The sequence below is a fragment of the Stigmatopora nigra genome, chromosome 3 (genome assembly GCF_051989575.1).
Source record: "Stigmatopora nigra isolate UIUO_SnigA chromosome 3, RoL_Snig_1.1, whole genome shotgun sequence".
Lineage (NCBI taxonomy): Eukaryota > Metazoa > Chordata > Actinopteri > Syngnathiformes > Syngnathidae > Stigmatopora > Stigmatopora nigra.
The window spans coordinates 14831464-14957615 of NC_135510.1; the positions used below are offsets into that span (position 1 = coordinate 14831464).

The following is a 126152-nucleotide window of genomic DNA, read 5'->3' on the forward strand; positions in this document are numbered from 1 at the left end:
TACTGCTCAATGAATTCAAGAAGTTTATATATAGGACACAATAATTATGATGCCAGATTCTTGCAGAAAAACATTATTATCACCTCATTTATATTTGTAATTCATTGTAAAAACACAACTGCAAACTAGTATTCATGTTGTTTAGTCTGGATAAATCACATTTCTCACAGTTTCAGTTAGATGCTAAAAAGTGCTAAGCAAATTGTATACTTTGATGCTTTGCTTCTGTTTATCTGAAGATTCAAAGACTGTAATGTAAAATGATTGTCACTAAAACCAAAACTTTTGAGTTTTTTGTTGTTGTAGTAGTTGTTGTTTCTCTTTTCTATCTCAGTCTCTGCTCTTAGCCTTTCAGTTAATTTGTCATTAATATATTACTACTGGTCCTTTCTGAGGGGAAATATATTAAATGAATTTAGACCAATGAATGATTAGAAATGGTATTTTATAGAATTTCCCTAAATTAGGTTATTCCAAATCTTCCAAAATGCAAAACTTTATGATACTAAAAAAGAACACAACAATTTTATTACATCTGATGTATTAACGTTTTAGCCAGTAAGTCATTTTCTCAAGTTCTCACAAAGCAGTCCAGTATGCAGATGTTTGACTGCGTGTGTGTGTGTTTGAAAAGAAAAGTACAACATGAGTGTGTATGTGTGTGTAGGTTGCATGCTAACCACAGCTTTGCTCTATGCTGTAATTTAGTCTTCCACGAAAACCACAGTGACTTCTGTAGCGGAGGGAAGCTTCCCTGGCTGTCTTCACTGTCAGTGCCTGACTTGAAGTCGTAGACAGAGGTTACGCTAACTCGATGACTGTTTGTTTGTCTTGCAGCTGAACCGACCATTAAAAGCGGGCCCTCAGTCAAAAGTAGAAAAACAGACGGTTGTCATGTTCGAGGGCTATAATTGTAGGCCTTGCGTGATGTTTTTATTTTCTCTCTGACCTCACTGGATAAACTCAAGAAGCCACTTAACATGGAGCTGCTCCTGCCAGAATCCAGAAAGTGAATAAGACAACAGTGGCTCCAAGAAAACTTGTTTTTAGGCCCAACTTTTTTTTTTTAAATTTCCTCCATAAGAAGCCCCAATTGTTGTTACATTTATACATTAGCCTTTTTTTAATGGTCTACACAATTTTCAGAAATAACTTCTTCAGAGATATAAATGGCTAAAGTATTAAAGATATTTATTTATTTGCTCCATAAAAAGTTCCAATTGTTGTTACATTTATACATTAGCCTTTTTTTAAATGGTCTACACAATTTTCAGAAATAACTTCTTCAGAGATATAAATGGCTAAAGTATTAAAGATATTTATTTATTTGCTCCATAAAAAGTTCCAATTGTTGTTACATTTATAGATTAGCCATATTTTTAATGGTCTACACAATTTTCAGAAATAACTTCTTCAGAGATATAAATGGCTAAAGTATTAAAGATATTTATTTATGTATTTATTTATTTGCTCCATAAAAAGTTCCAATTGTTGTTACATTTATACATTAGCCATATTTTTAATGGTCTACACAATTTTCAGAAATAACTTCTTCAGAGCTATAAGTGGCTAAAGTATTAAAGATATTTAATGTTGAATCTTTTTTAACACATTAAAGCACTTCACAATATGTATACTTGTTAGATGTAATTGTGGACAAACATTGAACTGTATATTTAATATGACAACATAAATGTTACATAAATGTGGAAATATGTGGCAGCCTCATAACATTATTCCAGTGTAAAACCACATCTATGATTTAAGTTTTTAACAAGGGCTTTGAGGGACATTTAATATGTGCAAAAGTGTCATCTAAGGATATAGTTATGCTCCCCAGACAAAATATGTTCATCTCTTAGAAGATTGAATGCCATAAAGCCTAGATTTCTGCTGACAGTGATTATAATGCTTAGTTTGATCGTTGGAAATTCATCAAAATATCTTTTCCACCCAAAAAATTAAATTGTTGCGGCAGAGAAGAGACAAATTTGCCATCCTTTTCCTGTTCTGGCATTTAATCTCCCCATATTTGCTTTTCCTTTCTCTGAAAACTCTAATTTCTTCATGTATTCCAAAACCATGCAGTCTAGGTTAAGTGTGCAATTTGTATGTCCACGTGAATATGAATAACGATTTAAATGTTTATCCATCCATTAGTCCAGGGTCGCACGAACTCCTTCTCTTTGTTGGACATTAAGAGTTCATACACCGAAAACGAAAAGCAATATAAAGGAAAACAAGAGGCCATCTTTGCCCTATTGAAGCAGCAAATAAATGACGGGTCTTCATGGTGTCCCACAATCACCACATCTGACCGAGCCTTCCTCAAATCTCCATCCACTGCTGTGTGGGATTAGATCACTGGACCATCCCACCCACTGACTGAGAACTGAGGCCAGGCCAACCCACTTAGGCGGAATGCTTGTCTGAATGAGACCGCAGGACGTCTTTGCCTTCTTGGTAGACCTTCACAAAAGGCTCATTACAGACTTTAGAGCCAAACACCAGACCACACTGTGTGCATGCATGTGTGTATTGCCAGCCATTTTTTTAGTCATGTCTGTGAGTTAGTGCACTCATAGTTGCTTTGGTGAGTCTTAATTTCTCTGCGTGCATCTGTTTCCTCAGATTACATGTTTAATGTGGACCTTTGTGTGTTTTGGTTTGGTCTGAGCACGTTTCCCCACATTAAAAGGAAAATTACTCGAAGAAAAAAAAAGTCACAAGACTGCTAAGTCCCCACAACTGAAAAACACCAGAGTCTTTCAGATGGACGCAAGGTTTCAAAATAGAAGTCATCTTTATGTAACCATGAGCTGGGGACTGACCCACGTCTTTCATGAAGTAAAAAAAAAAGACTCAACTCTTTTCGAGCTGTGTCCTTGTTCAATGGCCTCTCTGAAACTATCACAAAACTAAAGGTAGCAAAAATGTGTGTGAATATACAGGGTGTCTCAAAAAAATGTATCCACTTTTAGAATGACCTGAAAAAAGAAGTCAGTCCATTTTTTGAGACACCCTGTATACATATTAATATATTAATATATTAATATATATATATATATATATATATATATATATATATATATATATATATATATATATATATATATATATATATATATATATATATATATATATATATATATATATATATATATATATATATATATATATATATATATATGTATATGTATATGTATATGTATATGTATATATGTATATATGTATATATGTATATATGTATATGTATATGTATATGTATATGTATATGTATATGTATATATATATATATATATATATATATATATATATATATATATATATATATATATATATATATATATATATATATATATATATATATATATATATATATATATATATATATATATATATATATATATATATATATATATATATATATATATATATATATATATATATATATATATATATATATATATATATATATATATATATATATATATATATATATATATATATATATATATATATATAAAATATATATATATAAAAAAGTTTTAAAAAAAAGTACATTTTGGCTCTAATCCGGATTGTCTCGATCTCTAGTAGCAGACAAAAATGTCATAGTCGATTGTTACTGTTGTCATTCTCTGAGCATGATATGCGCACAGTCACTTCCATCCTTTTCATAATAAAGCATGTCAGCAAGCAATGTACACAGATAGTCAACTGTCAACACCATACAGCGATATCTCCAGAACCTTGAATTTATTGCATATAAAAGACTGATTGGGCACCCCATTCACTATGGGGAACATTTTTTTACTTTTAAGTACACCCTATCTGAGTATGTGCCGCATTGCATTTGTACATTTTATTATCATTTAAGGGGAATTGCAACCATTAATAAGGGGAGCGATTGGCCGAGGTTGACAGGTATGCAGAGACCATGTCAACGTTTCATCAAAATATGATGTAAATTACTAATGCCCACTTAATGAAATCTGTCATAAGCAATAACTCTTGCGTCGATTAATAAGATTGTCACGTCATTTCACACCAGTCTAATGAAACTGTCACAAGAAGCATTGAAATCAATGGTAACAGGTTTGTCAATGTGCAAGCAAGGCTCCAAAACGTCTTTCTTTTCTTTTGAATCCACATTTTTAAATTCATTTTTATTCATTCATCTTCCATACCACACATCCTTGTAAGGACTGACTTTGGGTGAAAGGCCAACTACACCCTAGATTGGTCACCAGTCAGCCATCAACCACACATAGAGACAGACAACCATTCACACTCACTATCATACCGCCAACATTGGGAATCGAGCCCGCGCCCGCCCTCACATAAGTCAGTCGAGCGAACCCCTACACTATCAGGCAGTCCACATGACAGACAAGTATCAATTGATCCATTTAGATACCATTAACACCTGGAAATAGGTCTGCCTATTTTGCTCACTGTTATGTTGGCCATGTTTTAATGCCAAAACCAAATCTTATTCAGACTTTTTTTTTGTACATTTGCTCATAGACCCATGCACACAACAGTGGTCTAAGTTTATGGAAACAAACTTCTATGCATCACCACAAAAGAACTGTCAAACAGGTCAGCCACAATATCCTGTGTAGCTCTGAGCCAATGGAGTATACAACAACCCACAACTGCATGTGGCGTTAAGAACTATTGCGTCAGACTCCCGGAAATACACCATCTCTTTAACATAGCAGAAAAAAACAGATAAAACACATGATTTAACATGACAATAAAATGTGATATGGCGGGTGCAGATTGCCATCTTTAAGCTTTCTTCTTTTTGGGTCTGTGTTTAAAGAATGAATGGGTTTAGTGCGCAAGTGGGGGAGCTCTGGGTTGTACTTGTGGTTTGGGGTTTGTGGGATTTAGCATAAGATGTAACGGTTCAGTTTCCTTGTCAGCATACATATTTACGTCGTGTGAGACACCACTCGAGTGTGAGACTTTGGCACAGAGAAGAGAAAAAGGCATTTTCAAATAGTGTGGTTGTCTAGTTTCGCAGCCTATGACAAATGAGTCGGTGAAATGAAACCAAACTGAATTTTAAGTGAGCATTTAAAGAACATTCATTCACTCATTTACTCAAACCGCATGTCCTCACAAGGATAGCGGGGGGTGCTGGAGCTTATCTCAGGTGACAAGGCGGGGCACGCCCGGTATTGGTGGGCAGACAATAGCATTTAAAGCACACTAATGGAAAAAAAAGGCAAAAGAGCATGAAAAAGTAGAACTTCCTGGTAAATAGGTATAAAAAAAAAAATTTGACTAAGGAAATGTGACCTAAAGTTTGAGTTATACCAGGTATTGAGTAGATACGATCACCAGAAGGTTATCAAAGGGACAGAATCCTATCCATTATAGTCAATGTGTGTGGCTACAAAGCACACCTTGGTATTGTGTCACTCTTCACCAGGTCCATAAAAATATGCAGAGCTTCTATTTTTGCCTTCTGTTGGTGTAAAGTAACTACATCAACTTGAAGCCTTGACTTGCTAAATTTCAGAATTCTGCTTAGCCCAAGTTTACAACCTTGGGTCGATAACTAAGCTACATTTTTTGGGTCGTATTTTTCTGAAAAGCTTAGGCCACCAAATGTTTTATGCATATCTTGTAATGATAACATATATGCATGGAATAAGGACAACAAAATACAGGTTGCTGCAAAGACTATGAGTAGTATTTGGGCGGAATAGGCTTTTTTTTGAAACCCTTTCCATTTAGTTATGTATGTCGGTGCCTTATATTTTCAAAAGTTGCCATGGCATTGAAACTACAAATGTGTTTAACTAATGAGTGACCAAAGACAATCGATTGTGTCACTAATGTATACGGTATGGCTTTGCCACATATTACTTTGAGCGTTGGACTACATTTGAAATGGAAGGTTCTGTGTACAACAGCAGTAGAGTTGACTTATTAGTAGAGAACAGATGACCCCTTTCGATGATACTTTTGCATTCCAAATTTGAAATGACTCCAGTTGCAGAGTTCAACTAGCATTGAAGTGTGTAACATGGGCTCTGCAGAATAAGAGTGGCCTGATACCCAGTAGACTGCCTCTGGTATGAAGAGAGTTGTGCAAATTAAAACGTAAAGCTGCTCAGAGCGCCATTTTAATGAAATCCGACATTAAGGTGAGCAGGGAGTCAATGTGCACTGGAGGGAAGGAGGGTGAAGGCAAGCCAACAGGGAGTTCTGCCTCCTGTCTCATCCCTTTTCGGTGCTATTATTACCTTGCTTATCTCTTCCCACACAATTTCCTCCCTGATATTTCTCTTTTCTTACTGGCTGTCTGTAAAAAGCATTTCTTACTCACTTGGTGCGTCCTTTATTCACCACCCCTCTCCTTTCCCCCCGTATTTTGCTGTCAAAGATTCCTCCTCCCCCTTCCGCTCTTGTTTTGGTTTCTTCTTCCCATCTTTGGGTGTCACATCTGGCAGCTCCAGACTAGGCCTGCCTGGCTGGAAGAGGGAAAAGCAGAGATAATCGGCCTAATCCCTCCGTCATCCCGGAGGCTATCACGCTACTCTATAACCCCCTAATCCCTCTAATTCCCTCACACTCGGCAGTCAACCTTGCTGTCAGACACATCGGGATCCTTATCGCCAGGCAAAAGCTGTAGGCGATGTATTTGTGTGTGTGTCTCTGTGGCTTCCCTTTAGTCAGTCTGTAGACTGAATGACCTGAGAAATCTATGGGGGAACTCAACTAAATGGATAAACAATTGGCGGTCTAAGCAGGGGATACATTCCTGGGGAAATAACTGTAAGTCTTCCTCTCACTTTTGATTTGGGAGATAGTGTTATTCAACCATTTCCTCCTCTGTCTCGTACTCTTTTGTTTGAGTGCCAATGGAGAGGCAGGCAATTTTCTGCAAGTAGTACACAATCAATAAATACATTTTGGTTGCTGCTTTCTTCAAGATTACAGGAAACTTTTGGACAGACACAAACATTCTAATTTTCAAATAGATTGGCAACAGTCCTGGATATTCTCAATGATGATGATTTCCAAGTGGATTTCTGTAGTAACTTTTCTAAACTCAAATTAGAAACAACTTGTAGATGTTGAGGTAGAGCTAGCTATTTAGCGTTAAAACATGCAGGGCTTTAAAATGTTTTTTTTAACATTTCATGTAGGGGGTTGCGGACTGACTTGCATTTTCCATGGTGGTTCATCCCAATTGTGTGTGATGTGGTCAGGGTTTTCAGTTCCTCCCACACCAAGGCTTTTCAACGCCAGAAAGGAAAAGATCCTTCCCCTAACTGTTACCATGACATTGAAAGCATAAAACTGTCCAATGGGGGATATTCGGCTCTTTTGTCCATAGCGTCTCCTTCCAAGGGAGCTGAAAATAATGCATGCTCTCACACTGTCCTTTTATTCTCGTGTCACCAGTGAAATGTGGCATCTGATGACACTTCCTCCCACTGCCATGATGTCTCAGTGGGGCTGTGGCAGTGATGTGAGCGCTGGCATTGTGGCCATTGCGAGAGATTTAGGCGAGGGAGACAGCTCATCAAGCTGGGGAGCCAGCCAAGTGAAGTGTGACAAATCTCCATTTACCATCAGCACACAGGGGCCAGAGTAAAATTAGAAACTCTGCTGCCTGTAACTCCCCGCTGCTAATTCCATTTCGTGCAAATTAATAAATGTTTTGTCCCCCTCCTTCCCCGAGTCCACCCCCGTGCTCATGCCCCTCCCTCGTCTGCTCTCCTTGACGAATTGCATTATCTCAAGTAAAGGAAGATGCTCATACACAAGTAATGAGACATTGTTAGGCAAATCCCAAGTTGGTTCCAGCATTGTTCATGGAATAATCGCCTGATTATCAGCTTGGGATGTGTGATGGCGAGAAGCAAGCGGGAGAGAAAGATAGAAATACTACTATTGGCCTCAGGGAAGCATAGGAGTTGTTTTATGTTGTTTCTTTGAGGACAACAAAATACTCCTGGTAATTTGGCAATCCATTATATAGTGTGACCCAATTGCAGGGAAACAAGCAGTATATTAATTGCCAATTGTATGTTTTTTTTTACTCTGCAAAATGTTAGGCATTTGTCTCATTTTCTTCCCCCTGAGAGAACACTGTGATCCGTAGTAAATAGATATTGTGGATAAGCAGATAAAGTTAGACTAACATTGTCAGTAGTGGATTTAAAATGTGTAGAGTCTTGTAGCACATGAAACTATTACAGTTTGAGCCAGATGACCCAATTGCTGGGAAGCCAAGCAGGTGAGTGGATAACTGCAAGTGTTTTAATATTGGAGATGGGTAGTGGAATGCCAGTGTATTGCCAGGTGAAATCTTGTTTTGTTGCACGTACCGTTTTGAGCAAAAGTCACATGACTGATAGCAAAGCTGGCTATAAAACTATCCTGAGAATATAAGAAGGCACATCTGTCAGACAAAAATGGTATGGATCGTATAAAATCTACAACTTCTGAAGCCAAATCCCACTCACTGAGCCAATGCAAAGGAGAGCCTGGTCTTGAAAAGAAGAATAAACAAGCCACTCTGCATATGGGATCATTTTGCCCTTATTAGATTAGATTAGATAACTTTATTCATCCCTTATTCGTGAAACATTAGCAAGAGGCTGAGAATACAGACACAGGAAAAGACATTTTAGACATAAATAAATAGGTATGTATTATATTATATATTATCTATTATATCGGCTGAAAAGGAAATGCTTTTTCATCCTTTTCCTGCAAATTTCTGTAAGACCTATTAGCATTAAAATGTTTTTAAATTAGACTTTTAAAAATGTGCAAACAAAGTCTGTACAAATGCCCATCCTTTTATTTTTATCCAACAACTAAAACACAGTTTGATAAAACAATTTAACATTTGAGAAATGTGTTTTGTGTGTGTGTCAGGGGGGAGGGGGGGGGTTAAGATGTAAAATTTCATATTTCATCTGGGGGTGATAAAGGTGTCGTTACTTTTTTCTGGGTGGCAAGAATTCAATTTTACGTTCTTAAAATAAATGATTGGCTCAGCAGGAACTGGCAATCACTCTTCCAACCGTTGCTTGGAATCCACCAAATACATTTTCTGCATTTGAGCCTCGTGAGAGGTGTCCATTTCATCTGTGCTGATTATTTGAATTCGACCTCGGGCTCCCAAAAAGGTGTCGGTAGAGCCAATCACCAGAGAGGAGATACACCAGTCTGGTGGGTGCCTTAATAATTCAGTAGCAGTAATATTCAAATATCAGTGCTCCCTGTGCCATTTGTAGACCATCCCTTGGGCCACAATAGTTATTAAAGACAAAAATTATATATTTATAACACAGGATATTGCTCTTTGTTTATTTATAGCTCGGTCCCATATTTTTAGTTATGTTTTGTCATTGAACTCTCAAACTGTTCCCTCTGGAGATTCACTGTATATTTATGAGTATCTACGGATAACCTTGCAAGAAATGGGAGAACGGAATGTACCATCGACTAAATTGAAACTGCGCTTTTTATTGCCCAAATTGATTTAAAGTTTAACAGGGCAAGACGTAATATTTTTGGCCCAAAATGATACTCGAACCACAATCAACACATTGAAGCGCACTATAGCCTCTTCTCCTTTCGGCTAATAGATTTGCATTATCATACCACTGTTGAATTTTAATCAAAAACTAAAATAGCATATCTAGAGGAATTTAGTGGGAAGCTTTGCTGTGCTGGTAAATGTAATACTACAAGTACACATTCTTAAACTACAAGTAAATGCACATGGATGTGTTCGTAGCACTAGTATGCATACCTTTAGTACTAGTACTTGTAGTATAATTAGACTTACTTAAAGTAGCATAGTATAGGTAGATTTACATGTACTTCTAATATAAGTAGACCTATTTATACTACTACATTTACTTCTAGTATAAGTAGACCTATTTATACTACTACATGTACTTGTAGTAAAGGAGACTTACTTAAAGTAGCATATTATAGGTAGACTTACTTGTACTATATGTACTTCTAGTATAAGTAGACCTATTTATACCACTACATGTACTTGTAGTAAAAGTAGACTTACTTAAAGTAGCATAGTATAGGTAGACTTACTTGTACTACATGTACTTCTAGTATAAGTAGACCTATTTATACTACTACATGTACTTCAAGTATAAGTTGACCTATTTATACTACTACATGTACTTGTAGTATAAGTAGACTTACTTAAAGTAGCATAGTATAGGTAGACTCACTTGTACTACATGTTCTTCTAGTATAAGTAGACCTATTTATACTACTGCATGTACTTCTAGTATAAGTAGACCTATTTATACTACTACATGTACTTGTAGTATAAGTAGACCTATTTATACTACTACATGTACTTGTAGTATAAGTACACTTGCCTATACTACAGGTACTTGTATAGTATGGTACAGTATAAGTAGACTTACTTATACTACAACTACAAGATAGTACATGTGCTTAGTTGTTTTAGCACACACAAAAACACATAGTTATAATGCACATGTAGTACAAGTGATGAAAGTTGAGTGCAATCAAGTGCATGTTATTTTAGTAAATAAATGTACGTGTAGTAAAGGCTGATCCTTATTTTCTCAAACCGTAAAGGAGGAAGCCTACTGAGCTCTGGCAATATGAACAAAGATAAAGAACTTATCTCATTCCTGGTTGATTGGTGGAGGTCTGGGCATCTGTTGTTAAAAAGGTCAAAACAACACACAGCCTCTAAAACCTAACAATCAATTTTTAAATCTCAGCTTAACCAGTTCAACACTAGTGTTAGAAGTATTTCCGCAAAACATGTTTCATTAATAAATTATTAGTGCCGTTTAATGAACAATTAAAGTTTTTGAAGCTGATCTTTTGCTAATGCTTGAATAGATAGTTGGAATTTAAAAAGCCTTCAGTTGATTTAGTATTGCACACCCAATCCTCAAAGGTCAGAAGGTTTATGAAAAGTGGGATGCCTGAGGAGAACTTAATCTCATTCGTCCTTTAAGTGAAAGATTTTGGGATGAATAAACAGGTGGAGGAAAGCTATTAACGACCACCTCCCTGACTTTGTCATACACCAAGGGCAGAATGTGAAGCATTACCAGCTGCACACACTAACATATACATGATAGGCATATTGACGCATGGGATTTTAGCTCCTTGACTTCTTCTGTGCTTACCTTCTGCTGTCTTACATTAACAAATCAAAGTAATAGTAAGAGGTGTAACTTGGGAAATTAAACTAGTCTTTTCTTCTTTTTTTTAACATGAGGTTGCAGTACTTCATCTACAAAACAACGTTGTTTAGCATGTGACCTGTCATCAAATTAACTGATTGGACACAAAGTCATCTCATTTTCTGAACCACTTTATCCTCACTAGTGTCACAGGGGGTGCTGGAGAATGTCCCAGCTGACTTTGGGCCAGAGGCGCAGGACACCCTGAATTAATGGCCAGCCAATCGCAAGGCACTATGAGACAAACAACCATTCACACTGATACTTAGGGGCAATTTAGAGTGTCCAATCAGCCTACCATGCTCTACTTATTAATGAGATTTACTGTACAAATTGAACTCCCACCATGCCAGACACACATTTAACATGTCTAAATGAATGTGTATGTTCATTATCCAATTGCCCTTTATTTCTTATACATATCCATGGTCAATTCATGACATCGTACAAACCTTATGGCACAAAAGGAGAGTTTAACTGAAGGTGCGATTGTACCTTGAAAATGAAATATCAAAAATATAGACCCCTCATACCCATCCCTACAAGGCCATTACGCACAACTCACACTGTAATCAGGCATCTAATCCTTTGAAGAATACTTTAATAACCTGTAATTTATGCGGGTTTGTGGTGTACCACAGCTGGCCTACTTTGCATTAATAGCAAAATAAGAGGATGTGAATAAATAGCTACTTGAGTCAATAGATTAATAATTTAAAGTTAAAGAGCATACTTCCATTAACGACCTCAATAAAACACATACATTATACACATGTTTCTGTTGAGCGACTCTGAAATCCTGGGAGTGAGCATATTCTTTGTAAAATGTATTGAAAAATTGTTAACATAAAAGGACAATTTTCCTGAATAGTATGAACTGTAAAATCCCTGCAGCACTGCCTAATTGGTCCCTGTATTACTTTCTCTAACACATCCCTTGAACATCTGTTGGTATAAATACACGCCATTATGAGGGGAAGCTTGCAGAATAGCCAATGTTAGCAAATTAATGAGCTGAAATGAGGTTGCCCAAGGTAGTACTTGTTGATAGTGTACTGCAATTGTGTATAATTTGGGAATACTTACAGTCCTGTTATCCTGGGGGCAGTTTATTGACCATTTGCTCTTTATTTATTTATTTTTTTAAGGAGTGCTGAATGCCATTTCAAATCTAAATCTTAGTCTTTAGTCATCCCCATATCACCAACTCAAACATTATCGGCCTAATTCCACCACACGGTCATACAGTACAAAATGGCTAACGATGTACATACTGTGTCTTAAGGATGAGTCATTTTCATTTGTATGAATGAAACATTTAACATTAACTAGAAAGTACCCTGAGACTGAGTGACCTTTTCTAGGGATGATCTTTCCAAGAAGGCAGGACACAAGTCTTGTCATAACAATGCAATGTATTAAAAAAACGTTCATTGTCATTGGCGGCGATAGACATCCAATCCATTTCTACTAAAAAGACATAAACAATTTTAACAACAAAACAAACAGGGTCATTCCAGGGCTAGAATTCAATTTGGACACCACTTGAAAAGCAGTAGTGATGGCCTATATCATAGGTTCAAAGAATTCTGAATCATCAGGAAATTAACGCTTATTAAAAATCCCTACACAAATTATTAAAGTGGCATACCTGTCAACCTCTGCCGATAACTGCCCTTATAAATGATTATGATTCCCCATACAAACCCCCCAAAAAACGTACAAACACCGTACGACGCATGTTTACTCGCGATAACTCGTTTCTTACTAAGTGGCTCCTCCATGCTTGCTTCCACAATATTTACTCTATCGATATTGCTGTAAGCACCGCTAAAAAAATATATACGATTGAGGATAATTTTTGCTGATATACCGTGACAATAGTAACGATCGATGACAGTAGCGTCGTTGGCTGCCAGCCTACGAGACTATCTGAATTTTAGCCAAAACGGTCTTGTTGAGATCGGTTTTCATAAATATTGGCGATTTAAAAATTTTTAAAAAATTCCCCGTACTAAAGTTGGTGTACGCCGGCGTACATGATTTGAAATGGCAAAAAAACGTATAAAATACGTGTAAAAGGTACAAGTTGAAGTGGAAACCAGTATGCGGTATTTATCTTCTATTTTTCATTTAAATAGTTACTGCATTTTTCAGACTCTAAGCCCTATCTGCCAAACAATGCAGATGAAAAAGAAAGTGTATATAAGTCGCATTTTAGGGAAGGCATTTTTTAAAAATTTGATATCTATGAAAACAAGTGTGATTTATAGTCCGTAAAATATGGCCATAGCTTAACCTGCATTCATTCTTAATTTAAAACATTTGCAATAAATGCTATTTTTTGGATCTATTATATTTAGTTAGTGCCATAATGATTACAATTGTTGCCAGTGATAAATTTGAGTTCAATCTGTGGGATGGTGGAATGGAATCATTCCGCTGAGAAAGGGAATGGCAACTCTGGGGGCATAGAAAGTATAAACACAGGAAATTATTCATAGCCTCAAAGCTGTGTTCTTTTCACAGGCTTGGCACTAACACGGAACAAGTGTGAAGGAAAACACTCACGTAGGCTTGCACACTTGCCCGTCCGTCTTTGTGTGGCAAAGCTTGGGAGCAATGTCTCTGGAGTGCAGCTCAGTCTTCCACTCTGCTCAATATTTCATGAGTCTCTGCCACTGTTGAACCCAGCCTTTTGTTTTAGTTAAGCAGCAAAATAAATAGAGCATAGCCACAGCATCATAGACACAATTAAATAAACTGCAGAAAGAAGCTTTATCACACATTGTCGGGCTAATCACGCTTTTAGCGTATGAATAACAATACAGTGACTTCAGAGCTGTTTATTAGCTGTAAACTAAAAGATGTAATAACATTTATCTTCAGTTAATGAGTGTCGCAAGCTCCTCTATGTGCTGAAAATGAGTAGCTGTTGTTTGGTTACTCTGCCAAATCTGCATGAAGATATCTATGAGCTGCAAAAATCAACTCAGGTGAAATAGTTCTTTATTACTTTGCGAGTGACAGCACTCCACAACAGTTTGTCATCCATTAGCAGCTACATATTTCATCGCCAGCAATTAATTGCATTTGCACCAAAGCAGATGCAACAAGTGCATAATTATGGCTGTAATTAAGCTGCAAAAATACAATCCCTGCCACACGAGCACCTTTGAAACTCACTCTTCGCTTCATTAGCATCTGCTGTAAGCTTATTAATCATCGAGCAGGCAGTTAGTAAGCTGTTAACATTGGCAGCTGGTACATAAATATATTCCCTCCTTAATATTCTCCTCAGATAATAAAGGGAAAATTATGAAAATGAGCTTTGGTACCATGTGAGTGATCTATGCTGTTAATTGCGCTTCACAGTTGAAAGTGTTGGGACGGGTCGATTGCAGCGCGGCAGGCTGGCAGCGATTTTATATGCCAGGCTGTCGGGGGGGAATGAAACTAGCAGGCAGCCTGCATGACAATTTATGGTCTGTTCAAATGCTCCCTATCCCTCTTGAGCTTAATAGAGGCGAACTCGGGTGTGAACATCCCACGATGACCACATAGGCAGTAGACTGAAAATAGCAGCACAATGAGATTGTTGTCCACTACACACATCTACATGTCCTAACAGAAAGGAGCACAGCTTTCCCTTTTTCTTTTCTTTTTGGAAATCTACGACCCAATTCACTGCATGACGTTGCTAATGACACTTGGGCTTCTCATCCATCACAGCGACGCTCATAGAGCCTTAGCCAACATGTAGCTTCCCTTTTGGTCTTTGGTGGTAATCTATGCAGTGCAGGCGCACAGAAGCCATAACATCTCTGAATACATGATGAGGCTCACAGCTAATTCTCCTCTCGACACCAAGGGAAGCTTAGAGGACAAGAAACACCATAATTGAAGCCAGGAGGCAGATTCTGATCTATTTACATGTGTTTGAGGCTATAAATCAGTCACTTGTCCCTTTACATTTGACAGAGAGCAGTTTGGGAAGCCATAACCTTCTACTATGGATGCATAGTCACAGACATGTAAAGGAAAACTCAGACATATCTGTTTTAAATGTATGTATCCAGGATGCTATTTACGACAATAAACAGATGCATGTTTTACTCCACATAAGACACCTTTGTTTGTTTATGTTTAATAAAAGTCTCATTTGGTCTACTTTGTTCTCTCCAGTGCCCTTCTTGTCCTATTTTTATGTCTTAAGGAGCTCATTTTTTGTTTGTTTGTCAAAACAAATGGGCCTTAATTAGAGTCACAACCTAAGAGCAGAAACAATCAGCGGAAACACAAATGTGGATTTCAATCTGTAATCAAAAATGTAGTACTTAAAAGTAGATTAACTATGCTGAAGAAAAAAAAAAAATATATATATATATATATATATATATATATATATATATATATATATATATATATATATATATATATATATATATATATATATATATATATATATATATATATATATATATATATATATATATATATATATATATATATATATATATATATATATATATATATATATATATATATATATATATATATATATATATATATATATATATATATATATATATATATATATATATATATATATATATATATATATATATATATATATATATATATATATATATATATATATATATATATATATATATATATATATATATATATTTATATATATATATATATATATATATTGTGAGATGTTGCACAACAGACGGCATCTCACTGTTCAATAGTACTTGTCAAACAAACAACAGTCTAAAAAAATTAGGCATACAAGTTACCACCAATACTGAAAGTCAGGATGTTCCTTTAACGGCGACACAGTGGACAAGTGGTGAATGTGTGGGTCTCAAAGATCTGACATCGAGGGTACTATCCCAGGTCTGGAATTTCCTGTGTGGAGTTTGCATGTTCTCCCTGGTCTTGTGTTTTTTTTTCCTGAGTACTCTGGTTTCCTCCCACATCTCAAAAACATGCAGTATGCCAGTACCCCATGTGACCCTTGTGAGGATAGCCAAGATGGAAACTGAATTGGGGAATATAGCAATTTTCAGGACACTGATGGGCACTGTACATTACATTATTAATTCACAACATGCTACGAGGTTAAGATACTTTTATTACAAATGGGAAGATTGACCACTGTGAGGCTACCGATTTCCATTAAAAGAGCTTTTGACCATCACCAAGCCCTCTTTTTTTGCACATGGGAAAATTAGGAGAAATGTCTTGACCAAGGACACAACGGCAATGTGCTCAAGCAACAGCCGAGATTCAAACCCATTCAAAGAAAGGATGCCAAGATCAAGCAACTTTAGAACAATTATGATTTAAAATGCAAAATACTCAACTGTCTCTCTACTGCAGCTATGAATTGTGTGTGTTCCCGTTTTTTTAGAGGTTTTATGACTTGAGCTTTTCTATATTTAAAGAGGTATGTCCAGAGGAAATGTTATCGACCCATGTTCAGTTGTCTGATTGCAGCGCACAGTAATTTATTGGCACTTGCTGAAATAGGATGCCAATTGCAGATAGCGTAGCGGGAATCCGGTGCACCACAAGTGATGGGAAAACCAACCCAGCCAATGAAATAATTTGAACTGGCCCTGCTAAAGCGGCACTGATTTCAACAACATACTTAAGGTTGGAAATCAAACGTAGTCACGTCACACTAGAATGAAAGACATGCAATGTGTGATGCATGGGCGAACAAACCGCTGAACCTTGCTGTTGATCAATTCCAATAGTCCGAGATTTAAAATTGCAATATCGAGCTTCACACTGCCAAATCCTTTGGCCTTCTTCACAGCAGGGTTGAATGTTCTTTAGCTTGGACAAGTGGCTTAAACTACTAGGTTGGACCAATCGAGATAAAAATCAGTCAATCAAAAACTAGGCGCTTTTGTGACAACCACATTCAAACACTCCTTTTAAAATCCACTACTGTGCAATCAATGTGGTGTTTGAGTAATGCACAGCCCATTAGAGCCAACCAAATTGCAGCGGAAGGCAGGGAAAGTGGATCATCCATTGTGGGAAATGACTGCTTAATATAGCAGCTGAGGCTTGAATGAATGCTTCGCTGAGCACAATCTAATAAAATCAATAGCAACAGTGAAGTTATATTGTTTTAAATGAGGAAAAATTGGGGCAACTATTTGGAGGAAAAACAATTAAACACTTAATACTGGCGTCTATGATGAATATGACAATGTGTCATGAGTAGGGAGTAAATTATAAATAAATGATTGAGAGAACAGTGATAGGAGTATGCTACTCAATAGGCAAAAAGCATTTGATTTTAATATCAGATTTCACCGGCCATAGATTCCCTCCTCTATTCAAATAGAATCAAATGAAGGAGTGATTACATATCATACAGAGAAGAATCAAACATCTTCTCATTACATCATATTGATCCCTCCCTACTACCTTCCAGTTTTGTAGTATTGTACATTACATTCAAAATGTCTATCTGAACAATTTTGGTTCCCAAATTCCCAAACATTTTCAGCATGTTAGCAATCTTTTTTTTCAGCTGAGACCAACAACTTTTAACTGGTATTATCTGTTTTCTAGAGTACTCGCTTATCTATTTTGTGTACTACAAAAGGTTTAAAACTCTGGATCCCAAATAAATAACTGAGGCTGTGTCACAGTAATAATACAGCGTATTGAATGTTCGGACAATAAAGTCATGTTGGGAATTAGTTTTTTCTCTAAAATGTCTTTTTCTGTGTCTGTATTCTCACCATCTTGCTACTGTAACAGTGAACTTTCCCGAATACGGGATGAATAAAGTCATCTAATCTAATTTAAATGGTTTATATGAGCTGTTATGTAACTTCTTCAATGTTGTCCTGTTAACAGTTATTTACTTTACAGTTGTACAAGCGGTGGGGTAAGTTACAAATACATGGACATGTTTATACGTATTTTAGCTAATAGCCAAACATCCTGCATTCGGTCAGCCTACTTTATGTGTTGTGACTGTAAGAGAAGAGCTCAAGCCCAACTTTCCTCATCAGTATGGATGTGCCTACTTCATCCCCAACAACAACAGAGAGAGGAAGATGAAAAGAAGAAGGGGATCCCTTAATAAAACAGGACTGGGATGAAGCCACATTCCCTTCATTCTGGACCTGATATTTGTCGAGCGCACACAGCCAAGGCTTCAAAGGCAGAGAACATTCCCGCAGGCCTCTTCAGATCTCAGACTGGGCTGGCCTCACTGAACCCGCCGCCATACATGCTCATGTACGCGCCTACGGTGCTGTGAAAAAGTATTTGCCCCCTTATCAAATTCTTACTTGTATGGATAGAGCGCATCCAGAAAGTATGCTTCGTCTTTTACTTTTTCCACATTGTCTTAGTTATACAACCTTATCCACCAATGGAATAAAATCATGGTCTCCTCAACATTTGAAACACTACTAGCTGTAATTAAAACATAAAATGTGCACATATAGTTGGTGTTCACAGCCTTTGCTGAATAGTGAATACTCAGCTGAAGCACCTGGATTTGCTTGGAACCTTTAAAGTAGGATTTTTTTTTCTGTTACAATCCCGAGATTTGTACCAAAAGACAATCTTCTCTTAGAGCTCTATAGACAATTGCTTTTACTTCATGCTTGGATTGTACTTTGACATATACTGTCATCATTTGAACTGCATATAGACTTTATAGCGACTTATATATGGAATCTTTCAACAATGATTGTTAGAAACATAACAAAAAAACTCATCATATCGTCATAGGGAGTTGTCTGCCAAGTTTTCAGGAGGAAATTCAATTCAATTCATTTTGAAATGAAGGCCATGACACAGAAAAATAGGAACAGTGAAAGTTTTTCAAAAATGCTTTTGTTTAAATACATTACTGTTTAAGATTGTCAAACAAAAAATGTCATAATTTAAATATCAATAAAACATTTATATATTCAGACATTTAAGTGATTTAAAGCTAACAGGGCTTACTGAAAAAGTAATTTCCTGCCCCCTTTTTAAATCCTAAATTATCTGTGGTTAATTTATTATTACTTTTTCAGGAAAACAGATCATTTCTAATCATGAACTAAAATCTGATTGCCTCCAGAAATGTTTTCTCATTAAAAGAGAATCAAACATTCAACCTGATATGTTGGCTATACGAATTAAAAGATAAAATAAATGCAAGAATATGCCATATTTTATAGGGAATTGGTATGCTAATATAATTATTAAAGTAGTTAGGGGACACTATTCAAAATTGTGGAAAGAATTAGGCTGATTTAATGTAAAATAGGTCTCTACTTAAGATAAATCCAAGTTACAAAACCAGTTTTGGATGAATTACTTTTCCAAGTAGAGGCAGTACTACAGTAACGTCTTTACTTAGGAAATTCACAATACTTATGTCTCAATGAGCACTTGAATTTCATTGACATGATTTCAACAGAATATCTTAAGAAAGAATGGCAGTGCCGTTTTCAGTTGATTTTAGAGAGTAATTGAAATGTCTACTGTTTTTTAAGAAGGATTTTTTTCTCTACGTCAATAAATGAAAAAGAAAAATGCTAATATCACAATGGGCCTCTTTGTACTCCTCACCAAAATGATTTGAAAACTTGGAAACATGTTGAGTGAATGACGCTTATCAGAAGCTTATGTTGTTGAACCTTTAAAGTAACAGAAACGTAAATATTACAAGTTTAAACTGTGCTTACCTTCATGGCTTTGAAATGATAGTATTTTGGTGTAATTTTAAGGTCGTTTTTGTAAATTACAAGTAGTAGTATGTGGCACATAATGTGCAATGTGCAGAATGCCTCATTTCCTGTCAGTTGTCATTGGTTTGGCATGTCCAGTTAATCTTTAACCATGTTCAGATCAGACGAAAATCTCTCAAACTTAACACTCTTCATTCAAAAAAAATCCATGTGTTTGGCTCCACCTAGGTCTACAATGTCTTGTGTGTCTGTCTTGCTACTTCAACCAAGGACATTTCCCGAATACGGGATAAAATAAAATTCTAATCTAAAATCATATTCGGTGAAGATAGACCTGGGAGTTTCAAAAATGATGAGGCCTTTAGTGAATTTGGTCAGAGGGGAAATGAATAAGCACCAAATACTTTCTACTTTCAGTGAATGTGGGAGAGGCGTGTCAACACTGGGATACAAAAGCTGTTACTGAGAGAACCGACCTTATTAGAAGAATAAAACCTGAGGGTGGGTGACTACTCAATGGAAACAGATGAGAATGAGATGTGCTGGTGCATTGAGATGGTACTGACAACATTTTTTTTTATCCTGTGGCTTAGCCCATCATCAGTTACATCTTTTTCAGAGAAGATGACATTAGCATGAAGACACAAAACAAGTCAACCCTGCCAGCTACATGTCAGAAGCAGATTAACATCTTGTAGTCACGATAAATATTTAAACCTGGATAATTAGCATTGTTAAACTGAGATGGCCTACTCAGAACGCTCCTAAACGATGCAGGAAAATCAGCATTTTCTAATCAGTCATTGACTCATTATGCACTGTGCACATTGCCAATGTTTGATGAGTCTGAGTCTTGACAGAAAGCTTAACTCCGTAGTTGTTTGTTATTGTTTTTTTTTTTTCAGGAAACGTGTTAAAATGACTAAACCTAAAGAGATACAATAAGTGTGCCAATGGAAAGGAGTCATGCTTGATCCCTTTTTGTTTTGCTTCTCCCTTTTCATGAATACATTGGCATCCTTACAGGCGTGTAAATCCCTGGTTGGGCTAGTAAATCAAAGCTCCTCATATTTGAGAAATATCTGAGTAATGTGTGGGATGTGGCCATAGCTTGTATCTGTAAAAAAAAAAAAAAAAAGATGGAAGCAAGATCTATTTGTCTTGATTAATTCATTCAATTGTGGGAATCATAGAGTTTTTTAAAATGACAACCATATATTTACATTTGGAGGTGGTGATTAGGACGAGTGCAACCAACAATCTGAATGTATCAGAAGATTATATTTAAAGTACATGAAGTAGATTGACGGTGCACAATATAATCTGTCATTGATTGCAGTAGTTGTACATAAATAAATACAAATGGATAAAAACCAGTCACTCTGAAACTAAAGCAAAATATTGTTTTCAAGTCAACATTTTGCATGTGATTCCAGAATTGAGGAGGATTTCTATCTTACCCTTCAGATGCGTTTTAATAATCCAAAATAAAATGCAAATAAAACATACAGTTATGAAGTACACATACTTCTCAGCTCAAATCTAAAACATCAAAAGTCTAGTGTTGTTCAAGCTTCCCAATGCGTCTGTCTCAAAGTTCTGAGGACCTGGGTTCGAATCCAGATCAGTCCACCTGTGTGGAATTCCCCAGGCCTGCGTGGGTTTTCTCCAGGTACTACAATTTCCTCCCACATTCCAAAAGCATGCATAATAGGCGGATTGGACCCTCTCAATTGCCCCTAGTTATGAATGTGCACATGAATGGTTGTCTGACTTCTCGTACCCTGAGATTGGCTGGGATAGGCTCCAGCACCCCCTGTGAAACTTGAGGATGAAGCAGTTCAGATAATGAATTGATGAATAGCTAGTTATATAACTAAATTTGTCCTTCTGGTCATCAGAAATAGCAAGATAACTATGTTTCTGTGATTAACCCATTTAGTTCATGTCAGTGAACACATTCAAAATGCATAATTCGCTTAACTCATTGACAGCAGGTCAAAAATCACAGAGTATGTGTTGTGGTAGTTAGTAAAAGAGTGAAATTGATATGCAAAAGGTGTAGAATCTATTTCAAATAGGAGGGGCTACAAGCATTTTCATTCTATTGCCTATGGTAAAATACGTGTGGGCAACACTTACAACTGGAAATCAAATAGGGGGCCGCATAATATTGGCCCCACGGCCGCAAGTTTGAGACCCACGTCTTATATGAATGTAATGAAACATCCATCCATCCATCCATTCATCTCCCTCAGGCTTTATGGTTGAAAGTAGCAAAAATCAGTAAACCTTTCTATTTGTAATTGCTTTTGAAAGCAAAGAGAGGATTGAGCCCAGACAATTCGGCGGTTCAGAGAAGGAAAACGTGTGCGTGTAAGCAGTCCAAGCTGTGGATGTGAAGTGGCATTGTTTTGTCCACACAGCGTGCACACCAACATTCCCAATGCATTTCAATCTTGTCTGCAGGCATAACAAAATCTCTTCGTGATACATGCTGCCGTTGAGGTAATGTGAGAGAAGCAGAAAAGGGCTCTTGATAACCTCTCCCCTCTGCTGTTTATCCCAAAATCCCCCACTGTGATCAGGGAGCGAGTCCTGGGGGGATAACGCACCGGCAACAGCAGAACAGGTAATTCAAACCAGGCGGCGTCCCCAAAGAACTGACCCCGATTCAAACCCGACACCCCCGCCCAGTTCCATCCTGGACGGGAAGACACGCTTTATTATTGAATTGCACTGCTCGGAGCAGGAAATGCTGTGTCGGACTAGACAGGAGATGAGGATTTGATCTTAGTTGTGGTATGGATATCATTTACAAGTGAATTTTATGTTTCTGTTTTTAATTTGCTACTTAATAATTGACTTCCACTGCCATGTTACAGTTCCCCTGAGAAGCTTCTGTGGTTAATTCACAAGATGTTTCTGTCACCTGGACAGCAAATTAGTTTTTTTTTAAAGCCACTTCAGGCAATTTTTTATATTTTATTTTAATTTTTGTTGCTCATCTCCCCCAAAGCTACCTACGTCTGTCTACCAGTAATATCCTTTACCTAACCTTTAAAATGCCTGAATAATTTAAATGCTATTTTCATATCAATAGAGGAGTCAAGGCGGGCAATTATCTTTTATCTGTGTACTTTGCTGTCGGAGCAAATCATAATAAAGTCCTCTCTGGGGACAGAAATGAGGTACATGCAGTGTGGAAAAGCCACGGGCGGGCTAGCGAGCCTCAAAGCGGGAGGGAAGACAACAACACAGGCAGTTTGCGTGTCTGTGATGATTTCTGGGACATTCTAATGAAAAGAATGAATAATTCACAGATCAGTCGTGGCGTGAAAGTTAGATATGTGCTAGTTTCCACAAAGCTGCCGAGGTGTTGTTTGCTGCTGTACTAACAGATAATCCAAATGCCATTCTACCTATTAAATCCATGTTGTGCAAAGTCACACTGCAATACAAGCTTTCAAAAAAAAAAAAACTTGTAGCAGACAGCAGTACATCTGCAGGAGGGAAAAGGAGCAAGATGGGAAATTGTGAGAAAGAAATTCCCCACGGTACTCATTAAAATTCAGCAGTGCAGTAGCACCCTTCCCTTCTGTACTCCTTTGCCTTCCCACTCTTATTTTCATGGTGTCTGTCTATTCCGTAAACCATTATCTCACCTTCCTGGATATGTAGACTGGTCATGATCATATATTAAAGTTGTCACATTAATGGATTAAGATGAAAGTCAAGAAGCAAGTTTATAAACTAAAGTTTAAACCAGATGCAAATAAGATCTATATATTTTAATTGATTCATTTTCAAGACCAAATAGGCTTGTCAAGGTGGTGGGTGATGGAACCAATTCCATCTTATTTTGGGGGAGTGTAGCCTTGTTTAATGATATTCATTTATTCATTTTCTGAACCACTTTATCCTCAAAAGGGTCGCGGGGGTGCTGGAGCCTATCTCAGCTGGGCCAAAGGCGGGTGACACCAGAGACCATGCAAACTCCACACAGTTGGACCGACCTGGATTCGAATCCAGGACTCCAGATCTCAGGCTGATGCACTAATCACTCCGATGCTGGGCCACATGAAAATATAATAACGTATACAATGCTACTTGCATTATTGTTGATAAATCAATTTAAATGATTGATTGAAAATAGGCCACCTGGTGGTGCAGGATTTCACTCGCCTGGGATCGATTCCCGCTAGGTGGTGGTATGATTGGGGATGCGAGTAGTTGTCTGTCTTTTTGTGTCTTTTTGACTGGCGACCTGTCTATGATGCAGTCTGCCTATCGCCCAAAGTTTGCTGGGATAGGCTCCAGCAACCCATGCAACCCTTACGAGTATGTGTGATACGGCAGATGAATGAATGAATGAATGATTGAAAATATGAAACCTGAATTTATTCCAAGGTTTGAAGTATCTACATTGTTTTATGCAGTAGTCTGTTGGGGATGCGGGAGCACGGAGAGGGACAGGGACAGGTTGAAAAAGCCTGTCAAAAGGGCCAGCTCTGTTCTGGGCTGTCCTTTGTCCTGTTCTGGGTGAAAGTGGGAGAGTGGATGCTGACCAGGATGATGTCCATCATGGACAGCACCTACCATCCCCTGCTTGAGTCTGTAGAGTCCCTCCGAAGCTCTTTCAGCAAAAGAGTACGCCACCCTCAATGCAGGAAGGAGTGCTTCCGCAGATCCTTCCTCCCATCAGCTGTCAGGCTCTTTAACAAAAAAAATGGCTGTGTGATAAGACCTACCGTATGCATGCATGTATATCTATGTGTATCTATGTATGTTTAACCCTTTCGTTCTCAAATGATAGGTTTTTTTTCTTGAGATGTCCTGGGATTTCGAATTAACAATTGTTTGTATATTAACATCGTGGTAACTTATAAATCCCTATAATCATATAAGACTAATATAAGAGATGCACTAATTATTTCGAATGAAAAATGACCATTGTCCCTGAAAAGGTTAAGGGACAAGTTCAATTGAATGCTTTTATAGTATCACAACATCAAAGCTCTAGGCCGGAAGCTACTAATGTCATATTGTTTATTTTTTTTGGGTTGTAGCTACAATAGCGTACAGCTGTACTACACCAAAACATTGGCAGTGAGTCTAAATATTTGCCACCATATATTGATCCCGACGCACCTCTAAACAATTTTACCAAGGATTTGTACTTCCTTGGCTTTCAAAACAATTTAGCAGCATTGCAAATTTACAAGTAAATTGTTCTTGATTTAGACAAATTCCATACCGCTTATTCCACAAGTAGATCACTGGTGTGCTGAATCTTGTCGATACTGGACAGGAGGCCGGGTTCACTCTGAGATAGGTTGTTAGCCAATCTCCAAGGTGAAATATCAACTATAAAAGCCAGTAGAAACATTCTGCAATCAACCTTGGTGAAGGTGGTGTGTTTCTTTTTCTCCAAAACAAAGTCTTTGCCTCCAGAGATGCAGCAGCTGGAGGGGGAGAGAAAAAAAAACAGGCCGTTAAGCATAATCATAACAGAAGCCACACTAATGATGTGAAAAATACCGAAAATATGGAGTGTAATAAGATGCAACACTTTCTTCATAATTAACCCGTACAAGCAAGTTGTCTTCTCAAACACACTGAATACATTTCTTTAGGAAAGCACAATTAGACAACGACACAATAAAGCATACATATCATTAAGACATATTTCAAGCTCATTAATTTGCTTGTGTGAGGAAAAGAGACGGGGAAATAGAGAAGCAAAGAATGTTGCATTGATTTTTATCATTTGTTAATTTGCACACTTCCCTCTGGGAGAGGTAAAATAACCCCCATTTAGATTTTTCTTTTATGCTGATAATCATAATAGGGTTGCTTATTCAAGCAAGGCAAATAGGGTGTGATTTGCATAGTTGAGAATGTACTGGCAGCAGGCAAACGTGTCCCTAAAACTAGAGCAGCTTCTGTACAGTACAGAACTGTTTTGTTCTGTTTTTTTTTCTTCCATGAATATGAAAGACCTTTTTTTTTTTTGTTTTATTTTATTTTTGCGGTTCCTTTGACAACATACACTTTCTCCCGAGGGGTTGACTTCACTCCTGATATATCTGCTCATTGCATATCTTCAAGGTGACGCTCTGTTTCAGTCCTCTTTGCCCTAAAGCACACCCCAGGATAAAAAACATTCAACACAAGGCCCGCATCTACCAAACATCAGAAACCATCTGATTCCGCTATGGTCTTTCAAACAGAAAATGGGAACCACGTAAAAAAGAAGCACTTGACGAGCTTTTGGCTATTTTTAGGTGTGCTATGTATGCAGATCCAACCCTTACAGTGTTGAATTTACCCAAAAAAAGGCAAATGCTGGGAACAAAATAAGTTGGAATTCAAGTTCAGCTAATACAAATAACCATTGAGTGTTAAGGATCTATTCCTTCTCCTAATGCTCATTGGGTTCTCAGATGAGCTGTAGTTTATCCAAGCTGTATCCAAATCCCATTCTAAGTCATATTTTTATAACTGTGAGGCAAATGTTCCATCTTGCTGCTATTTTTAGAACTTCTTGACCTACAAATACACTTGGGGCATTTTTGCTTCAACCTCCGAACCTGGATATGGCATATCTCCACACAAAAGGATAACCAACAAGTGGATTTTACCCGCTCTTGGTCTTTCCGACAAAAAAAGGCTTGAAAGATTTAAACCACAGTCGATAAATTGCTTCCACCAAATCTAGTGGATTAATTCACATCAAATACCACCCTTGCAATGACCCAATATTGAAAAAAATACTTTTGTCCATCTTCATAGGAGAAGTTTAAAGAGATATGTCAATCTGTGAGTATAAATAGAACCGTTCATGGTCCATTTAGTTAGGAAGGGTTACCAAAAGAGACATTTAATTCACCACACAGAATCCATCCTCGTCTTATGCATCTAATCCAATAAAGGTGAGGAGGACATGTCAGAATGGACTTTTTTTCCTTCCGCCTACCTTCTTTTTTTAATTTTTTTTTATCCGCAGCTCGTCAGAGCAAATTTGTGCCTCAGCCCAGTGTGTCCATAATTCATTTGGCAAAGATTTGCAATGGCCCATGTATTATTCAACACAATGGCCTCCTTCTGCAAACAGACAAATACAGATCTATTAGAGCGGCGCTAAGGCTAACAGCAAACAATTAAGACTGCATTGATTGCTTCAGTGAGAGACTAAATGAAGTGAGCTGGACAAGGAGAAAGCCACAAATTGTCATCTGCTTATTATATATGGTTAACAATGCATTGTGAATACAAAATGCAACACTTTTTTTTTTTTGAGTGAATCGCGTCGCTAAAGATGCATAATGACAAACAAAAAACATATATATGTAGCAGACTTTACATTGGATTTTTAGAGGAAAACAAATGCCGTTCACCTTTGATCACATAAACCAAGGGTGGGCAAACTTTTCTGCCCGGGGGCCACATTGACTTTAAAAATTCGACAGATGGGCCGTATCAGCACAAGATATGATACATATAAAAAAACTGCATCCGTTAACAGTTCATGAAACATAAACAGAAAAAAGGACTAAAGTCTTAACATACTCATCATTCATCATTAAAGTAAAAAGGATAAAGTACAAGTAAAGTAAAAATGAATGTATGAAGAAATATTAAAATGTAATTTAAAAAAAGATAGAGGGCCTGTAAAACATGAAAAACAAATAAGAGTAGACAGAGCTACTGCCACTGGCTTCCGCGTGACGGCGCCATCTTGGGGGAAAAAAAAACAAACTATTTGGACAACGTCGGCGGGCCGGATTAAAAGGCCTAGCGGGCCGAGTGTGGCCCGCGGGCCGAAGTTTGCCCATGTCTAACATAAACAGTCATTCTTATCATTTTGAAATTGAAAGAGAAGGTTAAAAAAAATGGAATTACAGCAGACCTTCTTGATACAAATATACGTCTTTTTACGAGTTCTTCCCAATATGAACATTGCCACGAGAAAAAATGAGTCTCTTTATGGGAGCAAAGGTTCACCTTACGAGCGATGAGCGAAATCCAGGAAAATATTCGTCCTGTTTGGTGTATCCGAGTACCTGGGCCCCCCTCTGAGTGGAATGCAAACTCTCTCTTTTCGCTTTGTCTACTAAAGTGTCTGGGTGTCCGGCTACAGAGAAAATTTACAACAATTTAAAAAGATTTCTTTACATAAACCTTAATCCTTTCCAGAGCCTGGTGTGAGTAATAAAATTTGTTCACAAATTAATCGTAGAACATTATTTCAATTCCTCTAACTCAATACTACTTATGATTAAGCCCATACATGTAGCCTACAACTGACTGGAGACCAGTCTAGATAAAGATAGGCTCCAGCACCCCTTGGAAATTTGCATTAAATTGGACAAAAAACAAGAAAAGAATTAAAAAACATCAAAGAATGAGCAACTTCTGTCAAAGAATTCAGCCACATTGATTGAAAACCTTATAAAGAGGTTAATTACAGTACATAGTCTCAATTTACATGGACTCACATCTCATTAGTAGAATTCATTCTTTCATTTTCTGAACCGCTTATCCTCACAACGGTCATAGGGGCTGCTGATCCTATCCCAGCTGAATTCGGACTAGAATCGGTGGCCAGCCAATCAGAGGGCACAAGGAGACAGACAACCATTCACACACATTTATACGTAGGGGCAACTTAGAGTCCATTCAGCCTAAAATGCATGTTTTTGAAATGTGGGAGGAAACCAGAGTACCAGGAGCAAACCCACACATGCAAAATCCACACAGGTGGACCGACGTGGATTTGAACCCAGGACCCTAGAGCCGTGAGGCCGATGTTCTAACCACTGGCCGCCTAATACGCAGAATTTAAAACCAATATCAACTTGGAGCAGAGGTCAAACTGGAGATGACCATTAAATGGCAATGGCAATGACTTTAGCCAACCATAACATTCTTTTAGCATTAAAAAGCTGGATGATGTAGCAGGAGGATTTGTAGGATTAGTATGCTACACCTACTAAAAGGGGTACAATTACCATTATGGGAGCAGTTGTTCCTTTGTTTCTCAGCAGAGGACAGCCTCCAGGTGGCCGCTCAGCCTTGTCGACTGATGTCATGTCACAACATGGTGGCACGTTAGAGCCTCTTTGCAAACATGCACGCACACTGCTGCTTTTACTATGGCCGCTATTGCAGTTGGTAAACATGCATGGATGAGCATACGTGTGCATGCCACAAAATGGAAGCCAATCTGGGGAGACATTTGTTCTTAAAAGACATACGATTTATATTCTAAAGTGCTTCATGAGATTTATATTCTAAAGTGCTGCTGCATGAATGCCATAATGTAAAAAAAATAAATTTAAAAAGCATGTTATTACTAATAAATGACTATACAATTTGGGGGGGGGGGTTCTATTTCAAATTGACGCTGTGGCGTGAATCTTTAATGCAAATGGAATTTCAAATGAAGAGGAGCTATCTACAGAGGCTTTGACTGTTTTTCCACAGCCCTCTTTTAAAATTGATGCCCCTGCTGATTTATGTTATTAATAACATGCTGGTGAGAAATGGAAGCAAAAGCGATGAAACAGCTTCGCTCATCTTTCTCTACTTGTGTCTCTCTCCTTCTCAATGCTCATCCTGTGGGTCCTTTCCATGCCCGCAATGTCTCACGGTGATTTGATAATTGGCCCCTAGCTCATTGTTATTCAAAACGCTGTCTGAACAATTATTGGCAGACCTCCCAAGCTATACCTCTATAATAGTGGCAACTAAAGACTAAAAGGGGCAGGTAGGCACAAAGGTCTGAGCTGTTTTTATGCTGATTTGAAGATACTAGGGGAGTTTTCTTTCACTTGAAATGGCTTATTCATCTTTAAACATGTCAACTAGATGTTTATATAAAAGGAAAGGAGGTAACAAGTATAGCCAAAGTTTGGACACCAGAAACACAAGAAAAGCCGTTGTTGGTTTTGAAAAAGTTATGACGTATTATTCTCAAAGCATCACAGTTACAGTTAATGGTCACTGATGAATGGTTACCATTGAACACAAAGTTCTAAGAAGTTAGAATTAACACGGTTTCATTGGGACACCCTACGGGCCCTTATAACATTTGGGGAGACCTTATTTTCGACCATTTGATGTGATATGAACCTGTATTGTTTCCTTACTTTGATTTCTATTTTTTTCCCATGCTTTAAAAACATAATTAAAATACAATGCTTTCTAAGATATTGAGTTTGGAATGCATTGTATACAATACGCTGCTGACATAAATGCAGTGCATTGTACATTACTTCAATAATCCTATCCTTCAAGGCATATGTGTCAAAGTGGCGCCCCGGGGGCAAAATCTGGCCCGCCGCATCAATTTGTGCGGCCCGGTAAAGTCAATCATGAGTGCTGACTTTCAGTTTTAGGATCAAATTCAAATGAAGAGTATGGATGTATATTAAATTTCCTGATTTTACCCCGATTAAATCAATAATTGTCATTATTTATTATAAACATATCTAAAATGGTCCGGCACACGTGAAATCAAGTTGACTTTAATGCGGCCCGCAAACCCACCCGAGTCTGACAACCTTGCTATAAGGACAGACATCTGAATGAAACAAATCTGATGTCAATGAATGAAAAGACAAAACTAAACCAAAAATCTTCCAAGCAACCAATGCACTGAATGTGCCGGCATGGTAATCCTACTACAATTAATATTTTATCATGGAATAAGGAATACAGAGAATAAACCAAAAAAAGTGAGGTGGGCGCACTATGTGGCGTTTGAAGTTGGTAAAGCACAAAGAATACAAAGTGGTTAGGAATTTGAAATATAGCTGATGAATTCATACTCTTACGAGAGATTAACAAAACAAGAGGAATAGCAGCACACATAAGCGGATTTTTTTTAAAAAATGTCAGAGGCAATGTTTTAACAGTAGTTCATAGAATACGTAGTTTTTTACATTTAGATAAACCACAGCTGTCATTCATTGAGGGTGCGCCTTATAATGCGGTGCGCCTTATAGTCGTGAAAATACGGTGTTTCTGGAATTTTATGCATACAATAGCTCAAATTGAATGCAATCTGGACGAAGTAAATCATCTTTGTTATTATATTGCAATTGCTATCATCAGTCACACCGCTCTGAAAAATTTCATATGGGTGACAATGTGATCGTAATGTTCAAGTATACTTACGTACCTCCCCATTTTATGCTTCCTATTTGCTCACTCTCCATTGGCTTTGCCAGGTCTAAATATAATCACTTAGCCATCAACACACCCACTTGCCAAAGGCCAATCAGAGCAGAATTTAAATGTACACATGAAATATTCAAATTCAACCCAGTCAACTACATATTAATGAGAATCTGACTGTTTCCAGAGGGAAGCAAAGCAAAGGTCCACCAAAAATAGAATGAAAAGAATCATTCTGAGCATATTTAATGCAAATTGTCTTGCAAATCTTGATAAAATGCCCTTAATTATCAGAGATATGAGAAAAAAAATGAGAGGTCACCTTTAAAATTGCACTGTTTTTGATGAATTATAACTGAATGAATGAGCAATTTTGAAATATTAGTAGCTATAAATGTTTTCAACTATAACTTTCCTGGCGTCCATGAAGAAAGACAAAAAATAAAATAACAATAAGCACAGCCGGCAACTTAGATCATTCTAAAACATTTAGTTGTTTTTTTTCGGGAAGCGCAGGGAATCCTTCATCTTAAATAATTACATAGGTTATATAAGAGGGAAACAAAATGTTAATATTAAAATTTGTGCGGTGAAAAACACAGTTTCAGATCTCATTACTGAATTTTTCTTCAACCCAAGATTTCCAATCAGAGAATATCACAAATGTTAGTCACACAGCAATAAACAAACACAAAATAAAAGGCATTCTGGTGGAATTCGGCTCCAAGTCAACTATTTCCAGCACAAAAATACAGAAAAGATCAAACATTGCAGAGTTTATTAGGACCCAGAGTATCTCTGCTAACAACCACAGCATAAATAATTTAAAGCTTTTATCAGTCTGCAGCCTTGCCAAAACTCAAAACAAGTTGACTGGGATTTGTTTGTCTATGAAACAGAGTTTACACACTCTGGTAGGCTGTCTCCGATTGTCTAATGCACATGTGTCAAAGTGGCAGCCCGGGGGCCAAATCTGGCCCATCATATTATGTGGCCGACTTTCTGTTTTAGGTTTAAATTCAAATGAAGAGTTTAGATGTATATTATATTTCTTGATTTTCCCCCATTTAAATCAATAATTGTAATTTTTTCATCCATTTTTTCTGTGTTTTTAGTTCAAAAATAATTTTGTAAAATCCAAAAATATTTAAAAAAGCTCAAATAAACTAATTAAATGATTAAAACTATTAATTGACATGGAAGTGAGCATGCTGGTCAAAAAGAGGATATTTACATTAACTTTTTATGCAGGCACTCACACAGTCCTCTCCTCCTGATGGTAAAAAGTAAGAGGTTTTTGCTTTCCAAACATAGTCAGATGATAGAGCTCCACAACAGGGTAGTCCTCAGCAATAACCATCAGCAATTCTGGGTAGCGGGATAAACGAGTACCCAGAGAAAACCCACACAGGCTTCGGTAGAACATGTAAACTGCAGACAGGTGGACATGACATTTGAACCCAGGACCCCAGAGCTGTGAGACTAATGTGCGAACCACTCGCTTCACCGGGCCGTTTGGGTAATTAATTTTTAAAAAAGCACAAATAAAAATACATTTAAAAAACAGTTACTGAAAGGCCTCTTTTCCTTCAACACCACAAACCTGCCCATTTAGATTGTGAATGTAAATGTAGCTAATTGGTGTTGGAATTTTCTAAATGAAAATAAAGACGTTGCTTTGAAATACAAACTACTTTGCGAATACGTACTTCAATTGATGACTCCAGGATGTAGTGGGTGATCAAGAGAGGTTGTTCACTGATACTGATCATAGTTTCAGGTTTTCAATTTTGCACTCTGAACATGAAGAGCCCAGTATATAAGAGATAAAAGATGTGTGGGTGGGGGGGGACTAATCTAATTAAGATCTGAGTACTCAATTAGGCTTGAGCAGGTGAAACAAATTGCAAATAAATGATTTAATTACAACAACCGGCTTAACAGCTGTAAGATGGAGCTGCATGTGTGTGTGTGTGTGTGTGTGTGTGTGTGTGTGTGTGTGTGTGTGTGTGTGTGTGTGTGTGTGTGTGTGTTGTTGGGGGGGATTTGGAAGAGTAACAGTGAAGGATTGGAGGGGCAGGAGTTCAGTGATGAGGGTCCCTGCACTGAGCCTTGACTCTGTTTATGAGCGTGAAAGTGCTTGAGTGCAATGGAGCAGCAAGCTGCTTTATCCAGCCACAAGGCCCCCACAAGTTAAGGGCTGGAATGCTTATTTTTTTCGTGAGAGCCATGTTCAAAATGAGGTCTTTTTTCTTTCTTAGAAGTAGAGGAAGCCTTTTCGGTTGGTTGCCAATTTAGCAGCCTGGGATCCACTCGGAGGGATTCCTAGAGAGTCCAGTGTGGAATTAGTAAAAGTGCACTTTCTGGTGCTGTCTGACCTGAGATTTTCGGATAAACAGACACAAAAGGGTAAGTGTTCTTGACTTGTCAGCATTGGGTTTTGTGATTTGTATCAAGATGCTGGGGCAAGATAGTTAAGTCACACTGCATTGATGAAAGAATCTTGGATAGGTCTTGATTTACAACTGAACTAAAACAATTAAGTACAATGGTGGTGCGAGTGGTTAGCACGTCGGCCTTACTACTCTAGGGTCCTGGGTTCAAATCCAGGTCGGTCCACCTGTGTGGAGTTTGGATCTTCTCCCTGCGTGGGTTTCCTCTGGGTACTCTGGTTTCCTCCCACATTCCAAAAACATGCATGAAAGGCTGATTGGACACTGTAAATTGCCCCTTCGTTAGTGTGAGCGTGAACAGTTGTCCGTCTCCTTGTGATTGGGTGGCCACCAATTCAGGATGTCCCCCGCCTCTGGCCTGAAGTCAACTGGAATGGGTTCTAGCACCCCCTGCCACCCATGAAAAGGTTCAGAAAATGAATGAATGAATAGTTCAGTTGGAAAGATAAGCTAGTTGGTGCTGCAACTATTGCTAGTAGTGATGCACTAATATTTGAAACTAGTATATTTGTATTATTCAGAATATCAACTATTCCAAATATCCAATATTTGGCACCCCTGTAACTTAAATTGCTGAACTTTTGTGCAGAAATTTCTTATGCGTACAGTAGTGTTGGAAGAGAGAAAATAGGGAAAGAACATAAATAGGTAGCACCGTTTTCCCCCTGCTGCTCTTTTTTGGATGAGCAGATGCTTCCATCTGCTGGCAAGAATTGAATATAATGTATGTATCCATCTTTTTTTATCAGTTGCAATTTTTTTCAAAATTATTATTAATGACAATTAACTGACTAAGAAAAGAGGATGAAAAACTGAAAAACATTGATATTTAACCTTTTTTTTCAAAAAACAAATAACATAATGACATTTGTCTCCTAATTCACAATATCACGAAATAACAACCCCAAATATTCTCTATTATTGACTTCAAATTTTGTGTCTAAATGCACAAACTATATGTATACCCCGGGGTGTCTAAACTTATCTCAAGTCCCCCTATGCAACCCAAAAATCATTAACAACACATACAAAATATAACAGGGAGTAACGTACTCACAAGCCTTAAACTCAGCAAGGCATCAAGGGTAAGAGTGAACTGACAACTGAAAAGGGTTTAAATAAGGGCAGGAAGTCAATCTTGATTGAAGGAGGGATGATTGGGGAATTAATTACAGCTGTGTTGGGCTGGGCAGGGCTCTGTCACAGGGGTGGAGCCACAGCTGCAGATACCTGGAAAGAAAAGAAAGCACACACCTCCTACATAGTGTGCATCCAAATCTGGCCCGCTGCATCATTTTGTGTGGCCTGGGAAAATAAATCATGAGTGCGGACTTTCTGTTTTAGGATCAAATTAAAATGAAGAGTATACATAGATGTATCTTAAATTTCCTGATTTTCCCCTTTTTAAATCAATAATTGTCATTTTTTAATCTATTTTTCTGTTTTTAGTTCAAAAATCATTTTGTCAAATCTAAAAATATATTTTAAAAAAAGCTAAAATAAACATTGATTTAGATCTATAAAAAAACTGAATATTCAGGTTTTATAATCCAGTTATTCTAATCAATTTCAAAAAAAAAATCCAAATATCATATCTAAAATGGTCTGGCCCACATGAAATCAAGTTGACGTTAAAGCGGACCTTTTTTTTTTTAGTTCATCCGTGTGCATTAATATTGTCAAATTGAACTTTTTTTAGACTGAAGGCTACAGTGGGAAAATATCTAGTATATTTGCTGTAAATTGGGAATTCTTCTTTGCAATGGAACCAAACTTTACATTTTTGTGGCAGGATTCCTGAGTGCACAATAAAGCCTTGAAATTATCTTATTGACTGCACCCAGTGATGGGCAGTAACTGAACAAAAATTGGCATCTTTGCTCTTCTAACATTATACCATTTAACAATTCCTATTCTGTGATATAACTTAATACACACAAATAACCAAATAAGGTATCTGGTATCTACGATTGGAACCATGCTGAAGGTTTTTTTTTTTTTATTACACTCTCCTGACACGCACCCTAACAAAGCAAATTTCAGGTCAAAGTAATCAGTTAGAGCATCAGTGCGTCGGGAATGACAACAGATGACGGTGGATGAAGATTTCAAAAACATGGTGAGGAAGTGGGGAAAGAAAACGGAACCAGATGAGCTTAGAAGTCGCAGAGATGAAGAGAAGCCAAGGAAGCTGATTGTGAAAATGGGAACCATGTTGAAGACATTCTCTTCAAATCAGCACCATGTGTGCTCGAGAACCTTATGATCCTTTCAATGAACTTTATTGAGGCAACCAGGTACTTCAGATCCTTGCAAAAACATTAACCGGGCCACACTTGGGGTCTAATGAAAACAAAGGGGGGCCCTGGCCTGGTTCCTATTCGACCCATATACTGTTGGAGTAATTATATTAATGGAAAAATATTTGCAATTACTGTAATTTCCACACTAAGTTGCACGACCAAAATTTTACAAAATACTAAAAAAAAAAAAAAATAGCACCTGACTATAAGCCCTACGTCTCCATGTGTATTAATGTGGAATATTTATCACATTTTATACAGAAACATTTGATTAATCAGAAATATGTTAAAACCAAATTAACATTAACTACATTAACTACTAGTGTGTATATTTTCACCAATGTACACCAATGTACGGTTAAGAAAATGAGATGAAATGAGTGTTCTTGAGAGCCAAAAGGAATGAACTGCCTTTGACAGAAAAGCACATTGTTTTCAGGGAGCAACTATGAGGAAAAAAGACAAGCAGTGTCATTACATGCCAGCTCAGCGTATGAGGACAAATGTTCTTGGCAGTTTTGACAGACTATTATCTTCAAGGGGATGTTCATCTGATGTGTCAAGGACCATCTGCTTATTTGTGCTCATGACACATTACACATATGGTGTGGATATATATGGGTATGGATATAAGTGATATATGCAGCAGACTAACACAGGTTAACAAAGTAACAATACATCATCACAGGACAAAGTAGATAAGTTGGGGATTATTGGAGAGACTCATCGGCCCAAGACATAAAAGTGTCCCAAATTTGAACTTTGCTCTCCATTGGTGTATTTTAATTTAAATTTTTATCTAAGATCTTAAAGTTAAGAGGAAGATCAGACTAAGCTTCAAGTACAGTCACATTTGCTGAAGTGCATTCGGCTGTTTATTGAATAGGAAAAATAGTCAAACACAAATTAAAAAATTAAAAAATGTGCAAACAACTAATATTCAAATGAAGAATAATGCATTTAAATTTTGAAGATTGATTTAAAATACAAGTACATTAAGTTACTATGTTGGTAATGCACTTTATTAATATCCTACCTAAAGGAACCGTAGTGCAGTATTTACCTCTATTAAGTAGAGCTTGCTCGCTAAATAAGCGAAAAAATAAATGTAATAATTCTTTGGATGTTCAAGATTTTTTTTTAACTACAAGCAAGGACAAGCACAGAAATTGACCGTATTAAGCGTACAATAATAATAACAATAATATAATAATCGGACATAGGCTTTGTCATCATCATTGACTCAGCAAAAAAGCCAATTGTCATCATACCCAGCTGCTTATGACGAAATTAGTAGTGCTTCTCCATAAAAATTCTCACTTTAAGTGAAACGAAATTGTCAGAAATATCGTATTGAACAATCAATATTGTTGGTTTACAATAATATATAATGATTGAACATTTCACCCCAGAATTGAAGATAGTGTATGGAGTAGTGCGTACAGCAATAAAAACAGAGCAAACCAAATATATTTTCTATGTTAGGCACTTTTATTGATTTAGCCATAATGACTCACAGTAATAATTGTATTAACAGATTAACCAGTCTTGATTGACGGCCAAAGGGGTAAAAGTTCATTGTAAAAAAATCTGAAGATATTTTGCCAAAGTACATAGAGAAAGACTGATAAGGAAAAGATAGGAGGAGTGCTTTAAATAACCCTTTCTAGAGGGTGACCTAATTACGAAGTTTGCTAGATAGTGTTATTCTTCTATGACTTCAGCCTATACAGTAAAGTAAGTATTCAACATTTGTGTTGTGCCTTTCTACTTCCAGACCTGCTGAACGTTTCAAATGTCATACTTTAGAATCAGTCATCCAAGTAGTACAAAGTAATGAAAAGGCACAAGAGACTCACTCAAAGATCATAACACACAACACTCTGGCGTGGGCAGGCACATACGAGCACTTTGAAAGACATTTGGCATAGCCATTGTCCCGTGGTACTGCAATAGTTCTCATTTTAGGTTTCTTATTCCAGATGATCGATCATTTTAACTTCCAAAGACAAAAGTAAACCCCAAACCCAGCAGCCCTAACACACAGAAATTATGGTTCTATTAACTTGGCCTGCCAAGTTTTACCACTAGAGGGAACTCGGGTTAGAAAGAGAGATGACCAGCCACCGCAAAAAACGTAATGACACCGAAGGAGAGCTTCTTTCTCCCACACTCGCCAACATGACGCAAATTACCCACAGAAACAACCCACTGCAATTAGGTGAACCCAGTAGTTAAACTACAAATAATACTACCTTTTTTGTATTACGAATAATAAGGTGAATGACGTCTATGGTGTTATTACGCCTAAAAGGAATATAATAACGAGCCAAATCAAATCCGTTTTTTCTAGCAAAGGGTTTATGACATAAGTATTTCCCTGCTCTCTCTGTTAAAATTGGATACTTTCTGTCTACAAAAAATATATTTTACACCACAGGGCACAAAATCATCAATCTTAACACCTACATAGTTATTATCATGCAGACTATTAAGGTAGGAAGCAGCCCGAAGCTCGTGTCGATGACTGACACAAAATAGGAGCGACTTCTTGTGTTGAGTGCTTCATTAGGTGTCTCAAGGCCATCCAACTTAACAATTATTTATAGATAATATTGCTATCGTGACGCCACAGAGCATTATGCTGCCTCTTTGTCTTGATACTGCAACAATCCCCTAGGGATGAGATTTATGTTTGTGCCTTCATATTGAATAAAGCAGACACTGTAAAAGCAGTAAGCACACAAATGTTTCCTTAACATAGGTCAAGTCGTACTTAAAATCTTTTGAGACGCAAAAAAGTTGCTACGCATATACCTATGGTTTCCAGTTTGGTAGACGGGCACTTATTCAGATGCAAAGTTCACATTTAGTGTATCTGGGAGCCAATGCATAGCTATACTATGATTAAATCAGGGGACATTTTGAGAATCCTTATTTAGAGGACATAGGTAATGCTGTGGGGAGGCATGGTGGGTGCGAGAATGATCAATTTGAATCTGCAGGCAGTAGAATGCCATTGTGAAAGTTCTAACACACAAACTCTTGTCTCATGCGGATGATTTGTAGCAAAGCAGCTTGGACGTCCTCATCCATGTGGCCCTACAAAGATAGAAAAACAAGTGTAATTTCGAATGAAAAATAAAAAACATTTTGAAAATGATTCCATATTGCACCCATACATTATTACTTAGTTGTTAGCTTAGGATTGTATGCATTTGATTTTTTTGTCAAATTCTTTTGTTTATAAGGGTCATTGTAATGTTTGTCTTCGCTTTGTTATATAAGTTCAGAATTGACCATATTATTTGATGAACTATTAACAAGTTATATGACTGGTTATAGATCTGCCTGAAAGTTTACCCGTTCTGGGTTCAAAATTTAGAATTTCTTCTTTTGTTTAAAAACGTGACTGGAACAAACCCAACAATATTCTACATATGGATTAGATGTCTTTTGGTATAGTGGCACTCCAAAAAAAGCAGCACTTAAATCAAAACCAGTGAATATTGAAGACAATTTTGATTAAAAACATTTCCCATCATATAGTATTGGTTTGTTTTTTCACCAAATACGTTCAGTACGGTTTATGTAAGGAAATAAATGGCAATAACTTACTTGTGCTGCGCTGAGAAGGTGTGTTCTATAAATGGAAACCACTTCCCTGTGCTGCCTCTCAGCATCCTTAGTTAAGAGAAGACAGAAAGAAAGAAAACACGATGATTGCCTCAAAATATATTGGCCCATATTGTGCACACACCTCAAAATATAAAGGCCTTATTGTGCACACACCACAAAATCTTCAGCCAAACACATCCAGTTAATTACACACTATTACCGAGAGATCCTATGAAGCCTCTATGTAAAAGGTGAGAGCATCTTTTGTGCGTAAAGTGTATCCACTCACAGCCAGCTGTTGCTGTAGGTTATTGATCTGGGCTTGGAGAGTGTCGATGTGCTGTGTCTGCCTTTTATTTGGGCTACTGCTTGTGTAGGCCAGCTGGGACAAACCATTCAGGGCTTGCTTCAGTCGCTCCACGTCAGTCAGCAAGTCGGTGATCTAACCCAAGCAAAAAGATTAAGTCAGGCAAAAGTAAAATGGAAAAATCTGGGGTTTTTTTTGTGTCAAATCCATCTTTCTGTGTGACCGTTCTCACTTTCTATACATAACCACTCTAAATTGATATATGGATGTGCAGAAGAATGATTGAAAAGGTCGCATCTGCTCTATACACTATTCAACTGATTGTAAAACAAATAAAACAGCCATCTCCAACTCGTTGTGTGACTGGAGTCTTTCACCTCCTTAAATTTAGCTCAAACCATCTTTATTTTATTCAGACATTGGAGCCTTTTAGCTTTTTGTCTCTACACGCATACCTCAGGGCAAAATATTTTCAAGCACCCATCAGTTACAGGGAAGTCACATTTGATTATTTTTTTCACCCCAAAAATACTTTTTAGATATAGCACTTTGCTGTGCCTTTACTTCACACATCTACATCACCCTTTATGTTTGTTCATGATTCTCTTGCTGTTCCACCAGCTGTTGAGTAATAAAAACTGACGTGATCTAAGTTTGCATTCATATTAGAGCCCACTGGACTTTTCAAACCGCAAAACCATAACTCAAAAGCACATACAAAGAGGACCTACACCTGAATGAAAGAATTAGTTTAGACCGTCATGAAAGAATATCATGCAGGTTAAAAAAAAAAGCAATTTGGGTCAATTTAAACAGAAGTCGAAATGTAGCCCAAGAAACCATATTAAACTCTGGCAAACACACACCAGATGATAAAACGTATGCAAAACAAATGCAGTACTTTTGGCAATGGCTTTGATTCATTAGCTTTGAGTAGCACCTTTTATAGTAATGTTTGCATGTTTTAATCACACAACAGTTACCTTCTTATCTTTGGATTCAGTCAGTTGAGATGACGTTGAAATCCTCCTCTGAAGTCCACCAATGGTGCTGAGTGACTCATCGTAGCGTTCTTTCAACTCTTTTATTTCTCTTTCAATGACGAGTCCCTTCTCCCGAACTGCATCCATCTCCTTTCTTGCCCTGCTTTCACCCTCCTTTGCCTGATTTACTTCATGGCGAACCGCTTTACATTCTTCTGTTACATTCAACAGCTTATTACTCATGTTGGTAACTTCTTCCTCAAGATTATCATTCTGCTTCTTCATTTGACTTTCTTTAAAACGAAGCTCTTCCAGAGCTCGTGTGGCTTGAAGAAGTTCTGACTGTAAGGCCGAAACATCCTCCGCCCTCTGGCCGCTGTTCTCTTCCTTTTCTCGGAGCGTTATTCGAAGCCCGGCTATTTCAGCCTCCAGGGCTGTGGTGGCGTTGGTGTGCTGCTGCAACAGAGAAGTCTGTTCTTTATGGAGTTCCTGATTCTCTTTCTGAAGAACACAAACTCTTTGGGCTTCCTCCTGCTGCGCATCCCGTGCTTTCTTGCAATCCAACTGGGCTTGCTGCATAACGTCATGAAGGGTCTTGAGCTCTGTGTCATAAGTGGCAATCCGAGTCAACTCTGATTTTAGACGGTCCTGGAGATTCTGAATTTGGGTGTTGTACAGGGCATTCTGGCCTTCAAGCTCATTGTTTTTAAGATTCACCTCATTGTGCTTCTCCTCCAGACTGGTTAACTTGTGAGACATTGCCTCGTGCTGATCCTTGAACTCCTCCTCATAACCCTTGCGTTTTTCATCAGTGACAAGAGCAGAGTTAAGTCTTTGTTGGACAGATTCAATCTCAACTTTCAATTTATCTTTCTCCACTTTGTAATTCTCTCTATCAGACTTCTCTTTCTCATACATCTCCTTCATTTCCAAAAGTTTTACTTTCAACTCTTTTACTTGGGTTGCATAGGAGTTTTCTTTTTCCTCAACGACCGTCAGTGGGACAAATTTGGTGTGAACAGCTTCCATTAATGTATCGAGTTCTTTCTTTTGAGCTTCCAGTTCTTGCGTCAGCTTGACATTTTCTTCCTGGACGGACGTGTGCAACGCTGAATGTTGGTTTGCCTGATTCTCTGCCTGTACCACAGCCGCACCCATTCTTTCTGTGATACGTTTGTGATCCTTCACGCTCATGTAGTCCTCTTTCATCTCTAATCGAACCTTTTCCAACTTTTCTTTTAACTTGACATTTCCTTCTTCCACATTCTTTAATTCTTCCTTATATTCTTTATTGGTGGACTCCAAATTTAAGTTCTCAGCCTTGATGCTCTCTAAGCTAGAAGTTAACTCTATCCTCAGTTGCTCGTACTGTTGCTTCGACACATAGTCTCCCTCTAGACTCTGTTTCAAAGTATGACTCTGTGCCGTCAGTTGAACACACTGCTTATCTTTGTCATCACACCTCGTCTGCAAAAGCTCCAATTTCTTTTGCGCTTCGGTATTCTGAATCTTCAGGGCTTCTATTTCACCTTTCTGTTTCTCTCTATCACCTTGCAATTGAGAAACATTCTCCTGGAGCTTCACTCTCTCTTCATGAAGCAGTTGGACTTGTGCCTCAGCTTTGCCAAAACGTTCGCTGGCTTCCACCAGTTGGTCCTCAAGCTCCTCAACAGCTGACACCATATTTATACGGGTTTCCTCGTGTTCCTTGATTGGTATGAAGCCTGACTCCAGCCTGCAATTGAGCTCCTCCAGCTTCTCTTGAAATATCTCTCTTTCTTCCTCGCTCTCCTCCATTTCACGAATAAGCGCTTGACTTCTTGCAGTGACATCTTGAAGTTTTCTCTTCAGCGAGAGGTTCTGCTCTTCAAGAGCAGACTGTATCCTCTGCTGCTCCTCTGAGTGTCCCGCTCCTGCACCCCCCTGGGTTGGATGATCTAACCTACGATGGAGCTCCGCCACCTCCTCGAGAACACGGTCGTAGTCGTCTCTCAGCTCAGCAAGCTGTCGTTCCTTTTCGTCGACTGCATTGGTCAGTAGGTTTTTCATGTTGTCAAACTTCTCAGCCGGCACTATGTTGCTTTGCTTGGCTTGCACTCCCTTCAACTGGGTTTCCATTTCAAGGACAGTTTGTGAAAGTTCATCTCTTTCAGCCGTCACAGCACCAAGCTCTTCATTTAACCGTTCGGCTTCAGTGGCCAGCTGGCTTTCACTGTTCTTGTATTCTTCCAAAGCCTTCTCACTCTGTTTAAGGCGGTTCCGAACCCGACCCACCTCAGCTGAAGCCCCTTCATACTTGGCTTTAATATCCTGGAGCTGAGCACGAAGCTCTTCAGCAGCCTGAGCTCCCAAGTGTTCCTTTACTGCAACTACATGGGCTTGCAACTGCTTCACCTTGCATTCAGAATCTATCATCCTCTTCTGAACATCTCCCAAAGCATCCTCAAGATCTTGAACTTGCTGGTCAGCTTGTTTCTGGATGAGATCTCTGTTCTGGACCAGTTCTTGGCACTCCCGGTTTCTACGGCTAAGAGATGACTGAAGTCTCGACCTTTCCTCCTCAGTTGCCTGTTGTCTTCTTCTGAGAGTCTCAAGCTCATGTCGGAGAACATCAAGCTCACTAGAAAGACCCTTCTCCAACGGTCTAGAGAGTGAACGTGACATAGCTGGATTCTGGAGTTTCTACCAGAAGTAGGAAAAATAGTTGGTGTTTTTCCTCAAATCATATTTTTGAATAAAAAAATAATTGACATTCATCTTTCAAATGGCATCTATATATAAAATGGGATGACACAACTCAGAATCTGATTTCAGCACTGTTTGAATAATAAATAGTAGCTTACTTGATCCGAATCCAGGCTATAGGCTTGTTTGACCAAAATGTTCTCTTTGCCTAGAAAACAGAGCAAATTTCAAATAAACAAGCCAAATTCCTTAAGTGAGATAGAATTATTACATTAGATTATTTTGTTGTTAGTGTAATGGTATCTTAAGTTTATGAGGGATGAGGGCCAACCTTTTATCACTGACTGTCCAGAGTAGTCTCCCTGCAAATACAATGAACAATCCATTTTGAATTTGTGAACAATTTTATAATAATTACACTACAATAACAACATCTCATCATATAAAAAATTCAAGAGTTTCCAATTTGCAAATATACGTATATCAAATGATCTGTATGCATTCACAGACCATAGTGCATTTGAGTTGGACCTTGACAGTCTCCGAGCCTCGTGAACCTTCTTGTTCGTTGGCATTAAGTAACACCTTTAATTTCTCCCTCTGATACAACGAAAAGAACAACAAGAAGGACAAATAAGTTTAAAGGGAACCATTTCCGCCTCTACACTGATTTGTTCATGGCTTAATGTAAATGAATCTATCATTAATGTGATTTAATAATCCTAACAAAGCAGCTACAATGATACCAATAGAACTAGCTATAGTTTTATTAGAAATGTGCGTGTAGGGAGTAAAAGAAGGGGAAATAATGGTAGGAAATAGAAAGAACGCTTAGATTATTTCTCAACGGGTATGGAACAAGAACTTTATGCTCAGGCATAAGTCTCAGGCCCCAAGACCAGGACTGTGATCAAACTTTGTGTACAACTAAAGTTTTTAACTATCATTTAGTAGGTGCCTGTTCTTCATAAACTATTCCAAACTGCTCTTCATTAAAACTGAATGAATATAAAGGCCTCAGATAAAGGATTGGATCATAACTTATAAGGTCACTACATTGAGTCTTTTTTTTTAATTTACTCCAAAGTTTCTAACATTCATTTCACACACATTTTTTAAAATCTATATGGCACTTTATGCTAGGTCGGCACAAATTTACTTTGCAATTTGTTTAAGCCTGAAATATGACATATGAAGACTATCGCTTTGGACTCTGCATACTTTGTGATAAGTTAATGATAGCGTCAGTAGGGGGGGAAAACTGATCATTAGACCGCAAAAGTACTCAGTGTTTTTGTGTGAATTTTACCTCTATTTAAAGGCATTGCGGTATTAAGTAACAGCTCATTCAGACAAAAAATAGTAGTCTGCCCAATTATAAAGAAGTATTTGTTTTTGTTCAAATCGAGTTAATTTACATTTTGACAAAATACCTGTTTAAGCAGTGCACATTCCATACAAAAATGCTGCAGGTTTCAAACTCCAAATGTAAGAAGTGGCAATGATTGATTGGATCAAAATCACACTTTGGAGGGAAAAAGTAGTCAAGCTAATTGTGTTAACTTGTCTCCTACAACACAGGATCTGCAAAAGTCTACATTTCACACACAAACTGAGCTTTCAATGTCTACCGTAAAAAAAAGTACTGGAAATAGATGTATATTCTACTATTCTCTTTTGGCAGAAAGGTTTGGGTAATTGTTAACAAATATTAATGTCCACTGCAGTGCATGATTTAAATTAGATGCCTTTATGCGGAACAAAAAACATTTCTGCGCTGAATTTTGAAATTCCATTTAATGAAATATGATTCTGCCATGTTCAACCTGTTAAACAAAAGCCTTAATATTTATTCTACAGGGCATGTTTGTTTAATACTCTACCTCTTTGTGATTGTCTTCATTTGTCTTCTTTTCCTATGAATAGTAAAACAAATATTAGCCAAACCTAAATAAAGGCTTGATAAATAATAATATTTAGAATTATAATTTTAAGTTTTCATCCCCCAATCATACTCTGATCTAAAAATGACAGCGTTATGAGCAAAATTGTCATAATAAAATTTCTAAACTCTTACTATAGGCATTATATGCTTGCTGTCTTCTAACATTTCTCTTCTAGCTCCTTCACAGATGATACAGGGCTCAAAATTTAACTTTTTTATTGTGATGTAAATCGAATCGCAAAATAAATACACAACATCCAACTCACACAACAATTACTTCAAGCATGTATTTGTGCATTATGACCAACATTTGTGTATAAATGTGGAGCAGATGTTTGTCAGCAACAATACCAAAACATGTCCTCGTTTAGGACAGTATGGAGCCCGCTTATGTCAGACTCATTTAGTTCCCCGTGTGTGGGCAACATGACAAAAAAAGGTTTAAAAAAAATAAAAAATAAATAAACATCACATCACCTACAAAACTATTTTTGACTAATTTCATTGTTGTAACTAGTCGGACAATCACAGCAGCACCAATGCAGTGCAGTGTACACGCCTTAGAATGAGAAAATCCTTGTGCCTGAAATTTTTTTTTACTTTTCAGGGAAAAGGGGAGAGCCCGAGAGACCTTTTATTATCATTATTAAGCTTTTCTGCTCGACAAGAGATAAAAGGGTACCTATAATAAAGCAGCGCACATGCACTGTGGGTTGGGGGGGGGGGGGGGGGGGGGATCTTAATGTAGTTGAAGCAAGAAAACCTGCACAGCCACTTTCTCTCCCTGCACACCACATGCCTTTTTATCTTTAATGACAAGATTGTTTATCAGCATTTCCAATTAATTCCACTCGGAAGTACTTTCAACCATTAGTATACAATATGTATATATTCTGAAAATATAAAGTAAGCATACATAGTCAAACACGTTGTAACATTTGTTTTGAGATTTAAAAGTGCCACAAAACAACAAGCATTTACCTGTGTGAGATGTTGTTGTAACAGGTTGATCTTATCTAACAGGGTCCTCTGCTCTATGTGGTATTTCCGGAGACTTTCCTGCAAGGACTCATTCTGCCTTTCCAAGTCCTGAAATGCAGAAGCCAGTTGACACAAAACAAGATAATGAAGAAAGATCCTTAATTGCCAAGCAATCTGTTGCTCCAACAATATAAATAGGAAGTCCTTACATGTATAATATGTTCCCTTCGGTTTGCCTCCATAGTTTCCGAGTGCTCCGACTAGTGAAAAAAGGGAAACAGTTTAATAAAATATCTATATTAAATCTACCTATTTAAATCAGCAAGACTATGATCTTCACAAAACATCAAAAAGACAACCTAAATGATTTAATAGCAGAAAAAGTCAGGTGCAAAAATTGATTTTACTGTTTTTCCATGCAGAAAGACTAAAATACTATTGGTATTGAGATACCAAAATAAGAAGCAGATTAATATAATTACAACAGGAGATATGTGAGGGAGCAATTAGAAAATACTGGTTGCCATCATCTTGATAATGCTTGCACAAATGAACGTACTCCAAAATACGAGTGTCCATTAGGTGTAGGCATCACTTAGATGAGGGCAAAATCTATTAAAAAACCCACCCATTGTGCAAGTTCTCTTTAATGGGAAAACAAGAGAGGCCAGTAGTTTTCATCAAAAGTATACCTCAACTAAGAGAGGTAAAATGAGAAGGGGGTAAAAATAAGAAGAAATTCAAGATTCTTTTCCATCTTATTTCATTTACTCATAGTTTAGTTATATTTATGACAAAAAAAGTATTTTCATCTTTTTAATTGGGACAATTTGCACAATTGGTGGCTGTCAAATATCTTTTTGCTCTGCTGTTAGTAGTAGTATAAGAGAAACATGAATGAGCTGTGCAATGTACTTGAATGGTTTGAGCCAGTCCTTAAATGTTACATTACCTGTCTCCTCCATTGTTCCACTTTTGTTGCCTCTTTTTCTGTAAAGCAAACATATGAGAATTGATTTTGTTAAACAAAGAGGAAAATTAATGTTCTCCCATAACATCAAAACATTCAATGTCCCCCTCCATCAACTTCTTTGGCTTACAGTAAAGGAAATAATTGAATACAAAATCATCATCATTTTCAAAGCTATTCACGGCCCACCTCCTTTGCAGTCGCGCTCCTCCCCAGCCCCTTTGCCCCTCTTTTACCCTCCATTTTATTATCCACCATGACTGTCTTTTTACTTTTGAACTCAGAGCCTTTAGTCACTCTGCCCCCCGCCAACCCTGCTCAGGAACACTGTACCCTGATATTCACCATACGCTCTCTTTCCCACATTTCAAATCCAAACTCAAAGCATATCTGTTGAAATTTTCATATACAGCTCGATCCTCTCCTATTTGGTTTATGTACTTTGCTTTAGGACTTCTCTCCTGTGACTTTAATCTTGCTCTAAACTGTGATTTTTGGCTCCTGATTTTAAAGTGTTCAAGTGTCCTGAAAGATATTTTGACATCAAATATACTCTTATTATTGTAAAGTGGGGGAAAAAAACAGGGAATCCAGGGATTTCTTTCAAATCACGTGTTTATCAACATTAACCGCTAAGCAAAGGAGGAGTTATTTCTATCCAGCAATTAGCTGTACAAGAGCTGTACATAATAAGTGTTGTTATTGAAGTTAAATCATTTATGTTCTTTGATCACTTTTCCGCGCATGGTCATATGCCAAATGGAGTTAGCACTGACTTGTACAAAACTCTACAGAAGTGTGTAAACATTTCTATTCACACCAGTGCCTCTAATGTTCTTACCTCTGATGGCTTTCTCTAAGTAGCCTTTGATTAATGAAATGAGCTCTGAGTTCTTGCTGAGGCGAGCATAGTGGAAAGCGTCATGGCTCAAGCTGTCCACATCCTTCACATCAGCACCACTCCTTAACAATACCTCCACAGCATCTTTGCAGCCATACTCACAACCTAGAATGAGTGCTGTTCTAAGATTGAGAAAAAAATAACAACTTAATAACAAATAAACCAACAAGGAATTTACTCAATGACAAAATATGTTGAAAAATGTCTTGATAGGTCATCTCACGTCTTGTTTGAACTCAAACAATCTGCAGCAGCAATAATAAAAATATTTGGGTTGCTATTTTATTGCACAAATCATTATTTAAGACCTGCTTGCCTGTTCTCCTGGAGAAACCCCAAAAATATTATAATTCAATGCACACCACTTTGACTCTTACTTTTTTTGTTTGTCCCGTACAGATATATCAGCTCCTCGCTCTACAAGCAGCTGACAAATGCGTGGGTGACACATTTGGGTTGCAAGCACCAGAGGAGTCCTGCCATCCTACAAAAAAAAAATGGACATGACCTACATTAGGACGCAGGTAAAACTTATCAGACAAAGACACCAATTAGAATGTGTAATTTCTATTGTGGAATAGTGGAAAGTTTAATTAATAATCATAAATGTATAAATCAAGTACGGGAACTTTTTAAATGATTTTATTTTTTAATATTATTTTTTAAACATTATATATGTTTAACAAAATAGATAAAGGCAGTTAACTCAAAGAAAAGGAACATTTGTTAGATTAATAATATTCATTAATGATCAGAAATTTTAAGCAAGCTTAATAGCATTTTAAGACTTCAAACAATTCAAAAGAACTAGGATTAATTTAGATATTTTTAAATTTAGAATTATGTACCATGGCCAAAATAAGAACAGCAGAAATAATGCTGTCCGGGTTTTGTTTTTTTTAATCTTTTTGCTGGACGTTAGTTATATTGAATTAGAATTACTGGATTTTAATAAGTGTCAAGCGCTTTTATTGACAATTTCATTAAGTTTATGCAAAGATTCAATATTTGCAGTGGTGACCCTTTTTATTCAAGAGTTGCAATTCAAAATGGCATTCTGCCATTTCACTTCTAAGTCCAACCCTTCCATAATCAATGCTTGATATTTGTTAAAATTTGTAGGGTTTTGTTTGGCCACCGGCCTCTTGGGGACAGTCTACATGTTATAGGTGCTGCCTTGCCAAAGGCATTGATGGAGACCCAACTGTTTTTGGATGGTCCAATCAGAGAAGTTGATTTGTGGGAATATTTTGGTACCAATCTTCATTCATAGTAGTTCTCTTAAGCAAAAATGTGAGTGAGGCGGGTCCCTTATACATGTATATATATATCATACATGGATTTGAAGCCAGGACCCCAGACCGATTCAGGGTGTCCCCCGCCTCTAGCCCGGAGTAAGCTGGGATAGGCTCCAGCACCCCCGTGACCCTAATGAGGATAAAGCGGTTCAGAAATGGAAATGAGATGAGAAAAATGCACTACACTGTGGCACATTTATCATGCTACATGTCCAATGTTGCGATGGGTTTTTCCATTTTTGCCCAGCACTATTGATGGTAAATTTTTAAGGGTGGAAATCAGGGTGGAGCATGCATTTGAAAGACTGTCAAATGAAGTGAAAGTCTTACAAAATCACTGGCGTTGACAGAAGCACCACTGTCGCAGAGAAGTTTCACACTAGATGAACAGCCTGCCATGACTGAAGAAGAAAAGGGCATAGAGTCACTCATTTTACAACAATTGTATTAAAATAAGACCAATCAGTAACTGCATACAAAACTCATTAAAAATGCAATCTTTTGTGTAGCCATTTAGAAACTAGTATAAGCTGTTGTGTACGTATAATAATGTTGATACTTAGGTTGTATTCATAGAACCTTGAACTACAACTGCCAGTGTTCAACAACAGAGAGCATTGTCAAAAGCACTCTTATCATTGTTGAAGTTATATCAATCCTGAGGGTAAGAAAGTGACTAATTTCCCGAGAGCGGGTTAGATATTATTTTTTAAAAACTGCTATTGAAGATTTGCAACTACAAATTAACCACTCTTTAAGTTCCATGGTGATAAAGACTAGAGGTAGACTTTTATTTTAGACTCTCTCTAAGGCCATGTGCATATGAATGAGAAGCCCCCAGCTGAGTGGGTTGATGTTAAATTTGGTTATTAGAAATTTTTGATTAGCGTCTTTGTTGGACTATAAGGCTCACTCTAAATGAAAGGTTTCTTTCATTCATAAAGGCGTACCTCATTATATTGTACATTAGTGGAAAAATGTACAGGCTCTAACATTTGTTCTTCATATTGTTATTATTTAATTATTGTTTTATTCATAAATGTCTGGCTTTTCAGCTTATCCCCACAGGGGGTGCCATATAAATCTATTGTTTTATTCACAGGTTGGATGAACGATGAGATTGTCGTGAGCACTTACTGGAGTATTATAATACAGTGATGTTCCAACAATAATGTCAATGTCATTAAGCGCAACTAAAATTCATAACTAAGGAACATTTGATTATAAAGCCCAATTAATTTGGGGAAATAAAGAAGTTACTGTGTGCCTTATAATGCAGAAAATAGAAATAATCAAATATTCTTCTTTATAAATATCCCAATTGAAGACTAGTGATGTCCCAATGCTGATCTGATTTATCTTACTGATATTACTTACATTGTGGTTTGATTTACAGCAAATGAAAAGCACCATGGTACTCATCAGATCCGATCTTTTTGCCCAAATGTGATACTCCAAAAATAGCAATTAGAGGCCTTATCACTAATGAGAACAAGAAAGGGCAGTTCTTGGTGGAATGATTCTTGTTCATTGGAATCGTACTGGGCTTTAACATGGTGAAAACTACTCTTCCTGGAGTCCCAACTGCAACCTATAAATGGGAAAATACTGTTTTCTTTTGGTGAATGTGGCTGATATGCTAGTTTGGATGATATGTACCGATTCTAAATTTGCCCTGTGGTAAGACGTACCATTCATTTTGCACAGTAAGCCTTGCCAACTAGGGTAGAGCTGGGCTCAATTTGCAGGGATAATTTGCACATTCACTTACCAGCGTCATGTAGAGCTGTTCTTCCTTGTAGATCAACATTTCCAACTGGCCATTTGTGCTATAAAAAAAAAAACAGTCTTACTCAAGTAAAAAATTCAATACTATAGCAGTATAACACCTTGCCGGTAGCAAGTACATTGTATTTTCAACCCCCCAAAAAATCTTTGTAGTTTAATTGCTTTTTTTCATCATTATTCATGCTTAATTTTAGTGTCAAAATACTTCACAATGATCAAAAATTAGGGATTTTATGGACGGATTTGAGCATAGAAATATCTAACATGGATTAATGGATTTTAAATTATAACCACATCTTTGACTCAAACTGCTGTATGTAAATCCAGGGAACCACTTTATTGAACAAGGTTAAACAAGTTAGATTTTTAGGGTATAAGAAATTCACATATGAAATAAAGTGCAGAAATAATGATGATCTTATCTTAACTTAAAATATTTTCATAACTGTGATATATTGGCCTGATTAAACACACAACTGATAGCGCTCAAATGAAGCTTATTTTGTTATATGAATGGCAACTGATGGATTTTTATAACTGGTCCATTATATCTGTAGTGTTCTCCTGAAATTAGTGCTTTAGGATTTTCAGAAAAATTAAGTGTATTCCAATAATGTCTTGTACACACAAGCAAGCGATGACGCCCTACAGAGGAATGCCATAAACAAAGCAGAATAGACTTATAATGTATAATTGTAAATCAATGCTTAACAAAACGCACCACGCCTAAAACCTTCCGGCAGCTAACTGTTTTCAAGTGAGGACTAGTAGGGCTGACACTATGACGACATGCAAGTCAGCAATTTAGGTCACCATAATAAGACATACGTTCCACTGACATGAAGACCTGCAACAGCCTTTAGGTCATAAGGAACTGCAATGTTGCTGGGTTGTTTACCAGTGACAACAGACACCTCCCCTGCTCATACGCACTATAAAAATCCACTTCTCTCTAGCAACAAGAGCCAAAAATGAGCATCGTGCTCAAATAACCAGTGGACTGACGTGAGGAGGGGATATCCTATACGACAATGATCAAGTTAGACTGTGGTGGCTGAGACTGAGATCGTTGGCATCGGTCTGGTATGTATAGAGTGAAGACAGTATACCCAGAAAGGACGGCAGGGCAAAAGGGCTTGTCACCACTTTGGAAATCAACAGCTATGACCTGTGTTCAATCTTTACCACACGAGAAAGGGAGAAATAAATGCTATAGCATCTTTGTTAACACACACATGTTTCAATGGAATGAACCAAAAGTAACAGTGGTTGCATAGTTTGTTTTTGAAAGAAATATTTAATAATCATTATAAAATAATAGTTGTATTTAGTCCAACTTCTTTTCATGCTTTTTGAAAGATTTGTATCTGTAAATCTGTTATTGAAGGCTACACAAGGGTGAGCCTGTACTTGTATGAAATGATTTCTAAATAGCTCAAAGCAATGTTAAACATAATCATTAGGCTTGTGTGAGAAGATTTTGTATTGTGTGTACCCACTTAAGTTTCTTGAATGTGAACAAGTACAAAGAAATTGATTATGCAAAACAGTCATTGAATGAGGAAAAGGAATGTCCAGTATTTTAATAAAGCATTTTTTTTCTAATAGAACATATATATGAGGATCCTAGAGGAACAACAAGATTTCTTTACCTGGAGAAGTTTTTGCACGCACAGTGAATGTCCATTCCTTGAAGCCAGATGAAGAGCATTTTTACCTAGAAGTATTGTATCAGAAATCAGAAAAAGAAATGTCACCAAGACATGTTTTGAAATACCCTACATTTATTGTACCGTATTTTGCTGTTTAATATACCCCTATTTAATATACCTGGGTATATTAAACGGCAGGGGTATATTAAATGGTGCTCAAACGGGAAGGTACCATCCACTCACTACGCACTCTTTATGCCGTGACAGGGTGCATCAATGTTTTGCAGACTAAAACTACTTACTGCGCAGGTAAAAATTACTTAAAAAAAAAAAAAAAGCTAAGCTGCCGTTTAATATACACGGGTAGATTAAACAGCAGGGGTAAATTAAATGGCGCACAAAAGGGATGCTCAAAAAAGCAAAAATCATTTAATATACCCGGGTATATTAAACGGCAAAATACGGTAGTTACTTAAAAAAGTGTTTAAATAGACAGTAGATTTTCATTTAAATTACACCTATCTATCATCTAAGATTCTGACTCTCAAATACTTGTTAGTACACCTTTAACCTCCTATGACCTGGCGTCCATGTGTGGACATCAAATTTTTGGTTGCCAAAGACTACAATGTTAAATTTTGGACTACAAGGGCCTGGTGTTCACTAATGATGTGGACATAATTTTTCTCAGAAACTACAACACGTAAAAAGATAATTCTTTGTTTTTAAATTCATCAGGTCCCAATTAGCCTTAATATCAAAGAGAGAATAAAAATGCATGCCTTGAATTTCAGACTTCTTTATGATTTCTAAGCGGGAGAACTTGCAATATAGTAATGTCAAATACTTAAAATAACTATTTATGGATCTATACAAACATCCACAATATATATAATAATTATAAAAATAAAGACAGTTGTTTTTAGTCCAACTTTTTATATATAGTTGGATAAAAAGTTGGAATAAAACCAACCATTATAAATTACTGCAGAAAGACGTTAAAAAGGTAATGAATGTATTGTTGTCACTGCAACGAAACTTACCAGTGGCATCAGATGCAGTAATGTCTGGATTGTGTGACAGGATGAGATTCAGACAGTCCAAGTGCCCGCGTGTCGCAGCCAAATGAAATCTTCAAGATACAAGAACACACATCATGTGAGGAAGTCAAGGCAACAAAGAATGGATGTGCAGAACACCAGGTACAATCTCTGTTGTATTATGACTGTCTCCCGCCCATTTCTTTTACACTTTGTGGTAGAATAGATTATTTTTGAGGAATAGTTATAAGTATTCCAAACAGATTAGATAATTTTTCTCAGACTTACAAATGGGCTTACATGTATTTGATTACCACTTCAAGATTTAAGGACTTGTGAGCCTCTGCAATGTTTTAACCCAGAGCAGGAAAGTAACCACTGACGACTCTGCAAAGCATTTGGGGCGTGTAAACTGACCTCAGTACCTCATCAAATCACATGATTCTGTTTACCCACTAACCCCAATGTATCAACCAAGGCGACAGCATGACTGTCACCTCAACACTCATATGAGTATTAAAAGCAGTGTCGAAGACCCAGTGGTGAATATTTCTTAGGAAAGAGAATAGGGTCCCTACCGCATAGAGTAAACACCTCAGAAGCAAAAACTAATTGAGGAATGAATATGTCATATGACTCCACACGAAGAATGTTAAGACGCCCCACCACTGCCGAGAATGTTAATAATGAACATAAAGTTGTGCATAAAATTTTAAATAGATGCATGCTGCAACCCAACAAACCTGCTACACAGAAAGATAAAAATAATTCTGGGTTTTAAGACCGCGCATTTAGTGAAGTCATTTAATCATCCCACATGCTCTTTGGACAGATTTAAGGCTGGCAGTCTACATCATAAGGTCGCTATTTTTAGAATGTGGACAGAGAAGAGTTAGCCAGAGTTAATAGTATAGTATATGGTTTCACCACGTTGGTGGACAAAAAGACTGCAAAGATTGCCTAAAAGTTATCTTCTTACTTTAATTTACAACTAGGACTGTGTTACCTTCCCATGACCCTTGCAAGCATTTGATTAATGCAGAGGAAATAAACTGTTGTAATTATATTACAGTAGAAAAATAGAGTAAAAGCATAAAGGGTATGCTCTGATTGATTGGCTATCTAACATTACCAGCCATTTTTCTTGGACAATTTTTTGTGTCGATGCAGTCCATTCATCGCAGTTGCCCAAAAAATCGTAATTTGTGGCTTATCTGCAAGCTTACATCCAGCAATGTCCTTTCCTCATTCTCTTTTTACCACACTGCAGACCTCACCTCTCAGGCCATCCAAGGAGACCCAAACAACCACACTGCCATTGTTGAATTTGTGAAAGGGATGTTAAAATTGGACCTAACAACACATGCGGTCAAAATATACTTCAACGCACAATAATGCTGAAGCATTAAGTATGCCTTTCACTGAACCAGTATCTTTGAAAATGTCATGCTCCTAACTGGGGCCAGGTGGTTTTAAGGTCTAGATTGTAGTTAGATTAAAAAAAATAGCTCTCTACAAGTTTTGTGTCATTAAATAATATTATACTTGATTCACAGCATATCTATACTGTACAGCAACATCCCAGGACCTTTTAATCCGGTCTAATGTGTACGCTTACATCATGGTGACGATGCTTGTAGAGTTTATGACAGGGCTAAATATTTGACACTGATGTCAATGTTCTTTGGGGTGTCACTGCTAAATTTGTCCTGAGCTAATTAATTTACACCAGTTATCGCAGATAAATGTGTTGTGAGACCAGGACCAGGTGTTAAACGGCTCAAAACGAACTCAAACTGCAAACTATTTTAATAAACGAGCAGACATTTATTTTTGTTTTGAAAGTGTTGGTTGTTGCTAAAATGTAATGAAAGTGCCAATGTTAATTTCCCTTTGTAATGTACAACTTTGAAATAAGTTATTCATTAGGTGGTTTATTTAAGACTGATGAGTACATTGGAATGTCAGGCTTGTTAAAAGAAAACAACCAGTGCCTTACTTAACAACTGCTAATCCTCACTAACAAGGACACTACAGTGGAAGGATTGAAAGGAATGCTATCCAATTTATTCTAACAGCTGACTCCTTGTTAGCATGCAATCACATCTGCACTTTTATCTTCAGGTCTGTCAAATTGGCAAGCATTAGCTGTGCTTACGCAGATGGACACCTAAGTCCATTACTACTACTACTACAAAATACGAATCCAGCCATAGATAATGTAATTGAATGCTTTGCAATCTGTAATTAGTTTCCCCAGTGGGGAACAGTTAAATAAAAACAAGTCCCCCGTTTTATTTCTCGCTCTGCTTTTGCAGCCACAAGAATGCCTTAGACATGTTGCTCTGTTGTGCAGTAGAAAGCAGTAAATATAGACGCGCCACGGGTAGAGCACATCATTATAGGTAAAAAAATATACAGCAATTTTAGTGGCTAAAGTTATTTGACATGGATGACAAATGAGTTGAGGTGTAAAACTTATTTTGTCTCAGTGGGCATGCATGGTAGCAGCTGCAAAGTGTGTGTAAAATTGTCTGAATTATGAGCTATGCACCATGAGTGCTGTATGACATTGGTCCCTAAAATGTCAGTCATCCCACACCAGTAAAGAAAATGGATGAAGATAGTAGCTGGCAAAGACAGAGATTGCTACAGTTGCGTCTCAAGCGTGAAGGCATTTATTTTTCATTGTTGCACGCAAAAGCCGCAGATAAGCTACAAATTTTATTATTTCAAAGAGTGAGTTTTCAACAAATACAAGCTGTGTGTAGAACGTAGCGGAGAGCAACATTTAAGTTGTACTAAAGTTTGGGAAACCTCATGCAAGCGCATATATGGAACAGTCCAGCATTCACAACAAGTTGTACCCCAAGGGGCACACTGCTATTGCTAGTCTGAAGCCATGCACACTGGAGGCACAACTGGCATTGCATCATCCGCACAATGTGCTCCGGAGGGCCAATGGCGCTGTCTACCACACACTAAGCGCTGTCAACTTTGGCAAAGCTACAAAAACAAAGTTCTGAGGAAGTACTTGGGTTTTTCCATGAATTTGGGTGGCAGAGAAATATTTTGGGCTATTCATCTTGTATTGTAAAATGAAGGTCTTTATATGATTTTCACATCTATATTATTGAGATACAGAGGTACCTCTACTTCCAAAAATAATTTGTTCCACCAGGGGCTATTAACTTGAATTTTTTAGCAGTCTCATTTTATACTTGTATGCCATAATTTGTTCCAGTAGTACCCCCTAAACCGGGGGTCGGCAACCTGAGGATCTGGAGCCGCATGCGCCTCTTTATCGCTGCCTTAGTATTTTTCCCATGTGGAGTCTAAAGTGACAAGCCATTTCATTTAGCTTTGTACACAACAAACTGCTTTCTTGTGTGAAACATTAAGTTCGTCTATGCGAAAAACAAATACGTAACAATGAAAAATGTGAACATTCACATGTTAACTGATCCCCTAAATAGATTTCTAATCCAAAACATCTGGCTTACTATAGTGAACACCACAGTGGATCTAAGATGAATTTTCAGGCAGTCATTTCCTGCTAGAACAATCCAAACAACCCATGGTCAGTGTGGTCAAGCCTCAAGAGGCCACAAACATTCTTCAAACCAACTCCCACAATGACCTCCAGAGGCATATGGTCATTTAAAAGGGACATATTGGATATATAAAGCGCTCTACTAGTGTTCCACTGTGATGCAAAAATGTATGGCAGGTTTGAGTATGAAATGTGAAACGTCCTCCATAACTCCTAAGATTTTATTGCAAGTTTTAGAGGGTTAAAATATTTCGGAGCAAGCTGTTAAGAACTACACAACAGTTAAAAAGGTCCAATCTACTTTAGGAGCCATGAAACTAGAAAAAAATGCTTGCTGTATTTGTTAAATGTTTTATATACCATACCCTAAATGCTGTAGCAGCCTCTGACGGAGTTTAAGCGCGACCGTCCGACAAAAAGCTCCTTTTTTGTGCACTTTGTCATCTTTTTCCGGGACCATGGCGAAGAACCTCCAGCCGGCGGTGAGCTATCAATTCGTGTGCGCCTTTAACCTTTACTCGTCACACAGTTTCTTGAGTTTTTGACAATCATCAAGTTGTGAGGTTGTGTGTTGAGTGTACATACAAATGTCTACGCAACTGCCACTTGCAAATCCACCTCATTGGAAAATGTCTATGCATTTTTCATTCATTTTAATAGCTTAATGATTTTGGTTATTTTTTCCATACACATACGTCTATAATACAAAATTCATACAAAGTGTGTGCAAAATATTCTTCTACTTGTGAAAAATCCATGTTACGAAACAACTTCTGAATTAATTTTTGAAGTAAGGGTAACACTGTACATGTAAAAAACATACCTAAATACAAACCTATTCATATGTCCATATGTATGCCACCGTATATTGAAGTGGTTCACTCGCCTGTGCAGTCAAACGCAGTTTGATTCCCGCTGGTGGCGGTATGATTGTGAGTGTGAATGGTGGTCTGTCGCTTTGTGTTCTGTACGACTAATTGGTGATCGTTCTTGGATGCAGTCTGCCTTTCGCCCGAAGTCAGCTGGGATAGGCTCCAGCAACTGCCACAACCCTTACGGGGTGTTGAAAATGAACTCATGAATGTTCATACGCGGTGGCTTTATAAATCGATAATATTGCTACTTCAATGTAAAATATATCTCTATTTACAAAACATCTAAGTCACTAAACCACTTCTGGGAGGAATTAATTTCCTAAGTAGAGGTACCACTATATATATATTAAGTGTCTATTTCTGTATGTAAACACACTGATTGGGCGGGAGCATGTCTGAGCATGTAATGTGTCTGTTTACTTACGCAGAGCGCCCCTCCACATCAAGCTTTGTTGGGACTATACCCTTCTTGCTTAGAACAGCAGCCGCCTTGTCCACTTCCCCACGTTCCACTGCCTTCATCAGCCGATCATCGTACTTGTTCCAGTCTGTGTTCTGACAACGTCAATAAAAATGCAGTGGCAACGTTAACATATTTTACCAATTTAAACATGCAGTTTGTTTATTGGGATTTACAAATTTACATGTAAAAGGGATGTCTATAAACCGGACATTGCAGTAGTCTTGGTTAAGTTAGAGAATAGGACATCAACAAGCAAAAAAGGGAAATCATAGTGTAACAAACTTTCAATGTATTCTGAACGATTGCTGAATTCAATCGGGAAAGTCAAAAATACTAAACCAACTGTTGATTAATATAATATCATATAACATTAAAACAGTTCAAACATGCTTAGGCTAAAACAATCACATTTTTTTTTAACAAAGATGAAACAAGTTCTACATCAGCATTTCTTTTGGAGTGTGGGCTTTTTGCAAGGAGTACATACAAAGTGCATGGAGGTGCATTTCAGCCAGCGGCTCATCTTGGGTGAGTGGAGCTGGTCCTTGCACCGTGCTACTGAAAAGGTTGCCAGCGTTGCGGTTTTTAAAAACAACAAAAATGGATCGGAAAAGTATCAAAAATCTCCTCAATGCACTCAACCAGTGAGTACCACCCCTAAAAAAAAAGCAAGGATCAGAATTTCAACGGAGGTCCTATTACAAAAGGCTTGTCCACTGGACTGTTCTTCATTTGATGAAAAAAAAAAAAGAGTATTTGTTTGTTCTGTTACAGGCTCTACCTGTAACTTCAGTACTGCACAGCAGTCGGTTCTTCAATGGAGGATAAGGAAGGGTGAAAGAGGAGGAAAAAAAAGATAGAGGTGGAGAAGCAGTCGGGCCAGCCCCTGCCAGCCTTGGGACCTGCCCTGGCCGGCAACTGCAACTCCTCCTCGGGGGTGAAAGTCAGCTCAGCTTGGCTACCTCTCAACTCCTCCAAATGTCTATCGCCTGTCTAAATCTTAAACGAGTAGCCGTACTCAGTTTACTTTTTGACAGTCTACCTCCTACTCTTTGAACTGCCTTCAGACTGACTGCAAACCCTGGACGCAAGCCGCTTATTAAGAGCGCCTCTCTTTCCCAGCTTCTTTTCACGGTCCGTGGTCTCATGTGCCTTAACCCCCAACAAATGGTAAGGTCAGTCAAACTCAATGAGGTAAATATGTGAGCTCTCCGGTTTAAAATATCACCCCCTCCCTGGTAAATAGCAGTGGTGCAGACAGTCTGCAGTCTGGCTACCTCTTTTTTTGACTTGCAAACCTTTCTATAGTGACTGATTGGAAGACAGGAGCCAAGAATACATAGTACACATTACTGCTCCATGAGTAATAGCTATAGAGTCTCCACTCCCAGCAGGAAGGAAGGCTATCCTAAAGACAGTACTTACATTACCAACCCCACCAGAGCCCTTACATTTCTCCATCTGAAAATATTAATGCCAGGGAAGAATTCAGGGTTGTATATTTAAAGAGGTCCAAGTATTAACACTTGAAGCACATTAGTTGGGTAAAGGCGGCTGGTCACCTGTCTGTCTCGAGACAGTGATCTTTTTTTTACAAAGCTCCATGGTCAGGGTTCCACAGTAGCAAGGTTAAAAGTCAGAATTTTTACAAACAGTTTTCCAAGATTGCAGTTAGCTAAATCATGAACTAATACCACTACGTGCAGAGTTCAACGTTCACTTGATTGAAAGGTCACACAGAAAATAAGAGTGAAAGAGCTGAATTATTGTTAACATAATTGTTATTATTTAACTGACACATTTACAGGTCAAAGGGGACTTATGTTACTGGCCTATGCTCTAACCCTGTAAACAAAGTGCCCCTGAGATCCAAAATCATCCACCACACGACACATCATATGAAGAACTGGGTGTCAATTTTCGAAAGCTGCACACCCTCCGTTGGGGATAAAGGTGCCAAATGGCAGTTAGCCAGAACTCTACAGTGCAACTCATCATATAAATATTTCACAGGGGCTTGCTTGTGCGTGTGTATTTGTTTGTCAGTCTGTTTATGAACCAGTTAATAATAGGGCTGTTAGCAGGCAAAAACACATTTGAGCAGAAACTGTTAAATAGATGCTCTCTCCCTGACAGAGAAAGATCTTGATACACCAGTTAGACATCTCAAATTCGACTATGTTAAATCGGGCCGACGACATAATTTAGAGGTTTTGGTTATAAAAAATAAAGAAATAAGAAAACAATCAGGTTTTTAAGCCATAATTATCTTTTAAGTATTGACACATTGGATGCCATTGACGGCAGTAGACGCCTAATCCGTTTTGACTGGGGGCTGGCAATACCACTCAAAAGGGATTGGACATTTATTGCCGTCAATGACAGCGAAATATCACTGACAACCTTAAATTTGAAATTATTTTGCTGCACATGACCGCCATTGGCAGAGGAAGAGTTCAAATTAAACCTTTATATTTGCCTTGTTTGCATGAATCTACAAAGATAGCATGTCACCATGTCAAGTTGCTATTTAAACAGTGACCTTGGCAGCATAACGTCACCTGGCACATGCAAGGTGTTTAACTATTCACACATTCTTGTAGCCTGGAAATATTTCAGTGTGAGATATCTGTCATCTTTAACTCAGGCTTTAAACCCTTCAGTACAAGTCATAACTCTTCACAACACTTAGGTTTCCTACCTCTCCCTCCTGGACTAACACATCTCTAATGTCCTAATGGATGAAATCACAAGCAGCAAATAGAAAGCCAGTCATCTAATAATAGTTTACTGCCAGCACATAAGTATAAAAATGTAGGGTAATATGTAAATCGATCCTGCCAAACTACTGATGCTACAGATGTGGTTTCACAAAGCAATGACGGTATCAGTGAAAATGATCACAGTCGACCATGATATAGTACTATATTATATTTATTATGTGACAATTTGTTATGTCAAAGTCTGACTTTGTAAACTTGCAAGCTTTTTAAATGTCTATTACAGCTTTTTGATACTTTCTATTTCAATAAATAGCAAATGCATTTCATTTATTTAGATGAAGGGATTCATGTGCTTATTATGTTTTCAACAGACTAACATGGTAATTTCAACACTGATAATGGAAGCTGTCCTGTTTTCATACAAAATGTATGTACTTTTATAAAGGGGTTTAAAAGGTATTATAAAATAAATGTTGGTGTGTGTTGCCATTACGAATGGCTACGCAATAAAATCACATAATGGCAGTGGGGTGTAAGTACTTACAGTAAATATTAAGCATACATTGCTATTTTAGAAAATGCAGGAGATTCCTGCACGTTACCATTCCTGACACCACATGAAGATCAGTTAAGAACGAGCATGTATAAACCTGCCCCAAATCATAATAAAAAAAACTGACAAACAAAAAACGTTTAAGTAAAAAGTCTTGACCTTACTTTACAAAATGTCGTACACATACTATATGGTTGGAGAATTTGGCGAAATAACTTAAATGCATTTTTTTTCTTTCAGGTATCATGATTATGATTGTGTTTTAAATGCATACATTTTAAATGCATAAAATTGAAATGCGGTAATACGGTCTAGAACAAAGTCTTACAGAAGTGAGGTGCATAAGAATAACGTTTATTTTTAAACTGTTTCAGTTTCCATCACCTTCTTCTGCCTTTTGTCTCCTGTTAGACCAGAGAAAGCTAAGCAGTAATGAAGGTAATTTGATTGTTTGTGATTATGATATGCTTTGATTGTCTTTGCACAAAACAGTAATATAAAATTTTACTTGAGAAAATGAATAATCATTTTACGACCAATTTAAAAATCCCTGTATTAGAAGTAGTAACCTCTCTAAATTAAGAAATTCAATTATAAACAACAACAATTGCTTCTCTGTTACACGTGAAGGCTTCTCTTCTGTAAAATAAAGTGCAGTAAAAATAAATAAATAAAATCCAATTAGAATCCAGTAAAACATTTTTTTAATTCCCTACCTGGTACAGGTGACCACAAACAAATTAATCTACAATTGTTGTTTGTTTGAAAATTAAAAAGACAATAGTCAACGGTTATTCAAACAAAAATAATTGTCTAATGAGTTAGAGTTGATCAGATTAGTGGGAAGTCAAGAGTTGATATTAGCTGCAGCCTTCATTAAGATGGGCAATAATAAATCACAGTAAAGGTCTCTAAAATTCGCACCTTTGTAAGAACTGGTGGATTCCTCAAGTCTCCATTCCTGCGTACAAACGCGCACATATCACAAAACATGATGAAGTAGTGTAAGAAAAAGCTTCAAATAGGCCACTCCTGGCCTGCCCAGCATGTGCGAGTAAGGCCGGAGATGACATCATGGTTGACCCCCTATTGAGCCAGACAATAATCCTGAAAACACAGACTGTCACGCTACCACACATTCTATAGTAAACAAGGCCTCCCAGAAAGAAACCTCTGCCCGGATGTTGTTTGAGTTTATCATATACACTATTTAAATGTAGATTAAGACCCGCATGCTCTATCACTAGTGTATATTATTAGCGGCAAGTTATCTAATAAAATAACGTGCGTGTGTGTGTGTGTGTGTGGGGGGGGGGGGGGGGGTTGAAATGATTATAACCACCATACGGATTTTAATTTGACTGAATTTTGAGCAGTTCACTTAAAACACTAGGATTTAAAGATTATTTACTTAAGGACAGAAGACATTTTTTTAGGCAAGTCCTATTATCTATTAAATACAGCCATAATACACATGAATTAACAAATATATGTTAATGGACATAAATATGTAATTATCCAAAATTATAGCTAAAGGCTAATTTCCACTTGTCACTTGTGAAGGTTGAGTCATAAAATCAATAGGTTAATAGAAGATAAAAGACTAGAAAACATATTAGAAACAATGAGACACACACAAGCAGCACAGTTCTAGGCAGTGTTGTGATCACAATGTTGTTCATCCAGCAGCCAGGCTTTAAAATGATTGGCAAAGAGATCCTGAGACATGAGTTCACATATGTTAATTGGTATTGATTTTCAGCTATGTGAGGTAATTACCGGCTACTACAGACTAGGCTTGTCAAGATCAGGACCAGAAATAGCGTTCAGTGAAGATTTGCCACCAATAGCCATATTTATTACATCTTACCAGTCAACTTAAAAGCCCTTACTGTATTTTATACATTTTTTGATCAATCCAATTTGTGTATGCTGTCTAAAAACTTTGTTACGAGATTTTTTTTTTGTAAAACCGATCACGTTTGCCCATTTTGACTCTAATCCGGATTGTCTCGGTCACTGGCAGCAGACGAAAAAATCATCGTCGACTGCTAATAGTCATACTTTAAGCATGATATGCACAAGCGTTTACCCCATTTCATACGTATGTCTTTTCACCATCAGCAAGGAACGTACTCAAACAGTGAAGCTGTCAGCATCATACCGCGATAGCTACAGAATTGTATTGAGCGCATTCTGATCTGTTACCCTGTCTACTTTGGAGAATATTTTAGACTTTTAAGTGCGCCCTATGTGAGCACATATGTGCAGCGTTGCTTACATTTGTACGTTTTTTTTTGTTATTTTTGTTACTTAATAAGGAGGATCGCAATCATTAATAAGGGGAGCAATTGGCCGAGATTGACAGGTATGTTAAAATAAAAATAATACATGTGTACTGGTAGAGTTTGGGTCCCATCACATGATAATATTATATCACAAACATTTTTTCTTTTTGCTCACAAACGTACTAAATAAATCATGACTTAAGTAACCTGCTACACCCATACCTTTCAAAGATAAAAATGGAATTATGTCTCTTTGAGACCTTATAGCAAATTTGTAAGAAGAGCTTTCTTATTATTGATAGAAATACATGAACACAGCAGGGCGAAAACCGATTTTGCCGGGAAAGTTACATCAGAATCCCGAGAGAAAAAAAGTCAATTCAAACTTCAATTAATAACACTTTTTTTTTTTTTTTTTAACTTATGAAAGGCTTTTTGGTTCTTAAAAAGAGACTGGCTTCTCACAGACAACCTGTGGCTTTGTGCCCTTTGTCATTGTAAGTGATGGCAGTTGAAGAAAAAAAACCTCCTTAAACTGCACACAATGGCAAAGACTGTTTATTAGTATGCACAATAGAGCATGGCTGAATTAATTTGACACATTCATTTAACCAAAGTGCCTTTGATGCGGCCTCTATTTGTAAATAAATAAAACATACATCAAAAAGCATTAATCCTAGTAATTATAACATTTTTTTCTGTTCTTGCTAATACTCGTTGGGTAACCGTATATGCATAGATGAGAAAAGTACAAGAATAAACTAATTCATTATTATGTGCAAAGCCATGTTGTTAAAAGAATTTGGAGACCATACTTTAAAAGGTCAATTTATATCGTTTCTTTTTGTCTAAATAGTCAGCTTGATGATGCTTGCAGTTTTTTAAATTTTTTATTGCTTTCATACTGCACAGCAACTTTTGGTTTAAATGCAAATTTTAAAAAAACACTTCCAAAGTTTTATTATTCATTACTATAGTGGGAGGAGGGAGTTGTCTTATTTATTGCACAACAGAATAACAAAAATACTTCCATCATGTTATACTCTCTTTTCTTTTAAATTAAGGTAACGTAGTTACTTTCATAATTAAATAACAAAGATGGTATTTATTTTACTTTACTTATTTACAGAAATTTCCAATGTGAAAGGCAAAGTAATAGTTACCGTGGTAATTATGAATAGGCATGTTTTTTATTGTGATAATATCTGTCATATTGCAATTAAATATGAAAAAATAAAATGAAAAATAATTGTTCTTTTTAAAAGCCTGCACTTTTATGACCCAATTGTGATCCTAAGAAAATACTGTGCTCAGTTCCCCATCATCATCACCGTCATCACATGGGAGCCATCCCTAATGTATGTATACACAAAAACAGTCACACTCAATAGTGAGAAATCTAATAGGGACATATTTTAGGGTCCAGGATCTAATGCACCGGTTCCCAACCTTTTTCTCACCTCGTACCAGTAAAGCTCTTTCCCCAATCCCCTATTGACTCAATGTTAAATAATAGTCATTAAATCCCAATTCACCTAATGTTAAAATCTATCAATTGCCAATAACACATCAAATTTCAATAAGATTGGTTGAATTGTTTAGAAAATCCCCATTCACTCAATGTTAAATAATAGTCATTAAATATATTCACTTGATGTTAAAATCTATCAATTGCATGCTATTTGGGTGAACAGGAAAAAATGTAACTGTCCTTCTGATCTTTATCAAATTTGTAGGGAAGTTTACCACTTATAAAATAAATAATAACTGCCAAACATTGTGAGTATTTGTTAAGATTTTTGGAAATTATTGCCAAATTTCAATTCCCAAAATGGATTGACTTTGCTTATAGCTGTTTCTACTCACACTGTACTAACACTTGTGTTACTTTCATATAGACTAATTGCGTCTACACACATGAAGGTGTTAATGACTATTATTCAGGCAGTGGCTCCGTAGTTTCTTACTATTTGCCCCACACTTAATTCTTACCGGCTAAATAGGCCCTGGGACTATTTGACCGATTACCGGCTAAGGAGCCACTGCCAATGTTTTTTTACTGTGACGGACCGGCACTAGGTAGCTCGCGAACCAGCATCGGCCCACGGACCGGTGGTTGGGGACCCCTGATCTAATGCATGTTTTCTGTCGACTTTTATGAGTGTTACACAGACGCACCCGACTGTGTGATCGGGCCTGAACTGCAGGACACTAGAGATCAAATGAGGGGCTTCGGAACACGCATATAAAACAAGCACTTCACCGTGAGATTCACTCAAGAAAGATAGAAGAAGCACCAGTAAAGCAACAGGTTATTTGCATACAGGCAATTGTGGAACGTCCAAAGCACCTCGAAACAACAGCAGGTGCCCCACGTTTCCAAGTTCCTACGGTGAGAACACAGAAGAAACTAAAGGGATCGATGAGCGGCAAAACTACAAGTAAGTGATGAAAACGCAATCTTGGAAAGATCGCTGACGATCATCCAGCTAAAGCTAATTCAGCTATCACATAGTCGCAATCGTCAGCAACAATAAAAGTGCACTTACAGTGATGTTAACTTCGTGCTTTTTCAATCTGTACTTCAGACTCTTCATTCTGTAATGCTGTCACGTCCACCACCCTTTGTGATCAAGATCTCCAGAAGATGGGAGGGAAAAAAAACAAGTTTACGGGAACTAAAACGAAGTTTTATCCCGTTCTCCCACGGGGTGAGTTCCACCTGACGCCAAACCGCAAAGCCTGCCTTAGAGTCCAGGCCGTTTAGCCAATTAGAAACGAGTATTAGCGATCTGCTTCAGTTTTCAACCAATTGGGTGCGTGAAAGGGCGGGACTTCCGCGGTTAGGATCAATGGGACAAGTTGGAGACGTCCTGGGACAAGACGGGGATGACGTCAGGCTTACCTGAAACCGAATCACCTGGGTGAAAAACACCTATTGTAATGTTTAAAAATCATTTTAATTTCAGCATTTCAGTTCAAAGTGGATATAATAATGTTACATTCGTCACAGTTTAGATATCCTGCGATGCAGAAGTGGGTGGTTTCTGAAGGGTAGACTTACTTTATACAAGCAGGGTTGTTTAGAACCAAAAGACAATTGTTGTGCTATTTAAAAAAAATTCTCTTTTGAAAAATTTCTCTTTTGAAAAATGGGTTAGATGAGAAAGGAAAATTTTAGTTACACGCATACGGGCCGGGCCCTACAGCTGATATTGCCCCTGCTGAGTCAATACTCTCAGTAATAGGCATCTGAGCATGGTCGGGTCTATGTAACCATGATATAGATGCTGAATCATGAGTTCCCGCCGAGGTGGAAGCCTCGCCACCACTTTGGAATGCAGAAGATTGTGCTGCTAGCTTAGTGCGCTTCAATTGTTTACGCCTTTCCCAACGTTATAATAATTAGAGAATAGATAAAGCGTGATTTATGGATGGGTGGATGTTTTATAACTCCCGTCACAACAGAAAAAAAATCAGTGTTCTGGGAAGCACCGAGAAACGAGCTGGCGGACCAATCAGCCATGTGGTGCGTTTATGGCACATCGTGTAAAAACAACGATTCATACATCAACTCTGCTTTCAGCTTGAACAAAAAAAGTTGACTTTACACACTTACAGAAGATGAAGAAATTCAATCGTCTATTAGGATCCCACAGCCGTTTCTGGCCACCATAAAACATTTCAACTCTCTACGTTGCATGGTTTGGACAAAGATAGCGAGAGAATCTTAACATACCCACACACTCACACACCCATAAATCACGATATATAAGGATTATAGACTAAAATCACTAATCAAGTCGAATGAGGAATCACCCAACATCATTCCTTGACCAAACCTTTATATTTAAATGCATTCATTCATTTTCCCTACTGCTGAATGAAATTACAAATATTCGTGTGTGGAATTTGTGTGTTCAGGCTTTCAGGGATACTCCAGTTTCCCCCCATATTTAAAAAAAAACATGTATGGCAGGCTGGTTATACCCTTTAAAATGCCCCAAGGTGTGAGTGTGGGCATGAATAGCTGTCCGTCACCCTTGTGCGCTGTGATTGGCTGGCCACCAATTCCGGATGTTGAGATTAGCTCTACCATCCCCACGACCCTTGTGGGGATTAAGCGGTTCAGAAAATAAATGAATGAATGAATAGTATTACTTAAAATAGTCACTTGTTTTATTGAGGCTTTTTAAATAAAAAATATTGCACAAGTAATAATACCAGTGAGAACAAACACAAAAATAGTCTGAGATGAATTTAGTTTAAAAGAAAGGATTAAAAAACACTCTTAGACTTATATAAAATAATTGTAATAAAAAAAACATTGAATAAAGTTATCCAATCCAAAAAAAACATTGAATAAAGTTATCCAATCCAATGCACCAACTTCACTTTGAAAAGTTCCCATTGAAATTCAACCTCAAATCACCTGACCATGTCACTGCTTTTGTCAACACTATTAATGATCATTTTATGCTAGTAAATGTGCACTCCCAAGCTCCGTATTTAACAAAAACAAAAATGCGCAAAGTAATTTGCATGTACATTGATGTCAGCATCATTGATGTCATCAGCTGAATTTGGAGCCGTAAAATCAGCAACAATGTGCTGTCGGCTGTAAATGAGGTCACCTAGCGAGTCCATGGCAACAATGTTACCAAGGAAACAAAGCCAAATTAGATACACAATAACCAAAATCTGATAATCACACACTCAAAAGCCTAACATTGTTAATCCCATTTGTTATCCCATGGCTAACATATTACCCCCCAAAAAATCAATGTTAAGAAATTGAGTCTATAAGAAGGTTTAATTTAGTTTGAGAATAACAACACCAACATGTTTTCTTCAAAAAAATAAATAAAATTCCATCCATATGGCAATTAATATGACCATGTAGACAAAATAAATATGCACCCACAAAAGCACAAAGTGCACAACAAATTGACTTCAATACATTCAAGGGCATCTGAAAAAAATCTAATTTTTCTTGTTTTTATGAAAAACCAGATGAAGGAAAAGCATTCTCGCTATAAAGTGTTCCACCATGTCGTGTCTTTTAGTAGCAATTTAAGCGTTAGTACAAAGTGAAAATGTCAAGTTTGCCCTCTGGAGCACCAGTGGTAAAATGCTTGTTATTGTGGAGACCTGAGAATCCTCCTTGCAAGCACTCAAGTACCTATGCGTTGCTACTGTGGGGGCGCCGCATCCTAGTTGTTACCACTACGTCTATGATTAGATACATACAGATAGCCGCGGGTGAGACATGAAAGGACATGGCGAAAAATCTAAACACAATTGTAACCAATTCTGTTTGGCTAAGAAATATCTTGAAATGTTTTTCCGAGTGCCTCATCACTTTATGAGCAGTGAATATAAAAAGTTGTTCAAAAGCCCTTTTTATGGTGATCTAAAAAGATACAACCACAGTCCAAGACTTATAATTTGAAAACGGTCTTTCTCCACTGTAATGGTAACCTTTAGTTTAGAATTTAGATGATATAAAAATGTATAAACGTAGAATTATTTACCAAAAAGCCCATGTTGCGTATCCTCATTTGTCATGTAATGATTCCACCTCTGGGTTTTTTTTTTTTTTTGAGTGAGCCATCCAATTTTGGAAACTCTGATTCCTTCCTGCGCATAAAGACCAATACACTCATGCCTGATCCCTTAGGCAGTATCGATTTAACATCCTCAAGTCGTCCAACCTGCTCTTGGTTTGTGTCAAACGGTTTAAAAAGCCAGGAGCTACAGACATGATGTCATCATCTGAAAGAAACAATCAATTATATACAATGGCAATGTGCCAAGTGGTTCATGTAGCTAGTTCCTCCCAAGAAAAATAGGTCTCAATTGTCTCTTCCCAAGATCGATAGATTACTTTCCTAATGGGAACTAATTTTGCCACATACGTAGTAGTCAAAGAAATTGAAAAGTCAGCTCTCCAATTTGCCAAAAAGCTTGCACACATGAAGGAAGCATTGGCTTTTGTACCAAAAAAAAAAGTGTCTGTCTTTATACAAGACATTTAAAGTACAGTCATTTAAAGCAAGAATACCTGTATGACTCTTATCAGCAGTTGTTTTTAAATTTCCATTTGAATTCTTTTATTAATGTGATTTTCTTCTTTGGTTTAATCATTCAAGTTTTTAGATCAGAGGTGTCCAAACTTAGATGTCCTCTGTGGACCAGTTCGGACAAATCAAAGGATGCAAGGGCTAATTTCAAATCTTTCAACCTTCATTTATTAAACACGGCATATGTATATTTTGTCATATTGCACTGTACCAATATGTACCTATGTGAACATAGACCAAAACACAGTGATCTTTCATTTTGCTTTGAATCCTCTAAAAGGCATATATTTCTGTCATTTTCTTCAACTTAAAAAGCTCCAATGAAACATCCAATATGTATTTAAGCAGGAAGTTATACCTTGTATGATTCATTTTTTTGTTTTTAGTCTGAACAGCCATAATTTAGATTTGAAACGATAGCATTCAACGGGGGATCCATTCCAATTTCTGCATGTCTAGTCGATTGCTCAAAATCAATCTAGAGAGCCTGCGTTTGAAGGATGGGCAACTTGAATGGCTGCACAAATGTACTTTTGAATGCGACATGACAGCACAAAATCCCCTAACTATTACATCGTCTCTGCTGGAGTGGTAGGAGTCAAAAACCTTTTCGAGGAAGTCCTCAGAGTAACCAAACAGACATTTCCCACCCTAAGGAGTACCTGACATTATGGCACCATTTAGACTTGTCGTAGACAAAGTACATATAAATTATTTTTAATTCAACATATCCAAGCATGCAGTAAGTTCTCACTTTGTCAGTTTAAAGTTATTTTTTTGGGGGAATCGGTTGGGTACGAATTTGCATGGAGAATACGAGATTCATAATTGGGTTCCATTCTGCGCTCTGTGTTGGCCAAACTATCAGTGAAAACAACCATACTCAATCATTCTTACACTTTACGCACCACTTATCCTCACAAGGATCGCATGGAGTGCTGGAACCTGGGAATGTGGGAGGAAAACAGAGTACCCGGAAAAAAGCCACGCAAACCCAGACACACAGTGAGGACTGTCCTGGCATCAAACCCTCAACCCCAAAACTGTAAGGTTGATGCCCTAAATAATCCAGCACCAGGCCCCCATATAACAAAAACTTGTTCACTAAAAAGAAACCTTCACAAAAAAAATCTGCTAAATGTAACAGGGTTAATTACATGAGGAGAACATAATTTAAAAATAAACAAAAGAAAGGAAGAAAGACTTCCACAATTGATTTAAAGGGCATGTTTCAAGGTTTTCAATGACTATGACTAAAATATTTGTTTCTATCCCCGATTAATTTGACTGGATTTTTAATGGTTCCCTATCATTTAGGGACACAGATATTTTAGTCTACTTTTGAGGTCTATTTTACAAAAGCAATTGGGTCAGTTGAACAATGTATTGATGGCCATGTTGTAAAAGTAATTCTAATAATAATTGAAAGTTAGTAATAAGCCTTCTGGACCTATTGTTGTTTCACAAGGCTGCTGTCCGTTTATTTGACAACTGTGAAAACTGTCAGAAAACCATTCATCTCAGAGAGACCAATTGTACACGTTGGAACAATCACTCTGACACCCAGACAAATAAGCTCCCCCCCCCACCCCCCCCTGCATCTATTGAAATGAATAACAAAACCAAACTGTGCTTCAGATACTGTGGTTGATTTGCTTTTTATTGATTTTGTACCACAGCAAAAGAACACACAAAATATCTTGTCACACTTTTTAATGCAAAGACATGATTTACTACCAATAGCACTTAGGACATCGATTAATCTGATCTCTGCTCTTCCTGCCTAAGAAAAAATTATGTATTTTATGACAAAACGTTTGGCCTCAGTGAGGGATGCCTAGCAAAAGATGAAAGTCTCTTACTTTCCTTTGCAAACTGTTCAAATTCTCTTAATTATGTCTCATGGCTATCCATCCATATTGGCTAAACATTTTCTCGATCTATGATAACGTTTAAAAAATAAATATAGTTGATTTTTGACACAAATCATGCATTATAGAACATGTTATTTCAGTTAACACTCAAAATAGCATACATATATTACATTGTTGGCATCTTAGGCAGTTCAGGTATTAATTTATCTCATCCCATTTTCTGAACCGTTTTATCCTCACTAGGGTCGCCAGGGGTGCTGGAGCCTATCCCAACTGCCTTCTGGCCAGGGGTGGGGGACACCCTGAGTTGGTGTCCAGCCAATCGCAGGGCACAAGGAGAAAAACAACCATATTCAGGCTCACACTTGTACCGAGGAGCAATTTAGTGTGTCCAATGAGCCTATCATGCATGTCTTAGGAATGTGGGAGGAAACCAGAGTACCTGGAGAAAACCCATGCAGGCCTGGGGAGAACAGGTGGATCGACCTGGATTCTAACCCAGGTCCCCCACTGTGAGCCCGACGTGCTAACCACTCAGTCGCAGGTCCCCCCAGTAATAATTTATTTCTTGTATATTACCTTTTTCATGGTATAATATTGTTTGATGTGCAATTGTTTACCTTAACGCCTGCCCTATGAAAATGGAGAATATGCAAACTCCCCACAGTTAAACCGACCTGGATTTATAGGAAAATTTGTGAATTTCTAAATGGTTTTACACCAAACAAAAGAAAACCCTTGGTTATGCCCCTTTCAACACCTAAAGTACAAAAAGTCCCAGAATTCATCTAACAACACCAAGCAGTATTAATGAGAGTATGCATGCACAGGGGAGTCGAATGAAAAAATATATACTACGTATTTTTACATTGGCGCTAGATGTAGATTTCAGCTTACAGGTTAGCACCCGTCAGGAGAGTCACGTATGGCTCACGAGCCATAGGTTCCCTAGTACAGAGGGTAGACGACCCCAAGTTACGCACCGTTGTGCGCACCGAATTGCAGCCACCACCAGACAAAGTGTAAAAAAATAATAGTATTAATAAAATGAAACATTATGCTAAGCTTGTGAGACGTTTCCCCAATGAACGAGGAGCTTCAGCTTCCTCCTGTAGTCAGCCCTCATAAGGCAGTAGATGAGGGGGTTGAGGCAGCTGTTGGCGTGGGCCAAGCACACGGTGAGGGGAAAAACGTAGGTGTGCGCCAGGTAATAGGTTCTGTCCCACTTGGCCGCGTTGAGCTTGACTAGAACGCTCCACAGGGTGACAGCGTGGTTGGGCATCCAGCAGAGGAAGAAGGAGAGTACGACGATGGTGACGGACTTGGTGACCCGCGACGTCCTTCTGGGGTTGGTGCTTTTCATGCTCCTGTTGCGGATCAAGCGCAAAAGCTTGACGTAGCTGACCGACACCACGGAAATGGGCACCACAAAGCCCACCAGGATCTTGTGGATATGGTAGACCGCCAGCCAAGCTTGTCCGCCGGGGAATTTGAGAAGGCACAGGCTTTCTCCGCTCACGTGGCTGACGGTGGAGAAGATGGATGTAGGTAAAGTGGCCGCACTGGCCATGATCCAAATGAAAGCGCAGGTGCACTTGTCCGAGCTGGAGCCGCGGTGGGAGTCGCTGGGTTTGAGAGCCGAGGCCAGACACGAGTACCTGGTGACGCTCATGGCTGTGAGGAAGAAGACGCTGGCGTACATGTTCATCACGGTGACGGACAGGACGGCTTTGCACATGGCGTCCCCGAAGGGCCAGCTGAAGTCCAGCGCCGTGTCCACGGCCCAGAAGGGCAGCGTCAACACGAACTGAAAGTCGGTCACGGCCAAGTTCAACACGAAAAAGTTCACCCGGGACGTCTTACGCTCCCGTTTGGATCCTAGGAGGCAGAAGACCAGGAGGTTGCCCACCAGACCCACGGCACACACCAGGGAATAAACCGAACAGATCAGGACTCGGAGGACCGGGCTCCCGTCCGCCGATACGTCGATGTCCTCCAGGGTGAAAAAAGTAGAGTTGTCGGACCAAAATCTGTCGGTGTTGTTCTCGTGTCCGCTCATGGCTGGCTGCGCTCCGCTAGGCGCACACAGCACGAGCCGCCGCTCTGATGGATGGATGGATTGGAGCTCAGTGCGTAATGCCGTGCGACTCTTGAGGCTTTATTCCACTAGCGCGTAGCCCTCCCTTCTCTCTCACAAAAAAGGCAGAGCAACTTACATATTGACAGTCTTTCATTTCATCTTCCACTCTCCTTGAAAGGCTTGTGGGGGTAGATGGAGCCAAACCCAGCTGACTTCAGGCAAAAGGCAGAGTAGTATACCTTAGACTAGTGACCATTCACACTCACAATCATGCGACCACCAGCAGAAATCGAGCCCACGCCTGCCCACGCTAAAGTAAAGCGATCAAACCTCTACACCACAAGGCGCCATTGACAGGGGGTATGAGTTCAAATATATACTTTCAATACTCTATAAAAGGGGTTGGGAACCTTTTTGATGGAAAGAGCCATAAACAATTCATATTTTTTTAAATGTTAATCCTTGAGAGCCATGCTCCGAATTTAAAAGTCAACATACATGAAAATGTGTGCTTTCTTTAGTCACTTCACCACTTTTAAAGTACAAAAAGTCTCAGAATTCTTTTGACAACATTGTTATGTAGTTGCTAATCTATGAGTATCAATGAGAAAAGTCAGTCAGTCCCGAACGCACCGATAGCCAGAGCATCACGCCAGCACTGTGACTTTGACACTACCTCGAACCATTTTTCCCATTAGACTCTTCTGCATGCACACTTTCATTGATACTCATTGATTAGCGACAGTGTAACAGTTTTTTGTAACGTATTTTCACGACTATAAGGTGCACCCTCAATGAATGACACATTTTATTTTTTCCATATATAAGGCGCACTGGATTATAAGGCGCCCTGTCTATTTTGAAGAAAAATATAAGACTGAAGTGCACCTTATAGTCGTGAAAATACAGTACTTTTTTTAAATTGTTTTTTAATTCTGCGTGGAGGCCACTATTGGTTGAAGTACTATTGTTTATTCAATATATTTTTTTTGCATTTATCAGTGTCAGTACAGATTTTGTTGTTTTCCAGCCTTATTATATTTCAGACTTGACTGTAGAAGCTAAATACCATATTTTCCATATATAAGACGCACCCTCAATGAATGGCACATTTTATCTTTTTCCATATATAAGGCGCACTGGATTATAAGGCGCCCTGTCTATTTTGGAGAAACAGTACTTTAAAAGTGGTGAAATAGCTAAAAAGGGCACAGCTTTTCATGTATTTGTACTTTTGATTTCTGAGTATGGATCTCAATGAATAACATTTGAAAATGTGAATTATTCTCTCTGTCAAAAAGGTTCCTGACCCCTGTTCTAAACTGAAACATGCCCGCCTAATATTCAAATTAACGCCTACTTTCTGCCTTCTGGAAATAAAATATATATGGTTGTCAAATGTCGAATCATATGTGGTTCTCTCATTAAAGGCATGCAGTGTGTTTGAACGCACCGAGCCTCATTTGTTTTGTTGCTTCCTTTATCCTCTAATGCCCTAAAACAGAAAACGAATGTGTGGTCTTGTATGATGTCAGGCCATAACGCTGACAATGGCCACAGCCGACAGTGAGAACAAAAATGTACCTTGTCTTACGTAACTTTTCTGGGGTAACAACAGTGGACCAATAACTTAACTGCTAAGTGTAAGAATATATACACATATGTATATATATACACATCAATAATAACCTGGGCGGCCCTCCGGCCGAGTGGTTAGCACATTGGCCTCACAGTGGTGGATCTGGGTTCAAATCCAGCTTGGTCCAATTGTGTGAAGCTTGCATGTTCTTCCGAGGCCTGCGTGGGTTTCCTCCAGGTGCTCCGGTTCCCTGCCACATTCCAAAGATATGCATGGTTATCTGATTGGACACTCTAAATTGCCGCTAGGTATGAGTGTGAGCATGAATGGTGGTCTGCTGTTTTTGTGGACTATGTGGTGAAAGCTTTAAATCTCATTATACTTGTATAATGACAATAAAAGCATTCAATTCAGTTCAATTCAATTAAAAACTGTCTCCTTGTGTCCCGCGATCGGCTGACCACCAATTCAGGGTGTCCCACGACTCTGGCCCGAAGTCAGCTGAGATAGGCTCCAGCACCCCCACAACCCTAGTGATGATGAAGCAGTTCAGAAAATGAGACGAGACAATGAAGCATTTTCCATGTTTCAAATGTTAAACTTTGAATGGACTAAGATGGCCTGGAATAAAGGTGAGTTGATGTGAAATACTAAGTAAAAATGTTACTCAATAATTATTAAAATTAGTGTACTGACATACTCTTTTGTAGCATCAAGACCACAAAAATCACGTCATCTTCAAAACATGGATTTTCCCAGTTTGGAGGACAAACCACCTCGTGGAGCGCGGTAAGCAAGCTACCATCTTTTCCACATTCAATATGGCGGAACAATAGGGGCGTGGTTACGCCTATTGTCGACACATCAGCGTAAATTAAGCACATGCGCAGTATTGCGTCCTTTCGAACAGACTTTCTATGCAGACGGACGACTAGCACGCCAATGATCTCCAAGTCGTTGAGGAATTTACTGGCCTAAGTGCCTTTTTATCACGCTACCAGGAGATTTTTTTAGGAATCAATTGAGCCAAAAACGCCAACAAAATCTGTTAGTTAAATGCCAGGTTGAACACACCGTTGATAATTTTAGTTTGGGCTCCTTTTCCCCACCGGTTGTTAACATCACGACGACGCATCCCATTTGACTTATAAAGTATGTTGTCCGTTTTCACTCCATTATTGAGTCGTGTAGAAAGACTTTTAACTTTAACCAAACAAAGCCGAGACATCAACGGACAGTTTGCTGGGTAAAGGCTCACTCAAAAATGACATCCAGAGGCATGACTCTTAGTTCCTAGTGTGTTGCGAATGCTAAACACCCGTTTGCAATCTGTAATTGTTCTAAAACCGTTTATACAAAAATTGTTCAGCTAACTTTCCCCTAGTCATTAACATCAGTCTGTATATTTAATCACCTTGTCTGGAAAAGAAATCAGATTAGCCCCACAAGGATATGTGGAGTTTTAAATAAATGAATGTAAAAGCAGTGGTTACTTAAAGGGTGGTATTAGATTTAAAGTGAAAGAAACAGAAATACATATTGGATACGAGTCAAAGTAACAGTTCAAAGTTGTAGTTACATGCAACTGATGGCGATCGGAGTCCAGGCTGTGAATACTCACATTTCAGGTGTCGTTGACATGACAGCAATGGAACATCCAATCCATCAGAATCTGACATCGAATAGTCAAAACCAACTCTGTGATGTAGAAGAAAAGCACACAAGCACAGGGAACTAGCAATATGCACTTTTTTAATACATCGAAACTTTTCTACATAAACAATTAACATTCAAGAAGTAAACAATGTATTCCAATGCATGTAATAAATATTTTCTTCCACTCGGTAGATACATTTGTACAAATTAACACACATCCGCTTGAAAAGCCTTGTGTGGTTTTTGAGTTGGAGTCATGAAATCAAACCTGTGCATGTTTTAAGGCAGTGAGTGCAGGTGTTGATTAATACAGCTCGAATTGACCACCACCCTTCCTTCATTAGCGAGGAATTACATCTTCCATGTTCTTCAAAAATATATATAAATTACTTTCTTCGCGCGGCTCTGAATCGACAGAAAAAGCATACGAACGAACGGACATCAAGCATGTTTTGGATCTGAATATTCAGAATTCAATACAGGCAGGGTATTCACATGGTTGACGTTTCTTCCCTTTTTGATCGGTGGGACACATTGGGGGCATTTTTCGGGATTGGCCTCATTGGATTCAGTGCAGGCTAATCTGGGCCGTATAGCGGCACCCTGGAACTGGCCTATTGCGGCGCACCGCGAGTGGGAAAGCGATGGCCACACTGGAGTGGGCTGATCTGTCTCTGCAGGTTGTCTGCCGTACTCTCAAGCAAGAAGGCTATTTTAAATGGAGTGAAATACAGAAGCTTAACATCTGTTGGTCAACTGTGATGCAAATGCTGGTGGCCAATAACTTTTGAACAAGACTAATTGTCCACACATCCTTCTAATGCAGGGCACTTGATCAATAACACATTCTGCATGGCCCGTGACGGGTTACATACAACTTGGAGACAATTTCCAAGGCGTCAAATTCATGTTGATTATTTGGGAGTGTTTACTCAATCAACAAAGCTGTAACTCAAATGTGGAATATCTTCATCAGAGCTCAGAAGTAAAAGGCATCAGTAGAAAACACTAGAAAACGAGCGCATAAGTCATAATCACATGGCTTCCTTGCCATTGTGTGCCGAGGAGACAAAATAGGTTCCAAAACACTCTGCTCACCTCAAGTTAAGGGCTATTTGGTTTGATGCATGCATTACCCTTTACAGGCTAACTTTATTTGACCTTCTCTGAACTTTTGAATCCTTATAATGTATGACTGTTCATAAAGAAGGAGCTGAAGAGCAAAAATCACAATTTTTTGTTCCCTTCAAGAACAGACTAGCACATTTCTGTGACTCTTTTTGACTCATTTTTGCCACCTGCTGATTAGCAATTTTAGTTCTTCTTCACCAATTTCAAAACTATATGAAACGATAGACCTTTGTGATAGTTTTGGACTTTACATAATGTGCCATGTTTCGAATTGATTCACTAGTTTTTGACTGACTTAATGAAAGAATACTAAGATAGCCTATGAAATAGTGGGACAATTGCCTGACTTCACTGTGGGCAGCGTGGGACCGAGTCTCACTCAGTGGTGGTTTGATTGTGAGCCCGACCGATTGTTTGTCTCTGTGTGTGTCCTACGACTGACTGGGGATACGTTTAGGGTGTTTTCCGGGATAAGCTCTAGTGCCCCGCCCGCGTCCTTGATAGGGATAAGCCGTGTTGAAAATGAATGCTCAATTGCATTTTGCCTAAATGGTTAAAAGGTACAAAGCAATTTGGAAGATTTTGTCCATTTTCTAGCTGACTCATTTCAGACATCTGAATGAAAAACATTCTTTTTCACAAAAATGGCATCTTTAGAAGATAATTCAATTCACCTGTTTAAGTCATGGACAATCCTATTTTCCTCACTATAGGGCGCAAATAAAAGATGCCAATTTTCTCAAAAGCCAGCAGTGCGCCTTAAAAATTGATCAGTAATAGTTCATCATTGGATGAAATTCTCCTTAGCACAGCCCCAATTAATTGACGTACAACACCAGCCCTAACCACTAAGTACTATTACTACTACAGCTCTACCTAGTGGAATTTTAAAACACTCCTCTAATACTCCAACTACCACTGCCACCACCACAACTACCATTGCATTTTATAATCTGGAGCCTTTTATATATGAAACAGATTTTAAAAATAGGCCATTCATTGAAGGTGCGCTATGTAAATCTATGCGACTTATAGTGCGTAAACTTCGGTAATAAAAAATAAAATAAAAGTACAATTATCTCCATCTTAGATGATAGACACATCAATCAAATCCAATCATCAACCACCAATCATTGTCCTTACAGCTTATCCTCACAAGGGTTGCGAGGGGTGCTGGAGCTTAGCCTAGCCAACTAATTAGTCGCCAACCAAATCCCGATCGAATTGGACTAGAAAAAATCAGTTGCGAAAAGCTCCTTCTCGTCAGAAAAAAAAACATTGAGGAAAATGTAGAAGGCAAATTGAAAATGGGCTTTAAAAAGTTTAGGGGTGGTCAAATAAGTTCAACTGTAAAAGAGACATTCCAAAAAAAGGATTAAAAAACTCCAACGACTTGCCTCAAAATGTACTATTCGTACATTGTGTAAATATGATTTGCTCTATTACATTAATAGTTAACGATTTGAGGACAGGAAGGCAGCCTAAAGCCATTAGGGCCGTGGTGACTTGCATGAGTAGACTCGCATTCTTGCTCTATTAAAGCTCTTGAGAAAACGAATGAAAATGTTTTGTTGATAATGTAAGAGCACCTCTAGTGAAAAAGAATGCTTAAGTTAAACACAAAATGTATCTGGAATGATAAGGAATCATACACATTGTTGTACAGAAATGAATTGGTAAAAATCCAATATAGCACATAGACAATACTAAATAAATAAACAAAACAGCAAGAAATGACAGCTTACTACCAAAAATGATTGATAGACTGGGTTGGTTCTGTGCCAAAATAAAGTCAAGTTGAAGGGTCTTCTCTTTCAATTCTTTTTAGCTCATAACTCCAACAGAAATTGAAGTTTGATCTTCTCGTTAATTATTATTCATATCTTTATAATGACGGGCGTGAGAATGACTTAATAATGAAGATTTAGAGGACAGAGTTTTAAATGAGAAGATTTTCGGCAGATTTTTTTTGCAGTGGAAAAGGTGTGCCGAAGCTCAAAAATGGTTGGGGAAATCTAGTGTACTAGCTTATATGATATATTGGCCTAGCATAACAATGGAGAGAAGGCAGAGTGAATTATTTGTCCTGAAATCTCTTCTAGAAACTTCAACGCAAACAGACTGGCCAAGACAATCTCCACGAACTTTCTCCACGAAAAATGCTGCCAAAATGATTTGAACTACTCGACCGGGACTCAAACTTTACTTTGACAAAACCTTCCAAGAGTATCTGTAAGTAGTATGTAACAGCATCTTCCACGAACGAGTGTTGCACAAGACAATAACTTTGATAATGCCACTGCAACTACATTTGTGCTTTCTGCAGAAAGTGTGGACATTTTCCTCTTTATAATCATACATTTTAAGCTTAAATAGTAAAATTTTTCATGTTCAGCTTCAAAGTTGAGGTCAAGTCCACCTGTGTGGAGTTTGCATGTTCTCTCCGGGCCTGCGTGGGTTTCCTCCGGGTACTCTGGTTTCCTTCCACATTCCAAAAACATGGTAGGTTGATTGGACACTCTAAATTGCCCCTAGCTATGGATGTGAGTATGCATGGTTGTCTGTCTCCTTGTGCCCTGCGATCGGCTGGCCACTGATTCAGGGTGTCACCTGGATGGGCATCAGCACCCCCCGCGACCCTAATGTGGATAAAGCAGTTAACAAAATGGGATGTAATGAGCTTCAAAGTTTAGTTTTGTTTGTATATTTATTCATCGTTCATTTTCTGACCCACTTATCCTCGCAAGGGTCACGGAGGGTGCTCGAGCCTATCCCAGCTTACTTCTAGCACCAGGCTGGGGAGACCCTGAATTGTCTAGTGATAACAGATGGGGATTCGCGCAATTTGAATTGTTACAGTTTCATAATTTCTCTGAGTTGTCACAGAAATGGGATGTTTTATTTCATTATGCAAGCTCAATTGCTACAATTTTGAAAAATATAAGCCTTTTAAGTACTTTGTCAGATTTTTGTGTAAGTGCTGTATGTGTATAATGTCACCGCCGTGGCTTGCTCTCATATGCACGAAATGTTTTTGTCATAAAAGATTTTTTCCACTGCTAAATTTGCTCACTTAAACAACCAATTTTGCATACATGGCTGTCATTTATACCAAGCATTGTCTTTCCTTAATAATATTTTGATGATCTGATGGTGATTTTTCTGCAAAATTTGACAATGTAAAACTTCCTGCAGAGGCACTATTGAGTCACGTTGAACACGTTTGTGGCTTGAAAAGAGTCTGGCATGCATGATCTTGGGCACCATATCCTTGCATACTTGATACGAAAGCCTTTGGGCAGGAATTATCTGCTTGATACCAGGTCCAATCAATTTGAAACTGAAGTACAGAGAGTGATCACTGCAAGACCACCCAATCCAAATGAATTGGACTATGGTGGTCAGTGGCAACCTTACAGTGGAGGGCTTGGCTTCGGTTTTGAGTTTCAACTCCATTGTTTATCTATTGTGAGAAGTCAAAGAATATGGTCGAGTGTTCAAATGCACCCCTGATCACCTTCAAGGTACCTTATTTTTTGGCTTTAAGCAAAAATAATAATAAAAAATACTTCCACTTACATGTATAAATAAAGTTAGGCTAAAAACAGTCTTAATGCTGTATGTTGTCTTCAAAAAGAGTAGAAATGGGAAACCTGAAGTGCAATATGCCTGGTCCACCTGCACTCTCCCTATCACAAAATCAGTCTAACCTGAAAATGCAATGGAATGCATTTTTTCGCAAAAGAAGTATTGATGATCAGAAGTGAGAAAAGAAAGGAGCGCAGGAAATTTAAGTGAAGGAGATCCAATGAGAACTGAAACCAGGATATCGCGTAACAGGATATGCAAGGCAGGAAACATCCATGGCGTATGCACTACAAACTACAAATAACGTGGTCGAAAACAGCAGTTGAAGCAGCTCACTAACCTGGCCGTGTCCCAAATGAGAATACAAAGGTCAAAGAAGAAAATAGACTTTGTTCTCTGTACACGGTGGCCTTCCTCGTGTTCATAAAAAAAAAAGGCCTGTCCTCTTTTCCATTTTTGCTTTTTGTGCCATTTTGGGAGCATTAAAAAGCCACAAGATGAGCCAACTGAAGAAGTCCAAACCAATCTGCTCGGTTGGCTTTCATGACGACTTGAGCCGACGCCACTGTCAAGTCCTGCCAGGACCTGCTCCGGCACTCATCATAACTCCACCAAGGAGTCGCAAGATTGGAGTCTAACTTGAGAGTCATTTATCTACCCTGCAGCGGAATTCATTATTGGACCTGGTTTGACTCGCTTTGGGTCAGTCCAACGATATAACGTCGGGAATTCCTCCGTAAATAGCTGCCACTGCTGCTTCCGCGCCGCCTCGCCCGGCCAGCGCCCCGGCATGAGAGTGCGAAGATAAGGAGTGAGCTTCCCGGAGGCCGCCGGACGATACCAGGCCGCCGGACGATACCAGGCCGCCGCCAGAGCCGCCGCCAGAGCCGCCGGCCCCGTTGTTCGGCACGGTCAGTAAAGATGCCGTGTTGGCTCCCGGTTGGTCGAGGAACAGTTGCGAAAAGGCCGAGGAGCCGGATGCGCCGTAGGGGAGGAAACGGTTGAGCAGAAGCTCGTGGTCGTCTGAAGAAGCGGCAGCCGCCGCAGCCGCCATCACCATGCTGTAATGCTGGCAGACCAAACATTCAACATTAGATTATATTTTGCACAACAGTGGATGGTATTCTGCTATCAGGATTCAGGATAGATGGGAAAACAAACATAGATCATTTAAATCTGCACTTCCCGTGTGGAAGTTGGAAATTTACTACCTAAGGTTTCTAAATGGGGCAGCCAGGCGGATGAGTGGTTAGCGCGTCGGCCTCACAATGGGAGACCTGGGTTCAAATCCAGGTCATGTTCACCTGTGTGGAGTTTGCATGTTTACCCTGGCCTAGGTGGTGCATGGTAGACTGATTGGACACTCTAATTGCCCCTAGGTATGAGTGTGAGCATGAATGGCTGTTTGTTTCCTTGTGCGCTGCGATTGGCTGGCCACCAATTCAGGGTGTCCCCCGCCTCTGTCCTGGAGTCAGCTGGGATAGGCTCCAGCACCCCCCCACAACCCTATTGAGGATAAAGCAGATCACAAAATGAGATGAGATAAGATAATTGTGTCAATTAATACAATGCAAATGCAATTCATTTGTTCTTTTTTTTCTTCTGGGTGGAGTTTGCCCCAAGTAAGTTTAAAGTATCAATTTTAAGTATGTAATTTTCACTTTGATTAAACATTTCCCTCAGCTTGATCCTCTGCCAAATGACTTATTTCCTAGTAATACTTTGATTTTGTTTTTAATCATTGTGTTTTCTATATTGTGTATCTTGAAAGGCAGTTTTAAATAATATGTAATATTATAATCATTCTTGCCTCTAACCTATTGGTTGTTCAAATGGTTTGAGCTTTAAAGTAATTCAAATAAATCTATTATATATCTAATAAAGTGGAACAGACAACATTGATGTTAATCCATTTTGACTGCATTGTTTCGCTGTGTTTTAGTCCTGCAAAACCTTTCGTAGGAAAATTCTTAAATAATACTTTTATTATTGATCTATTTTATAACTTTAGGCTTTTTTTCAAATGCCTGTAGGGTTAGGCACAAAATTAAGAACAGTCACCTGGATTGTTTGTGGGACCAATACTTTTTTGCTGCTGATTCCTGGAGGTGGTATAATAAATATCCAAATTTATTGTGATGTAATGTACTGTGACACATACCTGATGATTGTCACCTTGTAGGAAGGAGAAGCAGTTCAAATCTGAAAATTAGTATTAGGGAGAGGTTGGTAAAGCAGGGTAACACATACATACCAACTATATTCCATTTGGTACACATGTATCTGACCAATTATACTATGGTATAAACCATTGATGGGTAGTTTTTTTGTTTTATGGTGGGCCGGATCAAAAGCAAAATTTACTGAAGAGGGCCAGGCCAAAAGTTTCTAATCTACTCCAGTCACTAATGTTGTCATTGTTATATAATGAGAGTGCAGTTATTTTACAAAAAAACTTCAGTGACATTCAGGCAAAACAATGGTAAGTATTAATCTTTTTTAGTAACATTACTTCTACAATGCTTTCAGTTTTTAACCTTGAGATACCACAATGTCTTTTCTTTCCAATTAACTTTTCACAGTCCAGTTGCAATGTTGCCCAAACAATAGCAATACAACAGATATTTTCATCTCTTCTGTGAGCCCTCTCATTTTAAGATGCTCAAAATCATTATGTACCTCACTTTGCACTAAAATGAATAGAACGCCACTGGTCCAACAACTGTTGGTTTTACAACTGCATTCATGACTATTGGTTTTGTTAGTCTACGTGTGTTTTTCATTACCTGGAAGGTCATTGGGAGTGTGGTAATAGGGTCTATAGTCCTGGATCAGTGGGGGGACAGGAGGCATGTAGCTAGTATCCACAGCTGGCATGCTGGGAGCACGACTCACCGGAGAGGACTGGTGGTGCAGGTTTGATACCCTGGTGGTAAATAGAGAGAGGTAAGGAGGGAAATAGTAATGCAGGTTCAGTCACATTGGATTTTTTTTTTTTATCTATCACTGTTCTTGCACTTCCACTGAGCCAAAAACAAGAAGCTGTAATTGTGAGCAATGTCAAGTGGTTGACATAACCAACACTTTGAATATAACAATCAGAACAGTTTCAATTCAGTTCTTTCAGAATAACTTGTGCCATTGTAATGTATAGGTAAGAATACTGCCAAAAATCTATCTTTAGATGTAAATGTAAATGAATATGTCTGCACATTAAATTACGTTAATTAAATAATAATTTTAGCCAGCCAATGGGGCAGTTGTTCTTCCCCGACTTTGGTGCGGGCAGCCTGGGTTCGATTCCCACTTGTTGGCAGTGTGATTGTAATTGTAAGTAGTTGGCTGTTTTATTGTGTCCTGTGATTGGCTGGCAAGCAATTTAGTGTGTTCCCTGCATGTTGCCCACGGTTGGCTGGGATAGGCTCCAGCATCCCCCGCGATTCTTAAGCGGTAGGCGTGATGAATGAAGGAAATAATAAATTGCTATATGAAACTAAATTTTACCCCAATCTTTTGATGTCGCCTGAAGATATGTGTGAAATATATTTGTATTCTTATATTTAGTCTTGCACCCTTTTCACTATGATGTATTAAGTTACTAGAATAGAATTTAACTTACACCTATTGGTTAAAATGTGCACTACACCTTTTGCATTCCACCTCCTTCATTTGTATTAACGCCTCCCATTTTTATGACTTGTCTCTAATAAAACCAGGTTGTTTGTAGGGAGTCGCCAGGAATTCCAAACGGTCATTCAGGAAGATAGACTATCTTTCTGCTCTGGCTACACTGGCGTCCTCCTTCATATGAAGTGGTTTAAATTCTCATCACGACTGGCTGTGTGTTTCCTCTGCTCCGATATTATTGAATGTATATGGTCTTAAACCTGACAATATGAAACATGGATGTTGCGCTTATTAAAAAAAAAATCTGATTATATAATGACTAGACTTTACTGAATGATGTATTTGGTTCCTAAGTCTCTCCAAAGCATGCTATATAGCTGTCAGAAGGGATTTCAAGTCAATGTTACAGACTCAACCTTTTATATTGCCAATGATGTGGCTGATCAAGCAAAATGGTTAAAACCTATTCAAGCGTTCAAGTGACAAGTGCACGCCTCATTAAATATAGTGACGCTTCATTTCCCAGGTGAGCTTTTCCTAAATTTGCTGATTTAGTGGACTGGAAAAATGGTATCAGCAGCAGACTGACCCCTTGTTGAGGATGGACGGCGATGTCGGGGAAATGGAGGGACATGATCGTTTGGCTGGCGGAGGCAAGGGCGGTAGGGGTGGCGGCGGCAGTGGTGGCGGCGGAGAGTCCTGGGCTTCGTCTTCCGAAGAGCTGTCTAATGTCAAATCGATCACAGCCATTTTCTTGCTGGTGCTGCTGTCGCTGCTGTTGCAGCTGCTGTGATTGGCAGGCAAAGGGCTCTGTTGATCTGAGCTCAACGTCGGACATGGACCTGGAAAATGCAATTGGGAGATTTGTGGTGAGGCCATTTTGTAATCCTATGATGTTTTACTTTTAAAACTAAGACAAAGAAAACAGTTTATATTTAATTTGAGTATTCAGAATTGGCCGAGTCTGTTCTGTCAAGGTGTTTGACAACAAAATGGACAACTTTTCTCTATATTTAGCTTTTGTGCAAATCCACACACAGGCGGGTTCTACTTATCATCATAGGTCAACATTGGATCATTCAGAGATCCTCACTGAACTTCTGGAGTGAGTTTACTGCACTGAAAGTAAAGGAGCTGAATAAAAAAAGCATACAATATCCAATAGATTTCATTCCACTTCACAAATCAGTCCCACCTGTTGTTGCTTAATTACATTTTTCTTTAAATGTTATATGTTTATGTTTGAAGCCTGAAATGTGGCAAAAGGTTGAAAAGTTTAAAGAGGCCAAATACTTTCAGAGGGAATATATATTCAGCCAAGATATATATACTAGATATACTTAACATTGTCATTATTGGAAAGTCTTGACTACACCCGGTTGTTTCTATTTAAGGGAAAAACGATTTTCAACTGGGATTTGAACCCTGTCTGCTCACATGGCAGTCAGACTAACAAACCTCTATGCCATAAATTCGTCACATTTTACTTTGTCATTATTGGAAGGTCTTGACTACAAATATATAGAAACAACTAAGGGAAAATGTTTCCCAACCAGGATTTGAACCCCAGCTGCTCACATGGCAGTCAGGTGAACAAACCTCTACGATAAGATAGATTTCTGACCCTGGCAACAAATAATGGCTGAAATGTGATTGGTTAAATGCTTCAATATGAAAACACACACCTGGATGCAGTGCAATCAGCGGGAAAGCAATTAAAGGAAGCTAACAGACAATTTGGCATTATTTCATAAGTATTGATGGACAAAATATAATATATGATTCAGATATTTCTTAGGCCAGCAGAGAAGACCTTGAAGGCCCTAACGGCACACCACTGTTCATTTCTTACCGTTCAGGCTGGTGTTTAAAGCTGCACAGGAGACTTCCTGCACCTCCTTTTTTGTCCTCATGGGGGACCAGTTTCCATCTTGCAAGAATTGGATCTCATCACAGTCCATACAGCTGCTCAGAATCTCCACAAAAAGCCTGGGTGATATATCAGTAAGAACCACATCACTCAAAAGAATAAATATTGTTGAAGAGGAAAAGGTGCCACATCGTGCAAGGAAATAAAATATAGACTAGTATTTGGATGCTGAGTAAGCATGCACTACTTTGAACAATGGAAGTCATTGAGGCTTTAAATATTTATGATATTGGCAATTTTGTTATGAGCAAGTGGCTTAAAATGTTATCTTTGAGGCCTATAGATACATTGGAATAGTTGATGTGATAGAATCAAGACAATTTTATGTTCTATTTATGACAAGAAAGTACTTGAATATACAGTCATCTACTTACGAATGTCTCTAAGTACGAAAGCTTCAGGATACGAAGTTTTTTTATATGCAAATGAGTGACTCAAGATACAAAAAAGATCCAATTTACAACATTCCCCCAAAAAGTAATTATATTTCCTTATCCATTATTCTATTTTGAATTCCCCTTATTAAGCGATGAAAAACTACAAATGCAACGTGGCACATGTTTTCATACACCCACACACAGGGCACACCTAAAAGTCCAAAATGTACTACAAAGTGGGCGGCTTTTAACCCTGGTAGAACGGGCTATTGCCGCCACCTGGCGGACAAACAGGTATTTCATCTATAACGGCCATGGAGGGAGATATTTCAGCAGCGCAAGGCACATATTCATATGCTTTAGTTATTTTAAGACATTAATAAATCATTTCCTTATAATCTTCTTCTCATTTTTTGGTGTTTTCTCACATCCTTCATACAAAATTGGGAGACTGACCAATTTTAAAGGATCTAGTTGGTAGTTGTGTGACGACCGTGGAACAAATAGATCATTTACATATACAGTACACGTCTACTTACAAAAAGTACAAGTTACGAAAAAAAGTCTTGGAACCCATTAATTTCTTAAGTAGAGGTATGACTGTACTGTACTATTCTAGCCCGAAAACGAAAAAAAAATGAGAGCAGGGTAATTTACCCGTCAATGATGAGATGTTCGTAAGGGGCCTTCTTGTCACAGACAGGACATACCCAGGTGGGCTTCTTCTCATTCATTTGAATATACAGTGTGGCGTCAAAGCACTGCAGGTGGGAGCACGTCAGCGCTCGGCATGGAATCGTCAGCCGCATCTTTCCAAGCTGCAAACGTGCATAAACATGTCTTAAGGCAAAAAAAAAAAAAAAGAAAAAGAAAAGAGGTCGAAGACACAGCAGGGGCATAAGGTACAGTATTGAGGTGGAACAAATATCACAAATATGTCAGCCATGTGGAAAAAGTATACAGTAGTGGTTCAGAGGATGCTATTATAATGGAAATAGAGGCAAGAAAGGGATGAGTATACAAAGCACTTTCATTTTAGTAATGGGTCTTAATGTGACAGATAATGTGGACATTTCCTTTCAACAACAGAACGGTGCTCACCGGGCAGAGTAAGGAGACACGAAGGCTTGTTGTGGCTATTTCACTGTCTGGGTCCGCTGTTAGCTTCTCTTTGACTGGAGGGAAAGAGGAAAAATAAGAAATACAAATATGGTAATGACATTTCAATGCTTTCTGTAAATAAGAACAAAGGCGTAGTATGCTGTACTTTTAATCATGTTTGCCATTCGCAGGCAAAAGTTGGGTTTGCATAGAAATCCACACCAATAATTTATAGAAAAAAAAACCATACAATTATTATTGACCTTCACTTGACTTAATCTTTCGATGGCTGCCAACCCTCCAATCAAATCGGATTGGATGTATGTCGTGGTCAATGGCGGTCAAACACGATCACTCAATGTTAGCCATTCCAATTTAAATTAATTTGATGAGTTCATTTAAAATGATAAAATTACTTAACTTTTTTGGGGAAAACTTATTTTGCCCCTCATTTAATTACTACTAAATACATTGGGGCTGATCGCCAGTGTTTTTTTCTCAATTATCATTTTCTTGTACACTCATTTATTGATTTGTACGAGATTATTATTCTCATAAGATTGACAGGGGTGGTTTCTCACCTGCCACAATAGGAAATAGGCAGAGTACACCCTGAATTGGTTGCTAGCCAATACCAAGCCACATGGAGACTAGCAATCATGCACACACTCATTCCTACACATATTTTGGGGTATTCAATCAACCTACCATGCATATTTTTTGGATGTGGGAGGAAACTGAAAAAAACCTACGCAAGCCATGGGCAATCATGCAAACTCCACACAGTGAGGATCGACCCCAGAACCCACCCCCATGCGTGCTAACCCCCCTGTAATAAGTAAATTGCAATTAGAAATGATCAGCAATTATTTGCATCATTGAGGAATTGTTGTCATTCATATTAAAACTCAAATGTAACAATACTGAAAAAATGGAACTTGTTCCAAAAAATTGATAATCGATACGCATAGCTAAAGTACAAATTGGTACATGTCAAATTGAATCATGCTCCCGTAAAAAGAAATACTGAAAGGGTTCTTACTGAGTGCTCTGGAGTGGTCTGGATTTCTTATGCCTTTACCCCGCAGCCTCTGTAACAGCACTGTGGAGGTTTGCTGCTTGACTAAGTGTACTGCCATAGAATAATTCTAAAGATATGAAACAAAAAAGAGCTGTCAGTTTTTTTATGGATCAATAATTAATATGAAGGACACAATGGGAATCTTCCTTGTACCAAATGGACACCAGTTTTTTCTAAGACACTTTCCAAACACATAAAAGGAATAATACTGCCATCCATTGCCTTTCTTTGAAACTACAATAAATCCTGACCCTTGTGTCCAAATGCTGGCTGGCATTGTAAAAACAACAGAGATTGGGCGTCTCACCCAAACCGGGATGATGAGGATTTAATTGATTAAGGCCAGTGGTGTCAAACATACGGCCCGCGGGCCGTATCCGGCCCGTCTGGTGGTTTGGTACGGCCCGGGGAAGAAAGCTGCATTGTGTAAAAAATATGAATTTTCTTTAAAAAAAAAATGTAGTTCTTGTATTATCCGCCAGGGTTGTTCATAATATATTGTTCATAATGTAAAGGGGAAATTCTTTAATTAATAAACATTTTGATAATTTACTCATTCTTTGCACTAATTATTAGTATTAGTGACTAATACAGTGGGCTTATTGTTAGTTCTATGCAATTTTGCAATGAGTTTACTGGTCCGGCCCGCTTGATCTGAAATTAAGCTGTATTCGGCCCGCAGACCAAAGGGAGTTTGACACCCCTGGATTAAGGAGATGTCGGCCTGATTAGTCGAAATTGCAGAAAGTTCATACAGTTGTTGTTTTTTTTTAATGCAAATTGATTAACCATGGTGGTCAGGAATTGTAATGGCTGATTTAGCATCATGAAAATAGTGTCTTTGGAAGGCACTGCTGTCCATAACCATGAGGAGTCAGCAAAGTTAAAATAACAGGAGATGAGGAAAAAAAAATCTTTTTTTGCTGCTGGGTCAACATTTTTGAAATTCCAACCCCTGAAAATCTGGCTTACCCTTCCAATCTCTGCTGTCCAGGACACCACAATGGTATTTGGGACTGTGGTGGACAGTCTAACCAGTGAGGTAATGTTGATGGGTCGGCTGGGCCGCTTCGGCTCCACACCGTTTTTGGTTGGCGGAAGATAACCCTGCGATATTGTATGGTCAGTATACATAAGTATCAAATTACAAACCATAACACGGCATCGGGCAGCTTCTGTTTTGCTTTTTTTCTCATGGAAGTCAGTGTTTCTCACCGGCAGGTTACATGGCTTGCCGTTTACTTTCACACACAAACTGGGTGGAAAATGGTCTTCCTGAGGACAGCTCGTCTCAGACAGGCAAAAGCGCAACTGGACTTGAACTGAGAAATCGCATTTGGTCACCGAGATGTCCCTTAAAAAGCAAAAGGAAAATACTGCTATATACACTGACAGTTGCTTAATGATCAAGAAATATTTTACAGTCCATCTTGGGCAAAATGGCATTTAATTGATCTTACATTGAACTGCTGATTTGCTGGACTTGCTGTGGCGTTAATGCAAAGGCAAAACACGTCTCCTGAAACCTCTGGCTGTTGTCAGAAGCTGCAGAAAATCAAACATAAAAAAAGGAAATGATAAATTAACTCCCAGTATTTCAAACTACAAGCTAAGTTTAAATTTTTGAAATTATATAATGCTTGGAGAGCAAAAACGGAACTGACTGTTGAGTGAGAGATAGAATTTGATGGGAATTCTCAACAGACGGTCATGCTCCGAAGTTGTGACAACTGTGCCAAACACTTCGTTTTACACCTAAAACCATCTGACATTTAAATAGCTTTACCATAATTTAGAGCATGGCTGTCCAAACATTTTTCTCAGAGGGCCGCATTTGGGGTAAAAAAAAAAAGCAAGATACACATTGAAAATGTTCCACTTTTATTTGTGAAACAGATCATCAGAATCAGGTAAAAAGAAATAATAATAAATTGTTTTTAAAATGTATTTTAAGTGTTTTTTTTCATTGACTGCCTTTGACACCACTAGACACCCAACCCATTTTGACTCATAAGGCTGCTAGATGTCGTTCAATCTCTGTCAGCCAAGTCAAGTTGGACGTCTATCGGTGTCCAAGACAGTTAGACATGATGCAATACCAGCTTTTCAAGTTGAAATGGATTTCATGTCAATGCAAGTGAAAGAGGGCTACAAGCACCAAAATTATCTATATATTTATTTATTTTGTTCTCCAGAGTTTTTATATATTTATATATATATATATATATATATATATATATATATATATATATATATATATATATATATATATATATATATATATATATATATATATATATATATATATATATATATATATATATATATATATATATATATATATATATATATATATATATATATATATATATATATATATATATATATATATATATATATATATATATATATATATATATATATATATATATATATATATATATATATATATATATATATATATATCTATATATCTATATATCTATATATCTATATATCTATATATCTATATATCTATATATCTATATATCTATATATCTATATATCTATATATCTATATATCTATATATCTATATATCTATATATCTATATATCTATATATCTATATATCTATATATCTATATATCTATATATCTATATATATATATATATATATATATATATATATATATATATATATATATATATATATATATATATATATATATATATATATATATATATATATATATATATATATATATATATATATATATATATATATATATATATATATATATATATATATATATATATATATATATATATATATATATATATATATATATATATATATATATATAGATATATAGATATATAGATATATAGATATATAGATATATAGATATATAGATATATAGATATATAGATATATAGATATATAGATATATAGATATATAGATATATAGATATATAGATATATAGATATATAGATATATAGATATATAGATATATAGATATATAGATATATAGATATAGATATAGATATAGATATAGATATAGATATAGATATAGATATAGATATATATATAGATATATATATATATATATATATATATATATATATATATATATATATATATATATATATATATATATATATATATATATATATATATATATATATATATATATATATATATATATATATATATATATATATAGACTCTTTGTAAGCTTCTTGTGAGGGTCAAAGTCAATGATATTTTGATTTTCTGCAGGACAATAAAAACTAGGCTATAGTTTGGACAGTCCTGATTTAGAGCGAGGGTGTTATCCAATTTTAGAATAAAATTGGCACAAGTTTTACAACTTTTAGGTAATTGTACTGAATCAAGTTGAATTGTTCAATATTGCCTGCACCGACTTCATACTTTGGTTGTTTTCATAAAAGATTATTCAGTGGGCTGTAAGGCAAACAGCAAGAATTGCTAAAACACAGAATATGACTTTTGTAGCTAGCACACTTAAACAAGTGAATGCCAATCTGCAAATGACATATTTCAACACAATCTTGATCCACGGTGAGTCAGTCCGATTTATTCATCATAATGATTGAGCTGTGGTCCTTTTATCCCATGTGCTGCAAATTTTATTGTCAGTTAAAATGAATTGGTCAAATGTTAGAGATGGCTTAAAACATTTACAAGGGTCGTGCTCATCAAATATTAATTCCCATGGTAATAATTCCCCCACACACACCTTGGGACCTTCAAGGCTCATTTTCATTCACTCTAATGCATCTTTTCTCTTTACGTTTTTAGAGCCTGCCTGCGTCAAAGAACAAAATTACATGTGATGTGCACTCAGACTTTTCCTCCTCTTCAGGCAACTGAAGCTAAAAATAGCTCTCGATCACTCTAGCTCTAGCACACTCTTGCTCACTCTGTCCTTGCTTGCATTTTCTCACTCGGCCCACCCTTGCATCACTCACTCTCACCACAAAACTGGATTTGTCCCCATGTTTCAGTGTGTGGGTATCGGAGAAATAAAAAGTTGAAAATCCCCAACTATACTTTCAGTCACCTTTCTACTTTCTGCGTTTTTTAATGATACAGTGGACAAAATAAAACTGAACTTAGAAAAAAAGACAAGAAAAGATTCATATAGTGGATTTTTTTGTCATACCCTTAGTATTTATGTTACTACTCTTTTTAAAGCCGAGTCCTGATTTCTGACATTCAAAGCGGTAGTAATAAAGGGTTTGGTATGGTTCCTCAGTGTGTGCTCTTTAAATAAACTAAATTATAGCCAGAAATGGTGCAGTATGCTAATAGTGCAGATTCTGCCTCTCAGGTGAAGTAAAAAAAAAAAAAAAACATTTTGTTCAAAGTCTGATTTTAGGTATGAGCTAAATTAAAGAGAATTTGCTAAACTCATCTGCCCATTCAACACAACAAAGCCCAGCTGGAGTTTGTTAGTTTCTTCGTGCCGTTCCTGCTTTTTCATTAACTTAAAATGCTGCATTTAAACAGACTCAGGCACACAAAAACAAGAACCAACTCCATTCTCAGAAAAAAACTAGAATAAAAAAACAAACAAACAAACATTGTGTGACAAAAGGTGAGCTCTAGAATTGACATAATGTCCAGTGTGATGTCCTCCTCACTTTAAAGACTGAGTAAAACGTTGAAAGAGCTTGTTTTCCAGTTATATATAGTCAGCGTTCTCATTAAAGTATTTCAGTGTGCATGTAAAGTAATGCCTAGAATGGTGTGTTCTCAATTTGGCAGCTGGCCCAGCTATTCTCGTCAAGGTAAATAGTAGGCATTTTACAAGCTATGCCAGTTACAAGGGCAACACCCAAGTCAACACATCTGCTAGCAGCATGTGTGGGAGCAGTGGAAATTGGTGGAAAATATAGGTGTTCTTCAATGTGCACCAAAAAGAAAATAACAAAATGAACTCCATTTGTGGCTGGCCACCAATTCAGGGTGTCCCCCGCCTCTGGCCCAAAGTCAGCTGGGATAGGCTCTAGCACCCCCTGCGACCTTAGTGAGCATAAAGCAGTTCAGAAAATGAGATGAGATGAAAACTCCATTTGGTGGTTATTACTAGCTGCTTTTTTCATCAGTCCCTGCCTTGGATTTTTGTTAGCTTCTTACTAGGATAAAAAAAAAAAACATGTAATATTAAAGTTGATGTCCTTTTACCGAGATAAAACTTTTGCTTTTACAAGATAATAAGAAAGATTGACTTAAATCTTAGAGGCGACCTTGTATGGAAAGCCAATTTACTTATTGTTTCAAGCTTAAGATAGAGCAAGATGAGTGTGTGACCAGGTTAAAGATTGTGCTCAAGGTTTTTTTTTTGTACATTTAAATGGATGGTGCTTTTATTTGCCAAAACGCTCTGCCCACTTTGTCATTCAAACACACTCGCCAAAGCCCACGTGAGTTCCTAAACACACCCACTCGGCATTCCGAGCAAAGAGTTGAAATTTAAACCTTAAAAATTCATATTAGATTAGTTAGCCACTTATTAAGAGATTAGAGAAAAGCACCATTACAATATCTTTAAAAGGAAAACTGCTGGCATTTTCAAAGGAAACTGTTGAGGAAACCTGATAAAACAGAAAACGTTATGTTAAAAATAATGTAAAAAAAAATGCAAGTTGCCCTTTGATGTCTTATTAGCTGCTACAACTAAATTCATTGTCATTCATAGACTAACATTTCCACATCAATCAGAATGGGACTGGAGATATAGATATGTTAAAGAGTGTAATATTGCATCAATTATTTTATGTATTAATTAAAAATTCTGATAGAAGTGTATTTTTTGATTAGACATTTACCCCAAAAGACTGATTTGTCGGAATAAGTGATGATGAGAGTGAGTACTCGTTAAATTTTAATGAAACTGGTAAAGCAGTTATTTCTTGATGAGCTATGAGATGTAAACTTCTACACCTGCTTTAAGTTCAACTATTATTTTTCATTCATCATCCGTATCACCTGTCTTCATGATAGTTGCAGGGGGTCCTAGAGCCTATTCCTACTAACTGAGTGGACGTGGATTACACCCTCATGCTTGGCTGTAGAAAAACAACCTTTCACACTCACAATAACACCTATGGAGAATTTGGAGAGTTTAAACAACACAGCATGAATGCTGGTGGGACGTGAGAGGAAACTAGATCCAAAAACAAAACTTTTTCAGAAGGTGATTTATAAAGTCAAACTATGAACATGGTAATGATTACAGTATTCAACGTTTGCGTTGAGAAGTACAGGGAAGCTTATAAGGACCTGCATTGTGTTTTTGTAGATGTAGAGAAAGCCTATGACACTATAACTAGACAGGAACTGTGGTACTGCATGAGGAAGTCTAGGGTAGCAGAGAATTATGTCAGATTACCGTATTTTACGGAATACAGGGCACACTATTTTTCATAGTTTGGCTTGGACTGTGACTTATGCTCAAGTGTGACTTAGTGGTTCACCCAAGTGAGGCTCAGCCATTCCATTGGTTGCAAATTTCCTAAATGTGGGAATCTCGACTGCATAATTTGTGGTATATCCGTTTTTTTCCGTTCTCTGACACTCAACATCCTATTGTGTTGTTGTTTTTTTAAGTTAAAGTTATCTGAAAAACTGCACAGATGCCTAGTTAGCCTGTTGTTTCTTCATTTCATTTCAGTTTCTGATCAGATAAAAAATGGCCCTCCCAATAATACGACTTGGACTAAAGTGCGACTTATATTATTATTTTTCCGCTTCATTGTGTAATCTTTGCCTGGGTTGACTTAAACTAATTTGTGATTAGTCCGAACCATGTTGTACTTCAGAACATTAGTATGACAGTTGTACTAGGTTCATAACAGTGAAGTGTGCAGTAGGAGTGACAAAAGTGTTCGGTATTGAGGTGGGATTGCACCAGGGCTCAGATCTGAGCCTCCTTTTTGTTTGTAATGACGATGGATAGACTAACTGATGAGGTGAGACAGGAAGCTTCTGAAAATATGATGTTTGTAGATATTTTGGGTGAGCTGTAGAGATACCAGGAAGCAAGTAGAGGAGAACTTAAAGAAGTGGAGGTCTAGTCTAGAAAAGAGATGGGGGACTATATATCGGTAGAAGAAAGTCGAGAGTGGAAAGTCAGGGAACAGGGTTTGAGGTCGCCCTAGGAGAAGATACATGGACTTAGTTAGGGAGGACATGAAAGTGACTGGTGTAGAAGAAGATGTTGCAAAGGACAGGGTGAAATTGAAAAAGATGATTCACTGTGGCGAGTGCAAACAGGACAAGCCCAAAGTGTACTAGTACAAGTAGAAATCTCCTTTTTATTTGGTACAACTAATCGAGAAAATATAGGTAGTTTAGCAAAGAAGAAATTTCAAAAAGGCAATGTGTTCTCCATTTGAAATGCTCTGATTTTCGTCTTGATCTAAGAGAACATCCATCATATTTAACTGAATTTTCCTTCCCTCCCTTCTGGCTTAACCATTGTAAGGGTTAACCATTCTCTCCAATTTCTCTCTGTCCTCCACTTTCCTGACTTTCCTCACCACATCAATATGTACAATCTTCTAACTTAACAAAATGAATATCTCTTTTACTAATTTACCGAATGCATGATCACATTAGAGCAGAGGTCACCACTAAATAAGCCTGAAGTTACAGCTGTTTTGAACCTGCGAAGTCATTTACAGTGAAATGCAATAGATAAAAACAACTAATTAATAATAAAGAAGAGAATCTGGGATACTTGCATACCATTGGGTAAAACTGCTAAAATGTCTGTCTCTGATAGGGGTGTCATTTTCGGTAGATGCTGGCTTTCATTTACATTTCTCACTGCTACCTATGTAAGAAAAAATCTGGGATTTTTCAATTTGTTTTAAAAGATTCTTTCTTATTCTATACACATGACAGACATGTTGTATTCTGCATTAGCAAGTGTGTCAGTTGAGCCATTTTTTACACACATGGCAATACTCTCTGGAAAGGGCATAAATAAATGCAGCAGAAGGAGTGGGGGTAGGGATTTAGTGAAAATGATATAGTGGCTGAGGCAAAAGGGTATGCAGAAACAATCGCGAAAGGGGCGTGAATAACAATCAATGGATCTGAGTGAGGCATACTGTATGTGCATCATCAAATGGTAGCAACGCTCTCTCTCTCTTTGTACATTATAATTAGAAAAAAAATATGTTGATCACACAAAGCTGAGCAGTCTTTCAGAAGCATTTAAACCTTTAGTCTTGTGAAATGACATGCACCATTGTCAGTTTTTTTTCCCTCACTCGCCCTTTTCCTCGCTATAGCGAGAACGCTTATGCATTATTAATATGAAAGTATGTCTGGTTATGGAAGGAACCATATGAGCTGTTTCATCGTGTGAGGGACCACAACGTCTGGGAAATTTAGATTCAAATATTATTCTGTGCGCACTTTTATGCCTGTGAACTATTTCACTTAGAATGCAAATGTTTGCATGCAAAAGCAGTCGATGACAGAATGAGTGTTAGTAAAAAAACAAGAGGAATGGAAAGAATTTAGTTTGCACATTCTATAATAGGAGAGGAAACGTTTTGATGAAAGCGCTATTGCAACCGTGGTTGGACATTCACTGAATGAAAAAAATAAAATAAAAAGCATCCAATAGATATTTACCCCATTAAAATGCTACTGGGGAACAGTGATCATTTCCGCATTTTGGAATAGATTAACAAACTATAGGAATTAAATGGTATACCAAATGGATGGTGGTGTTACACTGTGGATGAGCGCCCAATACAATGTTTTATCTCACCAAAACAATCATATATATATATATTTTTTTGGGAATATAAAAGTGTGTTTCCAATCGTAACCCAAAACATGATTTTGCAGTTATGGCTTGCTATGTACTTGTGCGCAAAGGACGCAAAGCCAGCTAGTATTTTAGTCTGCCACCACTCTCATTAAAGGACTTTGTATCAATGCTGGGTATTGCTTTGTGTTGATAAACAGTTCTCAATAGAACTCTGTTCAACATTAGACACAGTTGAACTTACGCAGTTCATAAATTGGAATGCTCTGTTTAGAAAGAGAAGTGAAAATGGAAAGCAGAAGCGCAAATAAAGGCTATCTTTTTGAAAACAAAAGATTTCGATTTACGTATTTTGTGACATGGGGTGTTTTTGAGTTCCAGTTGTTCCTGATATTGGATAAGAAAGAACATCAAGAAAATATGTTGACTTAATAGCTATTTCGCTGTCAACTGGCAGACACAGAATTATTTTTGATCAAGATACAGCGTTAATTTAGACATTTACATAACCCTTTCATAATTGGGTTTTTGGCAGTAACCCAGATATGCAAGGGAGTGCAAACATGCAAAACTTGAATGTGCTTGTGTCTAGGTTTGAAAAAAACTAATTAGTCTCCCTAGGATCACTCTTTTTGCTCATAATTGGGATAACCCATTTGAGAAGAGTATTCTGCACATGTTCCTTTCATAAGTACAGGAAGTAGTTGATGCTACATAATACATGGGGAAAATGCAAACTGCTTTGGGAGTGAGAAACTCATTATACCATTAGCGCAATGACATGTATTTTAATGGCAGTTAAGCCAAAGGTTACGATTTTGCTGAGTTTAGCTGAATGCAGAAATGATGCGCTTTGTGTCATGCTTTGCATTCTGGATGGAAATATGCCAATTGATTTAGAACTCGTTATCTTTGAGCAGGTAAACAGGATATTATGAATGTCAACTATTTTTTAGAATAAACTGCAATGTAAATGTAGCCACAGACATATTTTTAAACATTGCATTTGCGTTTGTTAAAAGGTTTAATGAAACGGACAGTTTGTAGCACAGAATTATCTCGGAATTATCTCAAAAGGACATTTTGTTTATGAGAACACAATGGGTCTCCTCTGTTCAGATGTTATGTGGCTAAGTAAACAAAGCAATGAACTACATTTTGTTGAACTTTTCGTCTTTAGATAAAACGAAGGACTAACAACTGATGAAGACTAACTTGGTAACATGGGACCATTTCTCCTTAAACAACATTTGTGACATTAGGGACTAAGGGGGCAAAGTCAATCAAATGGTTATGAAAATGAAGCTAAGTTACAGCCGGATAAATAAAATCCGGAATGGTTTTAATATCCCTGGTTAATCACATGCCACCTCACTAAGTGCCGCAAATGACCTAAACTAAGCCATCTAGTTTAAAATGCTCTCACCTAGACTGGTCGGCTTGATGAGTTCGTCCAGCATGTCATAAAATGACAACCTTTGGAGCTTCACATCTGGGTGGACGGGGTGGAGCGGGACGGCGGCGGACAGATGGTGCGTCAACCCAGTAAGCTCGTGCTTCCCTGGGCCGAGCAGCGAGAGGGGTAGTAAGGCAGCAGGTGACGGCGCTCCACCGTGACCCGCGTGGCCCTCGTACGCCAACTGCGTCAGGCCAGCGGGCAAAGCAGCTCCACCTCCTCCGACCATCCCCACTGTGGCTGGGTGGTGTGGTCCGGGCAGGGAGAGCTCGGAGTGAGACACCATTTTTGCAGGAAAGCGTCTCCGGTACAGCTCTTTGATCTTCAGATGCACGGCGGGGCTACAGCCTGCTTTTAGGAGATGCAGGGCCTTGGTGAGAAGCTCATGCTTCCGTCCGTGTTTGTTGCGCCCAGCGTAGCCCAGCAACACCTGGAGCTCTGACACCCGCAGGCTCATCACCATTTGCTGAAGCAAATACATTAAGAGAGAAGAAGAAGAAGAATCAGAATACTGGATCAAATTTGGTGTGCAGTGCAGGATGACCGAGATTCATGATCCAAAAATAGGGCAACTCCAGCTAAAAATGACATCTGATCAATTTGGACTCTTTCAAAAGGTTCACAGATTCAGTTTCAGCTTGCCTATTAATGGATAGAGACCATTGATGGAAATGTATCTGATTTTGCTGGTTCGTAAAAATGTAAATGTTAACACTTGATATTAATAAGATAATGCACGTTTCGGAGAATCAATGTTGACTGATTGCTAGCGAATGACAATGGGAGATGTCCATTTTTTTACCATCTTTCGGGACTATCCCAGCTGACTTCGGGCGAAAGGCAAGAGTACACCCTAGACTGGTCGCCAGGCAGTCTTAGGGCACACAGAGAAACGATCATACGCTCACAATCATAACGAAACCAGCAACAATCGGGCCCGCACCGAGGTCAGGCGAGTAAACTTCTACACCTGACCTGGGCAATCCGGTCCTCAAGGGCCACTGTGGGTGCGGGTTTTAGTTCCACCCGATCAAGCATAGACAATTGAATTAATTAGATTTCTGTTGAAACAAGAAGCACCTGACTGCAATCCACTGATTGCACTTCTAAAATACCAGATTGGTGGAAAGGTTTCCTCTTTTGGATTGGAATGAAAACCTGCACCCACTGCAGCCCTTTAAGGAATTAATTGCCCAGCTCTGCTCTTCGCCATCAGGCGGCTGGTAAATGTCCAATTCATTTAAATTGGAAGGAGCGGTTGTAAATGCTTATTTTCAGTGCCATTAACAGTGAAGACATCCAACCCATGGGTTTGATTTCTAAGAGTAATAAAAATAATTCTACACAGACAAATACATATGCTGGTAGCAAGAAGAAAGAAGAAGAAGCGAGAGTGTGAGAGAGAGAGAGAGCGTGCGAGAGAAGATTAATGCAATTTGGGCTCGGTAGATTTTGTGAGAAAAAAAAACCTCTTCATCTCTCATTTGCAGATATTGTGGCTTTACAAAAGAGGATTTACATCAGAGGCAGGTTTTGAACAGGACTGGTTTTATGAAAATTGCTATTAAGCAAATTAGGAAAACACCACTTTAAACAAAACCAGTGCATGTGGACTATAGTACAATGAGAATAAATATGGCCACTTCCAATAACTTTGTTGATCAAATACCGATACTGTATATAAGCCACTACTGGTGCTCCAGCTGCTACTACTACTACTACTACTACTTCTACTACTACTACTACTACTGCTGCTACTACTGCTGCTACTACTGCTGCTACTACTACTACTTCTACTACTACTACTACTACTACCACTGCTACTACTACTACCACTGCTACTACTACTACTTCTACTACTACTACCACTACTGCTACTACTACTACTACTACTACTACTACTACATCCTTATTTCTATAATTTTCTGCTGTTTTGGTTCCCATAGAAGTAGAGCTCATTAAAATACACCCTGCAGTGATCATCAGTCACATGGTTGATCGGCTTGTGGGATGAGCCATTCAGCAATGCAGACCTAAATCCAATTTGAAGTGTGTGTGGTAGGATAATGAGGGCTGGGCACAATTTGACAGATTTGGAGCGATATACCAAAGAAGGCTGCACAAATTTACAAGTCAAGATGTAGCATGCAGTTTAACGCTGCAATCAAAGATGCTTCAAGCAATATTTGGGGGATAGGGCCACAAATGCAATTTAGATGACGTATATTTTCTTTTATCAAATGAAATTGTGCAGCCAATAAGAGAAGCATTTATAACATAAGTAAGCTATTGTGTTTCTTAGGAACATTGTATTCAGTTGCAGATACATAATTCATGTATTGTTCAAGGAATCCTGCAGGGTTTAATTAAGATTCCTTTGGACTCTGGTCGTTGCATTTAATTGATATTCAAAATTAAAGATGAGAGGCTTCAAGCTTTTCAGTGACCTCAAATCAACAATTCATACTTAAAACAAAGTGACTCAAGGGCAACAAACTATCAATTTCAATGATACTCCCATCCATTAATCCAAAAAATAATAGCTGAAGAAACCTTAAGAAAAAGACACTTTCTTAAAGTTCCCCAACCTCCGGAACAGTCAAAAAAGGGGCTTTTGATCTCCTCCCTGCTAAGCCTAAATGATAACTTGCAACTCTTTGCTTCGAAGTGCAGTTCCCGTATGACATTCAAGGACAGTGTATAACAGAAGTGCTTTTCATTCAATCATTTTCTGAACCGATTTATCCTCACTAGGGTTGTGGGAGTGTGGGGGCTGGAGCCTATGTCAGCTGAATTCAGGCCAGATTCAGGGCACTCCCTGAATCTGTGGCCAGCCAATCGCAGGACACGAGGAGACGGACAACCATTCACGCTCACATTCATATCTAGGGGCAATTTATAGTGTTATAATGTTTTTGGAATGTGGGAGGAAACCGGAGTACTTGGAGAAAACCCACACATGCCTGGGGACAACAAACAAACTCCACAAAGGTGGACCAACCTGGATTTGAACCCATGACCCCAGAGCTGTAAGGACAAGGAGCCAAGCAATTATTTTGGTATTAATTTGGATATATGAATTTGTAAAAAATTATCCATTTTAAACAGAATTAATTCCCACAGACTTTTCAGTAAGTTTAATGGTTCGATTCCTGCTTGTGTGATTTGTGTCAGGAAGCTTAAACCAAATCTATAGTGCGGATGGACTGTTTTGTTGTGGCGACCCCTGAGGGGATAAGCAAAACGTCAGGCCTGGTTAGTAAATTGAAAAAAAATGAGGATATTTTGAGGGGGGCTGTCTATCCAGCACCACATCATTTCAAATACACTTTTTCATATCTCAACACAAACACACATACAATACAAACCACCCCCAACCGCTCATTCCAAAGCAAGCATGCACATAAAAAACACTCACACAACTGAACACAACGCTCACCATTCGCATACTGCGGATGTGTAACATTCCTTTGCCAGACCGACAAAAAAGAGGAAAACAAATACATTAAAAAAACAGTGGGGGATGGAGGTAGAGGAGCGGTAAAAGAATAGGCTATAGGTCACTATAGCTTCCCCTGTGCTATGATTTGGTCTGATCTTGAGTCCATACTGTTCTTAGCTTCTGCTCTCGCTATAAAGGTAGTTTTCCCTGTCAGTCTTCTCGATTGTATTTTTAAAAAATGGATATATTTAATTTTCCCTGCTTGGAAACTAACCTGTATGCATTTTAAATCCCTTGATGTGTATGGTTGGAGCGAGTGCTATTCTAGAATAATCCAAATCAATTATCATCATATATAAAATTATTGTATTTTCTGCTCTATAAGGCGCAAGTAAAATACTTAATTTTTTCAAAAGCCGGCAGCACGCATTATAAATGTATCAATATTGGTTAATGAATATCCCTTCAACACAGCTCCATCTAGTTAATGTATAACACAACTCCTATCCCATACTACTACTACAGCCACATGTAGGGGATGTATGACACAACTCTCTACTACTAGTAGTACTAAAACAGCTCTTACTACTAATACTACTGCCACCACAGCTCCATCTATTAGATGTATAAACACAATCCCCTAACACTACCACCAAACTGCATCTTATAATCCGGTGCGACAACTTTTAAGAGGGGCCATTCATTGAAAGTGCATCTTATAGTGCGGAAAATGCAGTATATGTATTTTTTTTTTTACTGATCAATATATGTTTTCATTTTTTATGTATTTAATGATTTTCTCAGCTTGATTGAATATCTGTTTGGAAGCAAATACACAGGTGAAAGATTTTTAAATGTTATTTTTTTGCCACCATGGGGTTCATATCAGGGATCACAGCATTTAATTACAGTAGTATTAATACATGATAATACATTAGCATTTAAAATAAATCTTTGAAGACACCGAAGAACACTGAATTTATACGAGGTATAAATTAGAGTAGACAAAAGAGAGAAAAGATGAAAACAAAATCAAAGTACAAAGAAAGTTCCAACACAAACAGAACGGAGGATCAAGTTAGATACGAGAAATTAAACAGGGATATTTTGAGTCTGGAAAGAGGACTGAGTGGGAAAGAGGGTGTATGGCAAATATCACAGGGTAGAGAGTTTCCAAGCTAGAGGGTAGAAGAGGAACCAAGTGATCAAGGAGGAATGATCACGCAAGGAGGTCAGTTTTGTATGATGGAGCCAGGCCTTGAATAGCTTTGAAAGTGATGAGGAGTATCTTTTTGTTAAATCTTTACTAAACCAGAAGACAATAAAGTTGCCTAAAGATGGGGTTGAGTGGAAGGGGTTTGTGTGATGAGGCATGCTGCTGAGTTTGGGAGGAAAAGCACTTTCTGAAGGGATTTATTAGGCCGGCCAAAAAGCACTGAATTGCAATTGTCGAGCCGGGAGGGGACTGGGCTGCAGACAAGAGTGGTGGGAGCTGAGATAAAAGCGGAGGCGAGAAATATGGCAAAATGGAAGTGAGCTGATCTAGTGATTTTGTTAATATGGGAGTGGAAGGAAAGCATGCTATTCAAAATTACACCCAGAGTGACGGAGAGATGCATTATTGATGGAAATAGAAAAAAAAATTGAATAATCTGACAGCCAGAATACATTCTATTGCTATATCAGTTATATAAACATTTATTTCATTAGAAATTTGATTTATACTAGTTGGGATTGTGGATATGTATTGCATGCTGATACCATAGCAGTGTGTGGTGAATGTGCACGTTGCCCAAAACGTTGCAAAATTGCAGAACTAGTGCTAACCACCAAATTGGGAATTGTTTCATCTACATGTACCATTTCCCATTCAAGCATAGCTTTTAAAACACAAACATTTTCAGTATTTTATTATGATTGGTGCGCAGACACTGGTGCGGTGGGTTAGGATTAGCAGGATTAGAGCAATTTTGCACAATACAAAATTAGCCAAACCTCTACAAGGAAGGTGGTCATCTTCAAATCCTCAAAAATATCATAATAACTGTATATATAAAAAATCATCAAGGAAGAAGACTGTTAATACAAGTATTAAAGACAATTATGAGAACAAGGTATGACCAGTAATCAACTAAGTGATAATCAAATGGGCAGAGAATTTTTTTGGCAATCAATAATTGTTTAGAAACTAGAAATGGAAACATGCACTCAAATGTGGTGCTGCTGAAATGGACAAAATGGGGTAAATTTTCTGTACGTTTCTGTTCACTACATTTGACATTTTTAGAGAGCTCCCAAACTCAATCATTTTGTCAGAAAGAAGACTATATATGGATCAAAGGGAGTGTGCATTAAAGTAGATAACTATAAAATTACTTTGAGTCTTAACCTTTGCATATAAGCTAAGAAAGCAAATCATAAATGCAAAGCCATTACACAAAACTCTCTCGCTCCCTTATCCCTTGTGCCTTCACCCCCATCCCCCTTCCTCTCTTATTTAATGGTTTCAGCTGCCTATCAAAAGCCTCCTATTATTGCAGGGCTGAATTTATACAGATCGTATCACAAGGAATTAATATATTTAGATCAGGTATTAGCAGTAAGCTTATTTGCACACAAAAACATTGAAAAAAATGCAATTCTGAGCAATACTGTACAAAAAAAATATATGTAGTACCTAAAAGGATGAATAAACAATAGCAATGGATGACAAGACTGAGGCAAAGAATGATACTGAGACCAAGTGCTCTGTTATGATACTCTTTCAATTCCAATTTTATCTTGTCAATTCTAACAAAAAATAAAATTACATTAGACACATCAGTACAAATCTTGCAGGGGATTTTCAGATCAGTATTATTACATTCCAAGCAGTTTTCCTACAGAGTAGAATAGTATAGTCCTTATTGTCATTGTACATGCACAACATTGAAAAAGCCCCCTTAAAAAATGACATTAAAAAATGGACGCAACATTCACACAAGCATTCATTTTAAATCTGCAGTGTTTTACGACTCACAATAGCACAATTATGAGAAATCACCAAAGGTCTTCTGGTAACTAAACAAGGGTATGATACAGCATCATCAAGACCTAATAAATGTTTATTAACTAATAGTAAATAAATGTTTGGTTGTTTTTTTTTTTGGGGTGGAAGTCGTAAACCATACTTCCTATAAAGCTGCCAAATCAATCACCAATTGGGAAAAAACAAGCTATTACTGGAGCTACTGATATTTTTTGTTCACAATGCAGGCGTTCTGTCTCATTTTTGCCAAAACATGATGTTTATTTAACATTAATATTGGATCTGTGAGACCCAAACGATCTATTAAGTCAAATCATTGTGGAAGTTATCCAGCATTTATTGTACTAAGCCTCTAATTGTATACATCAAATTGAAATGCAATCTGCCAAATGAAGAAAAACCAAATGCGCACACACGAACATACACTATTTCATCGTAGTCATATAAGGCTTCATCTTAACTAAGTACAAAGACATAGTACATGCATGCGAATGCTCTAGCAAACCGAGTTGGCATGCGAGGGACACCCACAAAGCACCAGAGATCATCAGCTTCACACTGATTGCCAAATGGCTGGTGTGCACAGGCTTTAAAGGCACCAATTTCTCTTGTGACCTTTCTTAATGCACAATACAAATGAATAAATTGGATGAAAATTCCAGGTCGCCCTAATTTTTTATAAGGTCCGGGTTGGAGGCTGAACAGAATATGCATGTGGCATAATTGTACCTTCCAATTTAAAAGGAAAACTATCTAAGTAAACAATTAAATTCTTTATTTTCAAAAGTGTTGGAAAAATAAAAAATCATGCCAAGTAAGTTGATAAAAATTAGGCATATTTTGTGATGCATAACAGAATGGAAATTTGAAAAATGTGAATAAAATTGTCACAGCAAAGTAACTATTTGGAAGAGAGTTCAGGCTCTCACCGCTCCATCAAATTATTTCACAGACAAAAGGTTTTGTGTCTCTATAATGTAATCTATTGAATTCAGAGGGAGGCAACAAGTGCACTCTTATTCTGAAATTGTCTTGATTTCAAATTGGACCTGCAAATGCATGCTCGGTAAATTTAAATCCACATTATTCTTTGTATAATGATGGTTAGATGAAATGGGATAGATGGATGAATGGGGTAAGTTGTTGTTTTGTGATCCACAGAGATTTGTATACATCGAAATGAAAACAATGATTTGCAGTATTGTTAAAATTGTGCATAAATTTGTTCAGTTTGATTTGAAATAAGATTAACAAAAATACAATCATCAGTAAATTCGAATATTTATTTAGCTCAATATTGTACATTTATGTATTTGTTTGGAAAACCCATTGGGGAAAATTACTTACTGTTATTTATAACTTATTAGACCCAAAATATAATGGCCCGGCCTACTTAAGATTTAATATCCATGATTGTGCTCTGCCAACCCAAATGAGAGTGACACCCTGCTAAAGACAGAACAAGACCAGAAGTCAGTCAGAGGGAAACCCAAAGAGAGAAGGCAATGATCAGTCTATTGCATTGCTATTGTTGGCTGTTTGTGCAAATACTGGCTGTCGGAATATTGTTGTCCCTTTCTCAGTACATACGTGTAGATTTAGAACGAGACCTTTACAGGTATATACTGGTGACAATAGCAGTGCAGTAAATGTGCACACTTAGCAGGATCATTATTAACTCACCCTGAATAGAAAAATAGCCCAATGCACAGATGTATTAGAGAGATAGATGTCTTATTTGCACTGATAACAATTATGAGTAACAAAAAGAGTGCCATTTCTTGAGTCTGTAATTGGGTAGCAACCAGTTCAAGATGTACCCGGCCACCTGCCCATAGCTAGCATTCCTGCAACACTCGTGTGGTACCAAAAATTAATTAATTCATCAATCTTCGATATATACTCTCCCAACCTCATTTATAAATCAGAACACGTAAACAAGTGGTTGTTTCAGCAGGCCATAAAATTCTGTACAATGTTTGTGGTTACCAATCTTTGTTGCGCATTGGGTCCGCAATATGTTTACACAATACTAAAACTATGGTAAAGAAAAGCTGCAAGAAAAAGCAGCTCTTATAAGTCACAGGAAGACTGGGAGATCAGGAAGATGAGGGTAATGTTGTGTCAAGTAGGTTTTTTTAGGGTGTTTAAATGTTGTGTAGGCGTGAAGGTGGAAACCTGCACATACCTGGCCATTATATAAAGCTCCCACTCTCAGGTCAAGGGCTCTGTACAGAGTGTTAGATCCCTCCCTCTCCTTCTCTCCTCTGTGCTCCCATCCCCCCAGCTCTTAGCTTTCCAGGCTCTCTGACTCTGAAATACCTTTCTGCCTGTTGTTTCAACTTCCTCTGGACTCTGAAGTATCTAAAATCATAGTTCATAACATCACTGATTAAGGATTGGATTTGAGACTGTAAGGTATAGCAAGGTAGCATTTTTTCTGAACATAATTTAGACAGCAACGCTAGTTATCTTTAAACGACCCTTAAGGTCAGGTTGTAAGTCTCCAGGAGCCCCTACAGGGATGTCCATAAGCAGTCATTCATTCATTTTCTGAACCACTTATCCTCACAAGGGTCGCGGGCAAGTGCTGGAGCCTATCACTGCTAACTACAGGCACCAGGTGGGCGACACCCTGAATCAGTGGCAAGCCAATCGCAGGGCACACGTAGAAAGACAACCATTCACGCCTACACTCACACTCAATTTAGACTCCATGTTTTTAGGATGTGGGAGGAAACCAGAACATTAGGAGAAAACCCACGTAAGCCCTTGGAAAACATGCAAACTCCACACAGTGCTGACCCACCTAGGATTGAACCCTCGACCCCAGAACTGTGGCGCAGACACGCTAACCACCCGCCGTCCTTAAGTGCTTTAAACTTAATATAGTAAGTCAATGACACATAAAGGCAACATTGGAAAGAATGAGCTGCATGGGGCTCCAGAGCCAAGAGTTGACAAACCATGCATTACCCCTTGGCGGGGCTCCGAGGAATTTAGATTAGCACCCTTGGCCCCTTTAGATAAATGGAACCCTGAACAATGCTATACTAAAAGAGAAAAATGAACTGCCCTGCTTAATGGGAACATCCCCACCACTCCTGAGGCGAAATGAGTCACACATGGTGACAGGCAGGGTGTCAACTTGAAACTCATCCTAAGACTGCTAAATGATAAAAAAAAATATATATATATACATACATTGATGGCTGCCATTGTCACAATTGAAGTCATAATGAAAATTCATACCAAGATGCACAAAGACAAAAATATTATATTGCATTTCTCACAAGAATGATGTCCAAAAAGATGATGACCTTGATTTAGATTTACAGTAGTAAGCATTGAGAGATAAAATAGACTATAGAAAAATTATCCCTATTCCTTACATGTTCAAGATTCTGTCAAACAGTGTGTATACACAGAACAAACAAGGGGAACAGCCTGTCAATTTATGCCCCCTCAGGCACTATCAAAGTCATAATAAGGAACAGACGGCACGGCACCTATGTTAGTGAATTACTCAATTCCCAGAGAGATTGTGAAGTTTGATACGGAGTTGCAAAGAAGGATAAAAGCCGATTTTCTATTGGACTTTGATGCAGCCATTCTGATTGAACTGGGGTAAAAGAGGTTAGAGATCCCTACACGACATCGGGTAGAGTGTGAATGTCTGACGCATAATTGCTACTCAGTGCTGTGCCTGAAATAAATACAAAAAAAAAACATGTTTCGCAAACGAATCTATGTTTGCGAATATTATGGCATTGTGACAATTGTGTTGATTTGGGGAACAAATGGTTGAGTTTGCATAAGCGGTCCAGAAAATGAATGTTACACTAAATAAACTTCCAGGGAAAGCTAAAGGTAAAATAACTAAAAAAATTATTTCATTAGACTTCAACTCAACTTGTGTAACATCTTCAAAATGTACAACATTATTCAAAAACATTTCTCTGAGATAAATATTACCCCAACAATGGATTTTAGTAAAATGTGGCTTCTGTCATAGGTGGTGAAAAAGAGCCTTGCATAACATTTTACAGGTTAAAATGAAAATGTGCAGGTAAAATGTTAGGACTTTCAATAAGTATATCGTATTATTATATATTGTATATTACGTATATATAGTTTACAGGGATAACATCGTACAGATGAGCTGATTGATTGACTACCGTATTTTCAGAGTATAAATCACATTTTTTTCATAGTTTGGGTGCGACTTATACTCAGGTGCGTTGTATACTCTGAAAAATACAGAAATTACAAATATAATCTGTGAATCGTCCGCTATCAACATAATAGTTTGTGACAGCACTACAAACAGTTGTTTTGATTCTTCTAATTAATTGTGAAATAGGAATTACAATAAAATATAAGTCCATTATCATGCGCGGAACTAATACTTGTTCTTTGATAGTAGATTAGTTGTTCTACATTTTGCACTGCCCTGACCAGGGATTTCTTTTACTTTTGTTTTCATTCCATGTGAAGTTAAAGTCTTTGAAGTGGAATTAAGCATTCTAGTTTTATAATTATTGCATTCTGAGAAAAAGAATACCTTTAAGAAGTTGTTTTCCTGATCTGAGTTCAGATACTTTATAATTTATATTTGACTTTGATTATTCAGCAGAGACCATAGCTAGACTTGTTGAAAAATCCTAATTTCATTTAAACTAAAGACAAAAATTAGGATGCATGCTTTTTTTCTGTATGCATTGATATCGGATCGGAATTTGGCATTGGCGGATACTTGGAGATGTTTAGACATGGTTACAAAAAAATGCAAAACAATAAATAACCATAAGTTTCACTAGAAGGCATAGAAAAAAGGAAAAATGACCGCTCCGTATATCATTATTGTCCAGTAATAAAGCTGCTATTCCCTAGATTGCAAACACTTAATTAACAATCTAAGTCATCAAACAAAAAAATTAAAAGTCTAGAAATAACATGAATTATTTTTTTGTCAGATTCCTGAGATAATGAGTGTCTGCCAGCATTAGAGAGGAAAATATTCATCTTTCAGCCAACCCAACAGGAGGGTGGTCAGAGAAATGTCTTTCTCTTCCAGTTGGAAGCACAAAATTACGTTCCAAACTGTTATCTTGCCATGTCCATCTCAACTGTGACATGTTTCCATGGCAACAAAACTGCCTAACACCAGAGTCCATAAGAGCTCCCCCTCTGCTAAATTGCTCCAGACGTCAATGACTGCTGACAAATAAGAGGCACACTATAAGCCTTTGCAGCCTGGGTTGGGCAATATGCAACCTATTAATAATATGCAAGTAGGGTGTATTTACTTGCTTAGATTGGTAGCTAAAATGCATTGGATAGATCTTCTCAAACATCAAATTGACACATTTGTTTTTCTGTTATATATTGTTAAATAGGGCGGCCCGGTGACCGAATTCTTAGCGTGTCGGCCCTGCAATTGGCTGACTACCAAATAAGGGTGTCTCCTGCCTGGTGCCCACAATTAGCAGGAATTTCCTCTGAAACTCCCCCAATCGCTAAGATGTTGCAATGTCAAGGTCTCTACAACTGATTTTTGGTACTTAAACTTTTGGTAAATGTGTCATTTGTATATTCGGAGCTTCAATCACTTCACACAGCAGAAAAGAAAAACCCAGAAATTACAGCGTTTGAACGTAAAAAAAAAAATTGAGAAAAAGCAAATAACTGTCCCTTCATAATTGGGGATTCAACGGACCCCTTGAATCGGAATAGAATGGAAAGATTGCTATCGATTCTCATCCCCGAGGTGAATTCTTATCATGGCAGAGGAGACAAGAGAACAGGTATGAGAGCAGAGCAGAAGACCTGTATCATTAGGGATTAACCTAGCCACAGGCTCTACAAATAGACTGTCTCCTCCTATAAGCTGCCAGAGCACAGACGCTTATTTGTATTGCCATGTTGCTACTGGAGAGAAGACAGTTCAAAGAAGCACAGGCGGGCCCAGACTCCTTTGAAACTCAATTAAATACAACAGGGCACCTTTGAGAGTCTGGTAATGTTATACCCATGAACTTTGTATTGTTAGTAAGAATTCATCCTGCATTCATAAAAAAAAGCAGTCCCAATGGAAACAATTTGATTTGTTTCAATTGTTATAATCATGTTAACTTACTTTTATATTTACATTGTGCAGCAATCACAATAAAAGTGGGACAACTTCACAAAGACATTCATTCATTCGTTTTCTGAACGGCTTATCCTCACCAGGGTTGCGGGGGGTGCTGGAGCCTATCCCAGCTGACTCTGGGCACCAGACAGGGGTCACCCTAAATTGTTGGGAATTGCAGGGAATGAGACGGTCATCCTTTACAAAGACATGATAATATACTTTTAAGATGAATATATATAATATATAATATATATATATATATATATATATATATATATATATATATATATATATATATATATATATATATATATATATATATATATATATATATATATATATATATATATATATATATATATATATATATCAAATTACTTCTTGACCCTCAGTTATTTCCACATATCTTAATTCTCATCTTAGCGAAAGACAGTAAATAAGAAGAATATGTACATATACAATAAATATATATACAGTGGTACCTCTACTTACAAATGCTTCTACATAGAAAGACACCCATTGAGATGCCATTTACTCTTCTAATATACAAAAACAAGATCCACGTCACAAAATCCCCCAAAACGGCTATACATTTCCTGTATCCGTTATTTTATTGTCTCCTGTTGCGGTAACATTGCGTCCTGTTTGACATACTCCCTACATTCCGGTGGCCTCCCTATTTTTATTTTTTTTAATTTTTTATTTTTATGTGTGGTTAAAGCTTTAGAAATTTACTGGTGCAAATTAAATGATGAAGCTGGCCCTTTTATCCATCCATGACTGATATTGAAAAGGCAATTTGGCCTTATAAAGATGGAAATTAGCCCTCGGCTACAACCTTACATATTTACATTCATTAACATGAATATATATTCATTAATATGTTCGGACCCTTTATTTCCGAACTGTGAGGTACACATGGTAACCACTCGTCCGTGCTACCCTGAACTAAATGTGCCGTTCCAAAAATGATTGAGGAGCAAAAACCTTGTTCTGATTCAAGTCAAATACAGTTGCAATGAACAAAAAGGGGAAACTATGATTGAAATTGGAAATCATATTTTAATATATTTTCTTCTTTTACCATCAATTAGCTTAGGTTTTATTCTATTTAACAGTCATTGCCATTCAATAATTATTGCTGCCATATATTGTGATATCATATTGCTGATTCACCTACAAAACGTTGGTGTTTGACCTTGGAAGTTTAACTGTACTTGTGTACACTTTGTGTTTGTGTTATGTTCACTGAAAAGTGTTTTGTGATGGCAAAATGATGATATGATATTTTGTAGCAATCACAAAAGCCTTGACAATTAAATTAATGGTCAGAGTACATTTCAATGTGGTTTTGTGTTTGGTCCATCTGCTATTTTAATCTTAAAGAAAGCTCTACATGGGATTTGCACCACTCAGCCACAACAGATAAGTTTCTTATCAGCATGCAACAAAACAATCCCCTTTAGACTTTCATGGATAAGCTCTCATTTCAAGAACCCTGTTGATTTCCTAATCATTAAATATAAATACGGAGGAAACAAAAAAAAGAAGACCTGTGCAAATTAAAGCAGTTATCGTATTTCTAAATTTTAATGATGCAAATGATGAAACACTAATCCTTCAATTATAACCAGTAAAACATATATCGCCTACAGCTGGGAGGAAATTAGTGACTAATTTATAAGGGAATGAATCATGACATCAAATTTTTAGGATATTCTTTTGTAGATTTACACTCCTGGATCAAGTAATTATCTGAGTGGAGTACTTGTGTTATCTATAAGTACTTTTAGAACCCAAAAACTTTAATGAGCAATGGTGTTTCTTTGACAAAACTGTTCATTCAGATAGGAAGAAGGATTGCCTCTTGACTTGCTGCACCATTTGTCTAATTGCAGAATATTCATACACATTATATCGTTTTTTTTTTTCTTTGTATGGGAGAAACCAACTGAAAAGATTTTCTGTCCTATTCTGTAGATCCCTCAACCACAAAAGCTAGTGGAAACACACCAGGGTAATGTCTATAAATAGACGAAAAAGCAGATCAATACCTGCTAGAAAGGTTCCAACTCTTATCTGGGTGTTTTCAAGCAGAGGTGAAAGAAGTACTAACACCATGTATCAAAATAGAAATGGAGGGACGTGTGTAAAATAAAAACACCTGGGCAATGTAGGCAGTTACTCTTGAGGGGGAGAAAAAAAAGAAAAGAAGAAAAAAATCGATCATCTTACATTTTGCATTGCGATATCTTACTATAGCGTTGTTAGCATAAAAAACAAAAAGTGCTCTCACCTTAACTACGTAATCACAGAATTGTTTACCAGGCGGAGAATAAATAACGTTGATTATTTAGGGCCAAAACCATGTACCGTATTTTCACGACTATAAGGCGCACCGCATTATAAGGTGCACCCACAATGAATGACATTCCCACCAGCATCCATGCTGTGTTGTTTAAACTCTCCAAATTCTCTATAGGTGTTATTGTGAGTGTGAAAGGTTGTTTTTCTACAGCCAAGCATGAGGGTGTAATTCACGTCCACTTAGTTAGTGGGAATAGGCTCCAGGACCCCCTGCAACTATCATGAAGACAGATGATATGGATGATGAATGAAAAAAAATAGTTGAACTTAAAGCAGGTGTAGAAGTTTACATCTCATGGGTAATCAAGAAATAACTGCTCTACCAGTTTCATTAAAATTTAACGAGTACCGTATTTTCACGACTATAAGGCACACGGCATTATAAGGTGCACCCTCAATGAATGACATTTTTCCATATATAAGGCGCACTGTATTATAAGGTGCACTGTATTATAAGGCGCACTGTATTATAAGGCGCACTGTATTATAAGGCGTACTGTCTATTTTGGAGAAAATGTAAGACTTTTAAGTGCGCCGTATAGTGGTGAAAATACGGTAATTGCTATTGACTTCCAGGCATGAAGCACTCACTACACAGTCACCTCTAGAGCCAGCCATTGTTGATGTTTTGGATTTTTTTGTATAAAATCTTGCAGTGGGGGAGGAGCTATATGATGGAAGATTTTGTAAACTAAAATGGCATCTGCATATTTAACAGTATTGTTTCAGTTCAGGCGTTTGTGTTTTTTTAATATCCGACAGTGGTAATTTTTCATTTTTGGTTTTCTGTTTTTTCCATATATAAGGCGCACTGGATTATGAGGCGCGCTGTCTATTTTGGAGAAAATGTAAGACTTTTAAGTGCGCCTTATAGTCGTGAAAATAGGGTATAAATATTTTAGATTGCACATTCAGTGCCAACCAAACCCATCCATATTTTTACATCAATGACAAGTTTCTGAAGCAGCTCTACTGTGAATTTCAAGCTGGTAGACATTGTGAATGAGACAATCTCACTGAGCGAGTGCATCAAAGCATGCACCATTATTTATATTACACAAGACCAATTTCATCACACCCAAACATTAAAATGAATGAGAAGAAAATGGGGCCATCGAAAGTAGGTCTAATTTGAAGTATGTTATACTCACAAAGAAAATGTATACATTTCTCAGGGTATGTTTTGAGGTACTGAGAAGAGGTATGTGTGCAACATCAACATGACAAAGAGTATAACTAAAGAGTATAACTGTTTGACAATACACATATACAGAGCCCAGCAAATTACTACCGGCACATTTAACGGGCATTGGGGTGAATTAAGTCACTCTGTGAGTATTAATTTTTCACAATTATTTTGCAAGCAGTCATTCCCAACTTTTGTTTTGCCTGGTTGTTAGAATGCAACCACAGTTCTTATTTTAGAGTCACGATAGCAAAAATAAAACAACAAAATCAAAGTCGTTCATATTTCACACCCATAAACTAGCTTATTTTCTACTTTTGATTACTAATGAACAGTAAAATCCAAACTTTTTTTCATGGTGAGAAAAAGGGAATCTTCTCTTTCATTAAGTATATTTGGAGTATACGTCTCAAACTGAAAAAGCGCTCTAAGCAACCAAATACAATGCATTGCCATATTTAGAATGCATTGCCATATTTGGAAGAGTGAGTGTTCCCTTCCCTTATTCCCCAAAATGTCCCAATTCCTTATCTTTTAATCGCATGACATAACTCCTCTGCATATTTGAGTAGAATAGGCTCGTTCTTGAACAAGTTATCACAAAATTCCTTTTCTGATCTTTGTGACTTTTAACCAGTTATGAAGTCAAAGGTCACACAGGTCAGAAAAAAATGAACACATCTTCCGTTTCATATTAAAAACATATCCTTCAAGTTTGATCACAATCCTTTTATTCATTCTTGAGTTATCTTTAACAAAACAAGAGAACCACAGATTTGCAAAGCTGAATACAGTAATATGCAGGCAAATGCGGGATATTTTCCTTCAGTAGCTGTATGATTGGGAGTGCATTGTCTCTCTGTGTGCCCTACGCAGTTCTGGGGTTGAGGGTTTGATCCCAGGTGGGCCCTTACTGCATGGTCTACCTTGTGTGGATTTTCTCCTGGTACCCCTCAAAACATGCTTGGTGGGCTGGGTGAACACTTAAAATTCCCCATAGGCATGAGTGTGCATGAATAGTTGTCCGTCTCCTGGTGCCCTGCAATCGGCTGGCCACCAATTCAAATTGTCCCCCACCCGGTGACTGAAGTCAGCTGGGATAGGCTCCAGCACCCCCAGGGACCCTTGGGAGGATAAGCAGTTCAGAAAATGAATGAATGTGTTGAATGAGTTAAATAAGAACATGGCTGCGTCCCATCACCATTGTTAGTGCCTTGCTCACATTCTACCAAGTGGCTACTCATCTATGGCGTTAGATTGCTGCCACAAGTACACCACAAGTCCATAAGAGTAATGTGAAATACCGCAAGCAAAAAACATGTTCCATAAGCGTAACGTGAAATACTGCGACCGTAAAACTTGTTCCATAAGCGTAATGTGAAATACCACAAGCATAAAACGTGTTTGAAACATACGCTTGTGATGCACACTTCACTCATACTTGCGACTCAATTCAAATTACAAGCCGGTCAGTCTCAACCTATCAGGAGTCAGCATGCAGGAGAAATTCGGATTGAGTGCTAACTGTCCAATCACCTTCTACATAAGCACAACCATGGCGTCCATCCGGAAGGTCATGAGTCGCTTCCGGGTTTGACGCTTCTTGTATTTGGAATTGGTGCAACAATCTTGCGCCATTCACATTCCTGCTTTTTCCACCTAAGCAGAGCCCAAAAGTTTAATCGATCAAAACATCATCCGTGAAGTTTGAACCTACAGAATAAACCATTCTACTAATTCACTGTCATTGACGTTAGAAGACATCCAGTTCACAGGAAGTCACAGATCAACCATTCAACGTCACCCCATCAAAGGCTGCCATTGACGGCGTGAGACGTCCAATCCACTTTGAATGGGAAATCCAATTGAACTGAAATGGATAGAGCGATGTTTTGATGGAAGTCGCTATGGCTTTTTCTTTGGCGACAACCATATCTGTTTTATTGGGTCAAGTTGGGCATGTCAAAATAATTTGCTCAGATCTATATTTTTAGTGTCCAATAAAACAGTGCATATGATCATAATGAAATCTGAATCCTGATTAGGGTCAAGATATCTTGTCTATGTAAACAGCCAGTGTGGTCACTCCCCCCTCAAATAGAATACAGTAAGGGAGCACCTGTGCTATGCAAATTCAGAATCAATAGTGTACAAGGACAATTTTAAGTCAGTTTTGACTGGGAGGGTCTGTCAGCGACCATTCAATGGCTTCCAGTTAAAACGCGATGCGAGGCATTCCAGTTCCAATGGATTTGACGTCGATCACCGTCAAAAATGGCTCGCCTAACGGTACAGAAGCCGCAAAAGCCAGGCGTTCATCATCAACAGGTTAAGTGAGCGTTAAAGATGACCTGAACCTGTCGTAAAACTACGAACCAAATCGCTCTAGTAAATGAATGATGATTAGGAGGCGGATCTCTAATTGGTGGTGCGCCGCTCGCAGACACCCACGAATCCGCTGTCATGTTGGATGGAGCTCAGCGTGACAGTCTGACAGTCGAGACCGATCACTGTCCTCCACCAGGCGCATTTTCAAGTGACTTTAAAACGGGAAGTAAGCCGATAATGTGACTTGACGTCCATGCTCGTCCATCGCTCAATTTGGGGTTCCGTCCAGTGGAGCCAGGAACCAGGAGCCAAGAGCCAGGAGCCAACCCCGCAACTCTCCATACCAACATAAACACGCTCGCTCGTGCACTTCGTAAAGTTGCATGACTGTTTGCGGCGTTTACGTCATCTGCGTGCACATTTCGGATCGCGGACCTTTAAACCGGCAAAGCCACGCGTGACTTGACAAGTTAAGACTCGGCAACGGCGGAAAACGAGCAGGGTTCCAAGCTGCGCCTTACCTTCAGTTCCGCACTCTCCGCCATCTTGTATTTCTCTGCGCAGGCGCGCTGAGGTACCTCGATGGCGGGCACGCGCACCGCGCTTCGGAGCGCGCAACCAACCTCATAATTATGATTAAAAACGCACATTCCTCTCCAATCTTGTTTCTTTTTTAAACAAGTAATGATCACTTCTATTTTTCACTTGTCTATTTCACTTGAACTCAGTCGCTCATGGACAACGGCAGACGTCCAATTCATTTAAAATTGGACGGTTGGCTGTGAATGTTTCTTTCAAAATAGATGTCCCATCAATTTTAACTAGGACAGGTTGGCAGCGAATGAATCCCAGTCGAAATAAAGAAGTTTAGCATCGTCAGTTTCACTGTCAAATGATTGCTGTCAGAATTTCCCACCTAAAACGTATTGGACGTCTAGCGACGTCAATTGTAGGCAATGATTTGATAACGTGGAAAATAGTTTGTTTGTTTGAATTTTCCTTTTAACACAATAATTTTGTTGCGTTTGCATGAAAAAGATTAACAACAATCTTGGAGCACGTTTTTGAACATATACATTGTATAACACATTTAATTAAGACCGTGTCATATTGATATTGCATATAATTTGCAAATATTTCATCGACATCACCATTCAAGAAACGATCAAACAATTTCGTGGTAGAATTTGTATTACTACATGACTTTTTAAAAAAGTTATTTTACAGCCACTAGAGAGCGCCCAAGTACTTCAAAAGAATTAACATGATTAAACCAAAGAATTGTTGCATTAATGCAAACACTGTTATGCGTAATTTTGGGGTCCTGCTCAAAATCTGATATAATTGACACTTTGTTTACCTTTTTTCGGCAGTTATGCTATCTAGGAAAACTTCCTATATATCTAAAAAAATCAGTCAAATATTGACCAGCTAATACAAATGAGTCAAAAAACCTTAGTCAAGTATTGTATGAAAATATATAAAGAATCCTTATATTATAGCACAAATATTTAAAAAAAAAATGGAAAACTCTAAAGGACAAAGAAAAAAAATTACAGCAGATTTGAAATAAAAAGTGTTGCAGAATCGGGGTAAAAACTCAAGAAACATCAACTTTGTGTCTGTGTGTGTGTGTGTGTTGTGTGTGTGTGTGTGTGTGTGTGTGTGTGTGTGTGTGTGTGTGTGTGTGTGTGTGTGTGTGTGTGTGTGTGTGTGTGTGTGTGTGTGTGTGTGTGTGTGTGTGTGTTTATATGTAATTAGAGTGTAAGATCTGCATCATTTTCCAACCCATGTGCCTTTACTGTACATCTACTTGTCATGTTTATTCTTTTGTGGGGTGTAATGCTTGTACATAGATAGCTCAGGCATAAAAGCATATTTGCATTCAGGTTCAAAACTATTGTACAACACTAAGCTTTATCTATAAAATATGGGATTAGAGTCATGCATTTAAACATGGGGAAAGAGTTTGTATTATGACAGTGTGTCAGCCAGCTGTCACATTGTTAATAGCCTTGGATGGAACAGGTGTTTTTGCCCACACACGTTTTATACAGGTTTGCAAATTATATCAGCAAATAAAGTCCAACAATGTCAACATGGGATCGAATACGGAATGCGGTTTTCATATTGGCCATGCAAGTATATATATTAAGTGTCAGAATAACCGAATGAAAAATGAAAAGGGACAGTAAATAGTACATGGATACAACTTAAGACACTAACAAAGACAAAAACTAATGACAAAAATCTGCGCGGTCAGATCTAATAGTCGATAAGATAAACACTGACTCAAGCAATGTTTTAATGACCAGTTCATAATTGAACAATTCATTTGGTACTGGGAACACTGGGAATTGTTCACAGACCAAAAAAAACAAACAAACTATGATGCAGATGTGCTAACATATTCTAAACAGTTGAGACACCAGTCTTGTGGAAAAAGGTATCCGTCAACAATGGAAACAGCCAATAAATGAGTATTACCAATAATATGCAGTTTATTCCTCAATGAAGAAAATGTGTATTAAGATGTAAAGGACAACAATACTTCAAATAAAATGTAATTGATAAATATGCATGGAGTCTAACAGCATTAGGATACATTCTTAGTTATTTAAGTGCAAAATCTTGAAATGTTTTCTTGCCCAGCATATTTAGTATTAGTTTTTGACCAGGACGTGTGACCTGTATTTTGTCTTATATGTGGGCTCAAATATACCAGAGTCCCTACTGAAGATAAGAAAGTGTAGAAAATGGATGGATGTACATTTTTTAACTGAAAAATAGAGCACTCGGTCATCCTAAATTGAATGTAACGTGTTTGCAGGTCATCTCACTGTTTCTCTTAGTCACCACTGGCATTCGTCTCTGGTGAATAAGTACAGAAAAAAAGATGAACCGTATTAACTTCAGTCTTACAGGTATTATTCTGAAGAAATAAACTTAATTAATGATTGTGAAGAACTTTTTTGAAAACTTTCTTTCTGACTTTCTTTCCAAACAAAGAGTTTTGTGTTGAACAATAATGGAATAAAGCACCCAGTTTACCAGTTGCCGAATTTTAAGTATGCACAAAGAAGAAGCTTTGCCTAGGCAGGCTATCACAATCACAGAAAATTCACATTCATTGTGTGTCAGTGACTTTATGTCTCCGCATGAAGCGTCCAGGGACTCAGAGCAGCACAATCAATATCTATTAGGGTTGCCTTCAGAAGAATTACATTTCACTATTAGATCAGCCTGCTCCCCTGGCACCATGTCAAACATTATAAGGCCTTGATGTTGGTGCCTAATGAAAGAGATCATATTAAAGTCAGATAGAATAGGAAGCAAGAGGATCTTGTTCTCTCTGGCCCCAGTAGGTGTCAGACTCAGACCATTGATGGAACATACAGCCCCCACTCCCACCCCTTTCCATTCATTAATACTATAGACAAGGCCATACGCCACATCATCTTGTCATGAAATATTTTAAGCATAACCCCCTTTTTTTTAAAGCTGTGCTGTCCACTATGTAAAAATGACACACTTGGAGAGAAATTATTATTTTTTATTGCATGATCACAAACATACATTATGATCTCAGCCGCAGTTGAAGTGTAAGTGCTTCTTTTTCAACATAAAGATCCTTCTTTTTTTCTGACATTACCATTTGGTATACAAAGGACGACAAAAGCAGTGACATTTCCCATTTAAAGTGCTTTACAACACAGACGGTGGTATAAAATTATCTGAACAGGGAATGAATATATGTATATAAACAGAATGTATTTAAAACAAGCAATAAAAAGCTAAATAATGACAGATTTTTTAACTTCTCACATTTACACATGCCATTGCACATTGTCATGGTATACTGTATATAGTGCGTTTTCTCCCATTTTCAGAATAGTTAAGTAGCGGGCCTTCTTGGTATGAGCTTTTACAACAAATTCTCAACATAATACAATGTTGAAAGAAATCCTGCTTCTCTGAGTGTAAGCTTTTTCATTCAAGTACTAGAAATCACCAGTGTATCTACATAGTGGATGTGGTTGTGTTGGGGGGGGTTAGAATTCATGGAGGCAGCAGAGGGGGTTTAAAGGTGCAGGATCCAGTACACTGGCGGGGGGTCAACATCTTGCAGGAAAAATTGTGGAGGGTGTCGTGAGCTTCTAGGGAGAAAGAATATCAGTAAGAATATGTCCACTCAGCCCAACTTTGCTTTCTTGATTATTTAACCCTATATACTGTACAGATAATGTACATTTAGGATATGCAAGTTAACGATTTACCTCACAAAGCAATACATATACTTACTGTAATTTTTGGACCAACTGCACCTGAATTTTAGCCACACACACAATTTGACGGGTAACATGTATAGTAGTAAAAAAATTCTTGTGATTTGATGTAGTTTTTGGCATTTTTCATCATATTTTAACTAAATATATTCTTCATTCATATGGCAGTGCATTTTTATAATAGTCTGTTATACATAAGATGCTTTAATATAATTAATCCAAATTAAAATGTATCATTTTTGCCCAGCTCTAAAGTACAATGTATATATGTTTATAAACACACATACAGTAAGATAAATTCAAAACCTCTTGCATATTTTATATAATATATATATATATATATATATATATATATATATATATATATATATATATATATATATATATATATATATATATATATATATATATATATATATATATATATATATATATATATATATATATATATATATATATATATATATATATATATATATATATATATATATATATATATATATATATATATATATATATATATATATATATATATATATATATATATATATATATATATATATATATATATATATATATATATATATATATATATATATATATATATATATATATATATATATATATATATATATATATATATATATATATATATATATATATATATATATATATATATATATATATATTAATTGAACCATATACAAGTACATTGAGCTTGGCCTGTTGCAAATTGTGAGTTGCTCTGGTTCAGCTTGCCAGACAAAGTGTCAATCAAGCATAATATGAATAAAAAATAAATAAGGGATCTAGTACAAACATGCAGTTTGCCCTCGTGATATTTACAGTGACCCCAGCTGTGTACTTAAACAAGAGTAACATGAAGCCAGTCCTTTAACGGGGGCTTTAGTTGCTGTCTACTGCATGTAACTGATATAGCACAACATAATGGGCTGTCTATTCAATTTTCCAGAGTATGATTTAGGATAAAAAAAGCAACCTAGGCAAACAAAACTTGGTGGTTTCAGTTTCACATTTTGTTTTGGATATCAATAGCCGCAACAAAGGGGAAAAATTTGTTTGGAGTTGGAAAGATAGACAATAGACACATGCAGTTAAGTCCCGAAGTATTGAGACAAAGTTGCAATTATTTTTCTAGAATCAACTTTAAAGAGCTTTCATGTAATCAAACATTAATTCATTGATTTTCCGTGGCAGTTATCCTCACAAGAGCTGTGGGGGGTGCTGGAGTCTATCCCAGGCAACTATGGGCATCAGGCAGGAGACACCCTTAATTGGTGGCCAGCCAATCACAGAGCACAAGGAGACAAACAACAGTTTGTGCATACACTCATACCTAGGGGCAATTTACACTGTTCAACCAGCCTAGCATGCATGTTTACACGGGAACTCCACGCAGGAAAGTGGGGCGGGACCCACTTAACTGAACCCTCAATCTCAGAACTGTGAGGCCGAGCCGCATGTAAACAGACCATTGATGCACAATGCCAAATTTTTGTGTGACCTTGAAAGTCCATCACATCGTAACAGCTGAAATTCAAATCCAATATGTATTTATGAAATATGTCAATATACTTCTGGACCTAATTGAATTGACCCGAATTGTGAATATATTCTATTTATGTGCCAGCTAGGTTTACCTTTTCAATTTTATAATGCAATCCAAAATCCCATGTCTATAAATGTGTTTCCTTTCAGTTAAAGAGCACTCATAGGCTTTCAAGTTCTGTCCTTTTGATGCATAAAGCAGAGAGACACCAACCTCGTACAATCTGCAGCTGCTGGACCATTTCCTCTCGGTAGGACAGCTCACGCTTCATTTGATCCTGAAAATTATCTGCGGAATACCACATAGTATTATGAAATCATTAATAATACCCATTCTTGTTGTTATATATAACATAGGAGAGAGATGTAGCTTCAATATTTCATTGATTGATGTGATCTAAAAGATAGACGTACTCACACCTTTTAAATGTTGAAATTCTCTTTCTAGCTTTTTCCTTAACTGCATTTGCTCCACGAGTTGCTTCTGCAACTCTTCTGTTAAGAAAAACATACAACCATTATTGAACAACCGCCCAATGAAATAAAAGGTGCTAAAAAAATCTGGATGGATTTTCACTTTTCTGAATTCTTAGTAACAATTGCGCATTTTGTTCTTTATAAAGGCCCATTTCATGCCAAATATGGACTATATCACTTCAATTTCCACATGACTCTCTTGAATAATGTACTTTGAATATATGTAATATGAGAGAAAATGGCAACATTAGCTGCAATTGGGACAACAAACGTTGCCTCCCACTCTCGTCTATGTAGGTTGTGTGTAGGGGTGTGTGTGTGTGTGTGCCACAGAAATTGTCGCACAGTGCCCGCAGGCTATGTGAGGCCATGATATTCGGGTCTCAGGGTTTTTCCAAGCGTTCAAAAATAATTAGCTGCCACGCCTCAG

At 37.7% G+C, this 126152-nt stretch overlaps 4 protein-coding genes and 1 long non-coding RNA gene across 10 annotated transcripts in view; all 5 read right to left on the minus strand.

The window, feature by feature from the left end:
- Window positions 1-20171: 20171 nt before the first annotated feature.
- On the minus strand, window positions 20172-27088 carry LOC144194488 (uncharacterized). Its single transcript, XR_013325900.1, has 3 exons — window positions 26961-27088; window positions 25239-25446; window positions 20172-21098 (listed from the first exon to the last, which is right to left on the minus strand). It is a non-coding gene; the product is annotated as an uncharacterized LOC144194488 (long non-coding RNA).
- A 10303-nt stretch (window positions 27089-37391) lies between these two features.
- uacab (uveal autoantigen with coiled-coil domains and ankyrin repeats b) lies at window positions 37392-67296 on the minus strand. Of its 3 annotated transcripts, XM_077713514.1 has the most exons (20): window positions 67094-67296; window positions 63181-63217; window positions 58942-59072; window positions 54093-54181; window positions 53050-53114; window positions 51381-51438; window positions 49940-50010; window positions 48689-48795; window positions 48252-48433; window positions 47393-47430; window positions 46650-46700; window positions 46441-46548; window positions 45398-45430; window positions 44025-44114; window positions 43846-43876; window positions 43673-43722; window positions 40830-43511; window positions 39829-39981; window positions 39540-39605; window positions 37392-39023 (listed from the first exon to the last, which is right to left on the minus strand). In XM_077713514.1, the coding sequence occupies exons 3-20, from the start codon at window positions 59037-59039 to the stop codon at window positions 38952-38954; spliced, it is 4044 nt and encodes a 1347-aa protein (XP_077569640.1). In that variant the 5' UTR covers window positions 59040-59072; window positions 63181-63217; window positions 67094-67296; the 3' UTR covers window positions 37392-38951. The 3 variants fall into 3 exon arrangements, with proteins under 3 accessions (XP_077569640.1, XP_077569639.1, XP_077569641.1); XM_077713513.1 differs by lacking the exon at window positions 63181-63217; XM_077713515.1 differs by lacking the exons at window positions 44025-44114; window positions 63181-63217.
- A 5582-nt stretch (window positions 67297-72878) lies between these two features.
- Window positions 72879-74822, minus strand: rxfp3.3a1 (relaxin family peptide receptor 3.3a1). Its single transcript, XM_077713463.1, has one exon. It carries the CDS (start codon window positions 74558-74560, stop codon window positions 73562-73564), a length of 999 nt encoding a protein of 332 aa, XP_077569589.1. The 5' UTR covers window positions 74561-74822; the 3' UTR covers window positions 72879-73561.
- Window positions 74823-81150: 6328 nt separating this feature from the next.
- Window positions 81151-119964, minus strand: LOC144194475 (E3 SUMO-protein ligase PIAS1-like). Its single transcript, XM_077713572.1, has 13 exons — window positions 119912-119964; window positions 100874-101369; window positions 92112-92196; window positions 91867-92005; window positions 91624-91758; window positions 90613-90718; window positions 89571-89644; window positions 89127-89287; window positions 88015-88151; window positions 86752-87004; window positions 85322-85461; window positions 84697-84737; window positions 81151-83604 (listed from the first exon to the last, which is right to left on the minus strand). Exons 1-13 carry the CDS (start codon window positions 119933-119935, stop codon window positions 83239-83241), a joined length of 2157 nt encoding a protein of 718 aa, XP_077569698.1. The 5' UTR covers window positions 119936-119964; the 3' UTR covers window positions 81151-83238.
- A 3020-nt stretch (window positions 119965-122984) lies between these two features.
- Window positions 122985-126152, minus strand: part of LOC144194808 (SKI family transcriptional corepressor 1 homolog-B-like) — a 9933-nt gene continuing 6765 nt past the window's right edge. For 2 of the 4 annotated variants that reach the window (XM_077714123.1, XM_077714125.1), the window contains exons 7-9: window positions 125666-125740; window positions 125460-125534; window positions 122985-123547 (exon numbers count right to left, since the gene is read on the minus strand). In XM_077714123.1, the coding sequence (XP_077570249.1) occupies window positions 123450-123547; window positions 125460-125534; window positions 125666-125740 (248 nt within the window). In that variant the 3' untranslated portion in view covers window positions 122985-123449. Of the gene's footprint in view, window positions 123548-125459; window positions 125535-125665; window positions 125741-126152 lie in introns of those variants that run through there. The other 2 variants (XM_077714124.1, XR_013325982.1) reach the window with 2 other exon arrangements.

Excerpts from the sequence above, each read along its gene's own strand:
- LOC144194475 (XM_077713572.1), bottom strand. The coding sequence starts at position 119,935 with ATGGCGGAGAGTGCGGAACTGAAG. Across the intron at positions 92,006-92,111 it reads CAGCAAATCAGCAGTTCAAT|GGACATCTCGGTGACCAAAT; the intron begins GTAAGATCAATT and ends TTGCTTTTTAAG. Across the intron at positions 83,605-84,696 it reads TACAAGGTGACAATCATCAG|CATTACAGCATGGTGATGGC; the intron begins GTATGTGTCACA and ends TTGGTCTGCCAG.
- rxfp3.3a1 (XM_077713463.1), bottom strand. The coding sequence starts at position 74,560 with ATGAGCGGACACGAGAACAACACCGACAGATTTTGGTCCGACAACTCT.
- uacab (XM_077713513.1), bottom strand. The coding sequence starts at position 67,141 with ATGAAGAGTCTGAAGTACAGATTGAAAAAGCACGAAGTTAACATCACT. Across the intron at positions 59,073-67,093 it reads AGCACGAAGTTAACATCACT|AACACAGACTGGAACAAGTA; the intron begins GTAAGTGCACTT and ends TGACGTTGTCAG. Across the intron at positions 43,512-43,672 it reads ATAGCCTGGATTCGGATCAA|AAACTCCAGAATCCAGCTAT; the intron begins GTAAGCTACTAT and ends TACTTCTGGTAG.